The 141,021-nt window shown below is 33.4% G+C and overlaps 15 protein-coding genes and 1 long non-coding RNA gene across 25 annotated transcripts; 9 read left to right on the top strand and 7 right to left on the bottom strand.

Moving 5' to 3' along the window:
- Positions 1,786-2,620, top strand: LOC109354062. Its single transcript, XM_019596417.1, has one exon. The coding sequence runs from the start codon at positions 2,028-2,030 to the stop codon at positions 2,397-2,399; it is 372 nt and encodes a 123-aa protein (XP_019451962.1). The 5' UTR covers positions 1,786-2,027; the 3' UTR covers positions 2,400-2,620.
- LOC109354006 (putative phospholipid-transporting ATPase 9) lies at positions 3,774-9,969 on the bottom strand. Its single transcript, XM_019596366.1, has 11 exons — positions 9,081-9,969; positions 7,550-8,883; positions 7,329-7,439; positions 6,948-7,224; positions 6,588-6,676; positions 6,394-6,502; positions 5,976-6,185; positions 5,731-5,856; positions 5,503-5,601; positions 5,149-5,340; positions 3,774-5,066 (listed from the first exon to the last, which is right to left on the bottom strand). The coding sequence occupies exons 1-11, from the start codon at positions 9,474-9,476 to the stop codon at positions 4,410-4,412; spliced, it is 3,600 nt and encodes a 1,199-aa protein (XP_019451911.1). The 5' UTR covers positions 9,477-9,969; the 3' UTR covers positions 3,774-4,409.
- LOC109354015 (G patch domain-containing protein TGH) lies at positions 18,197-26,717 on the bottom strand. Its single transcript, XM_019596373.1, has 16 exons — positions 26,413-26,717; positions 25,617-25,707; positions 25,414-25,508; positions 24,552-24,655; positions 23,625-23,686; positions 23,475-23,549; positions 22,883-23,034; positions 22,401-22,476; positions 22,221-22,307; positions 22,013-22,090; positions 21,564-21,708; positions 20,916-21,405; positions 20,358-20,642; positions 20,150-20,278; positions 19,633-19,851; positions 18,197-19,349 (listed from the first exon to the last, which is right to left on the bottom strand). The coding sequence occupies exons 1-16, from the start codon at positions 26,545-26,547 to the stop codon at positions 18,582-18,584; spliced, it is 2,991 nt and encodes a 996-aa protein (XP_019451918.1). The 5' UTR covers positions 26,548-26,717; the 3' UTR covers positions 18,197-18,581.
- On the bottom strand, positions 27,337-31,550 carry LOC109354021 (kinesin-like protein KIN-8A). Its single transcript, XM_019596379.1, has 7 exons — positions 30,803-31,550; positions 29,869-30,142; positions 29,533-29,583; positions 29,328-29,420; positions 28,863-29,228; positions 28,102-28,791; positions 27,337-27,799 (listed from the first exon to the last, which is right to left on the bottom strand). Exons 1-7 carry the CDS (start codon positions 31,324-31,326, stop codon positions 27,767-27,769), a joined length of 2,031 nt encoding a protein of 676 aa, XP_019451924.1. The 5' UTR covers positions 31,327-31,550; the 3' UTR covers positions 27,337-27,766.
- LOC109354085 (transcription initiation factor IIE subunit alpha-like) lies at positions 35,739-40,985 on the bottom strand. Of its 2 annotated transcripts, none has more exons than XM_019596445.1 (10): positions 40,834-40,985; positions 40,604-40,726; positions 39,749-39,869; positions 39,438-39,563; positions 39,154-39,263; positions 38,873-39,056; positions 37,873-38,067; positions 37,015-37,254; positions 36,595-36,794; positions 35,739-36,125 (listed from the first exon to the last, which is right to left on the bottom strand). In XM_019596445.1, exons 1-10 carry the CDS (start codon positions 40,851-40,853, stop codon positions 36,023-36,025), a joined length of 1,422 nt encoding a protein of 473 aa, XP_019451990.1. In that variant the 5' UTR covers positions 40,854-40,985; the 3' UTR covers positions 35,739-36,022. The 2 variants fall into 2 exon arrangements, with proteins under 2 accessions (XP_019451990.1, XP_019451997.1); XM_019596452.1 differs by having other exon boundaries at positions 35,739-36,120; positions 36,596-36,794; positions 40,834-40,984.
- LOC109354070 (transcription initiation factor TFIID subunit 2) lies at positions 43,186-58,119 on the top strand. Of its 2 annotated transcripts, none has more exons than XM_019596429.1 (25): positions 43,186-43,430; positions 43,586-43,925; positions 44,613-44,758; positions 44,886-44,952; positions 46,186-46,385; positions 46,483-46,636; positions 46,774-46,858; positions 46,979-47,070; positions 48,228-48,353; positions 48,472-48,525; positions 49,151-49,219; positions 49,486-49,583; positions 49,675-50,019; positions 50,104-50,191; positions 50,920-51,045; positions 51,142-51,198; positions 52,011-52,093; positions 52,179-52,221; positions 53,897-53,983; positions 54,223-54,312; positions 55,083-55,141; positions 55,231-55,321; positions 55,401-55,566; positions 56,044-56,227; positions 56,592-58,119. In XM_019596429.1, exons 1-25 carry the CDS (start codon positions 43,315-43,317, stop codon positions 57,778-57,780), a joined length of 4,155 nt encoding a protein of 1,384 aa, XP_019451974.1. In that variant the 5' UTR covers positions 43,186-43,314; the 3' UTR covers positions 57,781-58,119. The 2 variants fall into 2 exon arrangements, with proteins under 2 accessions (XP_019451974.1, XP_019451981.1); XM_019596436.1 differs by having other exon boundaries at positions 43,187-43,430; positions 52,014-52,093.
- On the bottom strand, positions 56,142-56,529 carry LOC109354102. The gene is made up of 2 exons (XR_002108499.1): positions 56,340-56,529; positions 56,142-56,281 (listed from the first exon to the last, which is right to left on the bottom strand). It is a non-coding gene; the product is annotated as an uncharacterized LOC109354102 (long non-coding RNA).
- On the bottom strand, positions 65,596-67,571 carry LOC109342647 (transcription factor TCP18-like). The gene is made up of 2 exons (XM_019580594.1): positions 66,227-67,571; positions 65,596-65,976 (listed from the first exon to the last, which is right to left on the bottom strand). Exons 1-2 carry the CDS (start codon positions 67,310-67,312, stop codon positions 65,911-65,913), a joined length of 1,152 nt encoding a protein of 383 aa, XP_019436139.1. The 5' UTR covers positions 67,313-67,571; the 3' UTR covers positions 65,596-65,910.
- Positions 73,634-82,101, top strand: LOC109354109 (DNA mismatch repair protein MSH2-like). Its single transcript, XM_019596466.1, has 13 exons — positions 73,634-73,795; positions 73,888-73,937; positions 74,974-75,006; positions 75,619-76,692; positions 77,580-78,134; positions 78,207-78,317; positions 78,452-78,541; positions 78,637-78,708; positions 78,935-79,045; positions 79,412-79,538; positions 80,378-80,577; positions 81,272-81,421; positions 81,737-82,101. The coding sequence occupies exons 1-13, from the start codon at positions 73,744-73,746 to the stop codon at positions 81,938-81,940; spliced, it is 2,829 nt and encodes a 942-aa protein (XP_019452011.1). The 5' UTR covers positions 73,634-73,743; the 3' UTR covers positions 81,941-82,101.
- Positions 83,292-90,077, top strand: LOC109354118. Of its 2 annotated transcripts, none has more exons than XM_019596483.1 (14): positions 83,292-83,761; positions 85,008-85,098; positions 85,365-85,449; positions 85,642-85,726; positions 86,018-86,087; positions 86,335-86,410; positions 87,207-87,246; positions 87,359-87,602; positions 87,683-87,888; positions 88,578-88,652; positions 88,739-88,808; positions 89,013-89,093; positions 89,620-89,699; positions 89,797-90,077. In XM_019596483.1, the coding sequence occupies exons 1-14, from the start codon at positions 83,646-83,648 to the stop codon at positions 89,873-89,875; spliced, it is 1,398 nt and encodes a 465-aa protein (XP_019452028.1). In that variant the 5' UTR covers positions 83,292-83,645; the 3' UTR covers positions 89,876-90,077. The 2 variants fall into 2 exon arrangements, with proteins under 2 accessions (XP_019452028.1, XP_019452020.1); XM_019596475.1 differs by having other exon boundaries at positions 83,293-83,761; positions 86,335-86,404; positions 87,201-87,246.
- Positions 91,851-96,139, top strand: LOC109354136 (protein DENND6B). 3 transcript variants are annotated; one of them, XM_019596502.1, is made up of 4 exons: positions 91,851-92,083; positions 92,459-94,266; positions 94,364-94,556; positions 95,242-96,139. In XM_019596502.1, the coding sequence occupies exons 2-4, from the start codon at positions 92,648-92,650 to the stop codon at positions 95,392-95,394; spliced, it is 1,965 nt and encodes a 654-aa protein (XP_019452047.1). In that variant the 5' UTR covers positions 91,851-92,083; positions 92,459-92,647; the 3' UTR covers positions 95,395-96,139. The 3 variants fall into 3 exon arrangements, with proteins under 3 accessions (XP_019452047.1, XP_019452041.1, XP_019452033.1); XM_019596496.1 differs by having other exon boundaries at positions 91,852-92,083; positions 95,236-95,394; XM_019596488.1 differs by lacking the exon at positions 91,851-92,083 and having other exon boundaries at positions 92,648-94,266; positions 95,236-96,139.
- On the top strand, positions 98,408-101,293 carry LOC109354160 (aspartic and glutamic acid-rich protein-like). Its single transcript, XM_019596511.1, has 3 exons — positions 98,408-98,826; positions 100,175-100,430; positions 100,712-101,293. Exons 1-3 carry the CDS (start codon positions 98,500-98,502, stop codon positions 101,092-101,094), a joined length of 966 nt encoding a protein of 321 aa, XP_019452056.1. The 5' UTR covers positions 98,408-98,499; the 3' UTR covers positions 101,095-101,293.
- On the top strand, positions 103,089-118,551 carry LOC109354171 (dnaJ homolog subfamily C GRV2-like). Its single transcript, XM_019596518.1, has 22 exons — positions 103,089-103,849; positions 104,483-104,719; positions 104,909-104,996; positions 105,085-105,293; positions 105,784-105,885; positions 105,962-106,024; positions 106,133-108,367; positions 108,914-109,276; positions 109,740-109,880; positions 110,348-110,740; positions 110,867-111,361; positions 112,068-112,291; positions 112,380-112,724; positions 113,881-114,175; positions 114,841-115,293; positions 115,374-115,719; positions 115,825-116,168; positions 116,247-116,711; positions 116,979-117,103; positions 117,219-117,342; positions 117,929-117,997; positions 118,142-118,551. The coding sequence occupies exons 1-22, from the start codon at positions 103,406-103,408 to the stop codon at positions 118,349-118,351; spliced, it is 7,770 nt and encodes a 2,589-aa protein (XP_019452063.1). The 5' UTR covers positions 103,089-103,405; the 3' UTR covers positions 118,352-118,551.
- LOC109354183 (palmitoyl-acyl carrier protein thioesterase, chloroplastic-like) lies at positions 120,783-125,065 on the top strand. Of its 3 annotated transcripts, none has more exons than XM_019596529.1 (7): positions 120,783-120,860; positions 121,722-122,233; positions 122,414-122,547; positions 123,274-123,387; positions 123,676-123,847; positions 123,950-124,018; positions 124,543-125,065. In XM_019596529.1, exons 2-7 carry the CDS (start codon positions 121,736-121,738, stop codon positions 124,810-124,812), a joined length of 1,257 nt encoding a protein of 418 aa, XP_019452074.1. In that variant the 5' UTR covers positions 120,783-120,860; positions 121,722-121,735; the 3' UTR covers positions 124,813-125,065. The 3 variants fall into 3 exon arrangements, with proteins under 3 accessions (XP_019452074.1, XP_019452069.1, XP_019452077.1); XM_019596524.1 differs by lacking the exon at positions 120,783-120,860 and adding an exon at positions 120,889-120,982; XM_019596532.1 differs by lacking the exon at positions 120,783-120,860 and having other exon boundaries at positions 121,736-122,233; positions 124,543-124,860; positions 124,930-125,065.
- On the top strand, positions 129,397-132,717 carry LOC109354204 (serine/threonine protein phosphatase 2A 57 kDa regulatory subunit B' iota isoform-like). The gene is made up of 3 exons (XM_019596544.1): positions 129,397-129,597; positions 130,426-131,621; positions 132,091-132,717. The coding sequence occupies exons 2-3, from the start codon at positions 130,458-130,460 to the stop codon at positions 132,454-132,456; spliced, it is 1,530 nt and encodes a 509-aa protein (XP_019452089.1). The 5' UTR covers positions 129,397-129,597; positions 130,426-130,457; the 3' UTR covers positions 132,457-132,717.
- Positions 133,781-138,007, bottom strand: LOC109354212 (sodium/pyruvate cotransporter BASS2, chloroplastic-like). Of its 3 annotated transcripts, XR_002108527.1 has the most exons (14): positions 137,871-138,007; positions 137,653-137,770; positions 136,899-137,019; positions 136,764-136,805; positions 136,565-136,678; positions 136,423-136,485; positions 135,656-135,783; positions 135,477-135,558; positions 135,082-135,133; positions 134,846-134,943; positions 134,576-134,734; positions 134,291-134,380; positions 134,018-134,183; positions 133,781-133,919 (listed from the first exon to the last, which is right to left on the bottom strand). XR_002108527.1 is itself a non-coding variant. In XM_019596569.1 (13 exons), the coding sequence occupies exons 1-13, from the start codon at positions 137,974-137,976 to the stop codon at positions 134,106-134,108; spliced, it is 1,245 nt and encodes a 414-aa protein (XP_019452114.1). In that variant the 5' UTR covers positions 137,977-138,007; the 3' UTR covers positions 134,005-134,105. The 3 variants fall into 3 exon arrangements, 2 of the variants coding, with proteins under 2 accessions (XP_019452114.1, XP_019452100.1); XM_019596569.1 differs by lacking the exon at positions 133,781-133,919 and having other exon boundaries at positions 134,005-134,183; positions 137,653-137,764; XM_019596555.1 differs by lacking the exon at positions 133,781-133,919 and having other exon boundaries at positions 134,005-134,183.

The following is a 141,021-nucleotide window of genomic DNA, read 5'->3' on the forward strand; positions in this document are numbered from 1 at the left end:
TCTGGATTTTTATGTTTGTTTTCATTCTAGACTGATAAATTACTATTCCACCCTTGCTTTCTTAGCACCATACCCTTCCCTGCGCTAGACCAATCAATTATTCAATTTCAACCCTCTCTTTTATCTCAGGATTTAATAGTAGAGAAAGAATTGTGTTCTATACATATACTATATGAAAACAACCAATAAAATATTTTTAATACATTAATTTTTAATTTTAATTAAAATTTAGTTATAAGTGATAGCATCAAAAGTCATAAATACATTTGTCTACATGTAAGATCTTATCTGATATGCATATATTGATAATGTAAGAGTTTTTCACACTGTCAATAATCATTCACCATTGATATTTTAACTATTATTGACTATCAATTAATAGTAATAGAAATTAATAATAGATGATGTGTTAACAATATAAAAAAAATTTATATTATCAACATAGATTTTAAATGATAAATTGAGTCATAAGTTGCTTAGTCAATATTTTTTTGTCTATCTTTTGTGATCTATACTTCTATACTAACATGTTACCAAAAAAAAATAACAATAGATTTAGATATAATTATTATATTCCAACTCTTGTCTTTAACTCACCTTCTTCTCACCTAAATCATTAAATAATTTTTATATTCCAACTCATGATTTTTTCTTCAAACATTTTGAATTAATTTTGAGTACTTTGGATATTAATTTTTTTATCATTATGCTATCTTAGAAATGAGTGACTAAATGAAGAATTGGATTTGTGGTGGGGGAGGAGTTTAAAAAAAGTAGTGCAAATATTAAGAATATTAATACATTCAATTTATTGATTATTTTAAATATTAAAATTATTATTACAAATGACTTCACTTGAAATGAGAGGTAGAAAGTAAAATGCTTAATGCATAGATTCATTCATATTTGTATACTAACATAAGAAAATGTGTCAAAACATAATTTATAAATAAATTAGCTTGGTCTTACCAACTAATCAGCTAAACATATCCAATTCGATAAGTTAATAACTTATCATCATTTAACTTTCAAGTTCTAACAAAAATCACCTTATCGCATGTTATGAAGTAAGCTGTTACATTTGGGATGGGGATCATCTACCCCAACTTGGTTTTCTCAATTTTATTTTACAATAAAGGATAAAGGATCTCTTTCCCTCTCTATGAACCCAATTTTAAGAACGGCTAAGATATCAAAACAATTTTAAGGACTCGTTAAGATTTCCCTAACTTCTAACCAAAGTCATCTTATAAGCTAAATGAACTACTAGTTTGTAATAAAAATATATAGTTTGATATTAGTTTCTCTCTCTATATATAAAACTAGAACGAGTTCATATTTGCTAGTTTGCTTATTCAGATACATATATGTCTCTTAGTTCTCATAGCAGCAAGAACAATTTTTTGTTGTGTACTATTCAGTGTGTATCAGTTTAATTATGTGGATTATTTCTTTTTCATTTTTATTAATAGAGAGTTAAGTACATCAAAAAGTAAAGAAAAATACAATCTTTAATGACAAATTTATCCTTCTAATTATAATAAAATGACACTATTACTATTTAAAACAAAGGAAAATACATGTATTTGTTTATATGGAGAACATCCTTGTTCTACAAGAACACGTATCACATTCACATGCATGTGACATTGTGATGTGGACGTGGGTGGGTGTGGCTCAATTTGAAGTTTTTACTGATTCTATCCAGGTATCAAAGAGAAAGATTTGTGTGAAGACATATGTATCTAGAGAGACAACCAATAATATATCATCCAAATATAGAACTCACAATGAAAGCATGCATGCATTGAAATCCATCTGCAAAAGTGTAAAAAGTAGTTGATATAAAAGGGATAGCCACGCTTTCTTTATCCCTTTCCACGTTATTTTCCACCCATTTCAAGTTTTCTCACACCGTTAAGGAATCTAAACATCTTAGCCATCACTCTCTCCTTTATATACTTACTTCTATTATTGATTACTTACTCTACTATCTTAATCATATTGATCATTAATAATAACATGCAATGGCAACATCAACACCATCTTTGATTCTAGAGCAAGAGCAGCAGCAACAAACAACCTCAGAAGCTGTTTCAAACTCTAGTTCATGGCAATCTTCTGGATCTGTTGGTCCATTTTTTGCTGTGGTATCTGTGCTTACAATATTAGCTTTCCTTTCTTGCTATTTGGGTCGTAGGTGTAGGAATAGTCCAAGGGCACCGACCCCATTGGAGAGTATCACAGGTAGGGGGTGCTTTGGGTGGGTAAAGAGTATGTGTAGGCAATGTTTATGCACTAAAGATGTTGAAGTTAGGGGTGTTGGGTCCAAGGTGATGGTTTGTGACCATGAGGATAATGATTGTAATGCAAAACATGGCGAGGTTGCTCAAGTTTGATGTGAGTTACTAGTAGTGTTTTAAATTATAGTTGTGGTAATCGTTGTGGTTACTGTGAGTGGTAGAGAGAGGATGTGAAGATGTCTCCGGAGCAGGAGTAGTGAAGGGGAAGAAGAAGAAAAGAGATAGGATTGCAGCGGGGTTGCGGTTTTCTTGCAACCTCAACATCGTTCCATTGCTGTTTTCTTTGTGAATTTCAATCACACTGCAATTACGAAGCCGACAGAAACAACAATATTGCAGCCACAATATGTATTGTGGACCACATTTTGAAACAATCGTTACTAGTGATAACGATTATGCGGAGAATCTCTCTCTAGCTTGATTCTTACTTAAATAAGTTAATTCATTTTTAATAGATGTAAAGTTGTTGTAATAAAGATATTTATATTTCAAAATGACTCCTATGTCCATATCAAGACTAGTTGGTGATTTTGCAAAGAGCATTAATACTATATTCATATCTTTGTCTTCGTACATAAAGTAGCTTCCTACAATAATGGATAGAAGTACACAGAGACAAATACAACTCCATTAATTTCAATGAATTGTCCATTTCCACCAAAAAAAAGAGTATGAATAGAAAACTCACTCATCTTAGCTGTTGCCTACGGCCTTAAAGGAGAAAAGATCCTCTCCAGATAAGCAAGTGACATACATTAATATACAAAATACAATATATAATAACAATTTTACATTTTTATTTACATTAAAATTACATTTTTGTCATTAAAAATTTGAGCAAAACAATCATTTGCCTATCCATTAATAGAGAGGATCCTAATTCGTTAGAGGATGAGCATAACATGGATGATTAAATGTAATCTCATGTATCACTCACTTCTATATATATATATATATATAGTAGATAAACTAAGTTAAGGCTTTATTATTTAATAATAAAATTAGGTAAATCTTGTAACATTATAGGTAAAGCTACCTGAAAACTATGAAATTATCAGCTACATGATTAAATTGTAGGTTTTTTGTCAAAACTAAATGTGTAAGCAGTTATTGACAGCTCGTAGTTTTAAATATTCATTTACATAACTTTTTAAAAGCTAGTTTTTGAAAAACAATATCCTTTTTAAAAGCTGTAATTTTTTTCTTTTGTAGTTTTCTTTATTTGTTTTGTTTGTCAAACATCTCAATAAGATTTTTGGACGATATTATATAAGTTCTAATCTAATAATTAAGATACTATAAATTTATGCAGTGAGAGATTCTTAATCATCAACATGTACCTAGCCACGGCCTTAATATGTGAGTCATATGATTCAAGTGACCACTTTACCTTAACTTGTTCCTTCTAAAAATTCTGTAACCCTATTTAGTTGATAATTTATAGACAAATAGATGCAGAATATAATGAACTTGTGAGGAAAATAGATGTAGAATTTTAAACTGACAAATTAAAATAAAAAAAGACAAGCCAAGCTCAAAGGTTACTAGACTCATCATACATATAAAAGAATCAATGATACACAGATTATTCCTCTACAACAACAATTCACATACTTTGAAGCCGCCAAATTTATAGAAAACAAAAGGGAATGATCACTTCAGTTTACTTCCTTCATGTAGCCTAAAGAAAATACCTGATCTCTACCTCACATATGTACACCTAGGATAAGGTTATAACGTATGAAAAATGTATACCTAAGTTTTAATCTTGTGGATCGGCTACATGGGCCGAACAACGTTATAATGCTCATTGATCTCTGAATCTTTTCTGATGGTTTCGCTGATGGTTTTTCTCGACCTTCATCTCCCACCTTGTAAATTGTATTAACCTCCATGTGATCTACTCCCTTTACCGAGACTTTTACTAGTCTCATCCACACATGCTCAAACCACTCAACCCATGATTCTACAATAGGAGCTACTCCAACTTTCCCCCTAATACGTCCGTCTTGTCTGGTGTATCCACAATGCAACATTCTCATCTTTATTCGAGTTTATTCTCTTGATGAATTGACATGCAACAACAAAAAATCAAAAAAATTCTGGTTATCTGCTATCAGAGATCACTTCAAAGGGTGCTTCAAATCCTTTGGATGCTTCAAAACGCCTTGATGCTTCCAAACGTGCTGTGAATCCAACTGTTGTGTGTCTTATTGATCTCTGTCTCACCACATTACAGAATTCTGGATCATTTGTTTGCCCATCATTTCTTATCCATTGTATCATTTGATGAAAGACCGGGAAGAACCGGAATTGGATGGAAGCATAGGCGAAATAAGGAAGAAGAGAAGAAATAACAACAAATAAAGTTATGAACCAGAAAGATGGTGCTGGTGCAAGAGCTTCAATGAAAACCTCATAAGCCGTGGTTGAAAATGATGGGTCAATGATTCCATATATCATGAGGAATATGTACCAGAATAGAATACTACCCCATATGAAAATATGTTGTATGTAAGTGAAGTAACTTATAGATAATGCCATTTGACAATTCACCACCCATACAAGACAAGTGTACATGGTAGTACCAAGAACTTCCAGCCCGACAACTTCGCCATCTTTTCGGAATGCTTGATGCTCCATCGCGCGAATGCAAAAGAAGAATATAATTGCAGCACTCACAACACCATTGAATGCCCAACCAAAGATTCTTTTCCAGCTAAATAGGACATTTTTCATACCTTCTTGATATAATAAGGGGAACTGAAAATTGAAGACAAATGGAAGATGTTATGAGAAGAAAAGAATTATGTACTTTTTAAAGCTACTTTGTTTGAAAGGCTACCTTGAGGCATAGTTTAGAAGAAACATCCTGATCAAACACTCCCAAAGCGATTACGGGAAGTGAAGTGAAGAATACGTTATATAGTGACATGCACCAATCGTTGTATGCAGGTTGCCCGGAGAATGAGGCATACATCTCATAGAAGAATAGAGTGAAGCCGAAGGCGATGTTCTTGTAGAAGAAGTAGCAGATCTGCCGAACAGAATTGAAGTTTGTCATAAATCAAGAAAGTTTGTACTGATCTTAGTTGAATTGAAACATTTCAATAAGTCAGATATCAGTATAAGTATATATATCAAATTGAGAATGCTATAATGCTACATAATATCTGTGAAGACAAGACAAGATTGTTACCATTGATGAGATCCTTCTGTAGCACCAATGTCCATGCACGAGAAGTAGGCGCTCTAGAAACCGAAATTGGGCAATTGCAATATCACTTGACATAACTGCCTGAAAATTTTAGTGAAGCAGATAAGTAAGAACTTGAGAGACAAAAATAAGAACAATAACAAATTCAGAATTGTGGTTATAGAAAGTTAATAAAAAATTATAATTGTGCACAGGATATTGCAGATTTACCTGCATTCCTTCAACACCACTGATACCAATCCCAATGTCCGCTTCTTGGAGCATTCCAACGTCATTTGCACCATCTCCAATCGCTAGAGTTGTCTTACCAGTTTTAATCTTAACCAGTCTAGTAACCTGCATTAGTGTAATCGAAACTCCATTAGATGATGCGGAAATCACCGAACTTGAATTCTTACATATAAAGAAATATCGGGCGAAAACAGAGATGAATTTAAAGGAACGAGAAAACTTACAAGTGCTTTCTGCTTGGGAGATGAACGACAGCATATAACAGATGCACAGCCAACAGCAAGTTCAAGAAACAAGTCTTTGACATCATCTTCCAGCGCATAAGTAAGAGACTTCCCATCAATAATTAGCGCTAGCGCATCAGAGTTTTCGTCGGATGTAGAAAGTAATGCCTTTCCGGCCTTTATTTGACGAAGAACACTTGCCTTGAGTGCCTAAAGAATCAGTAAGTTTCTATCATAATCATACAATATCTCATAGCCTAAAGTACAATGGACCAAAAGACCAAAAGCTTGAAGTGCTTATTGTATTTGTAAAACAACTACCTAAGTTTTTTATATTCATCCCATGACATGCAAAAGGGTCACCTATATCAACATTAGTGCCTATTGAGAGAAATTAAGGGTCGAAGTTAAGGTATACCGCTTCAGAAGCAGACTTGTCCTCCATGTTCTCCAGAGATTTAGTTTCTCGAGTTTCTGAGCTAATTATAATCTGTTTCATTCCTTGTCTGAGTAAACTACAAGCAAATCTGCAGTCACAGAAATTACTACATTATTAACAACATATTATTTGCGCATAGGATTTCGAAGTTAAAAGATAATCTTTGAACTTACCCGATATTGATTGCAGTCTCCATTTTATCGCCAGTCAAAACCCATAGCTTAATCCCAGCCTGTGCTAGTTTGTCGATGCATTCAGGAACCTATATAACATAAACTGATTCATAAGAACACAAACACAACAAATAGATCTGTTATACAAGTTCTTCTTATAGAACAAGATGTGGATAATTTTTATATACCGAAATAATTACTCAAAAAAGGTGAAATGGTACTAGCTCTGCTGGTTAGTCAAGTATTATCAATTATCTGATCACATAATTGTAACAAGCACCATAAATGCTATGGCAAAAATGGGAAGTGAGCCCTTGATTCTCTCTACTTTCATAAAGAGAAACAGTATTTATAACTTACCCCGTTTTGAAGTTTGTCTTCAACAGCAGTAGCTCCAAGAAGAATCAAGTCCTTCTCAATATTTTGAGATATTTCCTCTACAATCCGCTCCTGATCCGCACTCACTGAGTTTTTGGCCTCTGTGAATTCCTTATTAAATCGACTGTACTCTTCCTCGTCAAGTTCACGGTATGCGAGTATTAAGGTCCTCAGACCAGAGTCAGCATATTCACTAATGTGCTGCTTAGTCTTTTCTTCAAACTCCCTTCCATTCTTTGCTAGGCGTTCAAACATGACACTGATTGTGAAAACCAGAAAGAAAAGGAATTTGATGTTTTGAACTTCAAAAACAAAATGGTGTATTAAGGTTTAAAATTAAAAGTAAAGCACAAGATCCGAAACCTGTCAGCGCCTTTGCTAAGTAGTAGTAGTTTCCCCTCCTCGTCTCTTACAATTACAGACATACGCTTTCTTGCGCTACTAAACTCTAGTATATTTAAAAGTTTGTAGGACCTGAAAAAGTGAAAATATATGTTGTTTTCAGTACTTAACTCAGGTTTCATTAACAGATATGTGTAAGAGATAGATAGTTAAGCATTCATAAACAAGAAGGAAAGTAACACCTTTGAGCTTTCTTCGCGGATTTTGGATCTAATTCACGAAATGAAGTAGTTGTATGTGTCCTTTCGTAAAACTCAAACCCGAGTTCTCTGGCTGCAATCACAAAAGCTGCCTCATCTGGTGATTCAGCTTCATATGAGATTTTGCCAGTTTTCTCATCAACTTCAGGTACTGCAGTGTGGCATATAGCCAACAACCGTAGGAAGTTCTGGATTACATTGCTATTGGGTTCTTTGACCCAATTTCCATTCATGATCCTTTCATCCTGAAAGTTAAACCCTTTAATAGCTGGCGTTGCAATGTTGTTGTCTCCTTTCAACTTTTGACCGAAAGATGAATCTGTTCTCCCGGATAGAGCTCTCTCAACTTCTGTAGCTACTCGTCCATAAGACACGCCAGCAATAGAACACTTGATAAATTCCATAGAATTGCAAGTCAAAGTTCCTGTTTTATCTGAAAGTATGGTCTCAACTTGCCCAAGTTCTTCGTTCAAATTTGACGTGCGAGCATGCGCTGGCTGGTCAGTTTCCGAATAATACATGTGGATATCCCCGTTGATGAAAATGCTTTGAAGAACTTTCACAATTTCAATTGAGACATACAATGAAATCGGAATGAAATAGCCATACAACATAACCGCTGTCAAGAAATGCAGAAGTGCTGCAACTGCCGCGTTCTTTGGATCATAGTAAATTGTTGAATCATCTGGTCTAAGATACCATCTCTTCATTTTTCCATTTTCAAGATCATCCTTTGTTGAAATTCCAAAGAATATGGAACCAATAATGGAAATCAGACATAAGAGAAAGAACAAGCAGTAGATAACCTTATCCATCCGTTTCTCAATTTTGCTTCTCTTCGATGGAGGCTCTGTTGAGTTCTGCATAACCTTAGTATCATGACCAGTAAAGATTACCGCGCCAAAGATAAAATCTGTATTCCTCAGCTTCGAGTCCCTAAGCAGTAGCTGCTGAGGCGCAAGAGGCTGCTGCTGATCCTCGTGGTCAAGACTTCCTACAAAAGCATACAAATTTGCATTCGGATCTTCACATTTGATGATAGCCTTGAAATTTCCAAAGCTCGAGTCTTCTTGAAACTTCGAAGTTCCTTCCAGTGCTTGTTTGAGTTTAAGATTTGTTTCTCCATCAAGATTCATTGTCTCAACATAGCAAATCGCGTCGTCATAACTCGATGAAAGTAAGATGAGATCAGCAGGGAAAAATTGATCTTTTTCCACCTTAACTATGTCTCCAACTCTCAAATCCCTCCATTTAGACAAGTCGAAAACACCACCTTCGCGATGTACTTTGACCGTTCTGTTATTGATCTCTATATCCTGGTTAAATTATAAAACACTATTACTAAACCCTCCAAACATAACTACAGGCATGAGTTCAGCCCTCATTAGAAACTTTCAGACCAATTAGTATATTCAATATAAGCAATAATTTACAAAATGATCTAGTCTAATAACTTTGTGCCACAAATATGCAACTTACATAAGTTAAGAGATAATGATTACAGAACATTTACCTGTGTTTTTCGCTTCCAATCTTCGAGTAACTCTTTGCCCATTGAAGCAGCAACCACAATAACAAGAGGAACAACATTACTAACAGCTGAGTATGGTGAAACAGGTAAGAATGACAAAATTGCTACCACAAGGAAGTAGAAATTGGCAACCCTTCTGAATTGTTCAAACAAGGACTTGGGAATAAAAGTGGCAAGTGTATATTTAGTAGTCTTCACATAATTATCACCATAATTCAGAAGATTTGACTCAAATCTTTCAGGGTCATTTATATATACTTTCCTTGAGAAGCCAGGGCCTCCTATAAGTGAATGTTCTTCATCTTTCAAAGTAGCTTTTCCACGCGCAAATGAATGGATTTTTCCAAAGTGATGCCTTCTCTTCCTTCCACCACCCATTTTCTTCAACTATACCAAAAGCTGTCACAAACTTATATATATATTGATTGAACTTTCTTCAACTAGATCCAGATATTAAAGCAAAAAGTACTCACAAAGAAAGAGATTTATGATATTGAGAAATGAACCAATGGAATTGAACCCATCAAAGCAACATGTTGTGTAGTACTAATACAGGTTTAGAAATAATCAACTCTTGAATCAAAAAATGTTTTTTTTTATTGTTTCTGAACAAGAATGAATGAATGATAGACCCAGAGATGAAAAAGTCACCTTCTAATACAAGATGTTAAATATGAATTATGAAATGAAACCAAAGGCAAAAGGGTATCAATATATTCAAGGAAGAAGACAACCTATGATTAAGTCTCAGTTAAAAAATGTGACTAATACATTGGTTTGAATCTTCATGTCTATGAAGAAAAGACTTTTCAACGTGCACGTGGTAATAATGGTAACAAAATGCAATGGAAATGGATCTTATAGTAATATTTTCTTGCACTCAACCAGAAACTAAGTTATAGTTATACCAGGTAAGATTTATAAGTATTCAACTAAATCCAAAAGATTAATATTATCTACTATTATTTTCCATAATTATAATTATAATAACGAATTACTGTTTTCCCTTCTGTATGAAGAAGAATAAACAATTAATATATCGTTGTTATCTAGAACAACTTGTTTGCAACTTGCAAGTATGAAAATTTATGTAACCCGAATTAAGTGGCACCTATTAAATAACATACACGTGGCTAACATGGCTACAATGTCTTTAGTGAACTAATCATTTCTATCATTTATATTATTAGAGAGTCAAGTAATCACTTTTACACTTACACATAATGTTAAATTATATTACATGGTTTATCTTGTTTTTGGTGTATTTGTATCTCCATTAATAGAGAGGATCATAACTCAACCATTATGGAGTATACATTTGTTGTCGCACTCTTTTATGTTACTCTAAGTATTAGGAGATATGATTGGTCAAAAAAATATTTAATAATTATAATTTTAACTTAAATAATTTTTTCGACATATATGAGAGTATGAGAGTAGTACAAAAAGTGGGACATCATATTTGATCCCCAGTTACTATGGCCTCTAGAAAGTCTCTTGTATAGAAGGCAAGACAAGAAAACTATTACATCCAATATTTTTTAGCATGGTCTAGTTATAGTAAAATTAATGCTTATTTTATTTTTTAGTACATTAGTTAATAAACAAAAAATAAGCTGAATTTTTTTATTCTTATTAGCTAATTAATTTAACATAACATAATTAAGTATATAAAGTTCATTGATTTGTCTTTTTTTCATTATTTATCAATCTTCTAAAGTAAAATTTTTAAAAATAATCAATGATTTCTAAGAAAATTAAATTCTCATAAATTCGGTTTTTCCATGATATAAATCAGGAGGCTTCTTAAAGAATAGTATAATCTAGAAGGATGGTTGTCGACATAAAAAAATGTAGAAGAATATACTTTCTTTTCCCATTCCAGATTCAAAGCTTAACGATAGGGAACAAATTATAATACATACACATTTTTGTCTTATTATTTATAGATATTTAATTTAATCCTTCAGATGCATCCAAAAAAGTTAGTTCATCATAAAAATTGATATAAACCTAATATTTTGATTATATAATATATATAATATTTCATATATGTATTTTCCTACCCAACAAACCTTGACAGCACTATTAATGAACCATCTACTTAAAAGACTGAATTATACCAACTTATTAAACAAATGAAAATATTTATGTTAGTTTTGTTTGAACGATCAAATTAATATATTTTTATAATTGAATGATCAAATTGATACAAATAATTTTAAAGGAATAACAAGATGCCGTTTTTTTGAAGGACTAAAAGGATTGTTAATTTACTCCCAAATATAAAAATCATGACTTTCATTTCATGGTAGCTGCTACTAAAAGAATAAAAGAACATGCAATAAGTAGTGGGGAAGATGAAGATTACTTGTTCTCATTCTTGTCTTATTTGATTTCTATCCAATTAAAAAAGTTATTTAATCAAAAAATTGTAGGAACAAAAATTAATATTTACACGTTTTTCTACAAAATTTGATTGTTTTAGTATATAATAATAGGATATTTTTGGGATAGTAGATTTTTATACGAGAGTAAGACTCCAAAAAGGAAAAGGAAGGTTTACATCCAAAGCAAACAATAGTCTAAATTAATGCAAAGAGAGGAATAGGGTTAAGGATGCGTGAGGAGAGGGACAAAGACTCATTGATATTTTTATTTATTTTGATAAACTATGTGATTAGATTTAATTGAGATGCAGTATTAATAAAGATGTTTATATATATTTTTATTAATAACTATATATTTGATTTCTAAGTGAAATTTCGAATAAGAAATTTTATATTATACGAAGTTCCAATTTAATTTTAAGCCGTAATTATGCTAGATTCCATATGCCAATTGAACATTTTAACTTTAAAATTAAATATAGAGAAAGACTTACATGAAGATGTATGTAGAAATAATTAGTAAAATTTTGACAATATATTAAAATTTAATTTTAATTAAAATTTAGTTATTAATGATAACATAAAAAATAAAAAATACATTTATCTCTAAATATATTATATTATATATGTATGTAAGTTTTTGTGTAAAATGTATTGTCAATAATTCTATATAAGGGGAAATGTACGGTCAATCATTCACTTAACATTTTTAACAAAGGACACATTTTGTACTTCTGAAGTGTTATTACTCCACCACCAATGTATGCGGTTAATACTCCCTTTGCTCATTTTTATAGATTTCTATTAAAATTTATGTGAATTAAGCAACATAGTCAAATTAAATAGTAATATTAATTTTTTTAGCACTTATGGTTATTATTCTAAAATTATTTTTACAGTTTTTCAGATTCATCATGTTTAACTTTCTACTGGAATAATGATTTATGTGGTTTAAATAGAGGTATATTTTTAAATAAAAACTACTTAATACACACTAGACAATTTGATGAGGCCTTATATAAAAACTAGAACAGAGTTTTTCAAAGGAAGTTATAAAAAATTGGAAAGAGTAATATTATGTAAAAAAGAATATGACTTATTAATATAATAATAACAAATACATAATTATCAATTACTTCTGAAAAAATGAATATGTCAAATAAAAAGTTGTATCGTAAGATATTCTTGAATTAAAAATTAATGACTAATCTTGAGGTGAAAACAACACAAAATAATACTTTTTGAGTTTAACCTAATTACACTTGTTATAGTCAACTTTTTAAATGATGTACTATGTATATAAATATAAATTATGTGTAATTTGAATACATGTAAATTAAGATATGTAAAATCTCACCATATATTTACTCTAAATATATTATTGTGTTCACCATAGATTTTCCTACTCACCTCAAATATGAGTTTTAATTTTTCGGAAACTTTTAAAAAAAAGACAAAACTCATTGAATTATTTTAAATTAAAATAGTCAAACCACACTTAGCTCCACCCGACAAGTTTATGGCATATTTCCTACTATTAAATAAGAATATTTTTCCAATAAAAGTCCCTATCCTATTTGGTTGCATGAATAAAATATCAAATATTATGGCTGTCGCCAGGTGCGACTTCAGTGCTGCATTAATTGGTTTTTAATGTGAAATATGATTACAATGTAAAAGAATCATCCATGGATATTAATTTTGCATTTGCTTAAAAATATTATCACATTATATTTAAAGCTTAAATTGTTAAGAAGTATAACCATATATCCAAAATAGATTAGTTCTATATCCAAAAGGATAATGAAATACACTTGATAATACAAAAACGTGTAAACTGTTAAATCATATTATTTTTCCCAATTTGTTTATATGCAACTCTCCAATTATGGATATTGTCTTGACCCATACAATGATGACAATTTACTTCCACTTTAAACTAAAACCATATTCCAGGGTTCAGTCATTGACATTTGCCTTTTTCTTATTCTAGTTACTAATGTATTTTCATTCATCTACTTTTTTTATGACTATATATAGTAATTATATTCGGTAAAGTTTCGGTGCTTTGTCATTATTCCTTGTACTGTATTGCATTTTTCACGCTATAAAATTGAATTGGTCATAGGTATAATGATAACGATAATTGAAGAGAAATTCGATTGAATGCGATATTAGTAACTATATATAGATATAAGATATTGTCACTTTCAACCCTAAAAGAATATCGATCAAGTGAATTAACTAGTTAGAACCACTACCCAAGCAAAATAAGTGTATTAAATCGAAAGAACAAAACAAGTTGCTATGGGTACGTAAATTATCATCATAGTATATGCTCCAAAGTTTATAAATATAATAGTATTAGTATTTATATGAAATGGTTTTCTTTTTAAGTTTCAATATATATTAATGTTTTAACTTCAACTGTTTTTAGAATTTTTAAGTTATTAGTAAGTGCTAAGTGTTAACCAAATTTTTAGTAACTCGTATTTATTGAATATAAAAAATGAATATGCGGATATAAAAGTAATTAAATTCAAACAAAATAGTCAAGTAAATGGCTTTAAGTAAGAAGCGTGACCATAAACAGCCTTCAATTGAGAACTGAGTTTGCTTAAATTATTTCGATGATGGAACCAAAAAACAACAAAAACTAATCATCAAACTAATTATAGGCAATTGTTAATCGTTAGTATTTTGATGTGGGTAAGACTTCATCTTCAATCTCCTTCAACTTAATCATCAAACCATCTTATAACTTTTTTTTTATTGATAACGGTATTCAAACCCACAACTTTCTACATTTCATTTCTTAAGTCATCTCTCTTCATTATTAGATCACTTTATGACTGCAGATGATTGTTATTGTTGGTATCTTAATACAAAAAGTCATGTAAATACACTACTATACGTTTATATTGATTTATAAGACTTATGTAGATCCTTGCCTGATTGCGGGGTTTTTGAAAAGATGCCTACTATTAAATTTATGAATATCCTACGGTATTGGCTTTGTGTGTGTGTCATGAAGCTTTGAATAACTTTTTCAGAATTCTTGAAGATAGCTTGGTGGAATAAATTTCTAGTTTTCTACTGATTTTGATGAAGGGTGACTCAAACTATATTGTTATTCTAATCAATAAATTGAGGAGTTCCATTCGATATCATTGTCAACTCATCAATAAATAGTACAACTCTATCAATTTAATTAGTTCATATATTTTTTTGGGTACATGATTCATTCGTATATGGTGTGAGTATTGACTTGGTTAACAGAAATAAATGACTAAATATAATAATCTGATTTGCATGAGGTGTTGAATCAAGACATGATTATTGATTAGCTTAATTTTTAATAATTTAAATCCTGACATATAGTTAATGACTATTAAGTATTAACTATGAATGTGTTTCTGTGAACATGTGTCGTTTTGCTCTCGGTTCAAATCATAAACTATAATTTTCTTTGTAAATAACTGACCTACTTCATCAAAATATTAGAGGTTGAATATAATATAGAAAAAGAAATGTATACACTGATACGAGTTTTAAATACTGTGATTGCATCATTTAAAAAAGTAATACAAATAAACGGCAGTTAAAATGTATAAAAAAAAGTTAACCAATTATTCCTCACAATTGAAACCTTATTTGTAATATTAATTGGCATGATATATGTTGTTTCAAAATTGTGGGGCAACTTGATTTTTCTATGGTTTGATTGGTTTTAAAATTGTGAGACCTATCCACTAATTAACCATTCCACTTTTTCCATAACTTTCTTATTCGATCAAACAATCAATGATCGAATTTAATTTATTGCTAAACATGGTGCAACTCTAGGCAACATAGTTGTCTCATTCTTCTTACTACTATTATTTGCATTGATTGTATAGTTCCTTTCTTTAATTTGATTATTATTAATTAGGAGAGATCAAGTTCCTGAAAGAGTAACTTTATATGATTACTCTTATTCGTTCATTTTAGGAGGGATAGAGTTGGCTCCAATTGATGCTACTCTTCACTGGCAATTACTTTTTGAATGACTAGATTCCTCTTTTCAATATTAGATTTGTTTTTTGGTTTCCAGATGTATCCTCGTACTGAAGGCAATTAATTCTATTTGAGCTAAATATATATACAGGTATGTGAGGCTAACTTTGACAACATGTATTTTCTTCATCCACAAGATTCAAACACAATATTTTGCTTAAAAAAAATTAAACATGTACCAACACTCGTTTATTTTGTATTATGTGTTTAATGCGCAACATTAATAGCAATATCAACCCCATTATTACAGAAGCAATCCCAATTGGCCCTAGAAATTTTCAAGTTCACTTTTTAATTTTCGTGTTTATTCCAATTTTAAGTTTCGGTTGAATTTATTGTGAATGACAAATCAATTTTCCAAATAAAGTTAAAGTAGAAAAGATATGAAAATTAAAGTTAGAAGGTGATAGTAATGGCAATGAGGAGAGAGAGACATAAAAACAAAAATGGAGAAGAAAGAAAAGTAGATGGGCAATGAAAGTGATAGTATTCTTTAATGAAAAATCTAAAGTCCCAAAACCCTGATCCTGGCCCTGACCCTAAACCCTGACCCTAAACCCTAAACCCCTAAACCCTAATCCTAAACCCTGGCCCTAAACCCTGACCCTAACCCTCACCCTAATCCTAAACCCTGACCCTAAACCCTAAATCTTGAACCTTGACCCTAACCCTAACCCTAAACCCTAACCCTCACCCTCACCCTCACCCTAACCCTAACCCTGAACCTTAACCCTAGCCCCGGCCCTAACCCTACCCCTACCCCTAAACACTAACACTAACCCTAAACATAAACCCTAACCATCACCCTAAACCCTAACCCTAACCATAAACCCTAAACCCTGTCCCTAAACCATAAACTTTAACCTTAACCCTAAACCTTAACCCAACCTTAAACACTAATGGTTACTAAAATGGTTACTGAAATGGTGCATATTTGTTGTCCTAATTTTTGTACCACTTAATGTACAATTATCTCTGATTGATTGAAAACAAATTATTTAAGTTAAAATTATATTTATTAAATATTTTTCTGATTAATCATATCATCTGACACAGGAAATGATATCAAGGAGTGAGACAAAGATAGCCTTATAGTTGGCAAACAGTCTTCTAGGAACATGCATAGTAAAACATTCACATAATTTGACTAAAACAACTTTGTTTAGTTTATCTTTGAAACAACATTACCATTAAAGGGAAATGAAGAAATAAAAAGTAAAAGAGTGAATTATAAATAACAGTATAGTTGAAAAATAAAATAAAATATATATTAAAATTCTAAACTTTTTTGGGAAAAACATGAAAAACAATTTCACCCATAATCTAAATTTTTAATATTGTCAATGACTCAATGGTTTATAAAGTGAGGGACCATCCACCTTTTTTTATGAGAGTGGACCATAAAACTCAACGTGCCCTTAGTTCAACAAAATTTGCCCAATTGAATTGTGTACGACACTTTGATGGTGACACTAATGCAGTTTCAAGGACACATTATCTCTACTTTGAATAGAGTTTTAAAAAAGTCTTATTTAAGATTTGTTGCAATGTATATTTATATTTTAAATTTTATATAAGACTCTTAATGTAAAATAAAATCTTAATAGTATTAAAGAGAAGGATGAATAGTCAATGTTGATTCAAGTCATACATATTTAATTTTCCTTATGTTCGAGTCTTGTGAATGAAAAAAATATCCGCTGAAAGAATTAGCCTCATATACATGTGGATATTCTCAGCTCGGACATGATTGTCTCTAGTACGATCATATTCGCGATACCAAAAAAAGAAAGAGGAGGATGACATAATATCCCATAGTTCCAACTTCCACAAAGCAGGTAATTGGGGCCATTGACATACAGAGCGCAGAGACAGACACGCAAGCATAAACGTGACACAACACACCTAACACTTTAACTCCAGATTTTGTGATTAAAGTCCAAGAAACATGACTTTGCCAATCACCTTTTCCCATGTAACTAACGTCATATATTGTTAGTGTCTTCTCATGTTATAGATACCACTTTCTCTTTTCTCCCACACATGTCATGTTCTGCAATTTGGTGAATATAAACATCTTGTAGTTTGAAGAAAAACATATGTTATTGCTCTGTGCAGCCTGATATATTTATCAGTAATAAGAATTATGTAGAGTATACAAAAATTGCATATTTGGATTCTTATACTTGTTTTTTTTTCTTTTTCCTTTCGGGTGAAGTATACTTTGGATTTTATTTGGAAATGAAAATGAGATAGGGTTGCCAATGAAATAAAAGCACGATATTGCCCATATTGGGCTGGCAAACAAAGTTTTATAAGTTTATTGATACCTTTTGTTTAATGAATTTTCAATGAGAATAATATTCCTCGTCGTATAAGGAGATAAGTTATATCCTTATACCAAGAGATAAATTATCTCCTTCAGCCAGTAAAAATATGATGTGTACTGTTTTATTTAGTTTTAGATAATTTATCTCTTAGTATAAGGATATACTTTATTCTCATTTTAAATTCAATAAAGATAACATTGGCTATGCATACTATAATCCTGCCAAACAATTTTTGCTTCCCTGACTGAAGGAGCCTTATGACCTTTTGGTACTTAATAGTTGTTGATTTAGGCCAAAATATATAATCCTCTGACAAGGTGTGGAATGTTGGTGTGAGTGATGAATAAGCATTCGAAAATTGCCTTGCTATTAATAGGGTTGAAAGCAAGTTTGGAGAACTCTAAGTTCTTCTGATCTCTTGAACTTTTGGGTATCATGTTTTAATTTATGACAAACATTACTATGAATTAAGGACCAAGGACTAACTCAATTCCCAATTTAGAACAAATAGTGAAGAAACATTTGCTTACATCCATGAAAGGATGGAGTAGGGGAATTGAATTTAAGCAGCATTCCTCCATACTGGTGAAGAAAGCAAGCACCACAGCACCACAGCACCAAAACCTAGAATATCTTTAATTCAGCAATGATCCTCCATCATCAGTGAAATAAGTTCTTGCAAACAATCAAAAGAGGCCTCTTGCTTATCACCTCCGCCTTTTCTCTTTTCTGGGATGAGTATCGTCCTTCTCCATGCTACGATGAGAAGACCTACTTGGAGATTCATGCCTTCGGTGCTTGTGATGTTTTGAATGTTTTCTACTTCCACTGCTTTTTTCATGAGAAGACCCTTTCTTTCTCCCTTTGGACCTTGAACTGTGATGATCTCTTTCATCATCACTGGATGAATCACTTCCTGCATCATGCCTCCTATGTCGGTGATGCCTGGAGCGTTTTCTTTTCCTTTCCTCTTCTGATGACAAACTGCTGCTATAATCTCGGTGGCTGGTTACAGGTGATTTAAGTTTCCTATCATCGTCACCGTTCTCCCTGTTAGACCTACTCAATTTGCTGTTAGAGATACTAGTTCCCTTCGTTTTGGTACTACCACTCTCAAGCATATTTCCATAAATTGCATCAACTTTGGAGGGTCCACTCTCATGAGCAATGTCCTGATCATTTGGCAAACCATGATTTTGTGACATCTCACTGTTATTTTCAGCCATTAGGTTGCCAGATCTTGCATTTTCGTTGATAATTTCTTTCTGAAGGACAGCATTCCTGGATATTTGTGCGGGGTAAGGCATATCAGGAGGAACCTCAAGCCCTAGTTCTTTACCCAGCGATTCCAGAAAGTCACCAGCAATCAAACGGCTCAGTGCTGTATTAGCTACTTCAGCTTTCTTTTCTTGATTCTCCATTTTCTTAACATTTAACTCTTCCCCTTCATCATCTGAATCATCAGAGAAAATAGCCTGCAGATGTATGAATTGTTACAGGTATTGTAGCTTACCAGTGGAAGATCATTCAGGTTATGCATTATAAATGATGACCGTGAGAATTCACTAAAATATATTTCCATGCTATAGATACCGCCAAAATAAATATGTTTTGTCATCAGAAGCTACCCTCAGCGTTTTATGGTCAGAGACAAGAAAGGTATAAAATCATGTATAAAAATATAACTTTGGCAAGGACAAAGGAAAAGTTTTTATTAATCATAAGTAGGATGACCAGAGAGATTATAAATATGGTTACCTTGTAGAGGTCAACCGGCCTTTCAATATTTTCAACTTCTACATCCACTTCAGCTTCATTTTCAGCTATACTTTTGGATATGTCTTGATTAGCAGTTTCTTGCACATGGGAGATGTCTTGCTTCACATCAATAAACTTTTCCACTTTGTTACTTTTGACTGAATCTGATGTAAAAATCAATGTATCTATCTTACTCCTAATCCGTGGAGCAGGTGGCGGCTGCAAAGAGCAAAAAACATATATAATCTTAAAATATTCTTTCAAGGTTTAGTTTATGGAAGTGCACTTTCAGAGTGAAGTTTTTTTACGTTTATCATCCACCATTCATTTGTATGGCTTTTACTTTCAAGTCAATGGTGGTTAACATTCATAACACATGAATGGTGGATGATGCACTGACGGTGTAAGAAATCCCTACGCTGTCAATGTGCACACCTTTTTCTTTAATTTAAATACTGAACACAGTGAAAAATCAAAATAAGAATATTTTTTCAAATTAGCAGGCTACTTGAAATACCTTCCCCATATAAGGATCAATGAGATCAAAGCGTTTGCAGAGAAGAGATGAAGGGCGCCATTGAAACTCTTCCCTCTTTGGGTACATCTTCTTACCCATTAAATCTTCAGTTTGCAGATCTTTCTTTGCCTGTTTGCACAAGATACATCAAATAACTTCAGCAAAAGCTAGAGGGAAATAAACAAAAGAAATATCACCTTACGCATACCTCTGCTGCACCAGAAGTAAACTGCATAACACCACCAGGGATGAAATCCATGGAAGACGGAAATAAAAGCTTGTTTCCCTTGCCATGTTTCCCCTTTTCTATTGCCTCAGCTGCAGCCTCAAAATCTATCCTCTCTCGAGCACGAGCAGCTTCTGACATATCACCAGCTAAACTAGAACTCGTAGAGCGTAATCCGCCTTTATATTTCTCCTTGAGAAACTGCTCAAACCTTTCTTGCTTTGCATGATCATCCTTGAAAGGTTTTTCAGAATCTGGTATCTCACTCTGGGTCAAAAATGAGAAAATAAAGATGAGGGGCTTATCCACAAAGAAGAGCACAAATCACATGATAGGTTATACTGGGATTTTATTCTAAGGTTCTAGTGTACACGGCCAGCATAACTCCAAGCCTAATGACATGGGCAGTGATTATTGTTAAAAAAGTAAATGGAATTGTTTGAGTAGAAGTCACCTCATTGGCCAACCAACCTACTATAAGTAGAGGTATTGTGTAACAATTTAATTAGGAGTTTAAAGCAGAAAGATAACACTACTTACAAATGATGCAGCAGAGTTGATAAATGTATCTGTCAGATTAAATTGGAGTTGGACATCGGTAGAAGCATCAGATGGTGATGGATCATGGGAGCTTCTTTCTAGGGGTCTTTCCCCTAAGATCTGGCCTCGGCTCTCAGCTGTCAGTCTCTTCACACCTGGAGGCGCTTTTCCATCCAACTGCTGCTTGGGCTGATCAATGCATTTCTGTTGTGCCTCCCACAGTTTCCTTGCATAATACTCATGGCCAGTTCCACCCAAAAGAAAATTAAACAATGGATTTGATTGGTTCTTTTCTCTAGATAGATCCTCATACAATTTACCACATCTAGCTACCAAATTAGCGACCCCCTCAATTAATATTTTTAAATTGCTATCCTCAGGAGGAGGAACATCTGGTGGAGGGATACCATGGTTCTTGTGGTTAATCTCAAGAGGTCCAGAAAATGCATGGTGGGGCACAAAATCCTTGGGAATCAGAGGAGCCTCAAATCTAAAATGCAATATATACAGTCATTGTTAAAAATTGAATTATATAAATACAAAATAGACAAGCCTTAATAAAATATAGTAAAGAATTTTAAAAAGATTCACAAAAAAACAATAATTTAAAAGCATTATAATAGTTTTGCAGTAAGCTGCTTCAGCAACCTTTCCATTTGATAGTCAGAATTGGATGCAATTCTAAAGCCGGGCAGATTACCCTGGTCCTTCTGATCCTTCTTTTTCTGAAACTCCAAGCTCAACTTTGCAGGTTCCTCAATTTCTTGAACATAAGTATCTTCAAATTCATAACCTAAAAATGGATTATGTTACAAGGTTACCTTAAGCAAGTTTTCTTTTCACATTTTAATCAGAAGAAATTGTGAATACATATAACTTTAGCTCAAATGAATTTATGATTTTATTCTTATATTAAAAAAAGCTAAAACACATACCCATATGCACAGACAAAAAACCATTATATAAATCACGAAAAACTAAAATTGAATTTGATTAGGGGATTCTCAGAAGGAGGCACTAATTCTATAATCTATAGGAAGTGTCATCACTAAGTTAAATCATTTGCAATCTTAACATGAAAGAGTAGAATTACTAACCAGTGGCATAGACATCCTCATCCTCGGCATCAAGCTCCTCAAGTGCTCCAATGCCAAAACCAGGGGCACTCTTTCCTGCTGATGAATTGAAGTTCAAATATATATTAATTTAGGGCAAGATATTTAGACAAATGACAACAAATTACAGAAATCAGCAAATGGCAAAAATGATCATGGATTGTCATATATTTAAAATGAACTATCTTACACTTTAAACCAAAAAGACTATCCCTTGAAGAAAAGTTTTTGCTATACCCAGACCCCATCTTGGTGGATAAGCGGGATCTCTTTTTCTCTGAAAAAAAAGATAAGATGCAGTTAAATGTCAATTTCCAGCAACCACAGCAGTAGTCAGCAGACGTTACATATAGATCAAGAAAGGTCATACCTCTAAACTCAGGAGCATACTTATAAGGATCAAAGCCTAAACCATACAGGTCTTGCTTTGGGTTCAGTACATAAACCTGGAGAAAAGAAGATAGATATAAGACACTTACCACCTGCTAGAACTTGAGAACACAAAAGGCAAAACCCACCCACTGGATCAAAAGTTTGTATAATGCCATATCATGCTCATAGATATCACATCAATTTAAGATTATTCTGTACTCAACCCAAACATCTTAAAATTGAAATAAACAAAGTTTTCAAATATAACAAAATGTCAACTATTTGATCATGTGCTTAACTACTAATTCCAGTTTGAATTTTTGCTTCTGGCCAGGTTAAAATCGCTTCACAAGTCCACAAACCCCGAGAATCACATTGGAAAGAGAAGAAAAATTAAAACATGCTATAAGAAGATTGCCCTACAAATAATCTGTGAATCACATATATAGGATTTGTAAATGGTAAGGGAAAATATCTCACTGGTGTGCTCTTAGAAGACTGGATATCCTCATTCACAGGTGGCTCGGGAAAATTTTCACTATCATCCTTGATTGACTCAGACCCAGTAATTTTCAATTTTGGATCATCTGAAGAAAATGCTAAGAAAGCTCTTCGGGCTTGTCTTCTGGCATCTGCACAAACAGTACAATTACATGAACTGAGATAAGATAACATAGCATGGATGAGTAGTTAATTAGACAGCATTTGGACAACAACATAGGCGACAAAGAAAATTTCATATTAAAATAGAACACTTTATGGGTTTGAAAAGAAAAATGATAAATACTACCACCAGCTGAAAGGCATGCTGCCATTCTCTATCTTTATCTCTCTCCCCTTCCCACCCGCTCTCCCATTGCCATGAAAGGAAAATATCATACAGGACAAAATTTGCAATATCTACACCTAATACACACCATGTACACCACTATACATCCACAGAAGTTCTAGAGCAGCATGTGGATGGATCTAAAACTACTATATGACCAGGTAATATTACTCAGAAGAGGGAAGAACAGCATATGATAATGCAAGAAACTAAGTCACAAAAAATGTTAAAGGAATGCCATACCATAGAGCGCATCAGCATGTGAATCCTTAATTGAGCGACCACGAGTCCATCCCATCTTCAAGAGCAGTTTTACCCCTAAAAAACAACATCGATGAGATAAGAGATAAAGTATTTTCAATGAAGATGCTACTCAAATTATATAGAACAGACCAACAGACTCCGTTGCTGGAAGAACTATTTCATCGGGAACAGGTCCAGGGATAATGGATGGCCTACAATGAGAAAAAATATATATTAGCAAGCTAAGAAGAACCATTATAGTGCTTACAATAACAAAAATAATTGATAAAAAAGGGGAAAATATGAATTTGCCATAATTTGCTTTCTGACGAAAATAATAACCATATTAAAGTTTAACTTGCGTGAATAAGACCAGTAATTGCCCAAAGTATAGATGATAGTTCTGTTATTACAAATTATAAACAATCCATGCTATGGTAACATGTTCTGATTGATAAAAATGGATAATAAAGACAAAAAAGGAATTTTCATTGAAGGAGAAAAATCAGGCTACTTCAAGGAGACAAGGACGGATATATACCTTTCAAGCTTCTAAACTCTTAAGTCACAACATCAAATTTAAAGCGAGCAGAAGTTCAAACGTTATACTCACATGAGTCACATCATCACAAGGGGAAATAATATAAAAAGGTAAAGCTTTTGTTTATTTTTTTTTTGGAACCAGGGCAAGAAAATTACAAGTAAGCCTGGCATTTACATTACACTTTTACAGGTATAACTAATGTCCTTTTTTGCTTTTCCTCATTCCCCCCCTTAGACTGAAGAAAAAAGGCAAATATTATAAGTGGACTTGCCCTTTAGCAAAAGAGAGTTAAAAAAACAGTGAGGAATAATTTGCATGTCAAAAGCACATATTATAACGTACACACTTAAGTTCCAAAAAGAAAATGAAGAACATCTTAAAATTCACTTGTTTCACATGATATTGTGGGATAATAGATTTTTTAAAAGCAATGACCAAAATAAAATTGAAGCTTTCTTTCATAAAGAAGTTATATGACATACGACATATACACGTAATAGAATCATAATAAAAATTACAGAAACAAAAGATACCTCTGTTTTTGTTCCTTCTCAGCTTCTTTGCGAGCAACTTCAGCGGCTGTGAAACCAAATGTGTCAAACTGTGAAGACGTCCCCAGAAACCGGCCTTCCAAGTCCTACATCTCATGCAAAGGGTAGAATAGAAGGAATCAAGTTTTGATCTACTAGTAGATGGTAAAGCTCTAGCCACCAATCAAATAATAACCTACCTAGTTGATGTCATCCACATCCTAGCCATGTTATGTTAATGCCATTATCACCAGTTTTTAAAACATAGTTTTTGGTTAAGGCGCTTTTAAACAAGCATAGAAGAACATAGCCCAATTCTAAAAAGCATTAGGATATTTAATGTGATATGCATACACCAACCCTTACAATTTGAAATGTTATGAAACCCCCCACCTAAATAAGGGCATATTAGAAGAAACTTCCTTTTCAAATTCTAATTTCACAATATCCCTTATTTGAGAAATTTAATGTAACAAATAATATTTTATCATCTCCTAAAAATATTAGGGAGGTATATATGTTTTACTTTAATATTAATATTACAGATAACTAAAGTAAAATGCAAAGCAGAAGACATTGTAAATGGAAAACATTACATAAGCATGTAAAAAGGCACCAATAAATCAACAATGTATTAAAAAGGGATTCAGTTTAAGTTTAACCATGGACAGCTAAATCAATATTTATAGAGTTTCTGGTGAATTGTTTCTAGAGTAAACAGAGTTGGATCTGCTTGGTTCCAATTCTCTAAATATTCCTATGTGGCCTAAGAAATGAAGTTAGAACGGTATGATATTAAGCAGAATATAAATATATTGAAAATCATAAATGCAAACGGAAACAGGCACAGTGCTATTCAACATACAGCTTTCTCATCTTCATCTAGAAAATTCAATATGTTCTGCTGTCTGACTTCAGCTCTGTTCTTCCTGGACGAGGTAAAAGACTGAGGCGCCCAACCTGCACAATCATTTATGAAGTTAACACCGACAAATTGGCAATCCACCAGCAAAAGTTCAAATGTATAACAGAAGCAGTAGAAATCCCCACTTCCAAATGAATTTATACCTTCCTTTGAGCCCACCGTATTATAGTAACCAGCAGAATAACCTCCTGTAAATGCTCCATGGAATCTTCTCCGCCCTTCTTCATCTCTAACCTGGAGACGGTGCCACAAGAATTATGGTCAAGTTAGGATACACGCAACATTAGTTAAGGAGTGCAGAAACATTCTCTGATGAAGACAGATTATAAATCCATGCAGGCCTTGCATACCAGGAAAAATAAGGTGCTTGAAAGAGCTCATTTGGGTTTATCATCATATATCCACTTAAGCAAGTGTAAGGAAGTGCTTTTGAAAATAACCTATAACATGTCCTATAAACTCTTTCTAACTTAATTCAATATGCTTGTTAGAGAATCTTATCAAATAAGCTAAAAAACATATATAAAGGAGATAAACATAAATTGAATAAGCAGGTACTTAAGTTGTTAACCCAACCATGCCATAAGAAAAACAAAAGTTTAGATGCAAATTTATAAAAGGAACACCAATACTAGTAGAGTGCCCTTGGAAATGAATTCAAACATAAAAGGCCACGATTCAGCATCTATTGCAAACTGCAATATCACAATGCTTGACATATGCAGAAGTAGCCAATGACATAACTCGAGATTTTAATTTCATACAAAAAAATGCAGTACCGAAAAAGACAGTAATAAGATACACTTCAAAGTTCAAATTAACAGTAGAATTCAATAAAATCAATCAGATCATTAACTTTAATCATTTTTCACATTAAAATCGAGACATAGATAATTCTAGGAGAAAAAAACGGTGGAAGGAGGAGAGAAAAACGGTTACCTCTTGCTTCCAAGAAGGAAGTGTTCGGAGCTGAGCGGAGGACTCGGCAATGGCCTTCTTTTTGCGGCTAGTTAGGTCTTCCTCGCGCTGTATCGGCGTTCCGTAAAACACAAAATCATCTTCGTCAGAATCCATATTTATTGTATGATGAGATTCCAAAATTGATGTGGCAAACGTATTGAATAGTGAATAAGGAATTAGGGTTTTTCAGAAGCACTTTGTTCTGTGGTTTTCATGTCTTTGGGCAAAACGATTGATTTGAATTGCGGCGATGGTTGAAAGATAATAGAAGAAAAGAGAGGGTAGTGTAGAAAGGAGAGGATACACTCACGTCAATTAGGAGGACTTGTGTTTTGGCGTTGGTACTGACCCCACTCGATCTGGAAATAAAGATTTCATTCCTATAAGCGACACTTGTTAAGAGATACGAATCTTGAAATCGATTAATTTCTTATCGGATCCAAGAGAACTTGTTTGTCAAAATATCAATATAAAGCAAAAATGTTATTTTCTTTCCTTAATTTATTTATTTTCTTAATTTCTCATTTTCCAAACAACTTAACCCTAATAATAATTTTACCAAACTACTAATATTTATTTATTTTGTTATCTACGTATTTAATTAATCTAATTAATAATTATAATTTAATTAATAATAATTAAATAAACAAATATGTCATTTTTAGTTATTAACAAATTTCAGATAGTTTTACAATTAATTTTATTAAACAGATCTAATTCAATAGTTGCTTGCACAACTAGTAGATAGTTTTGTCATGGTTATAAGTTATAAGATAGTTTTGCGGACTCAAAATTTAATAATTTTCCCTTTTTGATATTGGATTAAATGAAAGGGTTTAATATTTATCTATTATTATTGTAAAACTTTTCATTACATCATTTATGTATATAAAGATTAGGGTATGAATTATGAATGATATATTAATAATATTAAGAAAATATAATAACATTTACCAATACATAAAGTATAAGTCTCTCCTTTCAAACTAAATTGGTGAATGATATTGGAACAGAACCATAGTCAAAAGAGTTGAGTCAAGCAAGCAACAATATGCAACTCAAACAATGAATGCACATATAAATAAAGATTTTGAAGTTTTCTCTAAGAGTCTAAAACAATGAAATTGGTACATTGGGAGAGAAATGATGAATGAAGAAGCATGCAAAGGACACTGAAATCTGCAGCTAACTACACTATCATCTATTAAGCAGAGACATTAAAGATGGCCACACAAGGAGGAGTATATGTATATGGAGCATGCAGTTATCTCTCTATAATATTGAGCTTCCTTGTGTTCTGGCAACTTCTTCTTCCACCCCTTCCTGAATCACTTTAAATATTGAATCGTTGACGAGCAAAACCCGGCTGCATAATGTAATTGAAGATGCACATCAACACAAAGAAAAATATGGATAAGTATGCCTCATCAGTTCAGAAGAAAGAAATTAATGCATATGCATGTGTATGATAATAATACTATCTACATGTCACTTCATATATTTTCATCATTTGTATACAAATGGTTCCACCTTTTCTTCTTACCTTTATTACACTAAGATGTTTCCATGTCGCATAGACGTGAGAAGATGCGGTGCTGGCATGTCACAAGCATTATTCACATGTATGCAGGTAAAAAGGGTAAGGAGTATGGAGGACAATCACTATACCTGAAGAAGCATGGATGATCTCGGAGGAGGTGCGGTAGTAGGTTCAGAAATGGCATGACTTCTAGTTTTTCTCCCATTTAATGTAGCAGCTGATGGGCTGTTAGTTGTGGTTATGTCCCAAAAGCTTCTTTTCTTGGCAGTTGAGGCTACCGGTGATCGAAAACGATGACATGGACTCTTCAACTCACCATTGTTTGTCTCCTTTGGCCGAAGGCCACCCCTGGTTACGACTCTCTTCCCAACTTCATCCACCGCTTGTTTTCCACCCTTATGTGAAAGCTTGTGAATAAGATCATCCTTTTGCGTTAGCTGCAAGCTATGATCTTTCTTCATTCTCTCAATCTCCGATTCTAGTGCTTTTACAGTCCTTTGAAGTGTTCTGACAGCTAGCTCAGCTCCTTTTTTGTTGGATTCGGGAGTGAAAAAAGTTCCAGCTAAGAAAGAGGATCTAGTCCTTCGTTTATCAGTTGGTTGGGCAGAAGTTGGAGGAGTGGAAAGAGAGTTAGCTGAAGGTGGTGTAGGGGAGGAATGTGCTGCCAAAGACTGTGCCTCGAGAGTCAACAGCTTCTGTTGCTGCTTGGCTAGCTGAATTCTTAAGTTCCGATTCTCCTTTTCCAGCTCAAGTATCAACTTCGCCTGATCATTTTCTATCTCAGGCAATGGCAATAGATCCTCATTTGCATCACTTACCTGTATCAACAAAACTATGTCAAGTTTGTGCCTCAACATTAGGAGATAATATACTAGTAAGAGGATTCAACCTTTAACCGAATCTCCTTGGCTCTATCAGCCCAATGAATGGTGTTCTGAGTTTCGCTAAATGAGAGGATACTTGGGCTTATGTTTGCAATCATGACCGTGTTACAAGTTCCTCCTAATGAGTCCTTGAGAAGTTGAGTGAGTTTTGAATTTCGATATGGTATGTGTTTCTTGCCTTCTACAAGAGCATTAATGCAACTACTTAGTGCAAGAAGAGAACGGTTTATATTGGCACCCTCGATAGATCTAAGTGTTCTTTGATCTGTGGCAAGAGCTCTCTCTGACCCTGCAAGATCAATTAATGAGAGCTTTCCCACTCGGTTAACAACATTCATTGAAGAATCTCTAACTCGGTATTCAACCACAACCTAGATGCAACAAAAAAGGTGAATTTGGTTAGTGAGAACGTGCCACAACTATAACATGAAGTTGATCCTTCACTTTTATTCTAAACCCATTGTGGTTACCTGCAAAATTGCATGGGAACGTGAAGATGTTTCATTTGCACGAGTTGGTTCCGTGGTTCGGTTTTGATTTCCTTGTTGGAGCAATGCCATCACCTGAAACAACCAGAAAATAGAAGGAAACGGAAAAGGGAAAATGCTAAGTGAAGGTTCAAACTTGAAATAGCTGTCTAAACTTCTAATCTACCAAAACGGAGCAGAACATTACTTCATCAGTAGAATAAGCTCTATATTGAGTTAGACCTGCCGCCACAATACCCTACAACATTAGAGAACAATGTATAATCAGATATCCTTCAAGATTAAACTTAAATATAAACTAAACATGATCCTGAAGTGCTTAGCAGAAATTTGTCACATATTAGCAGAATAAACTGTATCCAGAATTTCTTTCTGAAAGCACCAATAAAATACATCAACCCTATTTTGAGTACTCATTATCACATATCACCATGACTACACTTAGCACTCAGCAACTATAAATGTTCAGTAGCTAATAGAGAATGCTTGTGAAGTTTCTACTTTCTTAAGATACGAAGCGAACCTGTTTATCTTCTCTAAGAACCAGAGGCCTTCCAGGGGAAAGCAAATCCCGGACAGTTTCATTATAAACCTCAAGATACGACAGATGAACCACATGGCTTCCGTCACAGCTTCTCTGCCTGATTTTACCGAAAAGATCCTTAATTGCTAAAACCATCACCCCTGGATTCTCTAAAGTGCCAAGCATTGTGTAAGTTTTTCCAGCTCCTGTGGCACCATAACAGAAAACTGACCCATTCCTACCTTGTAGAACTGCTTCCACAAGTTCTGAAGTTCTGAAAAATTAAAGTCAACGTAAGCCTCTATCAATTACATTGCTAGAGCAATAACATTTATGAATGCATACTGAAAATTAAGCATGAATTGTGCATGCACCCGTTTTACTATGTTAGTAAGCACTTTCTATATGGAAACAAATTGTGCACGCATCATATGAAATGTAATCTTTCAAGAAATCACCTATATCTGGACGTGAGATTGACTTTCTACGGTTTCAGTTTCCAAATATATACGAAGGTAGAAGTTATAGCCAAGTAGTCAATGTTAGTGTGCGCTCAATGGCCAAAAGATGGTAGTATCATACAGCACTTAGAATAGCTTATAAATAGCTTATTTGAGCTTATAAAAGATAAGCTTATGAAAACATTCCTATAAGCTCTTTTTAGCTTACTTACCTAAGTGAAGCTTATGAAAATAAGTTCTATTTAGCTAATTTCAAAAGATCTATTGAATGTGCTCAATTTAATCTATTTAGGAACATGATTGCTCGAGGCAACACGGAAGAAATGAAACATCGAAAAATGTAGCTAATGAATAACAATACAACACTGCAATTCCTACTTTAACGCCAGTTATTCTAGTTCTAGCACTAAAGATCGTATTTTTTGAAATTACAAAAAAATCAAGGAAGTAATAAAACAAATTCAGAAGCTCACGTAGTTAAATAAACTTCTTGCTGAGTAGCTGAATCTGTAAACGAAGCATCAAATGTAAAATGCCTCCCTCGAATCCTATTCAGCCTAAGGTAATCATTCTCATTCGCAAACTCGGACAGATAAACATCGCGCCGATTCGTGATCTTGACACAACATCTTGAACCAATTTCCTTTTCTTTCTTACTCACTGGCCTAACCCTAACAAACACAAGAATCCTGCTCTCACCACCAACCACATTCTCTAATTCCACCATTCCTCCATACCCAACTGCAAAATTTTCCTTTGCATCCTCAGAAGTTGGTTCAGGTAACACAAATGTTGTTGTAACTGTGGAATTAATCAAATGGGGTATAGTATTCACCCGAATCACATTTTGTTCTACATTGTCTTGCGGGTTTGAATGTGAGTTTCTGAGAGATGCAGAAGTTTGTTTCTGCTGTTCATATAACAGTGTGAGTTCTTTCAGCTTCTCTTTCAAGCCATGGTGCGGGTTTCTGAACTGAGACCTTGTTGAAACCGGCATTTTGAAAATTATATAGCTATTTATACATGCCCAGAAGATTTTTTCGATGACCCAGTTCTAGAAAATGATCGATGGTTCATAAATTCGAAAACTTGTGAAGGAAAAAAACCAGTAGAACGGTGTGCAGTGTGGAGCTAGAAGAGGAAAGTGAGTGTGATCTGGAATTTGATTTGGGTAAAGGTGAGACGTTAGATTAGGGAGCGAAATCAACGGCTGTCAGTTAAGCGGGGTGATATTCAAATCAACGGTCCCATTTATGGTTGAAACGGTTGACTTTATATATGTTTTAATTGCTTTGAAATAAGGCTAGCAATTAACCAAACTAATTTGGTATTCATTCAAAACTTGACTCATTACTTAATTCGACAAACTTAATTAAATGAGTCAGATTTGAACCAAAAATAGAGCTTGTTAAATAAATTGATTAAATTTAAGTTAGTTATAGTTCGACATTTTAGGTTAATGGGTTAGCTCAATATATATATATATTATATATATATATATATATATATATTTATATTATTTATATATATAAACTAATATTTTATGTTTATTGTTATTATTCTATAATTATGCATTATTTTTATGTTTCTATATATAACTTTGTAGAATCTATTTTAGAAATGAATTAATTATTTAAGCTAATCAAATGAGTCAATCTGAACCGAGTCGAATAGTAAATGAATTTTAACCAAGTCGAATTTGAACTAAAAAAATAAATTGAATCAAGTTTCAAGTTGATCACATTCTTATCGAGCTAAACTGGGTGAAGTTGTAAGTCGACTATATTAACATTTTCTACACCGTAAAAGAAAAAATAATATTTGCTACATAGTTATTTAACAATGATTGTTTTATAAGTAATCATATATCAGTTTTCCTGTGACGTAGAGGAATCTATCTACTAAGGTTAAATATCACTCAAAAATTACTTACTAGGTTGTGTTTTGTGGGTTAATTTTGAAATTTCATAATGTACATGATTCTGAATTTAATAAGAAAAATAATCATTTTTTATGGGCCTTCTATGTATTTTCTGCCAATATATCTAACAAAAGTTTTTCTAAAGATTTATTTACGAATTAAATTTTTTAGGGAAAGGAAAGATTTGAAAGTAATATCACAAGTGTATTTCATGACTCTCAATCCTACAATTTCCTTTCATTTCCATCATTAATTTGTTTAAAAGTCAATACTAACTAACATATGAATTGTAGATATTTGCTGTCAGTATAAAAATTACTTTTATTATCATCAGTGCATACATATTAAATCTTTTACTAAATTAACTATTGTAAAAAATGCATCTCCAAAATCGTTGGAAAAGGAAGCCTAAAAAATCAAATTTGAATGTGATTCTAGTATATAAAAAATTCCATTTACTTATATAAATTAATAACAAGCCTGTTAATGCTAGTTGTTTTTTATATCTATACATCAATAAGTGCTCGAGATTTCTCACATACCATTACAGGGACACTTGTAGGCAGAATCTACAAAATCAATAAAACAATAAATAGAAGATTATGAATTAATTGGATCTTTTCTCAGAAGCTGAATTGTATTAGTTGATGAAATCAATCATCTAAAATGGTGAAGTAGAGCAAATTCAACCAAGTAGGTAGCCAATAGTTCCACGCACACATGATACAAGCAAAGGTGAGAAGGGTTCTCGGCCATAACCGAGTAAGGATCATCTTCATTAATGGAGAAGTAAGTACTACAGAAAACAAATGAAATAATAATATGGCTAAGAGTTTGTTTACGAGTTGAGTTTCCAATGTGAACAAATGGAAATAAAAGTTTAAAAGTAATAAAATACACTACTGAGATGACTCTAAAACCTTTTTCTTTTTCGATCCCTATCAAACTTAACTCACAAAAGACCCTAAAACAAATAAAGTAGTTAAACCTTCATCAAACTAATACCCACCTCATGTTGAAATTAATAGTGACAAAAAAGGAAAATTATAAAGTGATAGAATGTGCCCAAAAACAAAAAAGACCTTGAATTTGATTGGTAAATGTTACTTAATACAAACTTTTATATCAAACATTTACTTAGAAAAAGCAAAGACCTATATGATCATCATTTTGGAGTATGTGTGTTTAATCTATCCATGTTTAGTTTTTAAAGTCAAAACTTTTCTAGCAATGTCCCTTTCACAATTCCTATGATTTTCACAACAAACCAAACATCCCAATATTAAAATGCATGTCTACTTTAGATATATTGATTATTTCTTCATATGTGATGTGCCGTAACGCCACAACAACTACGAATCAAACAAAAAATATTAATTTTTAAATCAATTTGCATACTATTCTAGCATCTTTCATTGTTAATAATAGATGTATAGTGTTTAAATAATTTTAGTAGGACAATGCAAATTGATGTGTGCATGATTTAAAACCAAGCTATATAATTCAAACGACATTATTGCAAGTTGATTATTCACAATGGAATAAATTATATATGGTGTATTTTATAAATTAAAAACAATATAATTAAATATACATTTATAAGAATTGAATATAACATTTTTTGATCGGTTTGAAGAGGGGAATCATATATAACAATTTTCCACTATACTAGACATATTTCTCCTTTGAACAAACAATATAGAAAACTATCACAATCCATGAGAAGAAGAAAAGAAAGATTGTGAACCTCATTAATGGTGTAATGGATCTGGACCAGTTGGAACTAGGCGTTTCTCAACACCATAACGTTGATCAATCTCACTTTTTGTAGGTTCTCGATGCGTAAACACGTGATTTTGATGGTGGTGATGTCGATGATGATGCCCGTGGTGGTGGAGTAATGGAGTGAAGTCAAATTCGGTTGCTAACATTTTCCTCACATATAACTCTTGCTTATTGTTGCTTATGATGGTATTACTACTACTACCATCATTAGATTTGAAGCAAAACCAAGCATTAAAGAGAATCACAAAGAGGAAGATCCAAAGAATGAAAGTAAGTACACATTGGAATTTAATGATCATAGCCATGATGGGTGAGATAAAGTAGAAAATAAATGAAAAGATTGCATGGAGAAAGAGAAGGTTTTAATTTGGAACAAATACAAACAATAGTAATAGGTTTTCTTAGAAGAATAAGGGATAGTTTTGAAGCGTTGAAAGCTTGAAGGTGCTAAGCATGCATAAGAAATGGTGCTATAGAAACTTGACATGGAATAGGAATGTGCTTGTTTCCATGAAACTTTAGCTTATATGAATATTATTTATATATTTATATGATATATTAATTGGTAAGAGGGGAAAAAAATGGACAAGAATCACTCGTCCCACAATTTTTTCATCTTCATGTTCCGAACTAATCAAATTTCATAAAATAATATTAAAATATTAATTTTTGTTTTTATAATTTTTACTTTTAAATAAATAAAAAAATTTCATTAGCTTAATATACCAAATGAAACATGAATAAAGACATGTGATCCCTATCGAAAAAAGAGGTTGAGTTAAATTGAAAAATCCAGCACATGTGGAGAGGGGACATAAAATTGTCGGATATTCTTATTCGAATGAAGCCTACTTTGCGTTGAAGGAACTATGGGTCATTAAGAACGGATTGTCAAACCTTCATTTATATATTGTTATTTTTTATGGGTACATAGGGAATTAAAAGTAGGGGTACATAGGTATGGGTATAAATATATGAAACGAGTGTTATACCAACATTCATCCAATAACAGTTAAGATTAATTAAAAATAAGTCATTCATTAGATAACTAAATGACACTTAGGAAGAAAATTCATTTTTGTTTATAGTAAATGGATTGGATCGTTCATATGTTAGTGATTATTGACTATTAATTAAAAGTACTACAAATGAATAAGGTGATTACTGATTGATGTACAAAAAAATGTAGTTCATTCTGTGCAACAAGAAATTATTGAATGGTTTGATAATTTGTGCGCATCATCACTGTCCATGTAACTCCTTAAAAAACAACACAAACAACAATCTTTTATAGCCTAAAAAGATAGATATGGAGGGAATGGAAGGACATTCTGAAAGGTACTTTTTCTAGTAGGACTTTGCATAATATATTCTGCCACTTCACTCGTCTATATATATAATACGTCATTATTTGTCTAAAGTTGCATAGGATAGCAGAAAACATTTCCTTCAAATATACTCTAGCTATTATTTGTCCTCTTTCACACACATAACTCACCATTTTTGTGGGAATGGTCCACAATCAATAGGTAGTTATACACTCTCAGTATTTTTTTTTTACAATTACTATATCATTCACCGTTTAATTGTATTACTTTTGATTAAGAATCAATGATGATTAATATATGAATTATGGATATATGCTTCAGTGCAAAAATACTTACAATGTTGATGCATACATATTAAAACCATACACTATATAGTAATGTGATCAGAATGAAATAAAGTTAATAAGGCACTATTGCTTGACAATAATAACATGCAAAGTTTCAAAATAAAGAGTTGGTAGCCATGCAATATAAAAAACCAATGATTAAAAACTACTTAAGAGTGTCCTCTCTAAATTCTAAACCAGGGACGCATCATAGCAACAGCAACATGCACGAGCAATAACACAATAATATGAGCATTGTTAACTCGGTCTGGTGGTACATAATTTGAAGCAGCATGATACAATATGTACCATTCATAGTGACCAGTTTTTTCATTAACCCTCTTCCCAGTCGATGTCGTCGTCATCATCTGCGGCAGCTTCATCAGCTTCAACATTCAAATCCACTGCCTTGTAACTTCCATTTCCATTGCCTTTAAAAATAGACCAATACCATAAATGAGTTGAACATGTGTATCTAAGGAAGACAAAAAGAAGGGGTGGGTGTTTTAACAAATTGTACAACCCCATAACCGAGTGAGAGCCTCATGCATTGGATCGCCATTTTATTAAGATGTCGAGCCACCCCATTACCCAGTCATTGGGCCTATGAGGAACCTAATAATCTTAAATATCACACACACACATATAATAAAGCTATATGCATGGCCCCAGGGTTAAGATAATTAAGGATATATAATTTCAAGTAATTAAAACAAAAAACCCAAGCAGTGGCATGGATGTTTAAAATATTTATCATCTTTATATTTATTTATATATTTGTTTACAGGGAGGGGTGGACATTAAACATGTATTGGCAAGCACTGGCAATTATATATGCATGTGTCTAAGATTTAAACTTTGAGGATCCAAATATTGGTTTAATCATAGAAAAAATTGAAATTTTACCTCCAATTGGAGCGTCCTCCCACTCTGTACCATCATCGTCTTCCTCACGTTTAGTTTTCATACCCACCTGACGAATGGAAATACTGCTAGAAGGATCATCTGCTGTCTGACTATTTGAAAACTCTTCTTTCTTTGCAGCTTCTGCTAATTCGTGTTGTTGCTTAAGTAGAGCAGCATAATACGCCTTAATATACTCATCCTACAAAAATACAAGAGGAAACAGAGATTTTAATAACAGTAACAACCAAGACTTAGTCCCACTATTTGGGGTCGGCTACATGGATGAAAGATGGCAAGTACTCTATCATAAATCATGTCCAATGATAAAACAGAGATTTCAATGAATAAAAGAATTTCTTGTCTTTAAGAGGCAGGGGCAAGGAACTCAAGCAAACCGAACAAAAATCTGTATTACAGACCTGTATATTTGTATTATCAGCATGCTCCACTTTTGACTTCTTGTCTTCTGTATACTGTGCTGTAGAAGAAGTTGAAGTCCCATCCATCTTTGTTTCCTGCTTCACCTCTCCACGTTGTTCTTCTGTAAGAACCATCCCTGATCTAATCATCCAAGGAGGCAAAACCTTTACGGGTTTACCATCAGTTTCAGACTTAATACCCTCTCCTTTGCCTTCAGTCCCATTGAAGTCAACTACAACCTGTCCGTATACATCAATAGACTAATTAGCATTTAAAACATTTACAATGATATGATCAGTGCCAAAATTTAAGAACTCATCTATCACCACTGCAATATATATAGCCACTTGTTTCAAATAAAAGGAAAGGTTTAAAGTTTAAACAATTTTAACCTGGAGTGTAAAAAAAACTCGGGAGAATGGCAATTTTAACCATAACAGGCCAATTTAATTCAGAAAGCATTTTCAGAATTATTGGGATATAACAGAACAAAGGATGACTTAAACTGGCCTTGCATGGTTGGGCTATACTCTATAGATATGATTTATGATAGGACACCTTGACATATTCTGATCCATACACCCAACCCTACCTAGAGGGTACATGGGTCAGAAGTCGTCAAGATGTCCACTCATAAATCATGTCTATAGACCAACCATGTTACCCCCATAAACAAAAGTCAGATTTTAAATCATGTCAGACCAATTTAAGACAGGATTTGCCAACAAAAAATACGTTAATTTGACAAAAAGACTCCTAACAGTCAATTTCAGAAGCTTCTATACGGTGTACATCAACAAGCACAGCTCAGAGATATAAAATGGTTGACCAATCTCTGCATGCCAAGATAACGTTACCTTAGTATCTCCACTATAAGGCATCGGTGCCCCGTTATATCCCAGATGAGAATTTCTAGAATCTCCAGCATTGTCTCCATTGGCTGCACGCCCAGCAGCACTCGCTAGAGCCTCCCATGATTGAAGAGTGCCAAATTCAGGAACAGGCAAGTCTTTTACCCGACTGAGCTGGTCCACTAATGGCTTGAGCTGTATCTGCATTTACAGAAAAATGTCATTATCACATGCAAACATTGCTTGCTAGGAAATTACATTTGGTTAAGCATTTCAGTTTGCAAACAATGGTGATAACCATCATCTAGAACTGTTAATTGAAGGATTTTAGATAGGAAAAGAGAAAATAAACAACAGTGATGTGAATTGCTTACAAACGCACTAGTACACAGGTATTTATAGGTGCTTTAAATGTCAAATGATGCATGTGATACAATGAGCCTAAGCATGGGGTGGAGCCAGGATTTTATCCTAAGTAGTGCCAAAATTATAGACTATATGATTTATACGTAAAAAAAATTTTGCTACTAGCATATACATATTATATGAAACAAACTTGAAAGTAATTATCATAATGTAGTATAAACTACTTTAAACATATCATAGATATGAACTTGGAGATAGACATGATAGAAATAAATATTACGAAGACTTTTAACTTTCAATAAATACACTACTAACATAAGATAAAAAAATTGGGTGCCACAAAAAATTATGTAGTAAAATTAAGGGGGGGATTGTTGGGGGTGACCATGGCATAGGTAGGTCATCCCCTGCCTCCGCCATTGAATCTAAGCACATGCATTAAAACTACAACTCCCTGAAATAAAAATTTCTTGAAAGTATAAATGCATGCATAGGAAAAATACCATGAACACTAATTAATAAAGTGCATGGATCTAGTTTACATTTCCTAATTTTCAACAAGAACAACAAACTAAATGAAGTGATTCATCACATGAAGTTATAAGTATAAATAAACAGCATAATAAAACAATATAAAAACCTCCATCTTCTGAAGCATGTCCTTTAATTTTTCACGCCGTCGTCTTCTTGCATTATCATCTCCATCTCCACCTTCTTGGGCAGCTATCTTATCACTTTCAATCTCAAGTCTTCCATTACAATTTTCACAATGGAAGTCCTCATCTTCAAAAGATATCAACCGCAGTGCATCCAGAGCATTGTATCTAAAACAACCAAATCCCCAAGTATCATACAAATGGAAATACATGAAGGCAACTGTGACAAACTGTTATATTGATATTACAATGAATTTACTAAAACCTTCTTCCACAATCTGGACAAATATATTCCTGAATTGTGTTTTTGTTCTCCAATTCATCTTTCAGCTTATGCTTCATACGATGCAGTCTATACCTAACCACATCATATATCTGCAATAGAATTCAATATAAGAATTTTTTATAAGGATGAGTAAGAATTGATTGTACTGATTTGAAAAAAGTTGACAGGAACACAGGCAAAATATCATTTACTCTCTGCAATCGAACATCCAAATATTATTTGAAAAGCTACATTTATACAAGAAATAGTGAGAAGAGATGAACCTGGGCATAATCTAGACAACAGTAAGAGTGTGTGTGCAGCTTGACCTTTTCCTCTCCCTCTTTTGCTGTCTGACCATCAGCTGTAGCAGCTACAGCAGCACTATAAATTTTTGCACCTTTTGCTGTCTGGTAAAATGAGACATATGCAACAAATGAAGAAGATATGTAAACAACTACTTATATATATTCACCAGACACAAAAAAATGTTGGCTCACAATCAAGCTCTGGATCAGACGAGATAACAGGTCTATTTCAAGTGCTAATGCTTGTAAGGCAAGAGTAATTTGGATGGACAGAATCTAACAGGTACCTCTCTCCTATATTCCCGAGCAATGATCTTTTCTTCTTCAAAGAACCTCAGTGTTCGACGAAGTTGTTTTGTATGCAATTTGAGGTCCTTTGCCAAGTCTTCTTCTCTAACCCACTGCCGCCTAGATAAAATTTACAGAATATGAAATCAATGAACCCCAAATAAAATATAAGAAAAATTCTACAAAAACCACTTTTCCGACTAGGTGAAGTCGGATACATGGATCAAAATGACACCATAATATTCTATCACAAATCATTTTTGCATATATGAATTCCGTAGCTTTATTTTCAATTGTGAAATTAAGGAAGAACGTACTATGAATTCCATAGCTTTATTTTCTGACGCTGATAACTTAGAATTGGCTTCAGGAATTAGCTAACTATAAATTATCAACAAAAAGTGATTTGTCTAAGGAACTAGACAAATATGCTTTTCATTAATTCTCAGTTTCGAGTTATTTGATAAATGCAAGAGAAATCAAATATGAGTTTTTTGAAAAGTGCAATCTGCGAGTTAGACATTTTTATTTAACTTTCCAACACTCATCCAACCCACCGCAACATTCTCATATTTTCATTCTAAAAAACAAATCCATACTTCAATCTCACTTAACAATCCCAATTTTCACTAAGCACAGGTCCTTACAATTTAACATGCATTGCATTTACAAAACACTTTCTCTTCCCCCATTTACCTATTCTACTTTGCTACTCTCTCAATTTCACTTAAAATTTCAAATAATCATTCATTCTCTTTTTGTTGTTAAATTTCCTTTAAATATTCTACTCATAACATAATATCAAAACAGAACACCGTGAATTGAAAACTGATAAAGAAAAAGATAGGTCAAACCTAGTAAGAGCATCAAGAATTACAACAGCGATTCCTCTGTTATCACTCCTTCCAGTTTTGGGCTGATTCTCTGATTTGGCTGGTAAATCATCATAGAATGCTCTCGCAGCTAGTTTAACCAACCTACACCAAATTCAACAAATCAAAATCAATCAATAAAATTCAACATAATTTCAATTACAATTTGGGTTTTTCTTTATTTCTTACAGTGGATTAGAGAAAAATCTTACTTGTTATAATGATCAGTCATTGAAGTGAATCGATCTGGTTTAGGGTTTAGTACAATCTTTAAGGGTTTTGAATACAGTTGCTTGTGTTGTTCGCTTATTCAATGGATTGAATCGGAGAAAGAGATAGAAGATTATGCACTTGTGAAAAGTGGGCCATTCCTCATTCTTATATAAAAAATAGGGTTTTCTTAAAACCAGGGAAAAATATCTGTAATTATTTTTCCAATAAAATATATTATAAGATTATTTTCTAGTAATCATGTTCGAATTGGCAACATCAATAAGGATATATGAAACTAAATCTCTTAGTGAATTTCTTTTCTATCCATAAGACTCAAAATATGTACCACTTAAATATGTTGGTTTATGACTGATTTTAAGAAAGAAAAATAATAATATGGACTATGTGTTTTATACAACGTATAAATCTTTAGAGTGATACAATGTAATATTGTATTCTTTAAGAAAACAATAAAAATATATATATATATATTCTGGCTAAATGCGTAATTTAAGTGAAAATAAATCATATATATAAATTATAGAAACAATTATTTAAAAATATACATTTATCTTCAAATAAAATTTAATAGTTAATATTATTTATTTTTATTTCATGTCCAAATGGGGGTTTATACTTTTGGGAAGTACCTACCTAACAAGCTTCACCATTGACAAATAAATTTTATTTTGGAGTTTGGTTTTTGAGATAAAGAAGAAAAAAGAAGGTTTAAGAGTCATTTCATAAGTGTATTTTGTAACTCTCAAGCATTTATCTTTCCTCCACTATCCTCAAAAAATCAACTCGAAAATAGACCAATAGAAAATGCTTATTGCTTATTGAGAAAGTCACAAAATATGTGACCTATATTTATCATTGTTTGAAAGAATTGCATTTTTAATTATCAAATAAATCTATATCTTTGCCTCTAAGGAATTTTTTTGGTAATAAAGTAAATTATAAAATGAAAGGAAAGTTAATCTCACTAAATTAATATGAAGAATCTATTATTTATTTATTTTTGTATCCCATATAGGAATTTTTGTATCCCATATAGGTTGTGTAGGATGTACAATTTAATCTAATGTTCATGTTTAAGAATCTTTGAAACCAACCATGAACAAGGAACATAAAAAGTCAAATTATACTCACACTCATAAGTTTAATATTATATAAATCACTCATCCTCTTTAAACATATGCAAATCATTTCCACTTGTATAATATATTACAATAATTATTTTTGTAGGAAAAATAAATATAATTTATTAAACAAAAATAATAACTTACGTATTTAAGTCAAACAATATTAGTGATACTTGTTTTAGATTTCCTATATATCAATCATGTGACTCACACTTATCATTAATTAAAAAATTTGTATTTTAAATTATCAATTAAATTTATATTTTTTGACGGAAATCATTTGGTATATCAAGTATACAATTTAGTTGCTATGGATATGTGTTTTATAATCTACCAAAACAAAATTGTAGATAAGCAATTCTATATAAAATAAATCAAATCAAGCAATTAAACTAAATAAACCTGAATCAAGGAGGCATTAGTGTATTACTATATAAACTTCAAGAGAATTTTAAATTATTATATTGGATCAAATGTTCCATTTTTATGAATAATATTTCTTATACATTAAAAGATTAATTTTATTACATTGCTATAAAAAAAAATTCCAGTCAGATCCTTTTTTAAAAAAATGAAGTGAATGAATAAGACAAATAACAAACAAAAAAAGATAATTTAGGAGAAATTATTAAAGAGTGAACTCAAACATTTGGGGATAGAGGGATTGAACCCTCACGATTTATAAAGTTGATAATCTTCATTATTCTTGATATTGCCATGTAGAATGAGATTCTATCTTTGTCATGCAATATGGAGAAAAAACCTCATCCTAACTATCAATTATAGGGAATTTCAATAATTTCAGTTAGTGAGAAGATCTAAATCATTAGATGTTCATATAATTGATGGGTAGGATATGGAGTAAGTATATCCACACTCTTTTTCAATTGGCTACACTTTACCAACGAATGTTGGTTCAAGTGGTACATGTTTGATTTCCTTTAGGTAAGATCTCGCGTTCAGGTCTTCTGGATGAAAAAATATATGTTGGAAGAGTTGGTCCAACATATATATAGATATTCCTAGCTCTCAGACAAGATTGTATCCATCATAATACGATAATACATGTGAGAAACCAAAAAAAATTAGCTATACTTAGATTTTTTCAGAATTTTATTGGCCGTGGATTAAAAGATGGTGAGAAACTTGGGCAGATGAACGCATAATAGGGCAGCATTATATCATCATCATAATAATAACGCTGTGACCCAATCTCGCCGTAGCAGAAGTTGAGGTCTATAAATAACACCGCATCATCTCACATAGCTCCTTCTCATAACCACAATCTCTTTCATCACTCTCTTCGAGTTCTCTATTTTTCATTCTTTTCTTCTCATGGCGAAGCCACGTAAGCCTAAGAACGAAGATCCTAAAACCGAAAATTCCGGTGCCCTAGTTCATCATCAGAAGCTATGTCTCTCAATCGACATGGATAAACGCATTCTCTACGGGTTTGATTCTCACTACTCACTCACATTTCTACTCTTTTCACTTATGCTTGTTCTGATTTACTTTCTAGATTAGGTTTTAATCTGCGCGGTAGATTGCAACAGTGATTAATTAAAATCTAGTGGTTTATTGTCGATGTTTTTTGTTATGGTTGTAGGTATACTGAATTGGAAATTGCGGTACCTGAGATTGGGATAGTTGGTTTGCATGCGGAGAATTTAGGGATTGAGAGTGTTTGGGTTGATGGTGAACCTACTGAGTTCGAGTATTACCCGAATCATCAGCAACAATCTGAGGATGAGAATAGATGGAGCTCTGTTGATTCTCCTAGCTCTGCTGCTGATGCTGCTGGTTCACTTTACTTATCTGCTCTTGAGAAAGAGCTCGTTCCAAATTTACTCATTAATTGTTGTAAACCTTTTAAGATTGACACTGAGCAGCAGGATCAACCCATTTCTGAAAATGGGTTTCCTTCATCTGCCAACAAGGCTAATCAGGTTATAGTAGCCGTCTTTACTACGCCTTTGATTTTATTCCCAACCTTAAGTTTTTATGGCTTTGTAGCAACATATCTGAATACTAATGCATACGTCCCCCCCCCCCCCTACAATTTTGAATTATCTAGAAGTCAGTGGACAGATTGAATTTTATTTCCAAACAAGAATTATGTAAAAGTAAAGGGACAGATGGAATTTTATCACGTTAAGTGCGGGTATTTATAGTTTTGAATTACCATAAGCCGTAGACATGCCGCCACGTGATAGTTTTCATCTTGAAACCTGGTCCACAGTAACCTAGGAAGCACAGATATGTGGCATGGATAATACAGGATTTATATAATATATTGATACGGAGAAAACATAAAATAATTAGAAGATTTACAGATGAAAAGGTATTGAAGTATGGTATACAGTATATTAAATACTTGTATGACAACCATTTTCAAGATCTTGTGTATTGTGTCACCATCACTAATGTTGTATTAAATTTTCTCCCCACTACTATTTTTAAAATATGCATAAACAGACTTTTCACACACTAATTTCAAAGAAATGGGATGTTGTCTTTATGTTGTTGGGTAGGGTGGCATCCTTTCCTAAATATGTGGTGAAATGTGGGAAGCTGAGTTGTTGTGGTGAGGTTTACTATTTGTGTTTTCTCATGTAGGTTGATGTTGGGTGCAGAATGTAAGATTGGTTCGTATTGACTATTGGATAGAAAAGGCAGAGACAGGAATCCACTTCAAAGATAATTTGCTTCATACTGATAACCAGATAAGGAGAGCAAGGTGTTGGTTCCCTTGTGTAGATGACCATTCACAGCGATGCTGGTATGAACTGTTCAACACTTCTCCATTTGTGTGTATGCCCACACATTTTATATTAACAATCAACAATCAATACTGTTCACTGTACGAGCTTCAAGTCATTATTGTTGTTTTGTTTGTTGATATTCAGCTATGACCTGGAGTTCACTGTAGCACACAATCTTGTGGCTGTCAGTACTGGAAGGTTGCTATATCAGGTAGTAATGAATGATATTGATAATCCAGGATTTTAGTTCTGAAAGCATGAGGAATTGTTTTGAATTAAGTTATAATATAATATTTAGTTGTATTTTGACTATTGTGCTTATAGTAAGTACATTCTTTAGAAAACTAGACAACACTAATTTTATAAAATAGGATGAAACAGAGACATGGATGTAATAGTCACTGACTAATTTGTTATGCTTAAGAATATTCATAATGGTTCATTCCTTCAAATGCTGATTACACTATTTTGCCGCCAAATACAGAAGCTTAGGGTGATAGAATTGTGAAATGTGTGGCTATGGCTTTGTTTCTATATTTTTGCAACCTGTTCATAATTCATTCACTCAATCCCTTGAACAGCTCTAAGAAGGAATTTATCATAAAATTTAGGTTGCTGCCTGCTTTTCCTGTATGCGATTTGCTGATGTTATTGCATATTGTGAATTCCCCTGGTAAAACATTTAGGGATTGAGGCTAGAGGCTATTGTCTAATTGTTTTCTTCCTCTTCAGATAAATGCATACTTTCTCTTTCCTTTTCTTTTTCTTCTGAGATAAGTTATATCCAAAAAAATACCCTTAGATGTACTCATAACAGACAGTTTGATATAACTGCCATGACATTGGTTGGATTTCGATTTGTAGCTGGTGCATTATTTGTGGAGTTTCTCCCCGTCAGCAGTGCATGGTTACCAGTGTCAAATTTTGATACTCGATACAACACTGCAATGCTAAGGGCTGGAATTTGATTCCTGGCTGGCGATGCTTGATCTGCGGTGATAGCTTAGTTCTGAGAGCTTCAGATTGAAGACCTGTAGGTCGCATGTTCAATCCATGCTATTCTCTAGGATCAATGATTTATGTAGTTGCTGTTCATGGGACTTGGCTGGCTTGTATAATTTAGCTCTTTGCTTTAAAGAGTACATTTAGCTTTTACAAATTTTGAGCCTGCCTCACAGTTCACATTTTGTCTCGAACTTCCATCTCACAAAACAGAAGGGGAAAGGAGGATGCCTTATTATAATTGATATTTAGTTGATGCTATTCTCTACAAACAATTAGATGTAAAATTTGTTTTATACCTGTGCCCTTTTGTTTTTAATCTTCAGTTTTAGTGAATTTCTTATCCTCCCCCTGTTGTACTTGTAATTCACTTCTTATCTCCAATAAAATTTATTCTAAAATATTTTTGATGTTTATCATTTGAATCTCTTTTCTTTTTCAGGTCTTAAGCAAGGACAATCCTCCTCGGAAAACATATGTGTATAAATTGGATGTTCCTGTTGCTGCAAGATGGATATCTTTGGCCGTTGCCCCATTTTCAATTCTTCCTGATCACCAATTTAGTTTCATATCACATATGTGTTCACTGCCTAATCTGTCAAAGATGCAGTATACAGTGGATTTTTTCCATAGTGCCTTCAGGTTTGACACATGTTAATGCAACTTTCCCTGCCTTGAATAGATTTCTAAACTTAAAACTGTGTAATGATTTGTTATTTGGAATTTTATTGGTAAGCAGCTGCTATAAGGATTATCTTTCTGTAGACTTCCCGTTCGACTCATATAAGCAAGTTTTCATTGAGCCTGAGATGGCAGTTTCATCATTGAGTTTAGGAGCATCTATGAGTATATTTAGTTCTCAAGTTTTGTTTGATGAGAAGCTTATTGATCAGGTCACTCCATTGTTTAAATTCTTCTATCAGATTCTTTCTGGATGAATATTAAACTGTTCTTTTCACATCGGAGTTTTCTGCTTATAGTTTTGATGCCTTGCCATCTTAATTTTTGACATTAGTGTTTGTTGTGACAGACTATTGATACAAGAATAAAACTTGCATATGCCCTTGCAAGACAGTGGTTTGGTGTGTATATCACCCCTGAGGCACCAAATGATGGTAAATTAACATGCTTTCCTACTGCTAAATTAGCTTTTTATTGTTATTTTAATTTGATTCTTCGCAAGTTTTGTAGAAAACGTGTTTACTGTAACATGTTTGCTCAATTCTTATGTGCAGAGTGGCTCTTGGATGGGCTTGCTGGTTTCTTAACAGATTTTTTTATTAAGAAGCATTTGGGGAATAATGAGGCACGGTACCGGAGATACAAGGTTTGTTTTTGTTTTTGGGCTAGTCTGATTTATAATCTATGTGAAGGTTAATTTACCTAGCATTGGGCTTTTACAAGATATGATAGTACCTCTTTCTGTAAAACATAGAGTAGAGAAGAAAGAGGGTAGAGAGTTGAGATTCTGAAAAACTGACTCAGCATGTAATGAGTTCACAATAAGACCTAGTAGCATAACCAGCAAATCCAAGAGCATTAACAACACTGAACTCTATTACTAACTGTATGACTCTAACATTGTCTTAAAAATTGCTGTGGGGACTGGGGAGTAGACATTTTGACAAATGTTATGCCTGGTTGCTTTTACTGGGCTTTTTTTCTTCTTCTATTTTTACACCAAGGGGAGCCTCGACGCAACAATAAGATTGCTTGCCATAGGGGCAAGACATCATGGTTCAAATCCTAATGCTAGAATATATAGAAGTATCTCATAATATTTTAAATTATCTTAAAGAGAATAAATATCTAGAGGATACTTAGATATAAAGAGAATATCTCAATATCATTATATCCTAGATTTGTTTAGAGTATCTTGGATGATCTATTATATTAGAATTGAAATTACTTTATCTTATATTTTATGATTTGTTTCCTTATTTAATTAGGAATCTTGTATTAGTATAATAGAGGCTAGTATTGTCTTTTTTATCACATAACCACATCATCATTCACAATAGTATCAATACAATTTATTATTTTGACATTCCTTGTTCTTCTTCTATACATAAACCCGATAATATGAACACCTGAGAACAACCTATTTGCTTGTAAGAGTAAGACTGTGTATATCTACCCTCCTTGAATCCTACAATTGCTATTTAGTTTTTATTTTCTCCGCTCTGCAGATTTGCTTTATTTATTTTTCTACCACTGCTAAATTTCAACTGCCTAAGGAATTCTGCTTTGCCTTCTTGGATTTTCTTCTTAATTTTGACATATAATAATCTTAGCAAAATCTCTCAATTGAATTTGATTTTCTATTTAATTTGTTTGTTCATTGGTTGCTGTAATGCTGTGAATAAACTTTGTCAGTTTACCAAAATAAATTGTAAGTTAATGCCATTATTGATAGAAGCTACAGAGCATTATTTCTGTGAAGCAGTTAATATGCTGTATGCTCATATGTAAATCAATCTATAGGCAAATTGTGCCGTTTGCAAAGTCGACAATAGTGGAGCAACATCTTTGAGCTGTTCAGCTTCTTGTAAGGATCTATACGGAACACAATGCATTGGTTTGTATGGAAAAATAAGATCATGGAAGTCTGTAAGTTTTTACTTTCCTTTTTTCGCCCCCTCTCCATTCATATAGCAGTATGCCAGTTCAGTAATGTGTTTCTTTGTTTAGTATTTAGATGAAACATTTTCCCCCATGCTTTGTTCAGGTGGCAGTTCTTCAGATGCTGGAAAAGCAGATGGGTCCTGAATCTTTCCGGAGAGTGAGAGCCCTTAGCATTTACACTGTTTTCTCTTGTGTTCGTTTTAGATTGGTCATTTGTGCTGTTTTTGGTGATTGTGTTTATTGGTTTTTTTCTTCCATTGGATGTAGTTTTATTTATGAGAGGGGATCCATGTACTCCAAGTGTAAGTTAAAAAGACTTACTCCACATCTTAACCATCCATTCTAGGACAATCTAATGGTTGAAATTTACTCACTAATTCAAATCATTGGATTGTCCTAAAATGAATGGTTAAGATGTGGAGTAAGTCTTTTTAGATTACTCTTGGAGTAAGTCGATCCCTTCCTTATATTTATTATCCCGTTTTTCTGATTATTTGTTTTCTTGATAGTCGATTCATTCATATGTGGGATAGCATCATGGCATGCATTATATGTTCTCACTTTGTCTGTGCACTCTTTCCATCTTAGTGCATATATCCTGAAGTTTATGTATCAGTTAGATGAGGTGTTTTTACCCATGGAGAATTTTGGTGTTCTTAAAGCATTTTAGACTTCCATTATACTTGATTTGTCATGTTCCCATTCTTTCTTTTCAAAGTTATGTGTTCGAATGAGGGACTTGTTGATTATCATTCTTGTTTTTATTTGTTTTCAATGTGCAGATTTTGCAAACTATAGTTTCTCGGGCTCAAGATAAATCACGTTCCATGAAAACTATTAGTACTAAGGAGGTATCTTCTTCTGGTCAAGCAAACTCTGAATTATTTACCTGCACATTAGCTTCTACGAAATTAACTCAGAAATAGAAGTGTAAACATTTTCTGTAATAAGATTACTTACACAGGAGTTTATCACCCATGCTGAGACATGGCAGTGTAGTTCAATCTCCCACATAAAATTGGCTTAAGCATCCTTATGGGTTTTCATTATGACAATAAAATGTGTGTAGAACATGGACCTGATAGTTGGCTTCATTTATTGATATTGTGATATGCAGTTTCGACATTTTGCAAATAAGGTTGGAAATCTTGAACGTCCATTTCTGAAAGATTTCTTCCCCCGGTGGGTCGGTTCATGTGGATGTCCTGTTTTAAGGTTTAATAATAATTTACTTGTTACTCTTGATTTCATTCTTAAGAGCTTTCTGTTTTCTTATACTGATGTGTTGCCTTTTGTTGGTACTAAGGATGGGGTTTTCCTATAACAAGAGGAAGAATATGGTTGAATTGGCTGTGTTGCGGGGATGCACAGCATTGCAGACTTCAAGTACATCTGTCCTTGATATTAATCCAGATACCGAAAGTCGAGATGGAGATACTGGATGGCCTGGGATGATGAGTATCAGGGTATATGAACTTGATGGTATGTACGATCATCCAATTCTTCCAATGGCTGGAGAATCATGGCAATTATTGGAAATACAATGTCATTCCAAGCTTGCGGCTAGACGCTTTCAAAAGCCTAAGAAAGGTTTTAGAATTGATGGCTCTGATGATAATGGCGATGTGCCTTCCATGGATATGCGCTCCAGGTATATCAGTTTCAATTAACTTCGGTGAAGGTTGTTGTCACCTGTCATTGTGTTCCTGACTTTTTTTTCTGTGTGATATAACAGCACTGAGTCTCCTTTACTATGGGTCAGAGCAGATCCTGACATGGAGTACCTTGCCGATATTCACTTTAATCAACCTGTTCAGATGTGGGTAAGTATGAGACCGGAGTTGACTGGTAATAGCACATCCAGTTAGTTCTTTCGATTTAGTTTATTGGATTTATGGTCAATATTTCTCTGCTGCGGTGTTAGGGTGTGGGGAATACATCATCCCTGGGAAAACTATGCATACCACATTTCTAGAATAAAAAATATGTCAATTCCCTATGAAAATAATGCATTTATTGGTCAGGGCAAGTACAATGATTGTTCACACGAACCCAAATTAGTAGTATTAGTGGGTTTGGGTTTCTACACTTGATTATTAGTATGTGACTATTGTTTTGTGTCATATTTTCAACCTAATCAATAATATTATCTTAATGCTTGTTATCAGTTTCCCCCTCTCTTCTCTTTCTTACCTAACCCTATTACTATAATTTTTCAGCATGGGTAATTGGTATAGTTGGGACTTGGGGCTATTTGGTACTCTTCATGGTGAAAGAATGAACAAAGTGGGGAATTGTTTGTTTCCAAATCTAATTATCAACACATGTATCGTGCACTATGATTTGAACCCCTCCCCCCTTTTAACTCTATTGAAGATCTAGAAGGTCCAATTACATAAGACATGCAAAGATGTGATGTTTAGTTTGTTTGCTCAGCTTTTTTAGAACATAACCATGCTCATTCATTGTGTTCTATATCTTGTATATTCATATTTAATCTTTTGCAATCGGTCATATTTATTGATTCTATATACTTGATATGTTGTTTTAGATTAATCAATTGGAGAAGGACAAAGATGTTATTGCTCAGGTGCAAGCAATTGCAACTCTAGAGGCATCCCCCCAGCTATCATTTTCTGTTGTTAACGCCCTAAACAATTTTCTCACTGACTCCAAGGTTTGATTTCTTTTGGTAGTATATAGTATTTTCAATTTTCAATAATTAGTTTTAATACTTAAATTAACATCTGGTTTCTTTTGGTTCTAACACAAGGCTTTTTGGAGAGTACGAGTCGAAGCAGCATTTGCATTGGCAAGTTCAGCATCTAAGGTATTACGTGTTAGGTTACCCATTACCTATCAATTGCAAAATAAATATTAAATCTCCGAGCAGGGTGTGAATTAGTGTTGTCATTAAGTGAAAAGCAGGTTGAGGCAGCCATTGAGGTGATATCAATAATTCTGAATGTTACTGAAATTATTCATTCAAGAACGAGTCATAACCATAATACAATTTCAATACAAATTAAGTCACGGCAATACTTTAAAAACATGTAATTTGAATTGATGGTGCTAGAAACATAGTAATGTAAGTGCATATCCAACCAAATAAAAGTCTTTCTGCCAAGTGAGAGAACTACTGTGAAATATTATAAGATAAATAGAAATTAAAAATGAAAACCGGTAGCTCCACTACAGAAAGGGATGTGAGTAAGAGCATGGAATAATCGGAGAATACAGGGAACTTGAACAGTGATCTTTAATGTGGTCAGATGTGTTTTTAATTTAATTGTTAGTATTGCTCCTTTTACTTTTTAGTATCCTTATTTTTAATTTTCTATGAACCTTATGAGACTTGATGAATTTTGTTGAACCTTCATTATTTATTGTATGTTGCCTTATTGTTATGTAGGTTATGCTATTATTTTTTTCCTATATGTATTATATTTTTAATTATTTTTTGTAAACTGCCATGATATGTTCGCTATTTGCTCGCAACTCCATCCACTATTTTTATGGTGGAATTTTGGCAAACGCCATGGGCCGCCTTCTGCCATTGACAACACTCGATAAGAAGTGTTGATAGTTGTTTCTTTTTCATCATGTCTTGATGACAGATTTTGATCCCATTACATTGTGTAGCAGGAAACTGATTTTGGTGGTCTTCTCCATTTGGTGAAATTTTACAAGAGTCGAAGGTTTGATCCAGACATTGGACTCCCAAAGTAAGACTGCTGCACTTATTGTTTCTATTTCTCTCATTTATCTTAGACATTACCAATTAATTTTTTTGTTTGCTACTCTTGCCAGGCCAAATGACTTTTATGATTTTGCTGAGTATTTTGTTCTTGAGGTAATGCAAGGAGGTAGGATGTGTATGACTGATGTGATTGAAATATGTTTGTGATTACATGTACTCTGAACATTCACATTTTTTGGAGAACCATCCCATTTAACTTGATGTTTATTCGTGTGATGTCTATATCTGCCTTAGTGGATTACTGCTATAATTTTGTCCTGTTATGAATTTCAATGATTGTGCACATCTCATGTGCTAGGTCTGAAACTTGTGTAGATAGCTATGCTATAGTCAGTTAGTTAAACTCATTAAGATGTAACCTGTTGTCGTAATGTTGAGTATAGTGTATCTTAGGTTCAGTGCTTTTTCTTTAAATTCTTTGTACTGCAGCACACATCTTTTGCAAATTTGACAAATAAGCACTAACCATATAGTTAATTTTCATTATAGGATAGATATTTAACACAAGAAAAATAAAGCATTACTAAATAGCACTAATGTATAGTTTAGAAAGCTTTTTTAAGCCTATATGTGGGCGTGGGTATGTCAATGTACATACTGTCCTATTTACCCAAATGGCCTAGCTTCCATAAATGCCAAATCTTTGCATTCCTTGGTGCGTGTGCAATTTGTCAAGGATGGATTAATTTAAAATATATGTTACTTTTTTGGATAAAATTTTGGAATTATATCATTATCTATCCATTTTTGTTGTTTTTGCGTCTCAAGTCTTGACAGCAAGGAAATAGGAAAACTTCAAAATGTTCTGTTCCAGTGTCATACATGCATCCCTTGGGACCAATACATGCTAAGGGACTGAGTTGTCCATGTATTTTGTGTTTTCTTTCTTTCCTCTGTAGTATCTTTGCAGGCTTAGGCGAAGTCTCAATGCTTCTATTTTGTATTGTTTGTGTTGAATCCTTGTATTATAAAATAGATCACTCTACTGGTCAGGCTTATGATGAGAAGCTAATTTTTGGGACATGAGAAAAATCACTATTGTAGCATAGTAGCCTCCTGGCACCTTTAAAAAAAATTGTATACAAGACACTGAGTGTATAGTGGACCAGACCAGACCAGACTTAACATGTATGAAGTTTGAATGATGCTGCAGTTATTTTTAGTGGACCTATATTGGAGTATGGTTTTGAAGCTGAGTAAGAAGTGAAACTTGAGGCTGAAGTATGAAATGTTAATGATTATGTGAAGAGTACCAGATATTTATGGATAATGTAGAAGCAGAGCTTATGTTTTTAAGGATGGAATACAAAGAAGGGATGTTCCTAATCTCAAAGTACAGAGATCCATGAGTTATCTTACTTGTCATTTTTGGGTTCCTAATCTTCATTTCATCTGTTCATAGCCTACAACTCTGTAGATTTTTAAAATTCCGAGGCCTTCATGTTGAACATTTGAGTTGAGAATAATCATTTTATTGGTTTTATATTTTGTTGATTTTTAATGCTTAATGTTTTTCTGATTGTTTTGTTTCTTTTAGAACTGTTGGAAGTTGGAACATAAATGAGAGAATTTTTTGAATTTTTGGGCCAATATTTGTTGTGATTCATTTAGGTTATGCTTACATTATCAGTAATGTTGGTGCATTCTAAGATAATTATGAAAGTGGCATTTATATTTGCCTATCTGCTAGATTAAGAACCATTGTTTCCATGTTATCTTTTATAACTTCATGCTCATTTTCTTATTATTTACTAATGGGCTGTTGTAGGCCATTCCACATGCTGTAGCTATGGTAAGATCTTCGGACAAGAAAAGCCCAAGAGAGGCTGTCGAGTTTGTCTTGCAGCTTTTGAAGGTTGTTGCTTATTTTATGCTGTTGGCACTAATTTCTTCATCAGAAAAACTTTTTTGACAGTTACATCAACAATTAAACCTATTTCTATGTTATATCTTTATGCTGTTGTTAACGCTCACTATTTTTTGGGATTCTTCTAGTGCCATATATCACTGTGAGCCGAAAATTATCTGAGTAAGGCTATATAAATGTTATATTAACAGCTTTGTGGCTCACAGAAAATTTTCATTTTTTTACAGTACAATGACAATAATGGGAACCCTTACTCAGATGTCTTCTGGCTTGCTGCATTGGTCCAGTCAGTTGGTGAGCTTGAGTTTGGGCAACAGGTTCATGGACTATTACAGTATTAACTCTTGCTGTTTTTCACAATTGTCATGTGTGCTCTTGTTTTTTTCTACTGATCAAAGTCTTCTTAAATACCTAAAAGGGTGGCAGCCACATGGCCCTTCACGAGGCTGCCACCTGGTGGGGTCTAGGGAGGGTAAATATATGTGGCCAAAACATACACCTGACAGTTAAATTGAAAGTATTATGTTGATAATTTTGTTGATTACAAGCATGATTTTTAGTTGTACAAAACCTCTTAAGGTTCTATCTCAAAAACCATTTGGCAATGAAAGGAGTAGCAGAACAAGTATTTAAACCATACCTAAGAGAATGAGGCGGGCAATGTGGGACTTACTTCCCAACATGCTCCCTCCATATAAGCCCGTCAGGCCATGTGAATGGTTGGTAACCTTTGAATTATGACTAAATTATATTTTCTGGCTCATGACAACCCAAACGAAGTTGGGGTTCTGGCTTTGATACCGATGTTAGGTTCTATCTCAATACCAATTCACAATGAGAGGGATAGTTCAACATGTATTTAAACCATGCCTAGGGAATGTATAATGCAATGTAGAACTTACTTCCCAACCATGCTCATCCCCTTTACAACAACTTAAATGGTTTTTTTGGACTTCCACTATATTTTTTTCTATCAGTTAGTTTATATTTATCATTCATATGGTTCGTACTTTATCACGATTTTGGAAACTTGAGTCTGCTTGGTTTTGACAATTACGCTTCTTTCTGTCTCGAAAACTGATAACAGAGTATTCTCCTACTGTCATCGCTTCTCAAGCATATTGACCGGCTGTTACAATTTGATAGGTGAAATGGTTAATCTCTTGCTAAGTATGGTGGGTTTTTCAAGATTACTTGTAATTATATTTTAAATTTCTGGAAATGTCTTGTCCCAGTCTCATGCCAAGCTACAATGGGATCTTGACTATCAGTTGTATCCGGACATTGGCTCAGATTGCTCTAAAGCTATCGGGATTTGTTTCCCTTGTAAGTATTTTCTTATTCTGCATCAAACTGCTTTCCATATATGGGCGTGAAAATATCCAATGCTTCAACATATCTGTAGGATCGAGTATATGAACTGGTAAAGCCTTTTCGGGACCTAAAGGCAATGTGGCAAGTTCGAATTGAAGCATGCAGAGCACTTCTTGATCTCGAATTCCACTGCAAGGGCATTGATGCAGCATTACTCTTATTTATCAAATATGTAGAGGAGGAGCCTTCTTTAAGAGGTTGTAAATCCTTGCCCTGAAAGAGAGTCTATGGAGGTGTTTGGCAAACTAGAAAATTGGTCCAGAAATACATTGGAATTAAAACTAGTTACGAAAATTGATCTAAAGTCATGCGAGTTTTGAAGTATACTTAGTTTGTCTAAATTTTTGTATCGGGCAGGTTAAATTAATCATCATTGCTTAAATAATGGTGTATCTGTATCTTTTTTAGAAGTTACTATTTCTATCGAAGTAGATAAAAAATGTAAACTACCTTGCTTAGTTCCCACTTTGCCTTGAATTTTTTTCAACTAGTTTTGACTTTAAAATTAAATAAGAACTAATTGTTCCAACATTTAAGAAACTAGCGTAAACTAAGCTTATATCTGATCCAAATGTATTTTCTGCAAGAATCCCTCTCCCTCTGTTTTTTTATACTTTCTCTTTCATCCTTATCCTAGCTCCCTTTGATTATAAATTTACATTCCTTGATTGCAGGGCAGTTAAAACTGGCCACTCATGTTATGAGGCTATGTCAGATGAGAGATGGATTGGATTCAAATGATGGAATTACTAGCCAAGCTCTTGTCTCTTTGCTTTGTTTACTGGAAGGGCGTATGGCTTTTAATAATGTCTTTCTCCGTCACTACTTATTCTGCATATTGCAAATACTTGCAAGAAGGTAGAAATATGATTGTTGTGTACTTCTACCTGCTTAAAATGAAAGCATTTATTTCTTCTGTTTTAGTCTTTAGTAGCCAGTTGGGTCTTCTAGGGAAAAGAATCTCATAAACTTGTTTTTTTGTCTGCGTGTTTGGAAGTCTATAATTTGATGAATAAGAAATCAGTTTATCCTGGATTTTGTGTTCTGTAGCCACTTTAGTAGACATGTTCATACCAGCATAAATTTTCTAGTGAAGAACTTGCACTCCCTACATCCATAACCATTTTCCCATTCCTATTATATATATAGACATGCTTCTGATTTTTTTAGGCTTTGTTATTTTCTTTTAAAAACTCGTTGAATTTATTATGCTTGCCTGCAGGCCTCCAACTCTACATGGGGTTCCCCGAGAAAATAGAACATTGCATTTGACTCTTCCAGAAGCTTGCAACTATCAAAGGAACATATTTGTTCTTGATCCAGAAAGTAAACCTTTGGAACTGCCAAGCTCTACTACCCAAACCTTTGCACAAGATTTGACCTTGACCAATGGTTTGAGGGGTGAAATTGATGAAGCTCCTAATGATGCGCCTTGTGAAGTTGCCAAACAACCACATGTTGAAGCTCTGAAGGAGGCACCCTTTGAGGCTCCCAATGTGGTGTTAACAGAAGTTCCTCTGGAAGCACCAATAGAAGCTCCCAATGAAATTTCCAAGGAAGCTGATACAGTATCCAATAGCCATGAACGAAAGAGGACAATTAAAATCAAGGTTAAACAATCTTCTGCCACCAGTCGGGCTGATACTGATAATCAAATGGTTGAACGCTCTATAGGTCGACGTAATGAAATGGACCACGGTGCTAGCAGTTCAGTTTCTGTAGATGCACCCCAAAGGAATTTTGCTGAGACTCTGAGCGTTGGTAATCATAATATTGAGGAAGTTAATTCTTGGCATGATCGGGGTTCTCGCATGACTGCCAGTATTGGCAGTGCAAAGTTTTTGAGTGATGGTGATGAATTGGTCAAAGAACTCCAATGTACTGCTGATTCAAGTTTAGTTTATTCACAACCTCAGCCAGAAGATCCATCATCATCTAGCATTGTTCAGGACTACAGTATAGATGCTGATGCACGACGATATGCCAGCCTTCAAACTCTTTCAGCTGCAAGACTTGATGGAGAATCATTGGGTAAAGAAATTTCTGTTCGTGGTAAAGAAAAGCAGAGAGGCAAGGACAAGAAACGAAAGCGCGACAATCATAAAGGGCGCCAAGATGATCCGGAATATTTGGAGCGAAAGCGATTGAAGAAAGAGAAGAAGCGCAAGGAAAAAGAAATGGCAAAACTGCTGAGTGATGTCCGAAAGAGACCTTCCGTAGACTTATCAAATAAGAAAGAGGAACCTACAGTGAATGTAGCAAGACAAGTGAAAGCTGTTGAATCCAGTGGATATAATTCTAAATTGGAAACCAAAAAGGTTGATACCAAACCTGAGGCATCAGAAGGTACAACACCTGGTGCACCAAAAATTCGAATTAGAATTAAAAACCATATCCTCAATAAGTCATAGAGGATAAAATTTGTTCTTTTACTTGTAGATGTTAGTATTAAATCAGTCATGTTATCTGGGTTGTATTTTTCTTTTCAATATCCGGCTTAGCTACCATTTAGGTAACCACAATTGTTGATTCAATGAGCTTTATTTGTTCGTGGATATTTAATCTAGTTTTAGTGATATTGAATTCACAATCATATAACTTGTGTATTGTTATGGAGGGATAGCCTCTGTTATTCTTCATAGCCGCATAATGGTCCTGTAACTAGAGTATCTTACTCTTTCAAATGCTGTTGTAAATTTGTAACTTTTGCATCGGATGTAAATGTGTAATTTTGTTGCATTGTTTTGCAATTGTGTGACATGGTTTCCGCGGGTTTAGTGTTTCATTGCGTTACCTTTTTAGTTCGCATATTATTCTAATATGGATGTGCCAATGTCTTGGTTAACCAATGTTTTCATTTTTTCACTAAACCAGTTGTAGTCATTTCACTGGCAATGTCATGCTAGACCAACAAAACGTTAGTCTAGTAGTATAAGACTCTGTTAGATCTTCTAGATAATCAAAATGTTCAATTTTTGTGAGTGATATTTGTTAGGAGGGGTAGCTATGTACTCCGAAAGAGATATGTTATTTACCCAAATGGTGAAAGGATACCCTTGATAAGACACAAAAATCTCATACGTAAATTGATTTTAAAACTGTAATGTTAGATTCAGCAGTAGTAATTATACTGTCTTTGATAATTAATGACAAGCAAAGAAGAAAGATTGGTCCAGTTGATAATGATTTGCCTCATACTTAATAAAGTGTGATAATTAATAATTTGTGAAGAATATTAATCCAGATGGTAATGATTTCTTCATACTTTTACTCTTGACTTTAAAATCTATAGTTGGTAAGAACCTGATTGGTAAATGTTGATAAATTTCTGATATTGTAGGCGACAATGATGACTAACTACTACTCTCTAATATATAGCATAGGGCTATACTAATTAACCATAGCTCAGCTACAAGGTTTAGAGTAGAGTAGATTCTCTTGCTTTTGTAGGCAATGACTGATATGAATGGAGATCTTTCTCTACACAATTTGGTCAAAAAATAGTGTATGTAGGAGTCATGGGAACCACAAAACTGCACCTTTATTAGATAGTTGGGTGTATACAATTAAGGGTAAAGGGTAATGTTTTATATACATAAATAAATACATCATCTTATGTCTCTTTCACTTTTTAATGTATTTTTAAAATATATATAGATATTAGGATGTCCAAACTTGACATGCAAATGTTTGTACTCAGTACTCTCAAATTATTGATGTAACCCAAGTTTGTCAAAGTGTTAATTAACTTGTAATTAAGTACTTCAGAATTCAACTTCATTCTTAAGTTGTCATTCTTTAATAAAAACTTGTTCTTTTACATTTGAGAGGAAATTATACTGAAAGAGGGTACTAACCCAATAGAAACAATTGAGTTATAGAAAAGCTAAGAATGGAGTGACACTAGAAAATAGAAATCCATACTCTGCAAAACCATAGGAAGATGCATTCAACTTAGCATAAATCCCTTTTATGACATGTATATAACTTGACCATCTAGAATGATGTATAAATTGGGAATAGTACAAAAGAGTTATGTTTCTTACTTGAATTGGTATTTAGCACTTGTGACTATAAATTAAAGGGTGTGTTGAAAGGGATTGGTCCATGATATAAAACCATTGCAGTCTAAATGATTAAGTCACATTACTCAGCAAGAAAAACACATAATGATGTCACATTGCCACTCTCAACGGTCACTGTCCTAAAAGCATATTCAATACTTAGCATAATTTTACTAAACACATTTTTTATCTATAATTTCTTAATTTACTTAACACTTCAATCCAGAAGAAGAATGTTTGCTCATGCCATGGGTATATCATGTTTTATTCTTAATATATCAATCATGATATAAGAATTTAACCACAAAAAAAAAGGTTAACACTTCAATCATTAGTGTATTAGTCTCATATATCAAGCCTGATATCTTATTCTTTTTTTTGTTTTGAAAAGAAGAATTGCATGCACCTAAAGTGAGATGAGATGAGGAAGGATAATAGTAATATTAGTAGGAGTAAATTAGAGTGATACCCTCAGTTTTAATGAAAATAAATAAATTGTTCTTCCATTTTTTAAAATTATACAAATCACCCTTAATTATATACATATATTCATTATTTGTTTAGTTATAATATAATATAAGAGTGATTATAATATTTTCTTATAATTATTGAACTTATATTTACAATATATCATATTTTGTTTGAATATCACTTTTTATTTAATAAATTATATTTAACTCTCTTAAGAGGGTAGTCACTTTAATATATGTATATAATTAAGAGTTGTTTGTATAAATTTAAAAAATAAAAGAATAATTTGTATAATTTCACTAAAACTCAATTGTATTAATATAATTTACTCTACATAAGTTGCTATCTTTTAAGTGTTGTCATAAATCAATTATTTAATTAATATACTAGCCATTCTCTCTACTGTATATTTATTTATACCTATAACTATAAGGAGTGCCAGTTTTCAACATCTACTCGTGAATGCAATGATCTTCCTTTGTCAGATTTGTTCCTTTGAATATCCCTTAAATCTCGTCCATTTTCTCCGAAATTAAAGCAACTCCAACCATTTTTCTATATATGGATACTCACCAAATATGACATCAAGGAATTCAAAATATTAAAATGTTCTCTCCATTTCAGGTTAATCCTTCACAAATATATTCTCTATTACACTCTACTTCTATTTTATTTTTCTACAAATTAAAAGAGAAAATACTTTTTTGCTGAATTCATGACCATCTTCATTTCACAGGCACATCTCAAGAGATCACACTACATTCAATGATCTTCAAGGTAACTTGGGATTGCATTGAATATATATTTTTGAACAATTTTTTCTTTTACAATATGTGTTGCAAAACATGCATGCTGACATAAATAGGCCCAAGAAATTAATGAAAGTTAGGTACCAAAATAATCCAATATCTTTCTGCTAAAAATGGTGAAAGCCCAAGCCCAACGTAGTAACAGATTTTTTTTATACCACCGACCGTATCCCCTCAACCTTTTGTATTGCGTGATTGTTTTTCCAACAAATATTATTTTTAGAAACAGATTAGATTTTGACAGATCTATAATAGTATCTAAGAAGGGGGAAAGGACAAAAGTAAAAGACAAATGAGTATTAAGGGTTTTATTTCATCACTATCTGTAGGATATGAATAAATAAATAACACCAATATAGTACATGTGCAATAATTTTGTTGCCCTAATAAGAATCCTTTAAGCTAGTCCCAAAAGGAAGAGGGTCATTTTCTACAGCACAAGGACAACACTTGCTTTTGCTATATTTGAAGTGCAACATGACCTAACCCTTCTTTGGTGTTTTCCACTTGAGCAAGTGTCCAATCACTCAAAGACAAGTCATTCCATCCATTCCCACATTAGGGTTTCTCACTTTCTCTACACTCTTCATTCTATGTATCCTTACCTACCTAGGGCTTCTAACAACTATATACTTTCTTCCTTTGGTTTTGTGATCTGTTATGGAAAACCCAAAGAAGTTTTTGAGTTAAAGATGTGAATGTTATAACCATATTTCTACCAATCACTGATTTCCAGGGAAGCTATATATAGGTACATCTGGGGTGGATTTTCTGTTTCTGGAAAGAATTATTCATTCATTCTTCTCCTTTATGTTATTATACTCAATGAATGGCTTGAAATCAAATATCTTATTTTTAATGTTTAAAAAATTGGATCTGAGTATTTGATCACTGTTCTGATGGAAAAGACTATGGATCTACTTTCTTCTTGCTTTCCTTTTTTCTTAGTAAAATGGAAAAATTAGTTTCCTTGGTTTGTTAAGTTCATCACATAATAGTTGTTAATGGATTTAGCATCATTTTAGTTTCTTTTGTGTGAAGATCAGATTTTGGTTTGTGGTGGGCTTCTGAATTTGATCCTGGTTTTAGGGTATGTATTGTTCTCTTATGAAACCACTGTTCTTAAGGCAGATTAGGGTTTAATTTTTTTCTCCTTTTAACATAGCTTTTTTTAATCACCTTTTTTTTAATCCTCTAATTTTTTTTCATTTTCTTAAAAAGAGAAAATAATTTATATATTAATGGTGTAAGAGTTTTATATATGATTAGTCTATCAATCATTATTGTATCCTCAAAAAATAATACAAATAAATGATGCGTAATATATAAATATTATATTTTTCTTTTGTAAAATGAAGAATGCATCCTTTAAAAGATGAATATCATAGTTATACATCCGGATGAAAAATGCAACAAAATTAAATATTATAGATTTAATTAAAAATGATAGTATTTACATTTTATTAACATTAACCTACTTATACATTATTCATTTTTTCTCTGACTTTTTGTTTACAATAAGAGATGTGAAAAGAGTGTATAAATGGAGAGTTGGGATAATGGAGAGGTAGGTGTTTCTAAAAACAAAAAGAAATGTAATTTTTAATAGTGCATCTATTTCTTTGATTACAATGAAATTACATTACATTTTTAGTCATTAAAAACAAATGGAAAAACATGTATTTACCTACTCTTGTTCATAAATGTAGATGATTGAATGTGATGAATCATTGAGATCATTATATTCAATTAATAAGTATACACTGAAATTTTGTTTAAATTCATGCACATTTAAATCTAATTTGCAAGGTAGAAATCTATGTCTAGAAAAGAAAAAAAAAAGAGTTACCAAACCAAGAAAACATGTTTAGAACAGTCCAACTTACCAATGTAAGTAAAATATTACATGTTAATTAAGTCTCATTATAAATTGTTTAATTCCGATCTAAATTGTTAATTCAGTCAAATAGTACATCTAAATTTTAGCCATCTCTTTTATTTGACACATAGATCTTATGACCCTTTTCACAATATTATTTTATAGGTAGAATAACTTTTATTTATTTACAAAAAGACAAAGTAACAACTCTCTCAAATTAGAAAAGAATATGTAACCTACGAATGTCAAATAATAGGAGCGCACCACCTAACTAAAAAGCTCCCTAGCTAGGACAAAATTACATATGCTCCAATTTCAAAAACCATCAAACTTTACAAACTAAGAACACATCTTTAACGTTTGTTAAATTACAAAGAACATGGAATTAAGTTTGGTTGATTGAACATCCTTTATATATCTATACTATATATATAAAGGGAAAATATGGTGTAATTATTATGGTGTAATTTCACTTTCCCATTTTGCCCTTAAATTTTTTAACTTCTACAAAAAAACTCATTAATCATAATAATCACTACCAACATATTAATCATCTATCTAACATTATAATAAAACAAAAATATATAATATAAAATATCTCCTATAAAAATATAATATAAAGTATACTCGATACAAAAAATATTCTAATTCTCTATAATAAAATATATAATATTTGAGTAATTAACATCATAAATATATGAATCTGAGCCTACAGGTATGAAGTGCCTGTCACCACTAGTACTGATTATGTAGAAGATATATGGTTGACTTGGTTATATATTGAAGTTAGGATTCACAACATTTTAGCAAGTTGATATATGGAGTTAATATTGTAATATATATATATATATATATATTTATACATCTTTGTTTTCTTGATTTGTTTTTATTCTTCCAAGCCTTCGGATTTTATTATCTATGTTAATTATTAGAAGGTGATATTATAAATGAATTTATATAGGACTCGATACTTTTATGTTCCGGAAATTTGAAATATATTATTGTATGAAGTCTCACATTATTTGTACTCAATGTTATATATTAAACTCAAATTTCTAATTATAACATGCACCAATTAAAAGTATCTCATCAACCTTCCTCTCATATGTGCTTGAGCTTCTAATTAAAAATATAATCCTCTAATAAAAATTTGTAGTAGTTCAATGTTCTTTGAGGACGTATGCACAATTGATTAAATATCATTAACAAATTTTGCTGTCACATTCTCTTATTTTTATTCTTTGCCATTTATTTGATTGTTTGTGATCAATAAATCGTAATGACTGCTTCCGTTGCACCAACAATTAGTATCATTGGGCTAAGTAGTAAAGATAGAGCGATTATTAGTGAATTTTGATGTAGATGTTCAATAACATCTAAAGACTTCCCAACAATGAAGAGTTAGCTAGGTTGTATCTTATGTTAGAGGATGGTACATGAAGTTGTATTGTAAATTTGGAGAAGTAGACTTTTGGTAACATCGTCAATGATTCTTAGAAAGATTGATGATGAAGGACAATAAGTTGTCATGTTAAAGAAGTATCATGGAGGAGTTGGTTATGGGAGTTAGGCAATGGCCAAGGTGGAGGAGGATATCGATTAAGGTAAAGATTCTTGCATAAGTTTCCTAATCAATGAGCATTATATCCATTTACTTCAATCAATGTGGAGATCGTAGGAACTAGGATCCTTTGTCCCCAAAATTTCTTGTCACAATGTACCTAGTCAATCACATCAAATAACATGGACTCGATCCAAATTAGATATTGGTTGTGGATTTCCAAAAATTTGGGAACTATTTCTTACACTTTTGTACAATGGTGTATTGATCTCTATACTTGTATTCTTCTTCTCTGTAAGTTGTAATTGGTTGACACCCCTTATGTCCGTCTTTAATATATTTTTGCTTATAAAAAAAAATATCACATCAAATAACATAAAAATGTTATTCTACATTTTTTTATTTTTATTTTCAAATAGATGTCAACTTTTAATTGGATTGTGACACAATGAGACATAAAAAGTGAGATAATTAGTCCCCGTTCAAATTATAAATGAATAAGAGAACACAATGTTATATATTGAACTCAAAACTTTTATTAAAATATGTATCAATTAGAAACATTTCATGAGTTTTGGGTTCATTGATGTGCTAGATTTGTAATCCTAATACCTAATAATATATATTGGTTAACACTCAATATTCTTGAAAATGTAGACACAATTGACTCAATTTAGTTAATACATAATTTATCTTCTCATCATATATGTATTCTATTTATTTATTTATTTAATTGTTTATGACCATTAATGATAACTTTCACTTCCCTAACATTTGCTTTTATAGGACTAAAAATTACCTTCCAACATTTCTTTTATATGATATGGCATGATGTGGGGTTAGTAAATAATGGCTAAGTCCCAATTTTTGGTATTACTAAAGATATTCTTTTACCTCTTGCATAAGGAATTAATTCTTTTTATGGTTTGTGTCTGCCCTCCTAACAAGTGTTGTTCCCAAAAATTGACTATTAACCTCTTGGTCATCCTAAAGATTTAATAAGACCTTATAATACTAGACCAAAGTTTTGTTGATGTAAACTTTTAATTAGGTAAACAGAAAGTGTGCTTTCTGAAGCTCTTAATTTTTTTATAGGCAGTTTTTTTCTTTTCTTCTTTAAGGGGAGAGGAGAGAGCAAACTTAGCCAGAATTTGAATTTGAACGTTCTGTAATACCACCAATTGAGTTAAGTCCACTAAAAAAATAGGCCACAAAATAAAAACCAGATTTCATGCAAGTACATCAAGGAAAGATGCCCACAAAACAAGTTATTATCATACATAAATGTGAGGAATAGCCCTATCAATTGAAAAATATGTTAGCACCATTTAAACTGCATAGTATATAATTAGTAATGACATGAATAGCAGCATATAGTGAAAACATCTTCATTCCAAAGCTAAGATGTTAAAGCTGGTATATAATTAATGCATATTCAATCAGGGTTAGGGAAAGATGCAATCAGTTACTTTTTTCTTAATTAGAAACATCTTTAAGACTATTATAAGATATTGAGGAATTTGTATCACTGTGGCTAAATAATTTTGTAGGGTCAAGGGAGCAGAAACAATGAAGAGAGGTAATATTTTATAGAGATGACATACAATGATATACGAAATATTGTTTCCCATATTGTAGTAGATGGAAGATACCTTAGAACATTACACGCCAAAAGGAAAATAAAGAAATACACAGCATTCTTTTATTTTAGTCATCTCACAAACAAATATGATGGGTGCAATCTTGATGAACATAGATTAGATGTTGTGATTGTTGTAAGGCTCCCAAGGTTTTCCCATGGATTGAAATTCTGAAAAATGATGCTGCAAATAATTTTATGAGGTAATGATCAGAAATGTTAGGGATGCAAACAACTGCATTTGTGGCTTCCTTTTGAAGATATAGCAGTAAATAACATAACCAGAATCACAATTTAAAATCAAACTCTTCAATAGAAAATGCATGGTTTTGATAAAATAAGATGATAGAAATTGATATCTTGCTGAACCAAGTATACTAATGAATTTGGTGGATGCATGTGAAGTTAGGTGTTACTAATTTGAATCTAAGTACCTCTTGAAGGATTCCTGAGTTAGTCAAGGAATAATTGAAAATCGTGGTTGGGCTCCATTTGCTCATAATCACCAAAGAATCTTCTTGCTCTATACCTTCTTCAGTTCTCAAATGCTCCATCCCTTGAGAGTTTCGTTCTTCAACCTCATTTATCACATCCCAAGAGGGATCAACACTTTGGCTTTGAGTACCTGCACACCCTTCAACAGTTTCAAAGGGATTCCAGCAAGAACCTAAACTGAGAAGATTATCATTTGTTGCCTCTTCACATTGCTTTGATTTATCAGGTTCAGCTAGAAACTGAGACCTCATCTTCTGTTTGGTCCTTTCTCTTGCTCTTTCTCTTGCCTTTTCCCTTGATTCCTTACCAATATGCTTGAATGCAATCTTTCTACAAACCTTAACTCTTCTTCTCTTTGTTACTCCCTTAATATGTTTCTGATGATTTCCGCTCACTGCAACCTCATCCAAGCTTGACACAGCTTCAGTACATTCCGAAGTCGAAGATGCACTCTTCACATGATGATGATGATGATGATGATGAATATTCTTCTCTCTTGCCACCTTCTTGATCTCAACTTTTGCTTGATTCAACAACCAATCCACAGTTTTGCTTGCTTTATCAAAACCTAGCATGTCTTGTAGACCAAAAAACCTCTTTGCAACTAAAAGAGACAATCTCATTCTTCGATCCCTCAACCCTTTAGCTGTTTTAATCTTACTATGCCGATCTCCCTTGCTAGATCTTCTTATTGGGATCTGAGGATCAGTACCTTGTCCTGCTTTATGATCAGCAATAATACTAATATTCTCCATGTTAACATTAACTTTCTCAGCCTCATTTATAGATTGTTGGTGATTAAGTAAGTGATGCTGATATTGTTCAAGGAAAATATCATGTTGGTCTTCTTCAAAGAGAGAAGGGAAATGAAAAAAGGACAAAGGAGGAGAAACAAGGGCACATGATGTATTGGGTGTTTCTAATTGTGTTGGGTTGCTTTCAATGGAAAAAGGCCTAGAGGAGTAAAATTGAATAGGGTAGGAGATTAGGTCATTGCTGTTGATGAAGCTATTTGAGGAATACATATTAATTGGTAATAAGTTGATAAGAAATATTTGCACCAAATAACCCTAGCTAGCTCTGGTTTGAGAATAATGATATGTTTACTTTACTCTCTTCCCTTCTTTTATTGAAGCAAGAGCAACTATTCTTCAATCATTTTAGTTTGCTCATGTTTCCTTCAAGTAAAGGAGTTGAGACATTATAATTTGAGAAATACTTCCTTTCTTATAGGGTGACTGAGTAATGAGAGGGAAATGCTGCTCCTATAATATCTTGCACAGTATATATGTATGTTTTGTGTGACTGATGGTATTGTATATTGTACTTTATATGTTGTGCATTTTCACTTACATTTCATATGATAAGATTAGTAAAAAGGTTTATAAGGAGAAAATTCCAAAAGTTTTTGTCAAAAATGTATCTCAACCATGAGTAATTTTCCACTATGGATACTCATTATCTAGTATATGTGTGATTGGAGGCATCATATATTTCTTGGTATTACCAAGGGCATCTCTATGAACTAATCATTTTTTCTGTGCATGGTTGCTCCTCCTTACAAGTATTGATCCGAGGAATCAGGTTATTGACCTTTTAGTTTTCTTAGGGATCTAATAATGCCTTACACCACTAGACCAACACATTATTGTTGGTGGATGCATCATATATTGCTACAAATAATATTGAATCAAATACTAGAGCGTGAGAATGACAGCACAGAGAGAGAGAGAGAGGGAAGAGACAAAGGGAGAGGTGAGTGAAGATAAGGCAAAGAAATAAGGAATCCAACAAGAGTAATTTATTGTAGACAACAAAGACTAGAGGGGTCAATTTCTTTAGAGCAAAAAGTTGCTGTAAACTTGAAAAAGTTCTAACTCGTGCCAATTCACGTGGTGCGCAGTGTGTGTGTTGTGCTAGTTGATACATAACTAAAACCAGCTTTCATTTTTCTACTAGCCTATACCAATTACCAACTATCTCATTCACCTTGCATGGACTAAATTCATAGCTACCATATCATTAATACTTAGTGCATAATGTTACTTTTGATGTATATGATGAATTCATTACAACAAATTAAGAAGGATAAGAATATGAATGTAATGTTAAAAATATAAATCAAACCAAATATAGTTAGATAATTAATATAATTAACTATATCTTATAAGTATAATTATGTAGTGCTGCAATATTCAAATTCCTTTTCATCTTTGTCCCACAATCTGGTGCGAAGCAGTGGGATGTCACATGCCATGACTTTTTATGGCAAGATTCTCATAACACAAATAATTTCTTTTCTTATTGTTCTCTTTGTCTTCCATGATTATTACTGTGATAATTTTCATCCACTGTTCTATACCAATTCTTATATTTGGTCAAGCATATAATAAGTTATGATTTATGTTCAACTAAGACATTCTTCTATTTACATATAATAATAAATTCTCGAGAGATCTTATATTTGTGTGTCTAAATCATAGTCATCTGATACGTGATTTTCTTTTATACTAGTGTGAGTACGTAGTATGTAGTATATTACCTTGTCAAATATGAGTACGCTAGGGGTATATTTGTAGAGTTTCTGTAGCTCTAGCTCTCTATGTAGTCTTTTCTAGTGTTGATTCTTGTATGTTTGAATCAACATCATAGGACAGATAAAAAATTCTTATTTGTTGTAACTCATTCATGTAAATGGGTATACATCATCAATATTATTCTTTTCTTTTATTTAAACTGAAAGTAAAAATCTGTTTCGTTACTTAAAGGGATCAGTTCGCAAAAGAACCACGAATTAGTACGAGAGAACCAATTCGCAATTTGCTCTACAACGAGAGAATCGTGTTTCAATGGTCTAAACTTTTAAGGTACCACAAAAACCCTCCACGTGTATGTCCTCACTAACCCTAAAAGGAGCAAATGATGTAGAGGTAGTACAATAATTTCCCCATTCACTTCGAGGCTTGCAATGGTAGCCATCCCTTTGTATGAGGGGTTCTTGAGTAAGTCACTTTCACCAAAAAGAGATGCACCATTGTCCACACACTCTCTCTCATTGTGATTGTATAAATGAATAGAGAGACAAATATTTTAATTTCTTTATGTTTTAAAGGCAAAGATGTAATTTTATTATATGATAGATTTTCTTTGGTTTTTCAACGACTTATCTGTTCATTAATGGAGAGGATCCATACTCAGATGTTTATATATTTGTATGTCACATTACAGTCTATTTGAGAATGTTGTTGGTTCCCCTTCCCATGCGTGCTTCTTGATTTTTCTTATAGTTTTCTCTATCTAGAAAGAAAGAAAGAAGTCAAATAAGGAAAAGATATGGATTATTGGTTATGCACTTGTGCTTGTACTTGTACTTGGCACTGGCATAGAGAGTATGACTGTATATGACCATGTTTCCAAGCCCTACCCAATTGGAACTGGTCATAGTTTCCATGATATTTATCTTTGTTGTTAAAATGGAAATAGTCCATTTGCACTTGAAAGCACTACTTTAGTAGCACACCAAATTTTACTATTTTTGTTATTATTGTCTTTCTTTCTATTTTTTCATGCCTCATCCGCACTTATCTCCAACCCCATTTCTCTTTCATTCTATCTATAGCAACATAGGTGGTAGTCTCCATCGCAATATCTTAATAGTCTATTTGCGAGTTAAGTTTTAGAAGATAAAAAATGAAAATAGTAGAAGATTTCATGGTACTATATCTTCATTTTCTCGTTTTTCTCCTACAAAACTCAACTCTCAAACAAACCCTTAGAGAATAAAGCCACGATAGATGGATAGATGGCAAAGGAAAGGTTGTTCTCGGGTTGTTTTCATTCAAGCAAAGATAACTATGACATATATGTGTAAAAGTAGATAAATCATAATTTTTTAACTGACATATTGTGAGAGCACGATAAAATCTTCTTCAAATGCCTTATTTTAAGTTAAATGTGGACCATTTTTCTTCTTTCGGTCTGTGCCGGAAAAGGAATGAGGAATAAAGAAAACATTTGTGGTTGAAATTGCAAGCTCTATTTTATCTGAAGATTGTTAGAAATAAATATAAAAGAATGTTACATATTAAACTAGAATTTGAAAATTTATCTATCAAATTACTTTTATACAGTAGACTACATCCTATATTGAAATTTAAAAATTTAGAACCACAATTTCATTTGCATAATCCAAATGTCCTAATTTATTGCAGATTCTGTTGGGTAACGTTCATACATTTTCAACCAGGCATATCCATATATATATATATATATATATATTATATAATATTAATATAGAACAAATACTTATTTTAGTGCCCCATGTTTTTCGAACTTACAAGTTTAGTCTTTCCAAAAATAAAAAACTTAAAATGGTTTCCGAAAATTTCAAGTGTATATCAAATTAGTCATTTTTTAGTCAAATTAGTTTCTACCAAGTGTTGTAAAACATGCTAAAAATGACTAATTTGACCTACATTTGAAGTTTTTGTGTGACCATTTTAGGTTTTTCAATTTTCGAGGTATCAAACTGGTAAGATCGAAAAATAATGAGTGAGATGAGTATTTACTTACTTATATATATTCATATAGGGCTATGATGTGGTTTGGGTCTGATGAAAAAGACACAGCTAGACATGAATAGGGCACTCCATTAAGCACAATTGATCCTGCAATCTTTACATACAGGATCAGAGGTCGCTATACAATTTTTTTCATTGGAGTATTCCCTTGGCTTTTCTCCCTCAACATCAAGACTTTACCTTGTTGTTTATGTTCTGTGAAGAAGATATACACCATGTAAATTTATTTTGTTCATCTTTTCTTTTTGTTTTTGCCTGATGCTGTGCCAATTATTGAATTAATTAGCTTTTGGTGGAAAAGCCATACCCATCTACATCTTCCTCCATTATGAGATCACTTGTCACTATACCCTAAAGTTTAATTGAGCACTATCTTCTTCTTTTTTATGGGAATTAAGCAATATCTTCTTGTATTCTATTGACACCCTTCAACAACTCAAATAGCAGCTTTTTTATTTGCCCTAAATTAGTATAAGGTGAATAACAATTAAAGAGAGTTTGTATCTTTTATAAGTATATTTAGTTTAATAAATTTTCTATACAAAAGTTGTAAGATTCTATCTACCTTCAAAATTACAACAGTTACATCCTACTAGGGGTGAACATGGATCGGGTAGGGTTGAATAAGACTTATCCCTTACCCAACCTTAAATGTTGATCAAATATTTTTTTGAACTTTGACCCGATCCTAGACTCCTGAAGCTAACCCAACCCTAATGTCGACGGAGACAATATATGAACCCGAACTTCACCCTCATGGACCCGATTAAATATAATGGATACATCCATAGATAAAATATTCTGAATATTATTTACTATTACAGATATGTAATTTGACATATAAAATAATATAGATATATATTGTTAGTCATGTATATATGATAAAAAATAAGAGAGTTAATGATATTTTTTACCAAAGAGATATTATTACTTTGCATATAATTGTGTAGAGATGAGTATGTAACCATGGGACGACTTCAAGACGGGTTATACTTATTCTTACTTTTAAACTTGAACCCAACATAGAGTCAATCAGACTCAATATATTCAGATTCGATCATAATTGGGCCAAACTGAATAAGCGGTAGATTTGAATCCTGCACACCCCATAACTTAGGCTCATAAATCATATTATTGAAAAGCTTTAGCAAGAGAATTATAATATTTACTGGACTTCCTGGGCACACTAGCTAGTGTTTGAGAAATACTTCATTCATTTAAAAAAATTATATTTAAAACTATACTTAAAAACTCATTATTTTAATTATATGATCCCAAATGAGTTTCAATTCATATATAACCTTCACATGAAAATAAATAAATTAAGATATATAACTTTCACGAACTTGTCTCATAAAAAAAATCACCACATATGTTTACCAGAAATAATTTTAACTATATAATAGCCTAGGAAATATACTCGCCCTAGGTAAGCTTCCTAAATCAATGTCACGCAAAACTTTCATGATTCTGTCACATATAAAAAACAGTATTATATTGAGTCCAATAAAATTAACTTGTAAATGTTGTTGCACTTCAAAACTTTGCTGTTATTAGTTTTGGTGCCTAGATAATTGAAATTGTAAATGTTGTGATCAATGATGTTTGTCATTTATCAGAATAATTTTGTAGAACATTATGGCCCTACAGTTATTAGAAATATTTACTACTGATATGATATCCAATTCATCGTATGTTTTATTATTTAAACATTAAATGTTTATATAATATTTTATCTAAACCTAAATATGTATATACACTATAGAAAATAATTCAAATTAGAACTATTTGAGAAATAAAAATAATTAACAAGTATACATATAGTTTTGGGTTAGAACCCCATTGTCAGTTTCAACGTTTCAAATATTCATTTTTATATTTTATAGTAGGTAATTCACAAGCTCTCTGAACATATATTTAGAATGAGCAAAATATAATATTTCATGTATTTTTTTAAATGGACCCACTAGCATACCTAGTTTACATGATTATCAACATATATAAATAGGGAGTCAGACTAAAAACCAAAGAATAAAAATATTTATATCTTTTAATGTATACTAAATTTACATTTTTACTCTTTAAAATACACTATAAAATTGAATTTGTTTCTCAGAAAGAAGTGTAACTCACAAATAAGATAGAACAAATTGCCAATACTAAATGAAACATAATGCATGTGCTAAGGACTCTCATAAGGTGATATTTAATTCATAAAACTTATCTTAATCTACTTAAACTATTGAAAAACAACACACTTAAACTTTATTAACTAGATTCTTTTGTCCTAGTATTCAAAACACAATTATCATATACTAAGCAAATGTGATTCAAGGTTCATAAATTTTGTATTCTCAGATTGGACTATGTGCAGTGGAGTAGATATGAATGACAAATTGAACTTTGTGATTGAGAAAATATATGGGAAGGAGAGTGAAAATCTTTCCACAGGTGATTTGAACATTGGTAAATAATCATACTCATACCCAAATTATATATATAATCTATAATATTAAACATGTTTATTTATTTTTTACAATTCATATTTATTTAACTGCAATATTTATGAACTGTCAATGTAAAGATTGATACACAATTAATAAATCATGCACCATTCATTTATATTATTTATTTGAATATTCAATAATAATTAAATATAAAAAATATAAAAACAAATAATATAATGACAATATATAAAACTCGTATAGTATAATGACAATATATAAAATCAGTCAGTTTCCCGCCACCTGAACCACACACAACACACCCTTTCATTTTCATTTAATTAATTAATATTTTGTCATATAATAAATATAAATCTCCGAATTCTGAAACTCATACTCAAAATTCGCGCCTCACACATTTGTGTTGTGTCAATGGCTGAAAACTTCACTCAACTCCACAATAACCTTCCTGAGCTTAAATTAGGTATCATTCTTGATTTTTGTTTTTCCTTCTTCGGAATGTTAAGTAGAAATTTGCTAATGATTTTTATCATTTTTGTTATTATTTGTGAATAGATTCTCGGCAAGCACAAGGTTTTTTATCGTTTTTCAAAACCCTACCTAAGGTAAGTAGTATTTTCCTTTCTCGTTATGTTCGAAAATCTTTGTCTATATTGGTCATGGTTCTGTTTTATTTTTAGTCATTAAAAACTAAATAATAGTAAATAGAATCACATTTTTAGGTTGATGAAAAACACTTTGAATGTAATTGAAGTTGCTTAAAGAAAATTAATCATGTATTTTGAGAATCAAGTATGAAAACAATGTTGGTAGTGATGCAAAGAGATGATAGTAGAGTAAGGAGATGGTTGTTTTGAGATCAAAACAAATATGATAATTTGCACAACTTTGGTAGCGTTCGGGAGATCTTCTAGAACATGATAGAACCAGATATGAGTGTTGTTTTATGTTTGCTGTGTTTTATAAATATAATGAATAAGATTGGGGATTATAATGTGTCTTTTTGGTTCCACTAAAAAGTTATAGGGGTTCTGCTTTGTTCTTTTTGTTGCCAAATGCAACCTTCATGTTCATGAGTGAAGACAATTTGATGTGAAATAGAAGAGGTTCTGTAAGATTGATGATCAATAATAGAAAGACAAAATAATAAGAGTTAAAAATTATAAGAAATAGTTAGGAAGTAGTAATAAGAAAAAAAGGAAAGTTGATAACAAAAGAAATTAGTTGAGTATATAAAGTGTAAGAATGCGTAGGGTTGGTCTTAAATTAGACTTTATCATTAAAATTTTGTTTTCTTTCTAAAATGTATAATATTACTAAACTAACATAAAAAAATAATTATGAGGCCTAAAGCAAGGCACTTTATTAGCCCTGCCCATACCTGGCACTGTATGTCTTAGCAAAAAATTGATATTACTCATCTACTTTTTGTATATGTGATGGAATGTCAAAGCATTAGTGAATCCAACATTTTCTACATTCCATATTTGTTACTTTAACCAGTGATATGACAAAAAAATGAAAAGGCACATCACTCTGCATGTGCATGGTCCATTTTTTATTCCTTTGCTTAATTTTGTTTAGTGGTTTTGACAAAGTTTGCCAATTGGTGTTATTTGTTTTCCATTTATTGTGGTACAGGATCCGAGGGCAATTCGATTTTTTGATCGCCGGGTATGTTCATGGCTGATTTTCATCTTTCTGCATTATGTTTTTAATGATTCTTTTCAGTAAGGGCTGAGTAATCCCTTTTCCATATAGACATGCTAATGAGAGGCAGCTAATGATTTCTGAAATGTTGTGATCTCTTCAATCTTCATTTATTTTTCCCTTGTGAATTTCCTGAAGAAGAACTAGTGTTTATGAAGAGAATTCTTTCACCTCAGTGATATTTAATTATTTTAAATTTTTGTAATCCTGAATTAATTTGGCTAGGACTAGGTTGTTGATTTTTTGATGCTTATGTTGTCTTGACATTACTGTATAATATGTCGCATAAGGAAAATATATCCTTTTTAGGTATTAGTATTCCTTTGTTTAAATATATGATCAAAGTACTATGTCTAGAAAGCTATCATCTAATTGTCTGGTTTTCAAATCATTATGCTGCTACCTCTTTTCCTCTGTTGAAGCTTTCCAAAATTTTAGGTAGAAATTATCTGTATGGCTTCTAGATAGGTGGTTTTTTCTAGAGATTGTTTCAATGGGATTCTTTATTTTTGTTTCCTCCTTTCTTTTATGCATTATGATGACCATCAATAAATCAAAGGTCCTTAAATTATTCAGGATTACTATACTGCTCATGGTGAGAATGCAATTTTCGTTGCTAAGACCTACTACCACACTACTACTGCTTTGCGACAACTGGGTAGTGGATCAGATGCTCTTTCTAGTATCAGTGTCAGTAAGAACATGTTTGAAACAATTGCCCGTGATCTACTTTTGGAGAGAACAGACCATACTCTTGAGCTCTATGAAGGAAGTAGTTCTAATTGGAAACTGGTCAAAAGTGGAACACCTGGTAATATTGGCAGTTTTGAAGATATTCTTTTTGCTAACTCTGAAATGCAAGATTCTCCGGCTGTTGTTGCACTGTCACTTAACTTCGGTGAAAATGGGTGCACTGTTGGGTTAGGATTTGTTGATCTAACTAAGAGAGTACTTGCGATGGCTGAATTCCTTGATGATAGTCACTTCACAAATGTGGAGTCAGCAATGGTTGCTCTTGGCTGCAAAGAGTGCATTCTGCCTATTGAGTGTGGCAAACCTGCTGAAAATAGAATGTTGCACGACACAATGACTAGATGTGGTGTGATGTTAACTGAGAGGAAGAAATCCGAGTTCAAAACCAGGGATCTAGTACAGGATCTTGGCAGGCTTGTTAAAGGCTCTATTGAACCAGTACGCGATTTAGTGGCTGGATTTGAATTTGCACCCGGTGCTTTGGGGGCATTATTATTGTATACAGAGTTGCTTGCAGATGAAGGGAATTATGGAAATTATACACTTCGTAGGTACAATCTTGACAGTTACATGAGGTTAGACTCTGCAGCCATGAGGGCTCTTAATGTTCTGGAAAGCAAAACTGATGCAAACAAAAATTTCAGTTTGTTTGGTCTCATGAATAAAACCTGTACAGCTGGAATGGGAAAACGGTTATTGCACATGTGGCTAAAACAGCCCTTAGTAGATGTAAAAGAAATTAATTCCAGGCTGGATGTAGTCCAAGCATTTGTGGAGGACACTCTGCTTCGCCAAGATCTGCAACAGCATCTAAAAAGAATATCAGACATTGAGCGATTGGTGCACAATCTTCAAAAGGGAAAAGCTGGTCTGCATCATATTGTTAAACTTTACCAGGTAAAATTTTATCTGTATTTACTGTTAGGTTTTAATGGAAGATGTAGAATTTTAATTTAATTTGCTATCTTAGAATTGTATTCACATTGTGGTCCACCTTTGAAATATGTAATACAGTTCTGACTTCTGCCCCCTTTTCTTAGCTGTTCTAAATATATAATTAATAGCTTTTTTATTGCCTCAGAAATGAAGTTATTGCAATAAAAAATCAACCAAGAACTTTGGTTCTCTTTAATTTTTTTATTGGTTAGAATTTTGTTATTAATGTTATCATTATATAGATTATAGACTCGGTCAATCATACGACATGGTGGATGAAATGGTGGATTGCATCTCAGTGCCATGTGATAGAAATGTGCAACTCAAGCTTAAGCAAATTTTTTACCATACAACTATAAGACATACAACATTATATGAGATTGAATGTTGGACGGTAAAATATAAACAAAAGAATAAACTCTATTAGCAGAGATTAGAATGTTGCGTTGAATGACTGAATACTAGACAATCTAAGATCAAGAATGAATGCAATAGAGAGAAAGTTGGGGTTTCTCATGTTGTAGGAAAGATGATAGAATCGTGTCTTGGGTGGTTTGGGCATGTGTGGAGGTGACCATTAGAAGTCCTAGTAAGGAGAGTAGATTAAATATAGGTTAGTCTAATTTCTAGAGATAGAGGGAGGCCAAGAAAAATTATAGGTGAAACGATTAGGAAAGATTTAGAGATTAATGCTTTGTTTGATACATGTCCGACCCCACCAAGTAGGACTAAGACATTTGCAATAGCATGCTTTACATCCCCTCTAATAATGTTTTAAATTATATTGAACTGTCCATGTTTAGATAATTATATGGCCTCTTAACTCCATTGTTGCCTTTTGATTGCAGTCAAGCATAAGAGTACCTTACATTAAAAGTGCTCTAGAAAACTATGATGGACAGTTTTCATCAATGATGAGGAGCAGGTATTTTGAACCTCTTGAGTTATGGACTGATGATGATCACCTAAACAAATTCATTGGACTTGTGGAAGTTTCGGTTGATCTTGATCAACTGGAGAATGGGGAATACATGATTTCTTCAAGTTATGACCCTAGACTATCTAAACTTCAGGAGGAGCTGGAGTTACTAGAGAGCCAAATACATGACTTACATAGACAAACTGCTGATAATCTTGATCTGCCTATAGACAAGGCATTGAAATTAGACAAGGGTACTCAATTTGGATATGTTTTCAGAATCACAAAGAAGGAAGAGCCAAAAATAAGGAAAAAGCTCAGTGCCCAGTTCCTTGTACTGGAAACCCGTAAAGATGGAGTAAAATTTACCAACACGAAGCTCAAGAAACTGGGAGACCAGTATCAACAGATAGTTGAGGAGTACAAGAGTTGTCAAAAAGAGTTGGTTAATAAAGTAGTTCAAACTGCAGCAACATTCTCTGAGGTGGTATATTTATTATATTCTTTATTGTTTGTTCAATTGTTCTGCTTTAGATTGAAAGATTTCCTTCTGCAGGTTTTTGAGTCTTTAGCTGAATTAATAGCTGAATTGGATGTGTTACTAAGCTTTGCTGTTTTGGCTTCTAGCTGTCCTACTCCCTACACTAGGCCTGTCATCACTTCATCGGTACTTAGATAATGTTATTTTCATATAACTGTAGCATTTTCTTTGTTCTTTTTCCTCCCTTTTACCCCATTTTGGTTGGGAAACCTTTTTTTTTTGAAAATTAGAATTGAACATTGCCGTCTTCGCTTTAATAGGATGAAGGAGATATTATCTTAGAAGGCAGCAGACACCCTTGTGTGGAGGCACAAGACTGGGTGAATTTTATACAGAATGATTGTAAGCTTGTAAGTATACTGGAGATCCCTGGAAAATAACAAGCATTTCTTCATTTAAAATGGATGATGAACTAGTTTTTATTTTTATTTTTCCAAAAAACCAGATCAGAGGAAAAAGTTGGTTTCAAATAATTACAGGGCCTAACATGGGTGGGAAGTCGACATTCATCCGACAGGTGCATATCTTCTGTACCACTTTGTTGAGAATTTAATCGTCATTCTATTTTCTCATTATTTTAATATTCAGTTATATGCTGGTGTTAAGTATGGTCTTTATTTTTGGGTGCTTGGCCTATCTTTGTATTAAGTATTAACATTTTAGTCCCTCATGTACAATTCTACTTGCATCCTTGCTACCCCAGGTTGGAATCTAGTTTAACATGAAGTTTTTTCTATATATAGGTAGGTGTTAATATTTTGATGGCACAAGTTGGTTCCTTTGTTCCTTGTGACAAAGCCAGCATATCTGTTCGTGATTGCATTTTTGCCCGTGTTGGTGCTGGTGACTGCCAAGTAAGTCCTATATGGCTATACCATATCTTCACCCCCATTAGTCACATTTATCCTTGTTACATCTTTGTCTGATACTTCTTTTCATAAAAAAACAACAACTTTTGTAATGATTCTTGATATTACTGTTAGGATTGGCCATTTGTATTTAAAATGCGTAAAATAAGCTCTTCATATCTCACTTTAATGTAACTTCGTTATTAGAATAAATAATAACAAATGGGAGTTGCCTAAACCTTTCAGTTTGGTGCTCTACCAAAACATCACTCTTTTCCAACTGCAATTTTATGTTTGCTGTCCTGTGATGCTTGTTAATTTCACAATTATCCATGCAATGAATTTTGAGGACTTTTTTTTTATTTCCCCCAGCTTCGTGGAGTTTCTACCTTCATGCAAGAAATGCTTGAAACAACATCTATATTAAAAGGAGCCACAGACAAGTCCTTGATAATCATTGATGAATTGGGACGTGGGACATCAACTTATGATGGATTTGGTTTGTTTCACTCTCAAAAGTTGTAATCACTTAATTTTGAATCATAATTATCAAATACATGTATGCACAGCACCAAGCTTTTAAGTAGTGTTTCGACTTTTGAGTGACCCATATAATGGCTCAACCTAAAATAGGGACTTAGGCTATTTAACTACTGCCTTTGAGATGCAAATGGAGCTAAGAAAAATCATTTACAAACCTAGTTATTCAAATACTATAATATAGATCTAATAGAATTAAATGATAAATTTTAACCTGGCTTTGTATATATGGGTTAGCATCTGTTCAAAACCAATATAAAACAAAAACTATCTTACTATATTATTGCTTAACTTTTACAATTATGAATATGATGCAACATGGTGAGCCATATTCTCAAATTCTCATAATGATTTTCTTGTTTACTCTCTCGTGTAACATTTTTTACGTCTTATGTCTCTTTCTATTTATTTATTTCTTCTTTTCCTGCCACACCACCATTCACAATCACATCTCTCCCTCTTACTATTTCTCTCTTATCTACACCTCATGCACCACAAAAAAGAGGTGCAGGAGAAACGTCTTTGAATCTTTTAACTTCAGGCTAAAAAGGTGGTTGATATCCAATTTTCACCATTGCTTATGGTGTCTACGTGGTGGTTGCTTGTATTTAATGGTTGGATTGATGAGAATTGCATTCCACAAAAAAATATTAAGTGGAGTGAAGTATTTGTTTGACCTTGGTATCAACTTGTCCTAATAAACTCATGGTTTGAAACATTTGGCTTAGTATTGACTTCTTATTAAAACTCCGAGTAAACATTTTTGTTCACTATAATAAATTTTTATGTGATATGCAGGTCTAGCTTGGGCCATATGTGAGCACATTGTTAAATTGATCAAAGCACCTACTTTGTTTGCTACCCACTTTCACGAACTGACTGCATTAGGCCTTGGGAACGTAGGACATGATCAACATAAGCAAGTTGTGGCTGTGGTGAACTATCATGTTAGTGCAGAGATTGATGCATCGACTCGTAAGCTAACTATGCTATACAAGGTAAAGGATAAAAATATTTCTTTATATCTGGATTACTAGGACGTATGAGGAGACAAAATTATGTTTTTAATGAAATATAATAGATACATTTGGGCAGAGTCAAGGCTAGAAATCCTATAGGAGACCCTAACATGTCCGTATGATATAATGCTAATTTATTGGCATCCATCACGGTTGAGCATAATAGGTCATATTAAACTATAATTAGACTTTGGTTTATAATGGACAATCCTCGTATTTATTGGAAACAGTGCTTCTCTTACAAACAGAAGTTACTATATCTGGAACTGATCAATTGAAAACCTGCCAGCGTCATATTTATCATCACATAAGTACTTCCAGGAAAGAAAGGGATACAGTTTCCTCAAGAACAGCGTGTAGAAAATGACTCCATTTTGACTACATATCTTGTTACAAGCAAACACAATGTTATTACTGATTATGTATTTCCTTTTCAGTCTGTCCTAATGCTGCAATTCCGGTCATATAAATCTTACAGGTCCCTTGTTATTGTTGATTATACTACATCCATTAAATATGTCAATATTTCAGATGGCTTTGGTTTATAATGAGCCTTTGTAACTTATCAATAAGTCTGCGAGTAGTTCAAAAACTGTAGTACTGTGGTCAAATATCAATCTGCATTTCCATCAAGCCATCAAATCATGCTTTTTCATGCTATTCTACTTTTCAGGTTGAACCAGGAGCTTGTGATCAAAGTTTTGGTATTCATGTGGCTGAATTTGCAAACTTCCCTGAAAATGTTGTTGCCCTAGCTAGAGAAAAGGCTGTGGAATTGGAAGATTTTTCTCCTGCAATATACTTAACTGATACTACAAAGGAGGTATAAAATATTTTCTTTCCAAATTTGAAGTGCTATAAAATATTTTCTCTCCCGTTTCTTTTTGTTTGTACTTTTTAAGCTGTTTGTTATACATTTTTATCCGGTTTTTGGGAGAACTTGCGTCGAGTTGAAATTGCTTTATTTTGATTTCACTCCAACATGATCCATGTTTTTCTGGTTTCTCAATCTTACATTTCTAATAAAGCAGTTGGCTCTACAATCCGGCATATAAAGAGCCATTGACTTGATTTTATTGCAACATGATCCATGTGTTGCTATAATGAATCATTAAAATATTGCGGTTATAATTCGCAGGTAGGTTCTAAACGTAAGAGAGTAGCATTTGAAGCTGATGAAGTACCTCAAGGGCCTGCAAGGGCTAAGCAAATATTTGAAGAATTTCTTGCTTTGCCAGTAGATAGAAATGATAAAAGGCAAACTTTGGAACAAGTAAGGAAGTTCAAGGATAACTTAGATAAGGATGCAGAAAACTGTCATTGGCTGCAACGGTTCTTCTAATTGTTTTGAACTTGCATGTTCTGAATTTTGGATATAGCTTCTTGATGTGCCCAATGGATTCTGGTAGAAACAGAACTGTGCCAGGTTTTTTTGTGATTGTATTTATGTACATATTGTGGTGATGGTTAAAGTTTCTGGCATAGCCGAATGCTGAATCACATATGCTGTTTCACTTTTTGTACAACTCATGTATCATAAGCTCTGATCGGTTTAAAAAATTATTGAAGTTAAAATTATAATTATTAAATATTTTTTTAGTCAAATCGTAGACACTATGCTAAGAGATAAATGTACATATTTGTATTTATTCTTACTTTTAAGGAGCTCAAAAAAAAAAGTACTTTAGTGGATACATTATTATATTAATCTTAGAAGCAGCTATAAAACTAGACAGCCGAAGAAGATAGAATAGGAATAACAGAGGGAGCAGAAGACAAATCTGATTCGCATGTCTTTTTCTTAATCATACTCATTTGTCATCTACTGGTTTTTTGGTGGATAATTACAAACACCATATTTAAGTGTTTTTTTATTGACCAAACCCCATCCTTGTTTTTTATATTCTCAACAAATCATTCACCATTAATTTATTAATTATGATCATTGACCATTAAATAAAAGTAATTCAATATTATATGATGTATTTACAGTGTAAAAGACTTTATATTATGAGTGAACAGATTTTATATTCATAATTTTATGCGTGTGATTATTACTTATATTCTTCGTATCATCCATTTTAATTTAACTAGTTAATTAAATTACAGTTAATTGATTTAATTTACCCAAAACACACAAATAATTACAATTATTATTCAACCTGTGATATATGAGAAATCTTTTCAATTAAAATAGTATTGAAAATATGTAAATATAGTTAAATTTGTTTGTATTTGAGGCAAAAAATGTTGATATTTTTTTTACCATTAATACCAAAACATATATATTAATTAACCTGCATGTGACTTTAAATAAGAATAAACACGTGGATAAACATAGTCTTTAATATATCATATACACGTCAGAGCATTGTTTAATATGAACCATCAATTTCGAGCACATCAAAATGATTAGTTGACTACTAGTTTATATTAAATCTTCAAATAGAGTAAATCAAGTGTCTAATTTTTAACAAATTTGTTTTCACAACTAGCTTATATTATAAAAAAAGTATTTTTTGGTTATAATTTTATAAATCTTCAAATAGAGTGAATCAAGTGTATTACAATTATAGTTCATTAATCATAATCTAATTTCTTAACCCTAATAAACCTAAACAATTGAAAATGTTTTCCAGCAGCATACAGTAATACTCAAAAGCAACCACATACCTTATACCCACAAATCAGATTTTCATGATAAATCAAGGTTTCGGTTTAGCTTGCGTAAAAAGCCAATCTTTAAACGAAAAAAAAAACACAAAACAGTGAAGAAGGAAGAGTTATGAGTTTTTGTCTATTGTGTTTTTTTATATTCATGACATGATATATTGCAATAAAGAAAGGATTTTTATTTTTTTTTCGTTGAATTCAATATAACAGCACCACCCTCTTGTTCTTTCCTCTTTTAAATGGTGCCCACTTTTCTGTTTTCACCTCGCAGCATTGAAATTATCCTGATTTAAAAGTTTCACTATTTTCTTCTGCTTCTTCTTCTTAATCGAGTTTGGGATTTGGTTTTCTGTGTGCTTTGACTTTGAAGAAAAATGAGCTGGCGCAGGGTTTTGAAGTCATCACAGGCTTTTGTTGCTCACACCTTTCTCTTTTGCTTCACTTTATTGCTTGTTCTCAAGCTCGATCACTATATCTTCTGTTCTTGGTGGTTAGTAATTTCCTCTTTTTCTGATCCGTTTCTCTTACCCTTTTGCTTTTTTCCTAAGTAATTTGTTTTTGTGGGTTTCAATTTGGATTTTATTTCACAAAGTTTTGATTTTTATGGTTTTTGGTCAACTGGGCTAGTTTCAGAAATTTATTAGCTGTGTTTGTTAATAATTCAAATTGTTGATTATGTGGGTTTAATTTAATTATTATTTTTTCCACTAGGGGCTAGGGATGATGAAGTTATCCGAATGAGTGTGGTTTATTTTGTATGTGAGTAAGAGATATGGAGTTGAGTGGTTTTTCTGTTTGGCACCACATGCAAATCCTTATCCAACTTTATTCTGGGAAAATTACTAGGTTATGGTTCTTTTTTCTGATAACGGGTTAACTGGTCCAACACAAATTGGCATGGTTAACTCGTGACTCAATTTTCCTTTAACAAATATGGATAGTAATAAGATATGAGTTGTTGTGCTGATAACTGTTAAGACAATCTGAACCTGCTTTGGTAATAATATAATTCCCACCCAAAAGCTGAAACTAGAGAATTATTCACAGCATTTATTTCTTCCTTCTTCATTACTAGTATGGTGTAGACTGTGAGGCCGGGGAATTCTTTATGCTTAATGTATGACTTATGATGTATGCTGTATAGTAGTGTTTGTGTTCATACAAGGAGGAGAGTTTGCTTTGTTTAGCAGGCGGAATGTGGGTAGGTCGGAATAGAGGTGGAGCGAAGCTGATTGTCAACATAAGTCATAGCCTAGAGTGGAAACGAGTACGCTTTGTTATTGTAAATAATACTTGGTAGATCAAGTAACCAAAGAGTGTACAAGGTTTTGTTTCAATTGGAGTTGGAATCAGGCCTTCGTGTTAGAATCAGGCTCCATAGAGTGGTTTCATGTTTATGTAATGATCGTGCTTCAAAACGTTAACAATCTTTGGAATTTACTATGGGATTCATTTAAAATAACCACAACCCCTTTTTGAAATTATTAGTAAAGCTACATGATTCATAATCTGAATGCCCTTCAGTGTATGAGACGATCAAGGACACACATTATAGTATTAGTTGGTGACTTAGCAGAATAAATAATATGGAAAAAGTGGCTGGGTTGATAGTGTTGTCGGAAGTTTTTGTTAATATGTAAATTTTATGGTAACAAAGATGTATGGGAAGGTGTGGTGTATATTGGGTTCTGATAAGATGGTAAGTACTAACTACTGACTTCAACTTTAATACACAGGATAATATTTTTACCTCTTTGGGTGTTTCATGGCGTTGTGGCTCGGGGAAGGTTTTCATTACCAGCGCCATCAGCTCCGCGTAATCGACATGTATGCCATTGCCATTCATACTGAAATTTGAAATAGTTTCTATTTGAGTTTCATTAGTTGTTTTGAATTCTGTGTTACTTGGCTTCAGAAACCTGGGTTTGTCTATTGTTCTTTGGCTAAGTAAAATCTTAAAAATAAGTTATTGGCACCTCAGTCTCTCACTTCTCTTTAATGAACTATTATTTTTACGATTTATCAAGTGTAATTTTTATTCATGTCAATTCTTATTGTGAGTTAATATTAACACCGATTTTATGTGTTGACAGTGGGCACCATGCCATGCCGTCGTTGCAACGCCATTGATTATTGCATTTGAATTGCTTCTTTGTATATATCTTGAGAGCTTATATGGTATGTCACAACTCTCTCCCCTTGTCTTTGCATAATTCGGGACTTCCAAGTATTTTCATGTATTAAATAAATATTCCAGTAATCTTCGACATCAAAATCATTTTCCGTAATAGAAGAACTTTATTCCTGTACTGACATTTCTGCAAGTTCTCCAACTATAAAGTAATGCATTTGTTGTTTGTTATCACACAGTTGATGGCTACGCAGCAGTCAATCTGAAGCTTGTGTTCCTTCCGTTACTAACATTTGAAATCCTTATTCTCATTGACAATTTCAGGTAACTTTAGGATAATTTCCATAAACCTTAGTTTCTTTTGGTTGTTTCTTGTGTTAGGCCTCAATGGTTATATGAGAAACCACGTGAATTCTTTAGTCTTTACACGTGTAAGACTACATACTTTAGTATATGTCTTCATTCTTTCTTTCTTTCTCTACGTCCTTGGAAGTTTTAAAGTTTAATTGCTGATGTATACCATTGGGTTTGTTATGCTTTGTGTTAGAAGATTTGAATGTGAAGCCCTTCACACGATTCATTGGTGTGGGCACATATTCATTGTTTTCTGTGTAGAATGTGTAGGGCTCTCATGCCAGGGGATGGAGAAAACATGAGTGATGAGGCAATATGGGAAACTCTTCCAGTAAGGCTTATATCAACTTACTTTTCAGTCTTTTGTTGGGTTTTCCGATACTACTAACTAATTAAAACAAAAAATAGAAATCAAAGTAGCGTTGGTTTTTTGATGTTCAGGACTGAAGTTAAACATTTGTGATGTTTTTTTACATTATTGCCGATATGATATTGCCTTGCCTTTTTTATTCTTGAAATATTTTACAAGTTGAAGTTGTAAATTAACTGAAATTGTTTTTTCATTTTGTTGTTCGTAGCACTTTTGGGTTGCAATATCCATGGTCTTCTTCATTGCTGCTACAGTCTTCACTCTCTTAAAACTAAGTGGTAACAGTTTTTCTTCTAATCTTTAATGGATGATTTTATCATTTATTCTATGTAAGTTACTTTGTTATTATTTTTTTAATCTCGTGATGATGTTGTGATCCCTTGTGCAAAATGTACTGGTATCGAAAAGGCAAAACATAAACAGTATGTTTTGGTAAATCCTTCTCCACTCACTATTTCCCTTGACAAGACAAGACTGTTAGACCTTAGTTATACCCCCACTGACACACAAAAAAGTCGAATAAATAAATACGAAATTGTAGTTTTCTAGATTTCACTTCATGAGTAATGTGGTTCCTTCGAATTAATGCTCATGTGATGAGCTGGACTTAAGTTGGTGTGGTCGTTCAACGTAGCAGAATTTGTATATATTTATCCATTTTATGAAATATCATTTGAGTGGGGCAATGTATTCTAAAATGGTAATTTCTTCATGTTCTATCTACCTATCTATCTTTCACAAAGAAACTTGTAATGTACGCTACAAATTATAACGAATTCTAAATTCCTTTTAATTTATGGAAATATACATGTACACATACCTATTATTTTGCACTGGATTTTGTACATGATTGATACATAGACAAGCACCGGATGATACTACATTGCCAGGATGTTCTGCATTCAATAGTACAAATATGGAGTTCATGTCAATAACTTATACCCTTTTGGAATTTGTGATAACATCTAAGTAACGTCTGATGCACTTCGATTCTTCTCACTTTTTATGATTAAGATATTCATTCATATGTTCATCTTTCTAAGAGTACGACTTTGTTTTTCTTGTGAAATACAGGTGACGTCGGGGCTTTAGGCTGGTGGGACTTATTTATTAACTTTGCGTAGGTTTCCTTTGTCTTGTGACCTAAAATGTACTTTTTGGATTACCTTCGTGTTTCTCAGAATGTTGACTTGAAAATTTCATGATGTTTTTATTGACCTATTCTTCTGCAGTATCGCTCAGTGCTTTGCTTTTCTCGTGTGTACAAAGTGGTCTAATCCAGTCATTCATAGAAATTCAAGAGAATCCAGTTCATCTTCTACTACAATTAGATATCTTGACTGGAACAGTGGTTTAGTGGTTTCTCCCGAGGAAAATGAACATTCGAACAGAGTGTGCAGCCTACAAGACATAGGAGGTCATTTCATGAAAGTACCAGTTATTGTATTCCAAGTTCTTCTTTGTATGTATTTAGAGGTATGTGGTGATATTACTGAATTGTTTCCTTGACCAGTCTTCGAATATTATAAGGAGATACGAGCTATTTTGCGTTTCAGGGAACACCTGCTTCTGCTGTATATATACCTCTTCCGGTTCTTTTCTCTCCTATTTTCATACTACAAGGTGCCGGTGTTCTGTTATCCGCCTCTAAGTTGGTGGAGAAACTTGTGCTTCTACTACGTAGTGGAGCTGGTGGAGGAATGTATTTTAGATTTTCATCAAGAGTTCATGATTGCTTGGGGTTCTTGCACCATGGTTCTAGGTAGTAAATATTCTTTTATTGTTATTATAATGAGGGAAAATTTTACATGTCATTTGCCTCAGCTTTTTTTCTTAAATCATATAAATCACTGGTTACCATGTTCCATTTGCAATCTATTTTTCGTTAAATTTGGATGAGAACAACCTAGTTGTATGGTAAGAATATGAAGGTCTGGGAGATAGAATCACTCTGTAAGTGCAACGAGATTGCGAAGTTATATCACACCAAACCTTAGGAAAACTCTTGGGCTCATAAAATATATTGTACACTAAGGCAGTAGAATGTGGCAGTTCAATTTTTTGAGTACTGTGTCCTTTCATGTAGAAATTTTTAAACCAATTTTTGTTGCATAGTTGCACTCACCGTTTCAGTTCACAAGCCGAACATATACCAATAACACTGTTGGTGTCTACCCAAGAATGTCTATGAACCACAAGCAGCATTGGTTGATCTGATTTTAGATGAAAATCATTCTTTATTGTGGTTAAAATTTTCATGAATGGATTGTAGATGACAAATCCATCGGGATTCAAATCTGAACATAATGTCTCCAAACATGAAGGGAGTAATATGAAATTTTCCTTAATTGTTTTGCGACTTTATTATGATTTTGAGAGGAGACTGATATATTATGTACCACCGTATGAATTTTATGTACTGCAACTACATCTGACTATTCATCCAATCAGGTTATTAGGTTGGTGGTCAATTGATGAAGGGAGTCGAGAAGAACAGGCACGCTTGTACCAGGAGGGAGCATCCGGGTAAGCATTATTTCATTTTATTTGTAACCTTAACATTGTAGTTTTATTTCTAAATAATCTTTTACATTTGGCTTCCTTCTGTGCAGATATAATACATTCTCTGGTTATCCTCCGGAGATTGTTAAGAAAATGCCTAAAAAGGATCTTGCTGAGGAGGTGATAATAGTTCTTGTAATGTATATAGAAATAAATTTATGGTCAAGTATATTCATGTATATGCATATAGATGGATGTAGGCATTTATAGTACGGTTAAATAGTCGGCAAAGGTTTTTTATTTTGTTATGTTCATCGGTCCAATTATATTGGGCACAAATATTTTCAGTATGTGAATAACTCTGGTTTCTGTTTTTAATGTTAGGTGTGGAGACTACAGGCAGCTCTTGGCGAGCAGACGGAAATTACGAAGTACAGTCAACAGGAGTATGAAAGACTTCAAAATGTAAAACTTCTAACATTTATGAGTGCTTTATAGTTATGTACTTATGCTGTATATTTCTCGAAGTTTCTTATACGATGTGTGAAGAAGCCTATGCCAATTAGAATGTTGAAATGGTAAATGGTGTCGTTTTTTACAATGATCTTGATATTTGAAGTCTCCATGAGTAAATCATAGTGATCTATTGCAGAAACAGTACAGTACTGGTGAATCCTTGTTTTATACATCACATGCCCCAGTCTTGATGTCGTGAATCAATGTTTGTCGGTAATTTGAAGCTAGTGGAAATCTATCACTACATTGATGATTGTAACAAATAATCCACTATGCTGTTATTGCTGTATCATAGTACTGTTAGTTACACTGTATTTATGTTAGCTGAGCTAAAGTGTAATGTTGTGGAATTACATCGATCATCAATAATACGGGTTCTAACCGTTTCATGCAGTTAAAATAAAGCTTATGAATGTTGTTTTAACTGCTAGTTTCATTTAGCTAACTTTTTGTGTCCATATATCTTGTGTATCAGGAGAAAGTGTTATGCAGAGTTTGCTTCGAGGGAGAAATTAGCGTCGTATTGCTGCCATGTAAGCACCACGCGCTTTGCAGGTAGAGATCAAATTTTGTAATGATCAATGAACCATCTTGTTGTTATTGCATTGTATTATACTGTTTGACCTTATGCTTGTTTCGAAATCACCTGCAGCGCTTGCTCCGAAAAGTGTAAGAGGTGCCCAATTTGCCGTGACTTGATCGCGGAACGCCTGCTTGTATATGATGTTTAGGTGTTTAATTTTGTCAAGTTTTGAAAAGGAGTACAGGTGGTGATATAAATGGTTTGACAAGGTGAATATTTGATAGAGTTTTGGCAGTGACCTTAACTCAAAGTTAACTGTCTAATACAAATACACATCAAAGGATAGAAGGACTAAAGCATCAGATTTTGAATTTGCTTTTACTCCCTTCAGTAATTTGTATATATAATGTCTCAGATCTTTGATCAGTAATGAATTGTATTCCATGCCCTCTTTTTTCTTCTCCCCCTTTGGGTTTGTAACTTTTGTTTATAGGAGCTAAGTTTGCAGCTTAATGCAAGTTTCTATTTGCTCTCTCTCATTTCTTAAAACATGTTTTTTCCTTCTTTTCAAAGAGCTCTTAAGAACAAACATTGTATTGATCTAATGATCTAACGTCACATTGGATATCCGAAAAAGTCGAGAGATCAAAAATTTGATTCCTAGGAGTGACAATTGTTTAGAAGAGACTATCACACACCGTGAAAGTGAGGGAATATTCTTGGTTATATAAAAAAAGTGCTTTTAACTTTTAAGAACTCTACTAGATTCTTAAATATCGGAATTAAAAATAGAGAATGTACTCTTAAAAACACTTAACATGTAGAGATGTTTATCTGTTTTTTATTTATGTAGTTCAACCAAGACTTTAATAACATATTAACTCATAAATTATACTTGAAAAAATTACTAGTATATAACCTATTTAAAAAGAATTTGTGATGATAATGATAAATTTACAATTAACTATGGGTAATTTATAATCATGTCTAAATAAAGTTGACCCTGCATTGGTAAAAGAGAAATGCTAGGAAGTATGAAACTTTATTTGATAATTCTAATAGTGCTGCTGTTAATGAAAATGTAAGATCTACCATTTAAAAAACGTTTAAATAAGATCTACCATAATTTCTTGGTTAAATAAGATCCTTACATTAAATGTAATAGAAAAACAAAGAAAAAAAATCTTCACCAAAAACAAACAAGGAAAAAGATTTTGCATGACCATATTGGGACAAGACTAGTGGGTTATTCATATTACATTCATAGAAAGTTAGAAACCATTTTCTATACACTCTTACTAAAAAACAAAAAAAAAGTATTTTTTTTATAATTGAATGTTCAAAATGGAATTCAGATAACAGTCCATATCACATTTACATATATTTATTCATCGTTGGATATTTTTAATATTACCAAATGTATTTTTTCATATTTTTTTGAGTAAGAAAGTAATTTATTTTAGATTTGTGGCTGTCTCAAAGCCTTATTCCACTTTACCCCACTAAACCAATGTCTCGTTGGTCTCCTCTTAGAATATGAGAGATTACTCACCTACATTTTTCTTCATAACAAAAAACATTTACATTGAAGTGTCTATTAATTGACAATAGAAGATTGATCATTTCCAAAATACAAAGATCATTGGAATAGATTTTGTCTATCAACAAAATAAATCTCATAGCTGTGAAAAAAATGGAATATTTTCTATTTTTCCTAACCTCGTCTTTATTAATTGACTCTTGTGAATCTCTTTCTGTTTACATGTACATAATAATGCATTTACACGAAATATTGGCTTTAGAAAATTCCCTTCAAGCTTGTCATTTTATATTTGTGTTTCCAATCAAAACAAAAAGAGAATTGAATATTTATTTTAGTCTCATACTTTTTTAACACCATTCATCATCATTATTGTTAATTTTATTAAAGAAAATCAACAATAATTAATGATATAAATATAATAATAGCGGAAAAAAACTATTATATCAATGACCCGATATTTGTTAAAAGGGCGAATCACACATCAATATAGCTTCTAATCATAGGGTGAAGAAATATCGTTAGTAGTTCAAAAACAATCACTCAGCATAGTGAGTGGCAATATTTGCAAATACATACACAATTTATTGGTATTTGCAAATACATACACAATTTATTGGTATTTGCAAACACGTCCCCATTTTCTTTTTCTAAATTAGAACTGAACTTTTTGTTATCGATATCTCTCTCCTCTATTGTAATCCAGTTCATATTTCCTGTATCGTAGATTTCGATACCCATTTCACCGCGCACTCAAATTTATTCATTTTGGACCCCAAAGTTCCAAACTTTTTTGTTTTTTTCCATTGTTTTCAATCACTTTGGATTTCTGTTTTTCACGATCCAGATTATTCCATACCAAATTCTTTAATTCAGGTACCAATTTGATTTCATGGATCTTGTTTAATTTGACATTGTAACTCTCCTATCATGTTCTTTGTTTCATTGTCTTGTTGCTGAGAAAATGCATTAAGGGAAAAAAACTCTGTTAAATTTTGGATCTTGCAATTGTTTTTTGTTATCAAAACTAGTTTGGTTTTTAACCCAAAGTTAAAGAAATAGTTGAACAGTGTCGTTTGAAGTTGAGTTTCTGCTTTTACAAAACTTCCAAGTAATGAAAGTTGCTCTTTTTATTTTATTTTATGCAATTCATTGAAATATACCTCATACTATTTTTTTGTTAATTCATTTTCTCCAAAAAAACAGAATAATATCTTCATATTAATGCATTGTTTTGGAATTTTTGTATAGGTCTGTGAGTTTTTTCTGTTAAGTGTGGAAGAGGTTAAAACAGAGAAAGTTTAAGTGTGAGAGCTAAACTATACTTGTTTGACCAATGAAGATGCTGCTAGTTTTCTAGCAGGAAATGGTTGCTGGGGGTATTGATTTTGATGGCATTTTGATCAATGAAAGATTGTATTATTAGTGTTTTTCTCGGATATGAGTCGGTCACCTTCTTTTAAAGTTAAAACAGAATTGAGCCCTACTTTTGATCCAGAGTCTCTACAGAAATGGATAATTGCGTTTTGTGCTATAAGGTTTGATCTTGAACAAGGTCAGCTCGTGGAAGTGTGTTATCCATCTGACTGTCTTACACATGATGAGGAGCTTGAAATTGCATATAATTCGTTTCCAGATTCTGTTTCCCAGCAACATAACCGCTCAAGCATTCATGATTGTATCTTCTTTTTCCGATTTCGTAAGCGTTTTAAATCGGAAAGTGGCAATGCCACTAATTCTGAGATAACTGAAGTTGACAAGGAGCTTTCTCCAAAGTCCATAGATAAAAATAATGTTAGTAGAAGATTGTCCAGTACTACTAGTGCTGACGCTTCTAAATACATGTATGGCTATGTCTTTAATAGACAGAGACATGACGAGAGGCTAAAGCGAGGAGGGGAGCAAAAATCTGTGGTCATTTTATCCCACAGTCCTTATTCTAGTGTGTTCAGACCTTTGCTACAGATTGTAGGTCCCTTATATTTTGACATGGGTAAGAAAGCACTGGAACATATTGCTGCTTATGTTTCGGCATGGCCTGCTCCTGTTCCTGGTAAGCTAATGGATCTTCCTATTGGGAATGCAACTCTTAAAGTGAACTTGCCACCTGCACACAGCTTTTCCGTGGAAAATGGACTAGTATCTTTTGATGAGTCTGCTTCTTCGGTGGCACCTTTGCCTTCTAATAATCAGTCTACCCAACAAGGCCTTTTTCATGATTCGGATCTTTTTGGTACATTCCGTGGCCTTTTACTGCAGCTTTGGTTGTTATGGGAGTTGTTACTCATTGGTGAACCGATTCTCATCATTGCACCTACACCTCCTCAGTGTTGTGAGGCTGTTGCTAGTCTTGTGAGTTTAGTTGCACCATTAATATGTAGTGTGGACTTCAGGCCTTATTTTACCATACATGATCCTGACTTTGCACACTTAAACTCGATTCAAGAAGGCGAAGCCTTTCCACCAATGGTTTTAGGGGTGACAAACCTTTTCTTCCTTAAAGCTCTTCGTAACATCCCCCACATTATCTCAGTCGGAAGCCCTCCTCCAAATTCAAACAGGGTTTCACTTTCAACTAGGTCTACTACTGATAGAGTTTCAGGTAAACCTGGAGGTTTTGGGCTTCGACAATTTTCCCTAAATAAGTTTTCTCCTTCAAGTTTATTGAGCGCAGTGAAGCTACGTAGAGATGGTCCTCTTTGTCTCATGACTGAACATAAGGAGGCCATTTGGAGTACCTATTCTGCGACAACTAAGCCAGACACTTCTGTCTTAAATAGGCTTATAGATGCTGGAGTGACACCAAGAGTTGAGGAGTCAATGTCAGTTGTTAATAATGAAATATTGCGACGACATTTCTTGGAGTTAACTACTAATTTTTTGGCCCCCTTTGGTCCATATTTTAGGACTACAGCACCATCAGAAGGATCTTCTCCTTATGTAGATCCTCCTCCCCTACCTCCATTCAATGCTGATGAATTTCTTGCAAGTTTATCAGCCAGAGGTCCAGGGAAGTTCTTGTTGAAGCGAATGAAATCTAACTGGCTTGACTTATACCGGTAATGAATTTTGTTTGCTCTAGTTGTTACATACTTCCATTTGCCATGTGACTAGTTCTTCAGTCTTCTCATGAGTTTGTTTGCATGATCATATCAGGCGATTCCTGAATGGACCCAATTTTATGCCTTGGTTTCGGAGGAGGCGTTCTGTAGCTGAGCAAGAGCAAGATAGATTGTGGAAGCATGCAAGAATGAAAACTGATATACAACTGCTTATATCTAAAATGTCTGAGTTGGAAATTGTGGATTCCTTCAATGTTATGGAGAGACTTCTACTTAGAGAAGTACAGGTAACCTACCCTCCTAGGATTCCCCAATTATGCAGTTAATTGATTATTATGTCTTTATCCTTGGTCTTTTGCTCCAATGAATAAAAGATGTTATCTGTACATATATCATATATTTCATTGCCATCGTTTTCACCATTTGCGTATGCAGAGGGCTATCTAATGTAATACTTCACGAGTTTTGATTAGTGTTTTATTAGGACTTGAAAGTTGAAACCCCACCACCATATTTTTATGTTGTTTTGGATTCAACAATACAAATGATTACATTGAATATACCAAGAATGATGATCAACAAAAATTTATTTTATAACTAAATATGTCTTGTTTATCCCAGATATTATGGGGAAACAGACATCCAGGAGAATATGTGCTTGTTGATTCATCCTATCGTGAGCCTTCGAGTGATGGGGGCTTCGGGATGAATTTTTTTGCCCTGTTATCTTAAGAAAACCTATCATTTTTATTTTCACACGTCATGCAAATATCATTACTTAGGCCCGAGCATAGTTCTGAAAGTTTATTGGCCCTTCAGACTTCAGTAGTAGAATTTGCTCAGGGTAACACATTATTATTCATTGCATAATTTGTTGCAGGATATTATATGCCTATTATAGGATTATTTTAGCTGTAAATGAAACGCATACAGTGCTTTTATATCTCTGTTAAATACAATTATCAGCTGCAGCAATCTGGAAATGGCGGCATTGATTCCACAGCAACTTGTCAAAAACTAACTACAGACCTTCAAGCAGTTTTCAATGTGCTTTCAAAGGACATGCAAGAGCTCATGCTTTCAAATCCACAAAGGGCATCCCTTCTGCAAGGTACTCCAGAATAAACAAAACTTCCATGGTGTTCACTCGTACAAGTCGTGGTTGTCTCGTGTCTTATAAATCACCCAGGTATAGGAAAAGCATGAAACATGTGGTCTTTGGGTATATATGTTCTTATGCTGCTGAAGGACAGAATTTTGGTTAATTCACAGCCCCCTTCCTTTTTGCTTGAGAGAATTTTTCTGAAACTTTTGACAAGTCGCAGGGTAAGACTCATTTTTGAGGTTCCTTTGCAAGTCATGCAACTAAGAGGGTGAGCCGAGTAAGCTTGTTACAGGTCACAAGTTCAAATCCTGAAAAAAGCTTGTTCACTTGCAGAACAATGTTACGTACATTTACCATCTTCATATCCCATCAGGTGGGAACCTTGTGCATTAGGTCTCCTATTGTAATCATGCAATTCAATTTTATGAAACATATTTGCTTATTTAATATTTTTCTTCAAATAAACATCCAATAGCAATTATTTGATTGATCAATCCACATCAAGAAGCAGAAGTGGGATAACTTATCTCTTCACAGAGATGCATGGAACTTGATAAAATTTTTTTACAAGGTTTTGTTAACTGCCTTTGTTGGCAGAAATTGTTGTTTGTAATTGTATTGTTTCTATTCTGAGGGATGAAGCTGTATATTATTCACATTGTGCTAGCTTTTGGGTAGTGGTCTCCATTCTAGGTTTTCTACCTTTCCAAAACTCTAAATGTATGCATTGGATTTTCTCTCAAGGAAAGATTCTTCTACTTTGAATGCTGATATGGGTTGATTTCTCTTGTATAATCCGCATTGGTAGTTTCACACTGGTATTTGCAAGTCACTTATTATTTTTCCCTTACACAATCCTTGTTTTAGTATCTTATTTTGCAAATTGATACAATGATATCATAAGGTGTGAGGAATGAGATCAACAGGACCTCTTCCAAGAGAGCTTTTGTTTTTATACTACCAAGGATATTCTCTCATTTTTTGACTTTGGGTAAGGAACTAATTTCTTTTGGGGTATGTAATTGCCTCTCTCAATAATTGACGCTCTCAGTAATCAAATCATTGACTTTATGTCATTGTTAGGGATCCAGTGAGGTTTTATACCACTTGATCAATACCTTGTTGGTTCTGACTTCTGAGATAGCTTTTGAAGTTTATTTGCTTAAGCTTTAAAAAAGTTATTCTCTAAATATGTTTTTTTAGAAGATTAAAGGTGAGTTTCAATTATATTTTCAGATAAACAAACTAAAACATAAAAACAAACATATAAATGTTAGAAGTGATTTATAACTTGAAGACATGTTTTTTGATGGAAAATAAATAAATATGCCCTTAGACAAATCATGATTTGAGAAAGGTTCATGCTGATACATGAGGTGATATATGTAGTGAAGTATCATTTGAAGAGGTTGTGTGAGGTAATAAAGGTTGATATGATGATGTAGAAGTATTTTGAGGAGGATCTTCATAGTGAATAAAAGAAAGGGGATCAATAGGGTTAGTGGGTAAAGGGTTAGAATAAGGAATCATATAAGGGTGCACATTCTTAGAGATAAAGACTTCTCTAGATGATAAATCTAAAAGAATGTGTCCTTTTTGTTCCTGGTTTGAAACCAAGGAACAAGCACTTCTTTCTATTGAATCTAGTTTGGTCCTCTATTGAGTAAGAGTATAAGCATAACACAAGTTTCCAAATACTTTGAGATGCATCAAAGAAGGCATAACTCCAAACAACATTTCAATAGGAAATTTCAATTTCAGAACATGTGTGGTCAGTCTATTAATTAGATGCATAACATTTTAACAACATAGTCCCATAATGTCTTAGGAAGATGAGATAGAAACAAAAGTGATCTAGCAACATTAAGAATGTGGCAATACTTCATTTCAACAATAGAGCTTTGTTGTGATATCTTAACACATGAAGTTTGGTGAATAATGGCCGAGTCAATATAAAACTTATAGTGTGTGTAAAAGGATTTGTTGATGTGCTAGACTTAGTGAAAGTATGACTAGTTTTCTTCAATGTAGTCATATCGTGAATCTGAAAAAAAGATTTGTCAAAGGTTATGCTGCAATGAAGAGAACTAGCAAGTCTATGAATAAAATCCATATTATTCTTAAGTCTAGTATGATACAATTTTCACAACCATGATATTAAGGAAAGTCCATAATGAATATCAAGTTCATACTTGGTTGTTCTTGGCAGATTATTGAGCAAGAAACATGACATATGCTAAAGCAATTCATTATTTACACCGAAAGATTGTTCAAGTTTAACCATATAAGTAATATTAGATTATGATAATTAACATTGAGTATGTTCGTCTATAAACATTAACACTTTAAATATTGTAATAAGACTACAAATTTGATCATGATATACATAACTCAAGGTGAGCCCTCACATATTACTTTTAATGCAAATTTAATCCAATTCTCTATGTGTTGTGTTGAATTACTCACTTTAACTTTTATTTTCAGTTTACTCTCAATCCTTGTATTTTTTGTACACAAAGATTTACAAATCCTTTTAAAAAATAAATCAAGAACTCTAGCATATAATCAACTATGAATTTGATTATTTAGTTTTTCAAAACAAAATTTATCTTTTTTACTTCTTTTTTGTACTCCCAAATGTATTATCTCACTTTACAAGTAAGAAATTAATCTCTTTTCGGGTATATATCTTTTTTTTGTACTACCAATGATATTCCTCCACCTTTTCGGGTAAAGAAATAATCCCTTCCAACAAGTGTTGTTATTAGGAATCGAACTCTCGACCCTTGAGATTCAATAGAGCCTTACACTGCTAAACCAAAGCCGGTTAATTTGTTTATTTTACTTCACCATTGTCATAACCTAAAGCCTTTGTCCAATTGCTTAAAAAATGGTTTAAAATAAAATAAAAAAGTGAGTTAATTATATAATATTCACACCTTTTGAAGTAAGGCCCAGCACAACATGAACAGATCCAGAATCCACAGAGTGATACAATACAACTATAAATAATCCCTTCTTCTTATCTTCCAACTCTTTTTTCTCTCTTCTCTCTCACAAAACCCTAATTTTCCCGTTCTCTCGTTTTCTCCATTCTCACCGATCTTCTTTTCTCACTCTTCGCAATGGCGGGAAGAGGAGGAGGATTCCGGAGAGAAGATGCTCCGGTCGTTAACAGCTCCAATGTTTTCGCAGCACTAAGCAATTTGAAGAAGAAGAAGAAGAAACCAGAAGATAAACAAGCTTCTTCGAACACTACAAATCAAGATTCTGATAAGAAGGAACTGTTTTGGGCTCCGGCACCTCTCACTGTTAAATCTTGGGCTGATGTTGATGATGAAGATGATGATGATTATTATGCTACCACTGCTCCTCTTCATTCCGTTTGGACCGCACCTTCTACTGCAGCATTTGATTCTGACGCCGGGATTCAGAAGGAACCTGTTCTAGAGGTGAATTTTATTTATTCGTTTCAGTGTTTTTGTTTTTTTATTCTGATTATTATTATTAGTGTATATGACTATATGCAATGCTTATATATATATATATATATATATATATATATATGAATATTTTTTATTGAAGGGAGATTTAGATTGTGAAGCTGTATTGCATTGCTGTGATTTCTGTTTTAATGATACGTGGTGTTTAAAGTTGGATGGTTTTCTGAAATTGTGTTGAATGTTGAATGATTTATGTGATTGATATGAAGGCTGTGTAACTTTCAAATTGAACAGTTTCAGTGTTGAATATTCCGTTTGTTTGGTTTGTTGATTAATGATGTTTATCAATCCTCTCCTAGTAGTTATATTTATGGTTCATGATTTGGTTTGTGGCTTACCTACATTTAATATTCTCACTTTTGTCGGTTTGTTGTACTGACTACAACGGTTATAGAGATCAATTGACTTTTCCGTGTGTCTATTATGCGCAATTAAACTGTTTTTTTGTGCCGTTACTATTAATAAATGGCGTAGAAGATTTGATATAGCATGTAACCTACTTGGCTGGCCTTGCATGTGACACGTTGATTGTGTAAGTGATGAAAATGGAATAGCTGGTCATGGAGGTTCTTCTTTTTATGTCTTTACGAGTTATGATAAATAAACTGAACTAATTCATGCTCATAGTAAGAAAGATAGGATCACTCTAGCAAAGTTATTGAGTTGCGAAGATAGTTCTTTGTTAATCACTATGCAGAAAGCTAATGCTGACTTGAATTGCTGCATAGCAAGCATCTCTCAAGCTTTAACAACAACCCTGAAAGACTTAGAATAGAAATTACAGATTCCTAGAACAGGTGGACTACAATGTCTTTTCTCCTAAGGATACTCGTTGATTATGTTTTTGGTTTCTTCATAAATGTTCCTTAATCCTTCTGATATTATATTTTTACATTTTAAGGAAGATAATAGAATGAATGGCATTTTAGTATTTAATATTTAAACAGCATTAATGTCAAATCCGGAACAAAATTCTCACAAGAAGGTAAGTCTTTGAAGATGTATGATTATTATATATCAACAATATAATATAAACTTAAATATATGGATTTTGTCATTACTTTGTACTTTAGAAAGTGTGCTGGCAACCAAAATGAAATCCATGGGGTTATTATTCCCGGCTCATAAAGATCAAAAAGCCTTCAGAATTGTTTTATTATTTTTAAATCAACTAATAGAATGGTTTATACCCAATTCTCCCCAAGGTATGGGTGTGTGTGAGCCTATTGTTGGTAAGTATTGTTCTATTGTATGATTATTCGTTACTCATCCACTAACTGGGAATATCTGAAATCAGGAAAGTGAGAGTGAACTAGAAGGTCTCGATGATGTCGAGGATGATGCTGAGGACGAGCATGAAGATGACTCTGAAGTTCCAGCAGAAGCTGAACCTGTTCTTGAGAAAGCTCCTGAACATTCACTGGCTACCAAAGAAACTGAAAGGCAACTTTCCAAGAAGGAATTGAAGAAAAAAGGGCTTGAAGAACTTGAAGCTGTGTTGGCTGAGCTAGGCTACACACAAAAAGAACCCACTGGCCAGGATGAGTCCCATGGTAAGATAACGCTTTTAATCACGTGTGGAAACTTTTTTCGAATTTGCTTTCATATGTAATGTACAGCTAAGTGAATTTTGTTTGTTAATTTTAACCATGCATTTTATATGGTGGAATGTTATTGTCATATGTGTGATGTCTACTAACATGAAAAGCTTGAACAAATACATGTATGCAATCACCAATATGCATCCAAGCAATATCATTGATAACCTGCTAAGATTATTGATTTTTTAGAATTTTCTTACTTGAAAATTTTCATCCGGCCCTTTAAACTTCAGGTGCCGAGAAGAAAGAAGAGGATCACAATGGTGAGGTGGAAAAGAAGAAAAATGCTGCTTCTGGGGAAAGCAAAAATGCAAAAAAGAAGAAGAAGAAGGATAAATCTGTAAAGGAGCAGAAGGAATCACAAGACCAGCCTAACAACACTGATGTTGGAAATACAGCTTCTGAAACGGCTGGAGTGGAGAAGGCAGAGGATGCATCTGCCACTGATGTCAAAGAGCGGCTTAAGAAAGTTGCTTCCATCAAGAAGAAGAAATCAAGCAAGGAGATGGATGGTGCTGCACGTGCTGCTGCTAGTGAGGCTGCTGCAAGGAATGCAAAGCTCGCTGCTGCCAAGAAAAAAGAGAAGGCGCACTACAATCAGCAGCCGGTGCGGTAAACAGGATGTCAAAGTATTTGTATCTTTGTTGTTTAGTTTTCTTTTTGACTTTTAATTTGCTTTATTTATCATATATGAACATATACTCCTTGTTCATTTGCAAATGCAAAATAAACATCAGCAGCGGCTCCAGATATTTTGACTTTGAGCAAGTTTTGTCTAATTTTACTTGTCGGGAGAATAGGACTATATTTTGTTCTCTTTGCTTTGCTCTTGGAATCAAGCTCTTGATTTCAAAGTGATGAATTAGGCAGGTATTTTTTAAAACTTGTGTGTGCATGTCAGTGAACATCTGTCGATAGTCGACACTAGTACCGACCAGCTAATTCTGGTTGATTGTCGTCCGAGTGATCAGATTATTAGATTTTTTAATATGGGGTGACTCTCCCATGATCAAATCCAGCCCCTTTACAATTCAACTCTGGGTTGTGAAGTTGAAATTGTCCATAACATGAATGCTACCTTTTCTTAAACTAGGGCCAAAAGTGCATCCTTTAATATGTGCAGTGCCCTCATTATAGAAATGTTGAAATGGGTAACCTGTTTTCTTCAAAATGAAGCAAGGATTATGTGAATGATCCAAAGAACTAGGGAATGTGTGTTCTTAGTTGTGATTTTTCATAATATAATGTAATGTCCCCATGTTTTAGAAACATTAATAACACCATTCCCTCGTTTTATTCCAATGTGTTTACCTATTTGACCTTCTAAAGAAAAAAATATGGAGTTGGCATAGGGGTCGTAGTCATGACTTTTGCCTTTCATTTCTACTTTTGCTTTTTGTTTGAGTTGAAAAGTTGAAAAATGGATATTGCAAATCCAACATCACAATCTGTCAAGTTAAAATACATGGTCATTATATGAAAAAACGAAAAAACCCCAACAAAATTTGCACATGCTGAGTTGGTCATTCTTCTTTCAACCTTCTATTATTATTTGAACACCATTTACACGTATTTAAACTAAAAAATGTAACTTTCAAATGATGTACAAATGTGGCTGCATAATTTATTAAATGATTTTATATGTACATATTGACAGCAAAACTTTAGGCCTATAGATTTTAAACTCTTTATTAGAACCCTATTTGTCATGTGCATAAAATACAGCTTTGAAATGTATAATAGTCTATATTTTTCTATGTTTATTCAGATTAACAAAAGAAAATAAATGATAAAAGTTTGAAATATGTATGCATTGTAATATACTTTCTATAACTTTTGTTTTTGAAAAATCAATGATGATAAAATATGAGTAATAAATGTGACAATAATAATGTATAAATTTCATACGCTATGAGTATATATATACTTTTTTCTTTGGTTATGTTTTGGTATTTATACCAGTAAGTTAATGGTGCATTCATTCGAAATTGAATCCACCAACCATCCACCTATGGAGACTTATTTTATTGTTATGCTAAAAAAAGCCCATACTCTCTATATTCATTCTTCAATTTTTATTTATTTTGGAGTTAGTTTCATAACTTTTCTTGTTATTATTTTAAGTAGGTCCTTAACTTATTTTCTATTGTCAGATGTGTCCTTTATGATATTTATGTTTTCAAATGACCTTTATACGTTTTTCCATTATTTTTCAGCTTAACATTTATCTTCCAAAAAAGTAATAAAAAGTCCTATAGATCATATAATTCTGAATTCAATAACCCTAAAAATATGAATTTTAATAGAAAATCAAGAGGGTTGTAAAGAAAAACATTTATTAGAAAAAAATGTATATAATAAAAAAATAAAAAAAACAATAAATAACTATCCTCAGTTAATTGCAGTGAACAAATTATTACATGATTTGGTTATGCTGACTTTTTTGTTCTTATTACTCATTCGGTTGAAGACAAAATTATTACAATGTCTTAACTTAACTCTGAAGTCGTTAGAAATTTGATTCTGCAACTTTATCTCTCATTCTGTATCCGATTCAGTTTTCCGATTCAAACCAAATCTCTCCCTCTCTCTCTATCTCTGTTATTGTTTTCATTTCCTAATTTAATCGATTCCGAAATTTGAATTAACCAATCGCTAATTATACTTAGGGTTTCATTTTTCATTATTTAATGTGATTAACAAACTTCGCACTGGGGGCTAATCATTCTCGGCCTCACCGATCTACGGCGGAGGCTGCGGCGGCGATTTCTTCATCGTCATCATCATCGTCGCATGGTCTCTTCTTCTTTCTTCGCTCTCACAATGTTCCTCCTCTTCACACCCTCGCTCATCTCTCCACCATCGATTCCGTGACTCGCTACGCTTCCGATCTCAATCGTAACGTTTCTCTACCACCACCTCCGGTAATGGATAATTCCGCCAAATCCTCCGCCGCCGCCGCCGTCGTTGTTTCTAACCCTGCTCCTCCGCTGCTTGAAGAACCGGAGTATTTGGCGCGTTATTTAGTTGTGAAGCATTCGTGGCGTGGTCGCTATAAGAGGATACTTTGCATTTCTTCTGTTTCTATTGTTACACTTGATCCTTCGACACTCTCGGTTACGAATTCGTATGACGTGGCGGCTGATTTCGAAGCTGCTGCGCCTCTGTTGAGTCGCGACGAGAATTCTAATGAGTTTAGCTTGAGCCTTAGAACCGATGGGCGTGGGAAATTCAAACCTATGAAGTTCTCGTCGCGGTACAGGGCCAGCATTTTGACGGAGTTGCATAGAATACGGTGGAATAGGTTGGCTCCGGTGGCCGAGTTCCCAGTGCTGCATCTTAGGCGAAGGGCGTCTCAGTGGGTTCCTTTTGTAAGTTACTCAGTGCTCTGTTTTAATTGCTTCCTCCTTCAACTATATTTACTTCGGATTTCGGAATTTTGGGTTATTTTATCTTTGATGTATAGAAGCTTGAAATTATGGGGTTATGTGTTTATGATGGGATTGGAATGGTTGAGAGTATATAAAACTCCTTCTGTTCATTAGTCATCATATCATATTTCCTTGAGTTACTCTGTGCTCTGTTTTACTTGCTTGCTACTTCAGCTGAAATTTGTTTAGTTTGGATGATATAATAATAATAGTAATAAATAGCTTGATATAACAGGGTTAGTGTTTATCTTGGGATTGGGGTGGTTGAGAGACTTGATAATGGATGATACTGTATTACTGTCTGTTAGTCGTCATATCATATGATATATTTGTTGCTACACTGAAGTATGACCATGTCCATTTGTGTCATTCATATGTCCATTACTGATTAAAAGAAGATGATGATTTTATTGTTTTATGTTGAGGGAATTCGAAATTTAGTAAGAATTTGGAGATTAGGATGATCAGATGATGTGTTAATTTTGTATGTTTTCAATAGTAACTAATTGGCATGTTGATACAAAAAAGGAAAAGTGCGGTGATCTGTCGAACTAATTATCCCGTGTGACTCAGAAATTGAAGGTAACTTATGCTGGTGTTGAGCTTATCGAGACAAGATCAGGTGACCTTCGCTGGTGCTTGGATTTTAGAGATATGGATTCCCCAGCAATTATTCTCCTCTCTGATGCGTTTGGAAAGAAAAATATTGATCATGGTAGTGGATTTGTTCTTTGTCCATTATATGGAAGAAAATCTAAAGCGTTCCAAGCTGCTTCTGGCTGCACAATATCATCTATCATCTCAAATTTGGTATGGATCACGTTTTTAAGCTTAAAAAATTATTTTTTAATATTTTGAATCCTTAAAAGGTTGTATTTGGCGCTGAAATAAGGTGGCATTTGTTAGAATGGTTTGACTGTTTTCTCAGTAACCAAGAAATATATAGTTACCTGTTTTACTTTTAACATCTGCAATAATAACAATGTAATTTTATTGCAGACGAAAACTGCTAAATCCACTGTTGGGGTCTCCTTGTCTGTGGAAACTTCCCAAACTCTCTCCATTTCTGAGTATATAAAACAAAGAGGTTGCTAGCTACAACTTCAACATTCAAATTCGTTATTTATCCTCAGTAAATTTATTTTTTAACCTCAACATATATAACTCGAATGCAGCAAAAGAGGCTGTTGGGGCAGAAGATACCCCACTGGGGGGTTGGTCTGTAACAAGACTACGCTCTGCTGCCCATGGAACTCTAAATGTTCCAGGGTTGAGCTTAGGAGTTGGTCCAAAAGGAGGGCTAGGTGAGCATGGGGATGCTGTATCCCGTCAGCTCATTCTTACAAAGACTTCGATTGTGGAAAGGCGCCCTCAGAACTATGAAGTAAGTGACGCAATTTTTAAGTCAATTATTGGATGGGTTAAATCTGTGTACAAGCATTGATACATGCTGGTGGGCCCATGTATCAACTATTTGCTGAAGTATAGTTCTGGATAAAGAACGATAGTCATGATACAATTACTGTATCAGATGTTGATAATCTAAAGTACATGCCACACACATCAATATGGCTTTGGAATTGTTGACCGCTGTTATTCATGGAGTTTTTGTAGTTATGTGTTTAACTTGTTACAGACAGTAAGCAACTAGCATCATTGTCTATGAGATAGAACAGATTTTAAGGAAGACACATCAATTTATAACATTTAAGGCATCTTTTTAGAATATATAATTGGGTCTTCATCAAATTCTATGTAGCCTTTCTTGTGTATCTGACACAACCAATTTTGTATACATTTATATGTTTATGCATGCTGATTTTTACTCCGAATGGTTATGTCAAATGTTGAGAATTGTGACTAGATGTATGCAGGCTGTTACTGTTCGTCCTTTATCTTCAGTAAGTGCTCTGGTTCGGTTTGCAGAAGAGCCCCAGATGTTTGCAATTGAATTCAGTGATGGATGCCCCATCCATGTAAGTGTTTGTTATGCCACTGAAGTTATGTTTTGTTACGCCATAAAGTTTCTCATGTATATGGCATGCATTGTAGGTTTATGCAAGCACATCTCGTGATAACTTACTTGCAGCAGTTCGCGACGTGTTGCAAACTGAAGTAGGTAGATGTATCTCATCTTGGTTTTGAAAAGCCTAAAACAAAAATTGACTTATTGTAGAATGCAGATCCCAAGGGGATGTTTGACCGTTAGTGATGTGTTTGTAGGGTCAATGTGCCATACCTGTACTGCCAAGGCTGACAATGCCTGGGCACCGTATTGATCCTCCCTGTGGAAGAGTATATTTGCAATATGGTCAACAAAAGCCTGTTGCTGATGCAGAAAGTTCATCTATGTATTTGAAACATTTAGCCACAGCTGCCAAAGATGCTGTTGCTGAAGGTGGTTCTATTCCTGGATCAAGAGCTAAACTATGGCGCAGAATAAGGGAGTTCAATGCCTGTATACCATATAGTGGAGTGCCTCCAACCATTGAGGTACCGGAGGTTACTTTGATGGCCTTGATTACTATGCTTCCTGCTGCTCCAAATCTTCCTCCAGAGTCTCCTCCTTTGCCACCCCCTTCACCGAAAGCTGCAGCAACAGTTATGGGATTTATTGCATGTTTACGTAGACTACTTGCTTCAAGAAGTGCAGCTTCACATGTGGTGTCTTTTCCAGCAGCAGTTGGAAGACTAATGGGTTTGCTTAGAAATGGTTCAGAAGGTGTGGCATCTGAGGCTGCTGGGCTTGTTGCTGTACTTGTTGGTGGTGGACCTGGTGATGCAAATCTAACAGATTCTAAAGGAGAGTGGCATGCCACGATTATGCATACAAAGTCAGTATTGTTCGCTAGTCATAGTTATATCATTATTCTTATCAACAGATTAAAGCCCATGTCTGTATCACCTTTACTTTCAATGGCTGTTGTTGAAGTGCTTGAGGCTATGATTTGTGATCCACTTGGAGAGACTACCCAATATACTGTTTTTGTTGAGTTGTTACGCCAAGTTGCTGGGTTGAAGCGTCGCTTATTTGCACTGTTCGGTCATCCTGCTGAAAGTGTTAGAGAAACGGTAGCTGTGATTATGCGATCAATTGCTGAAGAAGATGCTATTGCTGCGGAGTCTATGCGGGATGCTTCTCTGCGTGATGGTGCTTTGTTGAGGCATTTACTGCATGCATTGTTCCTTCCTGCTGGTGAGCGCCGTGAAGTTAGTCGACAACTTGTTGCTCTTTGGGCTGATTCCTATCAACCAGCTTTGGAGTTATTGTCTCGAATTCTGCCTCCTGGCCTTGTTGCTTATTTGCACACACGTTCTGATGGGGTTCCTGCTGAAGATACAAATCCAGAAGAGTCGTCAATAGGGAAAAGAAAAAGACGTTTACTTCAACAGAGAAAAGGTCGCATAGGGAGAGGATTAGCCTCTAATGAACAACCTCTCCTTTCAGATAATAATTTTGATGTTTCTGATCCAGGTAGGCAGACAGGGTTAGCTGTTGTTAGAGGCCCTGAAAATTATCATAGAGCTGCTCTAGACCCAACCTCTGGACAACCTTCAAGTATTCAACCTTCAGTTGTGCTCACTAATGAAAATTTGACCAATGGGTCTTCTACAGGTGATTCTCAAAATGGGTATCCTAATTTTGTCGCTTCGACTGTTGTGCCGTCGACAAACACAAATGAAGCACCTGGATCTGATTTTTCAAATTCAGCTGATCCGGACAGCAATGCAGTTGGTTTTCAGAGTGAGGGCATTCCAGCTCCTGCCCAAGTTGTTGTGGAGAACACCCCTGTGGGATCTGGTCGACTTCTATGTAACTGGCCTGAATTCTGGCGAGCATTTGGTCTTGATCACAATCGTGCAGATTTGATTTGGAATGAACGTACCAGGCAAGAGCTGAGGGAATCATTGCAGGCTGAAGTTCATAAACTAGATGTTGAGAAGGAGCGCACAGAAGATATTGTTCCAGGGGGTGCCACTGTAGAAACGGTGACCGGGATTGAGAGTGTGCCACAAATATCTTGGAATTACCCCGAATTTTCTGTCCGTTATCCAAGTTTGTCAAAAGAAGTTTGTGTTGGTCAGTATTATCTGCGTCTACTACTTGACAGTGGCAGTGGTGGCCGGGCACAAGACTTCCCACTGCGTGATCCAGTTGCTTTCTTTAGAGCATTGTACAATCGATTTTTATGTGATGCTGACACAGGCCTTACTGTAGATGGTGCTGTTCCTGATGAATTAGGTGCATCTGATGATTGGTGTGACATGGGTAGATTAGATGGTTTTGGTGGAGGTGGTGGGTCATCAGTGAGAGAGCTTTGTGCAAGGGCAATGGCAATTGTATATGAGCAGCATTTCAAGACCATTGGTCCATTTGAAGGCACAGCTCATATTACTGTTCTCTTGGATAGGACTGATGACAGAGCTTTGAGGCACCGGCTTCTTTTGCTTCTGAAGGTGTGTGTACATTGAATTTACTTTTTCCCGTCTTTCTCTCAGCGAGTGGAGGAAGCATTAATTTCCTTCTGTATTGTTTAACACTTGCATTAATTTCCTTTTCTTTAAATTGAATTTAAAGAGGGATAGCCTCGGCGCAATGATAAAGTTGATTGCCTTGTGACCTGGAGGTCATGGGTACAAATCCTCGAAAAAGTGTTTTTTCTTGCGAGAGTAAGGTTGTGTACATCTACCCTCCCCAAACCCCACTAGGTGAAGACCTCGTACACTAGGCTGCCCTTTTTTATTGTCGAACAATTCTGGGTGAAGTTCTTTCTAATATTTGTGCTTTTATCTTTGTAGTACTAAGGGTTTTGGCAGGTTTGGGCAAAACATAGTGATAAATTTTGAGAGTCTCTATTGCTAAATGCTTTAGAGTTGTAATATTGGTTAAATTAATGAATATCATAAATGGAGAAGAATTTAAAAAAATGCTTGACTTATTTATCAACTCCATTGGTTTGACCGTTTGAATATTCAAATTAACTATGTTTTATTCTTTGTCAGGCATTGATGAAGGTTTTATCGAATGTAGAGGATTGTGTTCTAGTTGGAGGTTGTGTGTTAGCAGTTGATCTGCTCACAGTTGTCCATGAAACTTCAGAGAGGACAACTATTCCCTTGCAATCAAATTTGATTGCTGCTAGTGCTTTTATGGAGCCACTCAAGGAATGGATGTATATCGACAAAGATGGTGCTCAAGTTGGACCCATGGAAAAGGATGCTATTAGAAGGTTATGGTCTAAGAAGGCTATTGATTGGACAACAAGGTGTTGGGCGTCTGGGATGCTAGATTGGAAGAAGTTGCGTGATATTCGTGAGCTTCGTTGGGCACTTGCCATCAGAGTTCCTGTCCTTACCTCACCTCAGGTAATCATGCTGCAAATGGAAGATAATTTTGATATTCATATAAATATTAATAGTTTTTGTAGCCTGATTGTTTTCTTCCCTCTCATTGGATGACTGCTCTGTCATTTTATCTTATTTTATTGCAATCTTTTCTCCTGTCTGGCCTAAAATCTGTGCTTACTTCTTTCTCAATAATTTGATTTATTTGTGATTCTTAAGATCCAATAAGAAGGGTGACTTATATTTAGGTTTCTCTATTTACGTGCTGTTAAAAACTTAAAATGTTAAACAATAACTTCAGCACATTTGGAGATGTAGCATAGATGAAAGGTAGTTACATTGTCCTCAAATTAGCATCAATGGCTACCTGGAAAGCGTTTTTATGGCTAATGATTTGCCTCATAAAACACATTTCTTTTGACATTATTGTTTCTTGTCATTTTATTTTCACAGTAACCTCCTAATAGACTGATCTTGTATTTAGGTTGGGGATGCAGCTTTGTCCATATTGCATAGTATGGTTTGTGCTCATTCAGATTTAGATGATGCTGGAGAGATTGTTACTCCGACTCCTAGAGTAAAACGAATCTTGTCGAGCCCACGGTGCCTCCCACACATTGCGCAGGTAATTTTAATAGCCAATTGCATTTTATGAGTCAGCCATGTTAAATATTAATTAATAATTTATATTGGTTGTGTGACTTGCAACTTTTTGAGTAACATTTCTTTCTATAAAATTAATGACATGTTTCTTTGATTATTGATTGTCTTAACTCTTCGTACCATTATCATTCTTAATTCAAGTCGCTTGATATGTGATAGTATTCCGTAGTCAATTGTACATTTCTAGAATTTTCTACTCTGCCAACATTTTGACAAATTCATATGCTATGATGTATGGTCATGCTAAGCCCTTGTACTTTATCTTGGAAAATATATGTTTCAACCCTTTAATTTAATAAATACATCTTTTTCCAAGAAAGTTTCTATCAATAAAACCTTGACAAATGCCCTTAAGGGAACTCATTAGCACTACCTCCTGTGATATATTTTGATTTGCCTTTTCCATTTTGGGGGGTTGTATGAACACAGGCTATTCTTTCTGGGGAACCAAGTATTGTTGAGGCAGCTGCTGCTTTGCTGAAGGCTATTGTTACTCGGAATCCCAAGGCCATGATACGTTTATACAGCACTGGTGCTTTTTATTTTGCATTGGCTTATCCTGGATCTAATCTACTTTCAATTGGGCAACTTTTTGCTGTCACCCATGTGCATCAAGCATTTCATGGTGGCGAAGAGGCTGCAGTTTCAAGTTCATTGCCATTGGCAAAACGTAGCGTTCTTGGTGGACTTCTCCCTGAATCGTTGTTGTATGTACTGGAGCGTAGTGGTTCAGCAGCATTTGCTGCAGCAATGGTTTCTGATTCTGACACCCCTGAGATAATTTGGACTTACAAAATGAGGGCAGAAAATCTAATATGTCAGGTATTCTAAACTTCACAATAGACTCTGTAAAGTGTTTATTTTTTATATAAAAGAAAAGGTTTACTTTGCTTACTTTCTGATATGGACCTGGTGGAATTTGATTAATGTTCATGTACTCTTCATCAGGTTTTGCAGCATCTTGGTGATTTTCCACAGAAACTGTCACAACATTGCCATGTTTTATACGACTATGCCCCAATGCCTCCAGTGACATATCCAGAGCTGCGAGATGAAATGTGGTGTCACCGTTATTATCTCAGGAACTTATGTGATGAGATTCGTTTTCCAAATTGGCCTATTGTTGAACATGTAGAATTTTTGCAGTCATTGCTTGTAATGTGGCGTGAAGAGTTGACTAGAAAACCTATGGATCTTTCCGAAGAAGAGGCTTGCAAGATCCTTGAAATATCCTTGCAGGATGTATCTAATGATGATGTTAATAAAAAGTATTCGTCGGAGGTTGTAGATGAAGCATCTAGCTTATCAAAGCAGATTGAGAACATTGATGAAGAAAAGTTAAAGCGACAATATCGGAAACTTGCTATGAAATATCATCCTGACAAAAACCCAGAAGGAAGGGAGAAGTTCCTTGCTATACAGAAGGCCTATGAACGCCTCCAGGTAGACATAAGTTTCATATTATACACAGGCTTCATTGGAATCATGTTTCTGGGGAAGTAACCAAGACACCATTAATTATATCCACATGAAAGTTCTCATTTAAAATTTCCTGGATGGGCAAACTGTACTATGTCTAAAGTCGTAGTATTTTAGTTTAGAAGTTATGAGACTTGGTTTGTTGCCTTGAGTTCTTAATTTTTGAAATTTAAGTATGTCATACATTTATACCAAAAAAAAAGTATGTCATGCATAAAAATGCATGTACTTGTTTTTTCTTATTAGAAGCTGCAATGGACATGTGATTTCTCTTGGGTGTGTTGACTTGACCCCGGATAGGGAGAAGTATTGTACAACCATATATGCTCCTGTTTTGTTATTTAGCGTAGTGTATGTGTGTATAATCTGCTAGTGAACCAGCTGCATGCATGCAAGCTTATATTAGTTTGTTATATAGTTACATACAACCATAGGAATGTTGTATCAAAATAATTATGCTCATTAATGTTCATTTTGATTACTTCATGTTCATAGCTGTCATTTTGATCACTTCATGTTCATAGCTGTCATTTTGATTACTTCATGTTCATAGCTGTCATTTTGATGAATTATTTGACCAAGGTTTTTTTTCCTAGTTGCAATATAGTTATGCAGTTATGACTCTTCTTGCTAGTTGTTAAAACATTTACTGTATGCGACTACATCTTAGGCTACCATGCAAGGCTTGCAAGGCCCTCAGCCCTGGAGACTGCTTCTTTTGTTGAAGGGTCAATGCATTTTATACAGAAGATATGGAAACATATTGGAGCCATTCAAATATGCTGGCTACCCTATGCTGCTGAGTGCTGTTACCGTGGACAAGGATGATAACAACTTTCTTTCTTCAGACAGAGCACCTCTCCTTGTTGCAGCATCAGAGCTTGTCTGGCTAACGTAAAAATTCAGTTTTCTTTTATGTTCACCATTATGCTAAATAAATCCTTCATGCCAATTGTTTTTTATTGAATTTTATTTTCGTTAGATGTGCATCTTCTTCATTGAATGGTGAAGAAATGGTAAGAGATGGAGGGATACATCTTCTTGCAACCCTTCTATCCCGTTGCATGTGTGTTGTTCAGCCAACTACTCCTGGAAATGAAACATCTGCAATCATTGTTACAAATATCATGCGGACATTTTCAGTTCTTAGTCAATTTGAGGCTGCGAGAACTGAGATACTTGAATTTTCTGGATTAGTTCAGGATATTGTGCACTGCACTGAATTTGAGCTTGTACCTTCAGCTGTTGATGCTGCTCTACAGACTATAGCTAATGTTTCTGTTTCCTCAGAATTGCAGGATGCTTTACTGAAGGCTGGTGTTTTATGGTATGTCTGTCTTTTCAATTATTCTATTATTGGATAAAGTATTTGACATCTATCTCAAGTTCTCAATCATAGGCCCGCTGGAGGATGTCCTGTATTAAGTAAGTTTTGGTGTAAAATTTAGTGTAGATCTTATATAGGTAGGATACATAATAGCTTAAAGAAGTAGTTATGCACATAGAGCTTGTTGAAATAAGCTTTACTGTTATATTTGTGGTATAGAATAATCTGAACATTTTTTTATATAGACACTTTGAGAAGCTCTAATGTGTGAATCGAATATTGGTAATTCGCTTACGGTAATTTAGCCATAATTTATTATGAAGAATGCTACCCACCTATGCTGTTTTTAGCATTCGCAAAGGCTTACTGCCATAAGCTTAAATTTGTTCCTTATGAAAATAAGCCCAAGTCAGTTTAGCTGGGTTTCAAAAGGTATTTTAGCAACCTCATTCGAACCGGACTAGGATGCTTCATAATTGATTATTCCAGAAGATAACTCAACAAAACTGTAAAGTTGCTCATCCAATGGGGTTATAGTTTCTGGGTTATGGATGCCTTAAGCTTTATTAAGGGAGTTGAATCCTAATGTTTCTATTTGGATTATTAACTTGGTTGTTAGTACACTCATTCAAATATATGCACTTAGAATGGTTATGCACTATAATAACTCATTTCGTGAGAACTGTCTTACATATTATTTGAAGATTTATTGTTCATACTGGTCCTTATCATCAATAGAATGTAAAAGGGAATGGTTGTGTTAATTGTAATGGAGTGGTGTATTTGCTAGTTTATTTATAATTAAATTAGATTGGACAACCCTTATGATAATTTTCTTTTTTATTCCATTCTTTCTCTGTTATGAAATTATGGCTGCATGTGACCTGGAACCTTGCTCCTGTTCTTGTGTAATGATAATTTAGTAGTTGACTTCTATGAAAAAATAATTTCATGTTGACCGACATGGAGTTACCTCCTTCATGCTTTGCAGTTAAGCCTTATTGTGAAGTATTGACTTTTCTGGTTGTTGGTTAGCTTATGAACTTTAACTTTTATGCATTGCCATTATTGTTTGTGGTGCAAAAATAAGGTGATTTTTTATCCTCCTTCCCCTTTAAAAAAAATTGACTTACTCATTTTATATGGTCCACGATAGGTACCTTTTGCCACTGCTGTTTCAGTATGACTCAACTGCAGAAGAATCTGGTGCAACAGAATCACATGGTATTGGCGTTAGTGTTCAAATTGCAAAAAACATGCATGCTATTCAAGCATCCCTAGCTTTGTCAAGGCTCAGTGGTTTGTGTGGTGATGGGAGTTCAATACCCTACAATGGGGAAGCAGCTAATGCACTCAGAGTTTTGCTAACACCTAAGCTTTCTAGCATGTTAAAAGATCAAATACCTAAAGATTTGCTGTCCAAATTAAACGCAAACCTGGAGTCGCCGGAGGTGATTTTTTCCCTTACTGGCCTTAGCGTTATACTCTCCTCAAGCTTACTGCTATTTACTTGCTACTAGCTTCACTAAATATTATTAAAAAAATAGAGATTCTAGAGCTATAATACCTTGCATCGCATGGCCCCAGTAGTCTGAACATCAATCCCTCCCTTTTCAATTGTTCTGGCATCATAACACCCCCCTATAAAAAGGAAAATATAGTTGACGACTTTATGGTAGATGAACACTACATATTAGTATATGTGCCCATTGGTTGTTTCTTGTCACTTGCTTTCCTGGTCATTCTAGTTTATTTTGCTGACTTCTCCATAAGCTAATCCCTCAAGTCCAAAAGATAACTCCCAGTGGTTTGGTTCAAAATATTGATGTTTCAACTTTTAAATTAAGATGGTATTTCTCCCTCTTTGGCCTCTGGATTTACATATATTTTTGTATTCACATGTTGATACTATCTTTAAGGGTGAGCCTTGGCACAACGGTAAGGTTGCTTGCCTTATGACCTGAAGGTCATGGGTTGAAATCCTAGAAACAGCCTCTTCGCTTGCGAGTGTAAGGCTGCTTACATCTACCATCCCTAAACCCTACTATGTAGGAGCCTCATGTACTAGGCCTTCCTGTTTATGTTGACACTATCTTTGAATTATTTGCTGTTTTAGATTATCTGGAACTCTTCAACACGAGCAGAACTGCTGAAATTTGTGGATCAGCAACGTGAAGCTCAAGGCCCTGATGGCTCATATGATATAAAAGATTCACATGACTTTGTCTACAAAGCACTATCAACAGAATTATTCATTGGCAATGTTTACTTGAGAGTCTACAATGATCAGCCAGAGTTTGAAATTAGTGAACCTGAAGCTTTTTGTGTTGCTCTAATTGATTTTGTATCATCTTTTGTGCACAATCAATTTGTTGAAGATGCTAGTTATAATGTTGAGGACACCGCTAAGTTCATTCAGACTTCTGAAAATCCAAGTGATGCTGTTGATGAATTTATTACTGAACAGCATGTCCTGGATAATTCTGGCACAATGTCTGATGAACAAACTGTAGGGAAGGAAGAAGTTGAGCTGGTTAAAAATCTGCGTTTGGCATTGACCGCCCTTCAGGTTAATTGTCTAACTGACTCATTGTATATTGAAATACTTCCTATGCATCATGGTTGACTAATCTTATTTATTTTCTGCAGAATCTACTTACTAATAATCCTAACTTGGGGTCCATATTTTCTAATAAAGACAAGTTACTGCCTCTTTTTGAATGCTTTTCTGTGGCTGAAGCATCAAATAGTAACCTTCCTCAGCTTTGCCTAGCAGTGCTGTCACTCTTAACAGGGCATGCACCTTGTTTGCAAGCCATGGTTGCAGATGGATCTAATCTCCTCCTTTTATTACAAATGCTTCACTCAGCTCCAAGTTGTCGTGAAGGGGCTCTCCATGTTCTCTATGCATTGGCAAGCACTCCAGAACTGGCCTGGGCAGTTGCCAAGCATGGTGGCGTTGTCTACATTCTTGAGTTGCTCTTGCCTTTGAAGGGTGGGAGATTTGTACTTCTTAGTTAATGTTATTATTCTCATTTCTGGGATCTACTTGCAGATCTTTAAATATTTAAATATTGACATTAAAAATCATTCTACACAGAAGAAATTCCTCTCCAGCAAAGAGCTATGGCGGCCTCATTGTTGGGGAAGCTTGTTGGACAACCGATGCATGGGCCTAGAGTTGCCATAACACTTGCAAGGTTTCTTCCAGATGGCCTTGTATCAGTAATTAGAGATGGACCTGGTGAAGCTGTTGTTGTTGCCCTTGAGCAGACTACAGAGACGCCAGAACTTGTTTGGACGCCAGCAATGGCTGCTTCCTTATCTGCACAAATTTCAACTATGGCATTGGAACTATACCGTGAGCAGATGAAAGGTCGTGTTGTTGACTGGGATGTAACGGAGCAGGCATCTGGACAGCAGGAAATGAGAGATGAGCCGCAGGTATGACCTAATATTGAATATTTAGAAACATATTTTCTAGTATATGTTCTTGTGTTGAGTGTACTCAATTTTTTGTAGGTTGGTGGCATCTATGTTAGGCTGTTTCTGAAAGATCCCAAATTTCCTCTAAGAAATCCTAAAAGATTCTTGGAAGGGCTATTAGATCAGTATATGTCATCCATTGCTGCTACACATTACGAGGCTCAGGGTGTTGACCCAGAGCTGCCTTTGCTTCTCTCAGCTGCACTGGTTTCATTACTGCGTGTGCATCCTGCACTAGCAGATCATGTTGGATATCTTGGGTATGTACCCAAACTAGTTGCTGCTGTTGCATATGAGGGTAGGCGGGAAACAATGTCATCGGGTGAGGTAAACGATGGAGAGCATGCAGACAAAAAATATGACCCTGTTAATGGATCAACAGAGCAGACACAAACTCCTCAAGAACGAGTACGCCTGAGTTGTTTGCGTGTCCTGCATCAACTTGCAGCTAGTACCACATGTGCCGAAGCCATGGCAGCAACAAGTGTTGGAACACCTCAGGTATCAGACAAGAAATAATCTCTATGAAATTGTTTATCTTTATTGAATTACTTTGCTGGGTAGGGAACAGAAAAAATTGTAAAGGTTATAGATTTTGGTGGTCTCATTTTCACGAGAGTTCTATTTAATTTTTATAATGTAACTATGCCTTTTGGTAGTCTATTTCCATCACCTGTAATCCTGTCGCATGGATCCTAATTTTCAAATCTGTCTTTAACCAAACAAAAGTTTTATGATTTTATTATACTTTTAAAAAAATTCTTTCAGGTTGTTCCACTGCTAATGAAAGCTATAGGGTGGCAAGGTGGAAGCATTTTAGCTCTTGAGACCTTGAAACGAGTTGTGGTTGCAGGAAACCGAGCCAGGGATGCTCTTGTTGCTCAAGGACTTAAGTGAGTACCTATATATTCAAAAACTGATCCACCTTTAATTAATCCAATGTTTTATGCTTTGGAGATCCAAATTCTATCTCTTACTCCTAACACTAAACAATTTCAAACAATGCAGAGTTGGTCTTGTTGAAGTACTTCTTGGTCTTCTTGATTGGAGGGCTGGGGGAAGGAATGGAATTTGTTCTCAGATGAAGTGGAATGAATCTGAAGCATCTATTGGCAGGGTGCTTGCTATTGAGGTTAGAATCTAGTAGTCCATTTATACTTCCTTTTGAGTTTCTCTTTGCATATTTTGTTGGTCTATACATTATTTGTCTAAAGGTGAGTCTTGACACAACAGTAAGGTCTATACATTATTTGTTGTTCTCCTTCAAAAAAAATTATAATTGCCTTTCTGTCAGTTCATTTAGTGATATTTGTTTTCTTACATTCTCTTGCCTGTGATATTTTTTTTCTTTATTAGTTACTTGGGGGAAATGTATTTGGTGTTCATTTAGTGATTTTTAATCAATCAGTTGAACGTTTTGTTTGTATGACTACGGATTTCTGTCTAACCAACTCTTACTGATAAGTTTCCAATTTCTTGATTCCCTGACATCTTTAGCTTCAAAATAATAAATATTGCATTTACATCAGTCTAGATTTTGTGTTTCTTTCTACAGGTATTATATTTTTTTTATCCATTGATTTAGTGGAACAAATGAGCAAATGGTTATTTAAAAAAGTTCTTTTGCTGTTTAAGGAAAATTGTCTAGATTGACTAACTTGAACCATTCTCTATCAACTGGTTTGTTACTGACATGTTATGCCGCCATGCTGAATCAGGTCTTGCACGCCTTTGCTACTGAAGGAGCTCATTGTACTAAAGTGCGAGAAATATTGAATAATTCTGATGTAAGTCCCAACATGTTTTGATTAGTAACATAATGTGATTGTTTTGAAGTTTGACATTTCAAACGTTGTTTCTCTGTATTGTGTTTGTTGCAACTATTCCAATTTCAAATGTGAGTTGTTACCTTTTTCCCATCTGGGATTCAGGTTTGGAGTGCATACAAAGACCAGAAGCATGATCTCTTCCTTCCTTCAAATGCTCAATCCGCAGCTGCTGGTATTGCCGGTTTGATTGAGAACTCATCATCGTCTAGACTCACTTATGCCCTTACGGCTCCTCCGCCACGAACTACTACTTTTTCTAAACCTCCATCCTCCCCTGCTGACATCATTGGGAAGCAGGATCAAACTTTATAGCAGAAACACATTTTTAGCTGCATCATGAAACCATATAACTCACCTGTATAGTACACTGTACAGTTTTGTTGTCTACCTGTTCCTGGGAAGCATGAGCAATTTTCTATTGAGGATATTATATCCCTCCCTTGTTTCTTGTAAATTGGTTTATGTATTTACTAATTTGTTAACAAAAAATAAGAGAGATGATTTTTGTGAAAGTTGACTTAGCATCTATCTAGAAGTTCTTTTGTGAAAGCTGATTTAGCTGTTCAAAAAGAACTCTTTGTCCCAGCTAACAAGACAAATGAAGGAGCCATAGCATCAATAGTTTCACATAACATAATATGCAATAGTTAATGTGGATTGCGTTCTCTCAATAATGTAATTGAAATTATTATTCCCAAGGAGATAATTTATCTCCTCCTGTCACTAAAAGTATGACATGTGTACTATTTTGTGTAATTTTAGAAATATTTTTTTTTTAAAATAATTAAATAGAATACATGTCATAATTTTAGTGGTGAGATAATATAACTTATTCATTTATTATTATTCTTCACCTCTACACCAATGAGTAGGGAACCAAAAACTACCCAAATGGTTATGGCAGAGATCCCTGTAACATTTTGTGTAACACATAGCTTTACACTTCTCAATCTTAACTTCCAAACTAAAAATCCTTCTCAAGATTAGTTGTTATTTTGTTAATTTTGAGAAAGTATAAATATCAACCAGTTATATACGAAGTAATGTTCTTATTTGTTATATTTTTTATAGCATGATAATGCTAAATACATACTTACATTGAATTTTCACCTAAGAAAATCATTTAGATTTTATTTGTCAATTCTATCACTTTCCTAAGCATGTGTACGCAACCGTGTTTCATTTAGATTTTAGATGATGTGTCAATTGTATTGTAATTTGAATTGAATTTATTCTATTTCAATAAAATTCTGTATTAAGTTTTACTTGCCCCATTTCCAATATACTTTGTCATCGGTAATAAACAATAATCTCGTTCAAAAAATTAATTAACTTGTATTAGAAAATAATCCTAGATAGATGGGTATATGAGATTATTAATGAATATAGAGTTGGCACAGGTATTGATACCTTTGTTCACGGCTTTCCTAGTATGCTTCTCAACCACAATTAATATATCCTCTTACTAATTCTTATACCTTTAACATATGTCATGATACTTTATTTATTAATAATTAATTTATAAATGATATGTGTCACTTTCTTATAAGTAAGAAGAAGAATATAATATTACTCATTAATATTTCTTTCTTCCAAGGGTCAAACAGCGTACAGAGAAGTCAAAATTGTTGGTTTACAGACACAAACTTTAAAAACTCAAACTTGATAGATACTTTATCAAACTTTTAAAAACTGAGGTTCGAATAACTCGTACTGATAAGATAAATTAAGTCATGTTCAAATATAATATAATATAATATAATATAATATAATATAATATAATATAATAGGTTAATACATTAATAACATTTTAATGAAAGAAAGAATATATAATATTTAGTAAAAGAATAAATGGGATAAATGTATATAATCTAAGAATGTTATACCGTTTTAAATTATTAAAAGTACTACTAGATTGGAACATGACACACAATCCCAACAAGGAAAAATACTACGTAACTGGAATAAACTTTCAATTTTGTTGTTGTTTTTTATTTCTTATTTTTATTACTAATTTCATGGACCTACAATTTCTTCCAAAACTTTTAACTATATTCAAATTTGAAGGAAGTGGCTTATATACCACAAATGTATTTCCATTCTTGAAATGTAAAATGAGTGTAATATTTATCTACTATTATTTTAAAATAAATTTTAAAAAATAGAATAATTATTTTAGTGTAGAGTTAAAACAGGCCTTTAAACTCATTGAAAATTTATAAAATATAAAAACATACGTACAAATAGAACTTAAATTATGCATTTGCATATAGATCTAAAGACGAGCTTATAATAAAATAATAGAATTATACATTTATAATAATATAAGGTACACATGTGGGTAAAGAAGTGGTAATAAAATATAAAAAACTAATGAAGAAGGGAAGGGTAATATGGTAAATAAATGGAGAGGTGGGGTGCGAACTTTGAAGTTGAGAGTGAAAGGCGGGATGAATATATATAATAAATTCAAACTCTTATTTTATTCGGCTTGCTTTAGTAGTGTAAGACCTATCAGTTCCCAGGATAATCGAAAGTTTAAAAATTTGATTTCTATAAGTTATTTATTAGAAGAAGCAACAATACATCTCGAAAGGTATTAACCATTTACTCAAAATGTAAGAAAATATTATTGATGGTACAAAAAAATTCTTATTTTATTTATCTTTCATTTTTTATAGTAATTTTGAAAAATAGTCAAAATCATAATTAGAAAACATATAAAAGGAGGATTCTCACGACGTAAAATGACGCAATAGCCCTTTCTATATCTTCTTTGTAATTTCTTCTGTATCTCTCTTCTTCCTTTCTCTTCAATCAGGTATGGAATCTTTTCTGATCAATTTCTCTCTCTCTCTCTCTTTGTTTCATTCATCACTAACATTTCAACTTTCAATTTTTTTCATTTCACTCTTATACATTCATATTGCCACTGCAGTTAAGGTTATTGTTATTTATTTGTGTTCCTTGTTCATTTTTATGCAATATGGTTATCATTTTTGCAATGTCTGTGATTTTTTGGCCTCATTTGTTTTTTTTTTTGGGATTTTTTTATCTATGCCTTCGTTTATTCTCTTTTTGGTTTGTCATGTTTTCTATATTCAAACTCAGATCTGTGTCCAATTTTCTCAATAATTTATTTTTAATTGTGCGATTTTTTTTTTTGATTATTTTTATCATCTAAAATTTTACATTATCACTTGATAAAATAAGCTTCGTCATTTGAAGTTGTAGCTTATTTTATAAAATTTGCAACTTTTTTTCATGTGGTTGCACATGAAGTTAAATATAAGCGAAGAAAAGAAAAGAGAATTATATGGATTTATTCAGGAATTGGACTTGCTGTTTTTAGTTCAGGGCTTCATGCATTCTTTTTTTTTTTTACCAGTGATAGTATTAGAAACAAATTGGCTTACTTTTTCTATAAAAAAATAAAAAATGCTTTCAGGTCAAATTATTTGTTATAATTCTCTTGTGTTTGTGATATAAATGTTACTCTTTTGTTTTATTTGAGCAAAGTATAATGATGTCTCCTGTTGATTTTTTTCATGGGATTCTACAGTTTGTTCTCTTTTCATTGACAAAGTTTGCCACTTCTTTCTTTTTTCACCGGACGGTGTGAAAAGAAGATATATGTATATAAATATTTCAACAATTTAACTTGCTTCAACTTTGCATGCAGCTGTATAATTCATTATGGTGGCAACTGCTGTTACTGCTTCGTTTTTCCCTGTTACTTCAACCTCACCAGACTCGGGTGCAGAAGGCAACAAACATGGTGATGGGCCTGCAAACCTTGTTGGATTCAAATCCAAATACGCGTCTTCTCGTGGCTTGAAAGTTAAGGCAAATGCTCAAGCCCCTCCGAAGATTAATGGAACTGCAGTTACTACATCTGTAGAAACCTACAAGCATGATGATGATTTGCCATCGCCTCCGCCAAGGACTTTTATCAACCAGTTGCCTGATTGGAGCATGCTTTTGGCTGCTATCACAACAATTTTCCTGGCAGCTGAAAAACAGTGGATGATGCTTGATTGGAAGCCAAGGCGACCTGATATGCTTATTGACCCCTTTGGCATAGGAAAAATTGTTCAGGATGATATGGTGTTCCGTCAAAACTTTTCTATTAGATCATATGAAATAGGTGCTGATCGAACAGCATCTATAGAGACGGTAATGAACCATTTGCAGGTATGTTTGTGCTCATTCATATGAGTGAAGTGACTTGTTATTTATACTATTAGGATATGAGCATGTTATAAATACATAGGCTTGTCTAATACTCACTGAAGTATTGAAATTCTTACACAAATGACAACAGCTACTTAATACTTTTCATACTTGATTCTTTCAACTATTTGTTAACAACAGGAAACCGCACTTAATCATGTTAAAACTGCTGGGCTTCTTGGTGATGGCTTTGGTTCTACGCCTGAAATGTGCAAAAAGAACCTGATATGGGTTGTTACGCGGATGCAGGTTGCAGTTGATCGTTATCCTACATGGTGAGTCACCCAAATTCGCTCGTAATGTGTGATTTGCTCATGTGCCTAAGTTAAACTGCTATTTCTCTGCTTATTTTAGTGTTCTTTTGATTCTTTTCATATTTATGATGAATGACGAGTCAATAAAAACCTCATTTGAAATTACCACTTCTGCATTTATTCTGTAAATTATGTAACTTATACCTCTGAATTAGCTTCCTAGTTGATTTAATTATGAACATATTAATGTTTGTGAAATTCTTGTGGGACAATCATAGTTGTATGTGTTTACATTAGCTAATTTTTTTCAACAATATAAAATCTTACTGAAAAAGTTTGAGGGAAAAAGGTAGTTTTTCCCAAAAAAATTAAGCTTTATACATGATGAACTATTGGCTACATTCAAATGGGTTTGAGGTTGAATCATATTTTTTATCTGTTTTTTCATGTTGTACAAGTGTGCAGCCGTTATACGGAATGTAATGTTCTATTGGTTCACAATTATAAATTAGGTGACAAATTTTGGTAAAAAGTCGAGTAGAGAAGCAGAGTTTTGAATAAAGCACCTATACTGTCTGTACTTTTTGTTTACTAGTTATATACTGACAGTTCTATTGGAGGACTTGGTGTTTTCAATAGTGTTGGCCTGTTGGCTATTGGTTGAATTTAGATAAACTATTAATTAGGATTATATGGAGTAAGTATTGTCCGATCATCTGTAATTGATGGAATCTATATTTGCTTCAGGGGTGATATTGTTCAAGTAGACACTTGGGTTTCTGCATCGGGGAAGAATGGTATGCGTCGTGATTGGCTTTTACGTAACTGCAAAACTGGTGAAATATTGACGAGAGCCTCCAGGTAGAAACCATTTTCAGGAATTTTTTATTCTTCCTTCCTTTTGCTGCTGGTTCAAACCAAAACCAACCTAATTATGCATTTGGTATTGTTGTTAAAAGTAATGAACTATTATAATTTTAAGTGGATTGTTTTTGCACTTGAAAACCTCTTACTGTACCAACATAACAAAGTGTGTTCTTAGTTTATCACTAAGACTTGTGCTTGTGCGCATGCATCACCTTTTGGAACTACTGAATAGTAACATATAAACATTTTTTGATCTGTTGGTTTGGTTATTATGATCTACAGTATCTGGGTCATGATGAATAAGCTGACAAGGAGGCTGTCTAAAATTCCAGCAGAAGTCAGAGATGAGATAGGCTCTTATTTTGTGAATTCTGCTCCAATTCTTGAAGAGGATAACAGAAAACTACCTAAACTGGATGACAATACAGCAGACTATATTCGTACTGGATTAAGTGTATGTTAGCACTTTTTGCAACTGCTATAATTGATTTATTTTCTCAAAATTACCTTGGATGCCATATTCTATTTAAATTATGCGTTGCATCTGAATTTTCAGCCTAGATGGAATGATCTGGATGTCAACCAGCATGTTAACAATGTGAAGTACATTGGCTGGATTCTGGAGGTAGTTTTCTGTTCTTGCACCTCCTGCAGTTATTGATCTGATGTTTTTAATGTTTGTACACTATTTACTTTCATTTCATCATAAACAAAACTCTAGTGGCTAAGATACTCTGTAGCTTGTGAATGTCATTGTCTCTGTTATGTTCCATTCCTGCTAAGTGACTATCAATTTGTTCATTGATGTTGATTTCCATTTTCTTAGCATGCAGCCTTGATGATACATTGAATAGCAATGATATAGGTGTTCAAGTCATTTAACCCGGGTAGTGATTCGTGAGTCAGCGAAGCTTGAAAATTAGAATGTGACATGATTGAGTGAGTAGTAATACGCTATGGTGCTCTGGAAACTGAGTTGAACAGCAGGGTGTGATGTTTGGTCTTTTATGGATTGCTTGTGTTTCTTCCATTATTAATTTGCACTTGTTGATTTATTCTTGGATACAAAAATCTTGGTATGCTTAGTTTGTTGTGCATTTGGCTGATCAGGGCCCTCTTAACCAAAGTATTGTGTGTTGATTGTTACAGAGTGCTCCACAGTCAATCTTGGAGAGTCATGAGCTGTCTGCCATGACTCTGGAGTATAGGAGGGAGTGTGGTAGGGACAGTGTGCTACAGTCCCTGACTTCCATATCCGGTGTAGATGTCGGCAATCTAGCTCACAGTGGCCATGTTGAGTGCAAACATTTGCTTCGACTTGAAGATGGTGCTGAAATTGTGAGGGGCAGGACAGAATGGAGGCCCAAACCTGTGAACAACATCGGTATTATGAATCAGGTTCCAGCCAAGAGCACGTAAGATTTTGAATGGTTAATGGCTTGAGCTGCACCAGTCTCCTTGTGATTTATATTCTGGCTCTGGCTACTGGAGAGTATTGGTTGTGTTTTGTCCCGGTTTACATGTCTTTATATATATATATACACCTTACTAATTTATGATACTTTGATGGGTATGTGGAAAGGTAGAAGTAAAATCTTATTCTCATTGTAATTAGCTCATGCACTACTCTCTCTGCTTCATATTATTTCATTTATGGTGTTGCTACTTCTAGGTACAATATTTAATTGTTTGATCAAAATGGCTAAACATGTATATTATTCTTCTCTTTTTAGCCCTTGTTGGAATGATGCAATTTTCCTTTTGAACAAAGCTGACTTATTATTTTATGTATAGCATGTAGGCAACAGTTATTTGTTCATCTGATTCAGCTATGATTGTATGCTCCAGCTTGTATTTTTCTGCATCTCACATGGGAATTATTGGGCCCCCAAACTACCTTCATATTCAAGCTATAGTTATAATAAGAGCGTAATATCTATATATTGTTAGTGTAAAAATTTATATATAGAAACTACATCATTCACCATTTATTTGAATTGTTTTTTTAAAGGATATTGATAATTCGATATGAATGGTAGATAATGCAGTTTCAGTATATAAACTCATATACGATGCATACATTTTTTTTCCGTCAGAATAATAGTGATGATGATGTACTTTCATTTGTCTCTGCGTTTTAGGTCACACTTTTAAGATTGAAAGTCCTTACAAAAGGGTTATCCTGTATCTAGTTATGATATGTCATTGAGAATTGTTTAGGTGCTTAATACATATTTCTTACTTTGTCATATATGTTAGGTATGTCAACTTTATGGGTCATTGTTGTTAAGCTATTTTTTTGTCTAAAATAAACAATATATCTCATCAAGCTAATCTCTAACATTGGGTGATACAATATTTATTTTTAATTTGAAAGCACTTTTGAGAATCTCCAAGAGTTTTTTTGTTTTTTATAAGGAAAATTACTATTAGATCTGAAAGAATTTTGATTTGAATTATGGCAATATGATGGATATATGCAATAAAATGACTTTATGAAAAAATCAAAATGAAAATTTAAAATGAATATAGATTATTAGAATCCAAACAAGTTATCCTTACAAAACAAAAGATTTACACTCTAATAAAAGTATATTATTACTACAGATCAACAAGAAAAAAACAATAGTATATTATGTGCTTTGTTTTCGGAGCTATCTCTTACCTGAATGACTCTGGTTATAAAATATAGTAATTTAAGGTTTCCAGTGCCAAAATAGTCCCAAAAAAGAAAAATATTCTGGCAGATTAAAAAGAACAAAAAAAAATGGTGTATGTGTACTTTTGTTTCAGAGTGAACAGAGCACTGAATTTTAGAACCATATCAGGAGGGAAATAAAGTAATAATTGAAAACTAGAAATGTGCTGTAATCCATATCTGTGGGTGCATAATTGAATACTAATAATTCAATATTTAAATAACTATGTAAAATAATTTTATTCAAATTTTTAAATCCCTAGTTGCCATGAAATGGGTAGAGTTTTTTTCCTTCTTATCATAAACTTTTTTAGAATCTAAATTTATCTCTATACACAATATATTAATTATGTAAAAAACTCTTCATCCCTATATATCAATCACACTATTTATTCAACCATCATTCACATATTAGTGTATAAGATGAACCCACATATTATCATTTAGCACCTTATATACTTAAGTATTAGCTAACTAAGCTCTTAGAACACTTTGTAGGTGAGCATGGGTCCGACCCTATTCGGACTCGATCATGATTGGGTCGTGTCGGATAACAGGTAACATCGGGTCCTGCTTACCCCTAACACTTTGAGTAATTAAGCATTTTTAAATTGTGTTAGATGCCCTCAATGTCTTTACCCAAAAAGAAGTGTCAGATTCTCTCTAACAAAAATTATGATATTTGTCTAACATTTTCACCATCAAAATATGGATTTGTATTCTCTAAAAAAACAAAACTTCTCAAATGATTTACTAACGAGAGACACAAAGTTTATTATAAAAAGCTAACAAATTTTATTTGCCTATCTCTCATTGATTTCAGATTATAGATTCGGAAATAAAAGGTGAGGGATCCTATGTCTACTATGCATATAACAAAAACTGCTTTTATTTTTTTATGATTTTAATTTACTCATCTTAAAGAGTCAGAATTTTAATGTAATATTATACTATATGAGTCACATGATTCTTTTTTGTTATAGTGTACTATACATTTTCATACTCACAACTAAATATTTATTACTTGTAAATTAATCATTATACTAAATAAAATACTAATTTATGATACATTTCACTACATATATGGGAAGAAAGATAATTTTACCATAAAAAATCATTTCTGTTTGTTAATTATAATTCCCATACTTAAGCCTCGGATGATTAGAGAAATAGTTATCTCAAAAATCCTAACATGTGATTAATTTACTAATTGTTAATAAAAAACACGAATGGTTAACAACAAATAAATGGAATTTGATCCTCTAGGAATATGAGATGTGAATGTTTGAGTTAAACTCCACAAATGCATTCTCCCCTCTTTGAAAAGACAAAAAGTATATGCATAAAAAATGGAATCCAATCCTTTCATTAATTTATAGACATCTCAATTTAGGTATAGTTTTGAATTTAAGGATGTATACATAAAGTAGTGTTATTAAACTCGGCTCAAACTGACTGATCAAACCGATTTAATCGTGAATCAGACATCTAACCGATTTATATGTTTTTATTGTAGTTAAAGCATAGTTCATATGTTATTTGATGATGTTATCAACTTGTTTGTGTCATTTTATAGTAGTAGAATGTTCTTTTTTATTGTTTAATCAAGCATGGTAATGTTTTTAAAATTTTGAGTATACCATTATTAAATATTGTTACCTAATATTATGAATCTTTTAGAATTTTTAATTCAAACTGAAGTAATCGATCCAACCATTAACTCACTGATTAAACCAGAAACTCATTAACCCACTACCCTAACCGAATCATTAATCCATCTCAGTTTAATAACACTATGTAAGGGTTTGATCAACTTTTTTCTCGTATCACATATTAACCATTAATGATATTTGTTGCGGCATTTTACTTTTACCTTGTTCCCTTTTATTCTTTCACTTTTCCTCGTTCTCTATTTTCTTCACTTTCCTACCACATTCATCCCTTATCTCTTTTTCTTTTCATTCTCTCCCACCCCTACAAAAAATCTACCCTCTAAATTAATATATATACCTTATTAGTGTAAAGACAGTAACTATATCATTCATCACCTATTTGATTTATTTTTTTTGTTGAAAATTCAATAATAATTAAACATATAATACACTAATAATATACATTTTTTTGTATGGTGCAAAAGGAGAAATTAATAATTATAATAATGTAGGTAAAACCCAAATATCAAATTTATTCCATGATTACAAATTTACATGAGATGGTGGCTGACATATGCCCATATGAATAGAAAAAAATAAAGTTTAAAATCTATCCATTGACAATGTAAAATTTTTTATACTGTCAACATATTATTTATCATTGATTTGTAATATTTTTGTTTGAAAGTCAATAGTTATTAATATATGAATAATAAAAATTTACTGATAGTATAAAAATACTTACACTGTCATACATATATATTAAATAGGAGAAAATAAAGAGTTTCACCTCATTATGCTTGACCCACGCCCACTATAATCCTTTCCTACAACAATTATTATTCAGTCAATTTTTGGTTTCTTTTACACCTACCAGACAAACTTTTATGTCCACTCTTTTATAAAGTTAATCCAAATTAGTCATAATAAATCGGTAAATATATATAAATTTTGCTTACAATGTCAAAAGTTTTAAGCACCACCCTTAACCCTTACATCACAATCACCAAATAAGAATAATTCCATCGCTAATTGTATATAACATCTCAGCCCAAGTAAATTGTAAATAGGTCAAATTAATAGATTCGTTCTTCTTAGATATTTTAAGTCTGCCATATAATTTTTCATTCTATGAAATATTTTATGTTTTAAACTAGTACATTAAGTTGTTCTTATGTTAGTTCTGTCTTGAAAAAGAAATAATAGAGATATTTCATGATAAGCTAAATGGCACAAATTGTAAAATTTGGATGATAATGATGAAGAATTGTAAACTTTTCTTGTTGAATCAGACAAAACAAAATAAAATAAAGTTAGGTGAGTAAATTAAAAACATAAATTTCTTAAAGGATAAAGAATATAAGATTTGTACAAAAGTAAACTCATCTTATAAATAGGTCAAATTAATAGATTCTCCTACTAGTATAAAATCCCACCAGATTCAGATTAAATGTTCGATTTCTGGAATTGACAATACTCGAGATTGGCTCATGACTATGCATATCCTTTCATAGTATCAAAAGACTCTTGTTACTAAGAAAGCAAGCAATGGTTGTTAGTGAGAATGGATGAAGCATGATCATTGTTGTTGAATACTGAATATCCTTCTTCTTCTTCTTCTTCTTTTTCTTCTTCTTCTTTCTATCACTGTAACTCTACAACACTATTTCAGATCAATACAATAACACACTCAACACACTCATCCCCCACCATTTTTATTCTTCCTCTTTCTCTCACTCTCATTTCGCTTATTCAACAACAACAACAACTTGCTCCATCTTTATGCTAACCCTTAAAGGCTTAAACTTTAATCTCTCTCTAGTCATAATTCACTTTACCCTTCACACAATTCAGGTTCATCTTTTCTCCTTCTATCTCTTTCAACTACTCTGTTTTCTTCTTCTTCTCATTTAAGTGCTCTTCCTCATTTGGACTCACCCTAGTTTATTTCAACTCAATTTATATATACTATAAAGTTTTAATTTTTAATCATCAAGCTCTTTTTATGGTTCCTCAAATGCTTGCTTCAGACTCTTCTTTATTTTCACACCCAGATCTTCTTTTTTTCCACCCATTATAACTTTATATTCATTAATGATTTCTTAATTTCCATCTACAACTGGGTCCTTTTCTTTTTATTTTGTTCAAAATATGAACTTGTGCAAGGAATGACTAGTTTTTTGTATTCTGCTACTGTTTTTGTGTACTTATTTCTTGTTTGTTGTTCAAAATTAACTAAGATTCATCCAAATGGTTGAATTGTGTATTATCTCTTTTGTATAAATTCATAAGCAAATGTTAGATCTGGCTGGAATTTTCTACTTAATGTGTTCTTCAAGGACTTACCAATTGCTATGTTTGATAGAAGTAATGTTTTGAATATCTTCAATTCTTCCTTGTACACACAGTAGTGTTTCTCTCTTGATCTTGTCTCTATGTGCTTATATCCCATATTTTGATCATTTACTCTTAATGTTTTGTGCTATGGTATAGTCTCTAAATTGGTATTGGTTACAATGTTTAAGTCTCATACTTGTGTCCCTTCCTTTACATTATTGCTTCACTGTTGAATGATTTCATGAAGTTTGGTTCATTTTATGGTTCATTGCGAGTTCCTAGGATTTGAGCTTTTACATTCTGGAAGGTTTATGCTTCTAAGTGACAGTGACATGTTGGGTGCAGGTTTTATCAGCTAGGATTGCAGCATTGCCACAATGTTAAAGCAAATCCTTAGCAAATTGCCAAAGAAGGTCACAAAATCTGAATCACCCGATTCCTCAAGGGGGGATTCTGGCAATACTACTAGTTTCGGAAATGTCTTTCAATGTACAAATGTTGGAAGTACCATTTCTAGCAAATTAAATGTTGTGAAGCGCGTATCTTCGGTTGTTTTCCCTTCAAGCATGAATGTCGGGGTGGAAGCAGTTGACCCTTGTCTATCCTTCAAAGACGTTTCAAATACTACGCAGAAGCAAAGCCTTTTTATTAGTAAGTTGAACCTTTGCTGCAAAGTTTACGATATGAGTGATCTTGATAAGAACTGCACAGAGCAAGATTTTAAGCGTCAAACGTTGGTAGACCTTGTTGATTTTGTTTCCTCTGGATCTGTAAAGTTCACAGAACCAGCAGTTATGGCTTTGTGTAAAATGTGTGCAACTAATTTGTTCCGGGTTTTCCCACCTAAGTTTCGTACAAGTACTACTGGTGGGGAAACTGAAGATGAGGAGCCTATGTTTGATCCTTCCTGGTATCACTTGCAAATAGTTTACGAACTACTCCTTCAATTCATTAATTATAATTCTCTTGATTTGAAGGTGGCAAAAATGCATATGGATCATGCTTTCGTTTTAAGATTACTTGACCTTTTCGAGTCTGAAGACCCTAGAGAAAGAGATTTCTTGAAAACAATTATGCATAGGATCTATGGGAAATTCATGGTTCACAGGCCTTTCATACGAAAATCCGTTAGCAATATCATCTATCGTTTTGTTTTTGAGACTGAACGACACAATGGCATTACTGAACTATTGGAGATTTTTGGGAGTGTGATTAGTGGATTTGCCTTGCCATTGAAGGAAGAGCACAAAATGTTTTTGTGCAAGGCTTTAATTCCTTTGCACAAACCTAAATCTGTTGGTATTTATCATCAGCAGTTAACATATTGTGTTGTACAGTTTATAGATAAGGATCAAAGACTTGCTAGCCCTGTGATAAAGGGACTATTGAAGTACTGGCCATTAACAAATAGCCAAAAGGAGCTTATGTTCATAAGTGAGTTGGAAGAGGTTTTGGAAATGACTAGCATGGCTGAATTTCAGAAGATTATGGTCCCACTGTTTCGACGGATAAGTTGCTGTCTTAATAGTTCTCATCACCAGGTAGTTTCTGCTATTATGACCCCTTATTTTTAAGTTGCCATTTTAGTTAAGGAGTCTCATTTTGTGTCTGATTCTAAATTTTGTCCTTTTTCAACATTATCTTTTCTTCCACCTGATTAAGAATATTCATTTAAATTGTTACGAAATGTAAGTTGGTTGTTTAGTCATGGACTCGTGGCGTCCAATTATTCAGCAAGTCGCGTTATTCTGACACTTTTTTGGTTTTTGCAAAAGTGATTAACTTGGTTTATAATGTAATTAGTTGTATGATCTTTTTCCCAAAACCTGAGCTTGTAGACTCTCGAATGAGTCCTATAAAGTTCTTAAATGTCCAAGCATTTCAGGTGCAGACATTGTTGTGGCCTCTACATAGAGATCACGAAGAGCAATATCTATTTACTTGTTCGGTTATGATGCTAATGCCTCTATAAAGAACATCCATTCAGCTTATAATAATGTCCTTATTCAGGTGGCTGAAAGAGCTCATTTGCTGTGGAACAATGAGCACATCCTTAATCTTATCACGCAAAACCGGCAGGTGATTCTGCCCCTTGTTTTCTCGGCGCTTGTAAATAACACAAAAAGTCACTGGAATCAAGCAGTGCTGAACCTGACTCAGAACATAAGGAAGATGCTTTCTCAAATGGATGAGGAACTCGTACTCGCATGCCAACGTAAATTCGACGAGGAAGATTCCGGGTCAAGTGCTGCAGCTGAGAGAAGAAGAGTAACATGGGAACGCTTAGAAGCTGCTGCAAAAAGTGACCAACCTGTAGTTTCTGGTGATGTTATAGTTCCAGTAGGTTCATCTGCTACATGCTCTGTGGCTTGTTAATTGCATAATGAATGATGTAAGGTTCTAATTACTTAAGTGGTGTGGTATTTCTTCAGTTTTATTTAGCATGTTAAGATGCCATTACCAATAGGGTATTTAAATCCTTTAGTATACCTTCATAATTGTGCTGAGGGGGTGTTATTGCTTTAGGTTCTTTTCACAAAAAATGCAGTTTTTTATTTTGTTTTGGAGGAACACAAGAGGCTTTTGTGTGTGTGTCGGTATCACATTTGTGCATGCAATTATTTGCAGTGTCAGCACTCATAACCTTGACTCCTTTTATTCACTTTTCTTACCTCTTTTATTCATTCATACTCTCATTTGACATGTTCTATGTAGATGTCATCATCCAAATAAGTTTCACAGTGTAAGTTCCTAAAAGATTACAAATGTCATCATGTTGGTACATATAAAAATAGGAGAACCAACAAAACTTTGGTCTAGTAATGTATGGTCCTCCTAGATCCACAGGATGACCAAAAGGTCAAGGGTTCGATTTATATGAGCGACACTTGTTGGGAGGGGCAACTAAAAATAATCAATTTCAATGACTCATATTCATCACATCTTTTAATGTCTCATATTTTACTTTAATAATCAATGCCTTATCTTTGGCGTCATTGATGCTGACGTTTGTGACCTTAAGGCTTAAGGAATGGCATATTATATGCAGTAACCATTAAAAAATGTTTGATAATCAATTTCAAATCTTTACATTGTTTGGTAATGCGTGTAAATCTGATACACTAAACATTAAGATGTGTAGCCTTATTCCAATTTAGGAGATTATAAGTTTCCGAAAGAAAAAAAAGTTGTAAATTTCATGCACTAAACATCAACATCAGATTATTATTAAAAATCCCCTAACAAATAAACATAGTTTTATTTTTAATTACTGTATCATACAGAGGAATATATTGAAGAACCATTTAATAAGCAAAATTCATCCTAACACCTTTTTTGTTGCTTAAGAGTGACACAAGCTTGTTAAAAATGTGCATTAGAAAGTGCAAATGCTTAAATCTTGAATGCTTTATTTACAATACAATCACTATATACCTTTATTTGCACAATTGAGTTAGTAGAAAAGAATAGACCTAAGGCAAGTGTTCCTTTGAAGATATCTTAAAACTCTTTATGTAACATCAAGGTGGGTACATTTGGGATTAGTCGTAAATTGAGCTAATTGATGCACTACAAAAGCTATATCTTGCGGATAACCCAGTATACGAGGCTTGATCTAGTAAGATTTGAGAGAATATATGTAACTTTGCTCTCTCAAGCAAAAAAAAATTGTTTGCGGATATAAATAATTCTAAAATAATAGATGGGCAAATTAATCACTTGCTACTTGATATCAAAATTTGTGGTTACAAATATGTTTTTGAAACTCTCCCTATTTATTGTTGGAAGCTCATCCTAAATTCTAAATGTTGCATCACTACATCAATTCAAAAATCCAAGTTTCGACACTTGTTGAGAGAGACAATCACACACCTCGAAAGTGATTAGTTCCTTACCCAAAAAAGATACCCTTAGTAGTACCAAAAAAAAGATCCGAATTTCCTAATACACTAATGCTGAAACAGCCATCCCAAAATATGAGGGGGGAAATAGAATTGATATAAGATATGCCATGGACATGATTTTCATTCCTTGAAATCATCTTTGTCATCAAGAGGAATTGCTTGGCCCCTCCAATACACAGCAAGAATACTCCCCCCAAGCTGCATCACAATAATGAAATGTGGTAATTCATAGATTCTTAAATCATTTTAAGATAATTGAACAAAATAAAACAGTTTCTAAGAGCCGAAAAAATATCATATCATACCGCCATGCAAACAACACTAACAGCAGAGGGAACAGCTACAAGAGGGTTTGTAAAGTGCTTCTGAGCAAGCAAAAATCCAAGAGCAGAGCTCTGCATAATTTATAATCATATGAATGAATGTATTTCTACATGCGACGATGCCATGTCCGGTGACATGATTTATAATCGACAAGAGCAACATGCATCATAAACAGATAAGAGAATGATTCATAGATGTTAAAGATGTAAGAAATGCACTCAACCAAGATAACAAACAACATATTTACGCATGAAGACGGGGTTTACCTGCATCCCACACTCTATAGATATTGTGCGGGATGTGGATTCGCCAAATGTTAGTTTTGAAATCCAGTAACCAAGAGCAAATGCAGCAGCATGTAGGAAAATCACTGGCAATATTAATTGCGCGCCTTGAGTTTTCAACACCTCGGCAACTTGTCCAATCTGAAAAGTTAATACAAGTCAAATTTCCATGCTAAGTAAGAATGGCAATGGTAACTTAAAGGGAAGTAAATTGCCAGCTACCGGAGATTAGTGGTATTTTAGTCAACTTACTGGGCTTGAACAAAGGAGAGTCGTCAAAATAACTCCGATCAGAGGCGTAATCTTGATTATCTTTGCGGTAAACTTGGGGAAAAACTCATTTGCCAAAACTGCAGATAAGGCAAACATGTTGTAAATCATAACTTTAAGCACAAACATTGCATCAAGCTAATGCATGTCAGTGTATATATTGAAGTGCCCATAGAACAAACTCTTAACACATATAAGGTTAAAGATTCATCTCTTACCTCCCACGATTGTTGGGACTAGAACAACCTGAAAGGTGCTAATTGCCAGGCCCTGAAAAAGAAAGAATAACCAGTTTCATTTCATGAGTGAAAATAACAAACACAAGAGGGGAAATTTGTGACGAAATGATGGGAAAATCCAAGTAAAGATAGCAGGACACCCATCATATCATAAAGAAAGAACGTGCGATTGAATTTAGGTATGTTAAGATGCCAACTCCGGCCGACGTGATATATAATCAACAAAATCAAATAAACAATTAAAAATGAAATAACAAAGATGGATTTAGGTATGATTTGTATCGTTAAATTCAACTACGATTTTTGTATCAACTTGCCAATAGGAGGCTGGCATCGAATCGTTTAAATAAATAAAAAACTTTGCCAAAACTTACAGCAGCATCTACTGGAACAAGTTGACCAGCAAGGAGCTTTGTAAGGAGTGGTGTCATAATAATTGCTCCAATAGTTGAACACCTGTAGAACAGTACATAACATCTATAAATATTTCCAAAACATAATATCTAAAAGAACAGAATCCTCTCAAATAGTTGCACACGCATGTTAAACATACGTTGTCATAAGAACAGAAAGAGCAACATTTCCCTTTGATATGTATGTGGCCACATTTGATGCCTGGCCTCCAGGACAACATGAGACCAGAATAAGACCCGTTGCAAGAGGAGCCGAAAGTTTGAGTACCTGACAATCAAAGATCAGTGGTTATACATAATACACCAGCTAGTAAAAGATATATTACCCATCATACAAACTTTGGAATCAGATTACAAAAGCATTTTTTTTTAAAACAGAGAATAGCCAGAATATTGCATTTAACCATTAAGCAGAAACAAAAAAGGCATTGCAACATATCCATGGAAACTACAAATGTCTTTTAAAACGACTATCATTGATCCTACAGCTAAATAAGGATATTGAAGTGAAAGGGAAGCCCTGATACTGATAATCAACAAAAAAAAGTGAAGCCTTAGCCCCATTAGGTGAGGTCGGGAACATGGATCGAACGACGACATAATGCCTTGTCATAAATCATATTCATTGGCAAAACAATGATCTCTAAATCTTTCTAATCGTTTCGCCTATGGCTTTTCTTGGAACCTACTATGCAAAACTGAGGTAGAAGATGTAGAATCTACTATGAAAAACTGAGGTGCAAAATACTCAACTAGTTGTTACTATTGGCATAATTCTTTGACAAAAATCTCAAATATAATTAAAAAAACAAAAGGACACAACAAAGCAATTCATTTCAAGAACTAATTTGCATGAATCAAAGAGAAAGCAAAGCACGAAACTGCACAATGATAATTCAAAAAGTACCATCGCAATGACAAAGCCGAGCATGGGTTTAATCAAATATTGTGCAAGAAACCCTACTCCCACCTGCAAGAGCAAAAATAATCTTAAAAAGAGAAACGATAACAGATAACTTTTCATTTCTATGTCATCGCTTGTCCCTTACAGTCCACGGATTTCGCAGGCAACGCCTGAAATCCTCAAATGTCAATGTCAAGCCCATAGATAGCATAAGGAAGCCCAAGCCAAGAGTAAAAAGGTCTGTCTGCAGCCAAGTTACCTGGAAAAAAGGCATAATCTCACATCGGTTAATCAACATACTTCCACTTCACTATGTGCAGAGCGAAAAAAGGCAGAACTCTTACCGCAGCTGGCTTGTAAATGCCAATAACAGCTCCCAAGATGACCTGCACATGTAAGTAAGCCAAATTTTCAAACCACTGGCTAACTAAGAAGTTCAAAAAAATTGAGATAACACGTGGAAGAAAATTGTCGCTTACCCACACGGGAAAAAGAATGGTTAAGATTTCGATCACTTTCTCATACTGGCTCAACTCGCCAGAACTTTCAGGAATATCCCCGGAAACGTTTGTTGTAGCCTTGCACAATACTTGAGGAATCCTAAATATAGCAACAAATAGATCATTGGAGTTTTAAATCAATAATGTGAAAATAGATGTGCAAAAACAGATCATGCCTTCAGATATGAGCTCGACAATTTGCTATCTTCCTAAACTTATGAATCATGATTACTGTTAACAAGAAAAGACCAGAACTTCAATGCATGCAATAGTGACAAATAGAAGCTCCTCCCTCTACCCTCAGATAATAGCCGCAAAGTTAATAGAGTGTTAGAGTTAGGCATAATCTAAGCAGGTTCTTAATTCCAATAAACTAGGGCTCTATGCATGTGGCTTCACTAAACAAAGAATTGCATCATAGCCTGTAAGTAATGTAACAGCATCAATTCCACTCCCTCAAATAGTCAAATTGTTGGACCCGACTGCAACCAGTAGCCTCCAACAACAGGGGAAGTTCCATTTTTAATGAGGCATGGGAAGAGTGAAGCGCTAAAACCTTAAGGCAGTCATCCATGAGTCTTTTCCAGTTATAAAATCGTCAACTAATTCTTTCCTCGTATCCAACGTGAAACTTCACACTTGAAAATATTCGAGATAAATTGCTCATGAGATGTCAATTATGAAAAATAAGGCCGTTTCCATATATTAACTCTATAAGGTTTCAAAATATTACCTTTTTGAAGTTTGATGGATTAAGGAAGGTCTTGAAACAGCAACAAGTGGACCCCGCAAATCGCTTCGGATTGCACAACTTCTTCCATTCTCAGGGAGACGCAATCCACCTTTTACATCTGAAATACATTATTAACAGAACAAAAACAAAATTTAGTAAGAAAAAAACAAAATTTAATAAGAAAAAAACAACATTTTCCAGAAGCAAATGATTATTACTATGAAGGTTCTTGTTGGAAGTAGGGGTAAAAGGGGTTTGCTTATTAAGCAGATCAAAAGTCCCTAATGTATAGTTAGTGAGAATGATTCTAGAGATTGAAGCCATGTGATTTAGAGGTATTAGTTTAATGTAGTCTTTGTTGTGATATATACTTCAAATTGAAATTGAAGTGTGAGAGTGAGAATTCACATATAATATTAGAGTTTAAAATCTGTGCATGCACATTATCTATTGATAATTAATGGTTAATAAATTAATGATGGATGAATTAATGTTTTACATGTCATTTATTCATATTAAATACATAATGGAAAATAATGAAGCAAAACCTCAAATTTAGTAAACCATATCTTTCCAAAGTTTCAAACTTTATTTCTCTCTCTCTCTTCACTTTATGTTTTCTTCATGGAATCTCAGGAACACATGTTTTGTCCCTATCCATTAATAAGGCTGCAATTATAGATACAGAAAAGAAAAATACATTCTCTATTAATTTTATTAGAATTCAAAAAATAATATCTATTCGTCTATTTTAATCTTTTAATTTATTTTTATTTCTCTTCATTTACTTTGTTTAAATTATTGTTGGAAAATAAGCATTTAATAATATGTTGAAATTATAAAAGACATTATTTTATGACAAACTTTAATTCTCCTTATAGAGTATAGACATGTTATTTTGAAACCGGCACAGATGTTTTTATGATTAAAGAACATAAAACAACAAGTTAACAAAACTTGTGTACTACATTAAATTAAACAAGAATCTATTGTCTTAAATATTTCAAAATCTAAATTTATGGAAGAGTATTCTCTTACTATTACTACGTTTACCTTTGTTGTGAATGCTCATTTTTATTTGTTCTAATATAAAATTTATTATCTTCCTTATCATTATTTAAGAAAAAGTATTTTTTTATATAAGGCAATATAGAAATTCAATAGAGAATGAAAATCTAAGAAGATTAATAAAATAATAAAATTGAATATGAGATAGTTGATATAATATACACAAAGCTTATATAGATTTGTTATCTTGCACCTCTAATGACCATTACATAGTAATTGGATGCTTTTGTGTATTATTGTATTTGGTGGAAGAGAGTCAAAGTAATAAAGGAGTGAAGAGAAGGTTATAAAAGGATAAATTTAGAATTTGAAAGTTATATTACGTTTATTTATTACTAATTGTTTTGGCTTTCCATTTATATATATTATATTATATATAATAGTGTGTTTCGCAGTTGTCGATCTGTATTCTTATTTTATAGTATTAAATATTTAATTTTTATATATTTTATTTATATTAATCTTTGTTTTTTGTATTTGTGTATTATATATAATAATTATATTTTTTGTCTTTATTATAGAGTTCAATTTAACGTGGGAGTGATGGATAATATATTAGTAGAGATTAGCTAGAATTATATGATTTTTTATAAAAATTTAAGTGCTTCAAGGTTCACAATTCCCTCTGAAAATATGTCAATAAAAATAAAAATTCAATGGAGCTTCAATAATACTAAATATTTCATTCAAGCTTGAAGTTTCAATAATACTAAATATTTTTCATCTGAGGGAATCATGAAGCTTGAAGTCCAATCAAAAAGAAAATATGAAAACTCCAGAATTTACAACATTTGGAAATGTCAATAATGCATCACCCAAATACTAAATGATATTGATGATGAATTTGTGTGCCATGTCTCAGTTTTCATATGCTTAATTCATATCTACCACTATTTTCTCTTATTTTCATTGATTGTATAGCAGGTACCTTCTTCCTTCGCCAACTTGATTTGATAAAATTCATTAGGAATACATTTCTTTAATCAGAAAAACAAAACAGAAGTTATTAAGAAGAGGGTACAAGAGTTACACCAAAAACCATTACAGCAGCAAAAAAAACATGAGCATGCCACCTCAAACTCTAAACTAATAGAATGACAATTTAGGTTTAGGAGTTTGTTTAATTTTTTGGTGCATATATAGGAAAACTAAAACAAGAACAAACAAAGACTATACTCTAATAAAAGGTACTGTCATGGTGTTAGGTTTATGGCTCATGGTCTGATCTGAATAATGATATGGCTATGGATTAAGGACAATGCTAACTAGAGGATATTGTGGGTAGGCGCATGCAAAGTTTGGTTCATGGCACATGCAAACTTTTTTATTTTCTATTTTGGTTCAATGCACATGCAAAATTTGTAGGAGCTATGGTAAGGCTACAATGTTTTTTTAGGCATACACAACCTAGCCCCTAGTGCAACCTAACTTCATTTTTTTGAAAAAGGTAAGCTGAAAAAGAAACCTAATTTATTCATGTGAAGAATTGCAATATTGCAGAGAAGTAGTATTTTACTTCCCCTGCTAACACATGCATGCAATGCATAGCCAAAAAAAGAAGTCACAGAAAAGTAGGATGAGACCCTTTGATTTGAAATCACATTATTTGAAGCTTATCAAATCTATCATCATCATGAACTCGATGAAGTTGCTAGCAATTTGTCACCTGTTTTGGTTGCTGAAGCAAGAGTTGGGCTGAATCAATATATAACGACCACTTACCTCTACATAGTTCAGACAAATTTAATTAGGACCATTAGGTCATAATGCATGAACACTATTGAATTTTCTGCTATGTTAATGTCAATTTCAAATAATTTATAATGTGAGTATATGTCCCAGTAACAAAAAAATTATGAACTATGTACCCAAATCAACGGTCTAAATGGGAAGTTAGCTATGCAATACTTTTCTTAATTACTCTTCAAGCTGCTACTTCATGCAGCTATATATATCAGTGGATGTGTATATATATATATATATATAGCTGAACAATCAATTCAACTCGTCTTTTTAGAAATTTAATTCCCACTTTCTGAGTTACACATATCTAAATAATGTTTGCATAGTCCTGGTTGCATGTTTCGTTTGAAGCAAAGGTTCCACTCACATTTGCATAACTTAGGGTCCAATTTGAGATTATAAATACGCTTGTTTATAGCCAACAGAGCTATTTCACTCTATCCTAACCAAAATATAACTAAAAATGGAGCACAAAGAAGGTTATCATAGTCTGATTGGACCTGAATGGTTGGCAATATTTTGTAGTATGCATGCATTGGCAAGTAGGATTCCAATATT

This window comes from Lupinus angustifolius, chromosome LG01, assembly GCF_001865875.1.
Source record: "Lupinus angustifolius cultivar Tanjil chromosome LG01, LupAngTanjil_v1.0, whole genome shotgun sequence".
NCBI classification, from domain to species: Eukaryota; Viridiplantae; Streptophyta; class Magnoliopsida; order Fabales; family Fabaceae; genus Lupinus; species Lupinus angustifolius.

Excerpts from the sequence above, each read along its gene's own strand:
- LOC109354171 (XM_019596518.1), top strand. The coding sequence starts at position 103,406 with ATGGATAATTCCGCCAAATCCTCCGCCGCCGCCGCCGTCGTTGTTTCT. Across the intron at positions 115,294-115,373 it reads TGGCATTGACCGCCCTTCAG|AATCTACTTACTAATAATCC; the intron begins GTTAATTGTCTA and ends TATTTTCTGCAG. Across the intron at positions 117,104-117,218 it reads CTTGTTGCTCAAGGACTTAA|AGTTGGTCTTGTTGAAGTAC; the intron begins GTGAGTACCTAT and ends CAAACAATGCAG.
- LOC109354006 (XM_019596366.1), bottom strand. The coding sequence starts at position 9,476 with ATGGGTGGTGGAAGGAAGAGAAGGCATCACTTTGGAAAAATCCATTCA. Across the intron at positions 5,341-5,502 it reads ACAGAAGGATCTCATCAATG|ATCTGCTACTTCTTCTACAA; the intron begins GTAACAATCTTG and ends TCTGTTCGGCAG. Across the intron at positions 5,067-5,148 it reads CTTCTAAACTATGCCTCAAG|TTCCCCTTATTATATCAAGA; the intron begins GTAGCCTTTCAA and ends TTCAATTTTCAG.
- LOC109342647 (XM_019580594.1), bottom strand. The coding sequence starts at position 67,312 with ATGTATTCCTCAAATAGCTTCATCAACAGCAATGACCTAATCTCCTAC. Across the intron at positions 65,977-66,226 it reads ACTCAGGAATCCTTCAAGAG|CATCATTTTTCAGAATTTCA; the intron begins GTACTTAGATTC and ends AATTATTTGCAG.
- LOC109354070 (XM_019596429.1), top strand. The coding sequence starts at position 43,315 with ATGGCGAAGCCACGTAAGCCTAAGAACGAAGATCCTAAAACCGAAAAT. Across the intron at positions 43,431-43,585 it reads GATAAACGCATTCTCTACGG|GTATACTGAATTGGAAATTG; the intron begins GTTTGATTCTCA and ends TTATGGTTGTAG. Across the intron at positions 48,354-48,471 it reads AAATAAGATCATGGAAGTCT|GTGGCAGTTCTTCAGATGCT; the intron begins GTAAGTTTTTAC and ends TGCTTTGTTCAG.
- LOC109354118 (XM_019596483.1), top strand. The coding sequence starts at position 83,646 with ATGAGCTGGCGCAGGGTTTTGAAGTCATCACAGGCTTTTGTTGCTCAC. Across the intron at positions 88,809-89,012 it reads AAAAGGATCTTGCTGAGGAG|GTGTGGAGACTACAGGCAGC; the intron begins GTGATAATAGTT and ends TTTTAATGTTAG. Across the intron at positions 89,094-89,619 it reads AGTATGAAAGACTTCAAAAT|GAGAAAGTGTTATGCAGAGT; the intron begins GTAAAACTTCTA and ends CTTGTGTATCAG.
- LOC109354204 (XM_019596544.1), top strand. The coding sequence starts at position 130,458 with ATGTTAAAGCAAATCCTTAGCAAATTGCCAAAGAAGGTCACAAAATCT. Across the intron at positions 131,622-132,090 it reads TTAATAGTTCTCATCACCAG|GTGGCTGAAAGAGCTCATTT; the intron begins GTAGTTTCTGCT and ends GTCCTTATTCAG.
- LOC109354015 (XM_019596373.1), bottom strand. The coding sequence starts at position 26,547 with ATGGATTCTGACGAAGATGATTTTGTGTTTTACGGAACGCCGATACAG. Across the intron at positions 25,708-26,412 it reads TTCCTTCTTGGAAGCAAGAG|GTTAGAGATGAAGAAGGGCG; the intron begins GTAACCGTTTTT and ends CACCGTCTCCAG. Across the intron at positions 25,509-25,616 it reads TACGGTGGGCTCAAAGGAAG|GTTGGGCGCCTCAGTCTTTT; the intron begins GTATAAATTCAT and ends ATGATTGTGCAG.
- LOC109354062 (XM_019596417.1), top strand. The coding sequence starts at position 2,028 with ATGGCAACATCAACACCATCTTTGATTCTAGAGCAAGAGCAGCAGCAA.
- LOC109354136 (XM_019596496.1), top strand. The coding sequence starts at position 92,648 with ATGAGTCGGTCACCTTCTTTTAAAGTTAAAACAGAATTGAGCCCTACT. Across the intron at positions 94,267-94,363 it reads AACTGGCTTGACTTATACCG|GCGATTCCTGAATGGACCCA; the intron begins GTAATGAATTTT and ends TGATCATATCAG. Across the intron at positions 94,557-95,235 it reads TTCTACTTAGAGAAGTACAG|CTGCAGCAATCTGGAAATGG; the intron begins GTAACCTACCCT and ends TACAATTATCAG.
- LOC109354109 (XM_019596466.1), top strand. The coding sequence starts at position 73,744 with ATGGCTGAAAACTTCACTCAACTCCACAATAACCTTCCTGAGCTTAAA. Across the intron at positions 78,318-78,451 it reads GGCCTGTCATCACTTCATCG|GATGAAGGAGATATTATCTT; the intron begins GTACTTAGATAA and ends TCGCTTTAATAG. Across the intron at positions 78,542-78,636 it reads TACAGAATGATTGTAAGCTT|ATCAGAGGAAAAAGTTGGTT; the intron begins GTAAGTATACTG and ends CCAAAAAACCAG.
- LOC109354160 (XM_019596511.1), top strand. The coding sequence starts at position 98,500 with ATGGCGGGAAGAGGAGGAGGATTCCGGAGAGAAGATGCTCCGGTCGTT. Across the intron at positions 98,827-100,174 it reads AGAAGGAACCTGTTCTAGAG|GAAAGTGAGAGTGAACTAGA; the intron begins GTGAATTTTATT and ends ATCTGAAATCAG. Across the intron at positions 100,431-100,711 it reads TGGCCAGGATGAGTCCCATG|GTGCCGAGAAGAAAGAAGAG; the intron begins GTAAGATAACGC and ends TTTAAACTTCAG.
- LOC109354212 (XM_019596555.1), bottom strand. The coding sequence starts at position 137,976 with ATGGCTTCAATCTCTAGAATCATTCTCACTAACTATACATTAGGGACT. Across the intron at positions 136,806-136,898 it reads CCATTCTTTTTCCCGTGTGG|GTCATCTTGGGAGCTGTTAT; the intron begins GTAAGCGACAAT and ends TTACATGTGCAG. Across the intron at positions 135,559-135,655 it reads CTTTCTGTTCTTATGACAAC|GTGTTCAACTATTGGAGCAA; the intron begins GTATGTTTAACA and ends ACTGTTCTACAG.
- LOC109354183 (XM_019596529.1), top strand. The coding sequence starts at position 121,736 with ATGGTGGCAACTGCTGTTACTGCTTCGTTTTTCCCTGTTACTTCAACC. Across the intron at positions 122,548-123,273 it reads GTTGATCGTTATCCTACATG|GGGTGATATTGTTCAAGTAG; the intron begins GTGAGTCACCCA and ends TATTTGCTTCAG. Across the intron at positions 123,388-123,675 it reads ATATTGACGAGAGCCTCCAG|TATCTGGGTCATGATGAATA; the intron begins GTAGAAACCATT and ends TATGATCTACAG.
- LOC109354085 (XM_019596445.1), bottom strand. The coding sequence starts at position 40,853 with ATGACTGATCATTATAACAA. Across the intron at positions 39,564-39,748 it reads CTCGGGAATATAGGAGAGAG|ACAGCAAAAGGTGCAAAAAT; the intron begins GTACCTGTTAGA and ends TCATTTTACCAG. Across the intron at positions 38,068-38,872 it reads ACATGCTTCAGAAGATGGAG|ATACAGCTCAAGCCATTAGT; the intron begins GTTTTTATATTG and ends CTGTAAATGCAG.
- LOC109354021 (XM_019596379.1), bottom strand. The coding sequence starts at position 31,326 with ATGCCGGTTTCAACAAGGTCTCAGTTCAGAAACCCGCACCATGGCTTG. Across the intron at positions 29,421-29,532 it reads GAGCTTATTCTACTGATGAA|GTGATGGCATTGCTCCAACA; the intron begins GTAATGTTCTGC and ends TGGTTGTTTCAG. Across the intron at positions 29,229-29,327 it reads GTTCCCATGCAATTTTGCAG|GTTGTGGTTGAATACCGAGT; the intron begins GTAACCACAATG and ends TGTTGCATCTAG.